Source organism: Rhinolophus sinicus, chromosome 17 (genome assembly GCF_057876585.1).
Source record: "Rhinolophus sinicus isolate RSI-liver-muscle chromosome 17, RSI-T2T, whole genome shotgun sequence".
Classification (NCBI taxonomy): domain Eukaryota; kingdom Metazoa; phylum Chordata; class Mammalia; order Chiroptera; family Rhinolophidae; genus Rhinolophus; species Rhinolophus sinicus.
The window spans coordinates 48,301,598-48,438,312 of NC_142517.1; the positions used below are offsets into that span (position 1 = coordinate 48,301,598).

General features: G+C 49.0%; 7 protein-coding genes and 2 non-coding genes across 35 annotated transcripts; 7 read left to right on the top strand and 2 right to left on the bottom strand.

Annotated features, from left to right (window-relative positions):
* The first annotated feature begins 3,936 nt into the window (after positions 1–3,936).
* On the top strand, positions 3,937–12,755 carry PSMD2 (proteasome 26S subunit ubiquitin receptor, non-ATPase 2). The gene is made up of 21 exons (XM_019735769.3): positions 3,937–4,121; positions 4,571–4,627; positions 5,010–5,174; positions 5,965–6,086; positions 6,282–6,506; positions 6,798–6,956; positions 7,122–7,266; positions 7,445–7,505; positions 7,763–7,909; positions 8,078–8,184; positions 8,391–8,518; positions 8,747–8,834; positions 9,810–9,972; positions 10,096–10,197; positions 10,370–10,515; positions 10,772–10,855; positions 11,075–11,243; positions 11,333–11,427; positions 11,625–11,751; positions 12,146–12,264; positions 12,414–12,755. Exons 1-21 carry the CDS (start codon positions 3,987–3,989, stop codon positions 12,594–12,596), a joined length of 2,727 nt encoding a protein of 908 aa, XP_019591328.1. The 5' UTR covers positions 3,937–3,986; the 3' UTR covers positions 12,597–12,755.
* A 3,409-nt stretch (positions 12,756–16,164) lies between these two features.
* Positions 16,165–34,748, top strand: EIF4G1 (eukaryotic translation initiation factor 4 gamma 1). 10 transcript variants are annotated; one of them, XM_074328849.2, is made up of 34 exons: positions 16,165–16,313; positions 17,134–17,190; positions 17,414–17,507; positions 17,807–17,893; positions 18,371–18,391; positions 18,972–19,148; positions 19,380–19,479; positions 20,554–20,666; positions 21,477–21,569; positions 21,772–21,838; positions 22,144–22,965; positions 23,226–23,314; positions 23,401–23,587; positions 23,671–23,804; positions 23,929–24,087; positions 24,234–24,422; positions 24,570–24,767; positions 24,990–25,136; positions 25,334–25,570; positions 25,742–25,846; positions 25,960–26,119; positions 26,329–26,429; positions 26,990–27,092; positions 27,310–27,412; positions 27,645–27,877; positions 28,021–28,139; positions 28,232–28,404; positions 28,705–28,830; positions 28,986–29,067; positions 30,701–30,799; positions 30,914–31,048; positions 31,162–31,243; positions 31,384–31,524; positions 34,131–34,748. In XM_074328849.2, exons 3-34 carry the CDS (start codon positions 17,448–17,450, stop codon positions 34,310–34,312), a joined length of 4,824 nt encoding a protein of 1,607 aa, XP_074184950.2. In that variant the 5' UTR covers positions 16,165–16,313; positions 17,134–17,190; positions 17,414–17,447; the 3' UTR covers positions 34,313–34,748. The 10 variants fall into 10 exon arrangements, with proteins under 10 accessions (XP_074184950.2, XP_074184957.2, XP_088649983.1 ...); XM_074328856.2 differs by having other exon boundaries at positions 24,237–24,422; XM_088793857.1 differs by lacking the exon at positions 18,371–18,391 and having other exon boundaries at positions 17,747–17,893.
* On the top strand, positions 25,620–25,690 carry LOC141568103 (small nucleolar RNA SNORD66). Its single transcript, XR_012491117.1, has one exon. It is a non-coding gene; the product is annotated as a small nucleolar RNA SNORD66 (small nucleolar RNA).
* On the top strand, positions 26,167–26,241 carry LOC141568102 (small nucleolar RNA SNORD66). The gene has a single exon (XR_012491115.1). It is a non-coding gene; the product is annotated as a small nucleolar RNA SNORD66 (small nucleolar RNA).
* Positions 34,749–35,386: 638 nt separating the features above from the next.
* FAM131A (family with sequence similarity 131 member A) lies at positions 35,387–44,032 on the top strand. 3 transcript variants are annotated; one of them, XM_074328919.2, is made up of 7 exons: positions 35,387–35,579; positions 36,746–36,806; positions 37,835–37,977; positions 40,201–40,294; positions 40,543–40,725; positions 40,908–41,024; positions 42,307–44,032. In XM_074328919.2, exons 4-7 carry the CDS (start codon positions 40,225–40,227, stop codon positions 42,780–42,782), a joined length of 846 nt encoding a protein of 281 aa, XP_074185020.1. In that variant the 5' UTR covers positions 35,387–35,579; positions 36,746–36,806; positions 37,835–37,977; positions 40,201–40,224; the 3' UTR covers positions 42,783–44,032. The 3 variants fall into 3 exon arrangements, with proteins under 3 accessions (XP_074185020.1, XP_019591332.1, XP_019591331.2); XM_019735773.3 differs by lacking the exon at positions 36,746–36,806 and having other exon boundaries at positions 35,414–35,579; XM_019735772.3 differs by lacking the exons at positions 35,387–35,579; positions 36,746–36,806 and adding an exon at positions 36,995–37,154.
* CLCN2 (chloride voltage-gated channel 2) lies at positions 43,942–58,030 on the bottom strand. Of its 3 annotated transcripts, XM_019735770.3 has the most exons (24): positions 57,810–58,030; positions 55,342–55,498; positions 55,069–55,200; positions 54,596–54,724; positions 54,375–54,508; positions 54,192–54,269; positions 54,031–54,109; positions 53,785–53,910; positions 53,603–53,687; positions 53,411–53,512; positions 52,399–52,483; positions 52,107–52,262; positions 51,650–51,719; positions 51,308–51,418; positions 50,869–51,082; positions 50,407–50,540; positions 50,015–50,187; positions 49,784–49,898; positions 49,485–49,558; positions 49,195–49,254; positions 49,020–49,058; positions 48,740–48,844; positions 44,688–44,774; positions 43,942–44,545 (listed from the first exon to the last, which is right to left on the bottom strand). In XM_019735770.3, exons 1-24 carry the CDS (start codon positions 57,879–57,881, stop codon positions 44,351–44,353), a joined length of 2,712 nt encoding a protein of 903 aa, XP_019591329.1. In that variant the 5' UTR covers positions 57,882–58,030; the 3' UTR covers positions 43,942–44,350. The 3 variants fall into 3 exon arrangements, 2 of the variants coding, with proteins under 2 accessions (XP_019591329.1, XP_074185003.1); XM_074328902.2 differs by lacking the exon at positions 55,069–55,200; XR_002137711.3 differs by lacking the exons at positions 43,942–44,545; positions 44,688–44,774 and having other exon boundaries at positions 48,746–48,844; positions 49,485–49,595.
* Positions 58,031–58,055: 25 nt separating this feature from the next.
* On the top strand, positions 58,056–63,090 carry POLR2H (RNA polymerase II, I and III subunit H). 3 transcript variants are annotated; one of them, XM_019735774.3, is made up of 6 exons: positions 58,056–58,416; positions 59,823–59,998; positions 60,930–61,013; positions 61,097–61,190; positions 61,724–61,807; positions 62,737–63,090. In XM_019735774.3, the coding sequence occupies exons 2-6, from the start codon at positions 59,926–59,928 to the stop codon at positions 62,852–62,854; spliced, it is 453 nt and encodes a 150-aa protein (XP_019591333.1). In that variant the 5' UTR covers positions 58,056–58,416; positions 59,823–59,925; the 3' UTR covers positions 62,855–63,090. The 3 variants fall into 3 exon arrangements, with proteins under 3 accessions (XP_019591333.1, XP_019591334.1, XP_074185025.1); XM_019735775.3 differs by lacking the exon at positions 58,056–58,416 and having other exon boundaries at positions 58,820–60,007; XM_074328924.2 differs by lacking the exon at positions 58,056–58,416 and having other exon boundaries at positions 58,820–59,998.
* Positions 63,091–63,468: 378 nt separating this feature from the next.
* Positions 63,469–72,912, bottom strand: THPO (thrombopoietin). Of its 6 annotated transcripts, XM_088793860.1 has the most exons (7): positions 71,239–72,912; positions 70,011–70,127; positions 69,746–69,914; positions 69,381–69,508; positions 69,014–69,100; positions 67,398–67,565; positions 63,469–67,160 (listed from the first exon to the last, which is right to left on the bottom strand). In XM_088793860.1, exons 3-7 carry the CDS (start codon positions 69,756–69,758, stop codon positions 66,498–66,500), a joined length of 1,059 nt encoding a protein of 352 aa, XP_088649986.1. In that variant the 5' UTR covers positions 69,759–69,914; positions 70,011–70,127; positions 71,239–72,912; the 3' UTR covers positions 63,469–66,497. The 6 variants fall into 6 exon arrangements, with proteins under 6 accessions (XP_088649986.1, XP_019591330.3, XP_088649987.1 ...); XM_019735771.3 differs by lacking the exon at positions 70,011–70,127; XM_088793861.1 differs by lacking the exon at positions 70,011–70,127 and having other exon boundaries at positions 71,232–72,912.
* Positions 72,913–73,060: 148 nt separating this feature from the next.
* On the top strand, positions 73,061–82,286 carry CHRD (chordin). Of its 7 annotated transcripts, none has more exons than XM_088793858.1 (23): positions 73,061–73,593; positions 73,827–73,930; positions 74,405–74,534; positions 74,672–74,800; positions 74,876–74,975; positions 75,097–75,184; positions 75,544–75,685; positions 75,799–75,939; positions 75,997–76,106; positions 76,182–76,329; positions 76,483–76,589; positions 76,711–76,830; positions 77,468–77,624; positions 77,976–78,196; positions 78,645–78,758; positions 79,101–79,373; positions 79,455–79,548; positions 79,668–79,724; positions 79,955–80,058; positions 80,509–80,611; positions 81,057–81,211; positions 81,386–81,481; positions 81,801–82,286. In XM_088793858.1, exons 1-23 carry the CDS (start codon positions 73,446–73,448, stop codon positions 82,170–82,172), a joined length of 3,213 nt encoding a protein of 1,070 aa, XP_088649984.1. In that variant the 5' UTR covers positions 73,061–73,445; the 3' UTR covers positions 82,173–82,286. The 7 variants fall into 7 exon arrangements, with proteins under 7 accessions (XP_088649984.1, XP_074184996.2, XP_074184975.2 ...); XM_074328874.2 differs by having other exon boundaries at positions 73,111–73,593; positions 81,382–81,481; positions 81,801–82,022; XM_074328879.2 differs by having other exon boundaries at positions 73,111–73,593; positions 81,382–81,481; positions 81,822–82,022.
* Positions 82,287–136,715: the final 54,429 nt, after the last annotated feature.

Below are 136,715 nucleotides of genomic sequence, written 5' to 3' on the forward strand. Positions count from 1 at the left end.
ATTGACTCTAGAAGGGACAGCAAAATGTATTGGAAAGAGGGGGACCATCACATCTGGAAACCTGCTTCTGGCTCCAACTCTACCACCCCTTAACTATGTGACATTATGCATATCTCACCCCCTCTTCAGGGCTCGGTATCCTTAGCAGTCTTTAAAATACGTGGGTTGGATGAGGTGATGTCTGAGGACCAGTTCAGCTTTAATATTTTAAGAAGGAATTCATGGACATATCAAATTCCAGAATCCAAAGAAATATTGAGAAATGACTTGCGAAGTTTGGGTGTTGCACAGAAGATGAGATTTATGTCAGACAACATAATGAGGTAGGAGAATAGCTTGGCAGCATAAAGTCTTGCTTTTCCCTTGACATCGGATTTCAGGGACCAACTTAGGATGCTGACCAGCTGGCCATTGGGACATAGAAACTCCATATTTGCAGAAAGGTTAAAATGTCTAATAATGATAATAAAATCATAATAAAAAGCAACTTTCATTTATTGAGTCCCTATTTGGCTTAAGCCTGTCCTAAGCTCTTTAAAAACATCATCTCATTAAATTCCCACAGTAACTTATAAGGAGGTTCTATCATTGTCTCTATTTTACAAGTAGAGAAACTAAGGGCAAAGATTACATAACTTCCAATGTCAGATTGCATTAAACTAACATCTGGAACTCAGATGCTCTTAATCACCACCATTTAGTTTTCTAAGTCATGACAGCGTTCAGACTCCAGCATAGACATCTGTCTTCTGGGCGATTTCCTCATACATCCAAGTGAGACCATCACCAGCAGGTACATTTCCATGCTACTCAGCTCCCCTGGGCCAGGCACATGTGACACCCAGGCAGCTGCAGGAAACATAGGCACATGTTGAGCTGAAATTAAGCCAGGTAACACCTGTTTGTTGAGCACTCTGCAGGTGCTTGGTTCCAGAGGCAAGGCAAGGCGAACATCAGGTGACAGACCTGTACCCTCAGTAGCCTTGCCAAGCTGATGAATGTGCACCTGTGAAATGCTCTGGTGTGTGAAGGCAGGAGGAGGATTAAAGATGGTGCTCCTGGATGGGCACGTGGGAGCCGTTATTGGTCAGGTGCTGGGCCATGCCCTACACTATCCCATTGGGAAGTTTGACTAAATCCCATGGACAATTAGGTAACAAATGCCAAACAATATGATTTCACACTTGGAAACACGCTGGGCATGTCAGGCTGGAAGAGAGTCCCCTAATAAAATAAGCAATTTCAGTGGGCCCATAATGACTCACAAATGCAAAATCTGAACAGTTTCCCAATGCCCAGCTCTGGGCTCCAAAGACAGCCCCTGATGGGCCATTACTATAAAGATGACCTGACGATGAATGCAAAGCCATTCATTCATTCATTCATTCATTCATTCATTCATTCATTCAAGAAATATTTGTCAAGGCCTACCACAAGCCAGGCATGAGGCTGAGTGCTAGGGGCACACAGTTCCTGTCCTCTAAGAGCTCAGAGTCTAGGGAGGGAGACATATGTATCAAGCACGGTGAGAGCACACGGAAGAAATTAATAGCTTGAAGGGTAGAATAGGAAAAGCTTCCTAAACAGGTGACATTGAGCTAGAGTGCAGAGGATGGGAGAATTTGTTAGCTGAAAACAGGGAAGGGCATTCCGTACAGAAGGAATAAGTAACGTGAAAAGGCTGATCAGCCTGAAGGGCAGGGTGTGTTCAGACATGGTGAAATGTTTAGGATGACCAGAGGGGCATAATGAGAGGTGAGAATCCAGAAAAGGGAAGTTGTGACAGTAGGTACGAAAAGAGGGGATTCCCTGCTGTCCTGGGAATTAATAGAAAGAAGGGCCACAGTGCAACCTGACTAAAATGTCACACAAAGAAAGTAGCAACCTAGTGGAAACAGTGCAAAGTTGTGTCCTGCCAGGAGCACTTCTGGTGTTACATAAGTGATGCGTTGTCTTGAATGGTTCTCAGATGAGTAGAGCCATCCATCAGATGTGTACCTCTACATCTCAGGCCACGAGTTTGGGGGCAGGATGGCAGGCTTGTGGATGCAATTTGAAGGAAGGTGGTAGGAAGGAACTGGTGATGAGCTCGTCCCTTATTGGAGAGCAATTTGGCCACAGAGTTTGGCCAAATGGTAGGAAGGAGTGCTTCTGGGAAGGCAATTTGACTGAACCGAAGCTTGAGGTAGGACATCAGTGTTATCATGGGGTCTTGAAAATTACTGCCAGACATTTGCATTTGGCTAGAGAGGCTTGGGGGCTTGAATGCTTGGAGGTGGGGGGCAGGAAACAAGAATGTTTACCTCAGTCAGCCCTGCAGATCTGAGGTAGTTGGAAAATGACAACTCCCTGCTTTCCAGTTGCCAGGTACCTAGCTAGGGGCTTTATATACAATGAAATGTTTTATTTCATTCTCATAACAACTTATGAGGGAGATATTTTATTATGCACATTTCACAGAGGCAGAAACCAGGCTGAGAGAGGTTAGAAAACTTGACCAATTATTACAACTAATGAAGGGCAGAATTTGATTTTAAATACCAGGTCTGTCTCTCTCTAAAGCTTATGCTCTCCTACTCACTCCAACTTTTTATTTTCGACATTTCAAACCTACAAAAAAGTTGAAACATAGTGCAACAAACATTCATATACTCTTCATCTGGAGTCACCAGCTGTTAACAACCTGTGTTTTATGCCATATCACCCCATCTCTTCTAAGGTGCTGGTTGGGACATGACTGGTATAGAAGACAAAAGCTGAGAATTGAGAGAAAGAAGTCATGGAAAAATAAGAGATTTAGGAGAAATAGCTTTACAGATGACTGAAGAAAGCATGACAATGTAGGACATCTTGAATCCAGCGATAGACGAGGTAGAACAGCTATCGGCTGCCCAGTTTCTGTCAGCAGAGCAGGACTGGGGAGTCATTGGCAAAGGCAAAGTCACCCCCAGATTCCTAGCAGTGAGTGGAAATGAGCAACAGGTTTTAAAATGGGCTTCAGACCTTCACAGGTATATGTATACAAATATTTAGCCAACATTCTTTCAGTGCTAATCATGTTGTACTAGTTTTTTTTAAAACAAATTTTCTGCATTCTTTAATGTCTGAGAACCCATAAAATAAGACGCCAGGCCAAATGATGCGTGTTCTCATCAGATGAAGGGGAGAAAAATTACTCCCTGCTTTCTCAGCTTCTGGATTCATACCTAGCCCAACTGAAAACCCCGCCAAACTCAAAAGGTTGTGAGAACAAAATGTAATATTCAAAATCAGTCCTGACACAGAGTGTGGGTCACACCCCTTCTAAGTCATAACAGAGAGAGGAATACCAAAAGAGACAGGGCAAAGACCTTGTTTTGTTCTGTTTTCAGCTCCGGAACTTAGCATTGGAGCGTAAGACTTTATTAATTATTACTCCACCTGGCTCCGCAGGTGGATTTAAGGTAGTAGCCATATCTTCTCGGTAATACTGGAGTACTTTCCTTCAACTGGGGGTAGGAGGGAATGTAATGAGGTCAATATTCCACAGTGGTGTGGAGCTACACCTACATTACACAAACTTCACATAGACGGCAATCAAGCGTCCGGCTTTCAAGAATCTCGTCCGTTTGTCCCACCACGCAACCAACTGGAGTACTAACTACTGGGAGCACTTATCACACAGTTATGAAGAAACCTATGGGCGGTCTCTCGGCTCGCAGCCAGCTCTAGCCGTACAGCAGCCAACACATCCGGATCCCAGACTGCACACTCCCGTGGAGTTCAGGAAACTCCAAGTCCAGGGGCGGTGCTTATGGCGCGCGGGAAGCTGGGAATTGTAGTTTTCATTTGGCTTCCGAGGGCTGGGGCGCTTAGGTCTCGGTGACGTTTCCCGTCGCAGGCCGGCTCTGGAGGTGGAGGGAGCCTTGAACGACGCGCGCGAGGCTACCTGGGAAACGGGGCGGTGCGAGTGGTGCGCACGCAGCTGGCCGGCAGTGGCCGTGGAGATGGAAGAGGGTGGCAGAGACAAGGCACCGCTGCAGCCCCAGCAGCCCCCAGTGACGGCCCCAGGCGGCGCAGACGAGAAGCCGGGCGGCAAGGACCGGCGGGATGCTGGGGACAAAGACAAAGAGCAGGAGCTGGTGAGGTGTGGCCCCGGGGGCCGGCGGAGGAGGCCGCAGGCTGAGTCACGGAGGCGCCGCAGGCCTCGGGCCCGACTCCCAACGGCCCCGCGGCGCTCGGGGGAGGGCGGATGGGGAGACCCTCGGGGCTCCCGGCACCCCGCCTCTCTGCCCCTCATCCTCCATTCCGCGCGGTAACCTCCGCCACCCCCGCCAGCCCTCTCCACCGTCTCGTGAGATGGACCCGGGCGGGTCATTGTCACCCCAGTTTTTAGAATGGCATTCAAGCAGAGCCTGGTCCAGAAGCCAAGCTGCCTTCCCGCCAGGGCTTCCCATTCCCGCTGTCTCTCCTTGTCCACCTGGTCCCTCTCTAAGGAGGCAGACTCACTCTCCACCTGCCCCAGGGTGAATGGGAGGAGGATGTGTTTGGGATTCCTTCTCTTGATGAGCCTCTTACCCCAACTCTCCAGTCTGAGGAGGACAAACAACTTCAGGATGAACTGGAGATGCTCGTGGAACGACTGGGGGTGAGTCATGATACGTTAACATGAGCTGGTGCGTGTTTGGAGCTTTCCCACTTGTTTGTTTTAGTCCATTTTGGGGCAAGAACTTCTATATGAGGTATAGGGAAAGGTGGACTGTATTTTAGGGTCAGTGTTATGGCGAAGTTGTGAGAGGAAAGTAACAAAGGATTTTTAAAAGATTTTGTAGTTGTCTCTCCTGGGAAAAGCAGTTCTTGAACTCTTCACTGGGGTCATTTGTTTTTGTGCCAGGCAGTGTGCAGGTAGTTGGAGAATCACAGATGAATAAGACAGTGACTTTTCCCAGGGGGAATCGTTAAACAGTTGTGTCTTATGACGTGAGGGATGTATTATAACTTTTTGTCTGACCCTTACATCTCCTTTTCAGGAGAAGGACACATCCCTGTACCGACCAGCCCTGGAGGAACTGCGAAGGCAGATTCGTTCTTCTACAACGTCCATGACGTCAGTGCCCAAGCCTCTCAAATTTCTGCGTCCTCACTATGGCAAGCTGAAGGAAATCTATGAGAACATGGCTCCTGGAGAGAATAAGGTAAAATTATTTCCCAATTCGATGGAGGCCTAGTTTAGGAATTCCTTTTCGTCAAGACCATGGGGCTCATGGGAAGTCACAGGAAGCCTGGTAGACCTGAGATCTGAGCTGGCTGAACAGAGCGTCTCACAGTCAAAATACTCACATAAGAGCAGACAAGAGGATTGCTTTCTTTTGTGAACAGAAGATACTGTTTCTGTCATTTATGTTGGACCTTGGGAGTTCATTGTTATGATCTATTTATTTCAGTGTAACCTTAACTTTTTTCTTTCCTCACATCCCATGTACATTCATTCGTTTTATCTCTAAAATATATCCCCAGTTCAATCACTTCCTTGCCTGTTGGAATAATGCTAATCCAGGAAATCTTCAGTTTGCACCTGAATTAGTGAAGCAGCCTTCTAACTGGCCTTCTTCCTTTTGTTCTTGACCTCCTACACAGTTTGTTTTTCATACAGCAGCCATAGTACTCTTTCTAGATTGTGAGTCTTTTCTGCTGAAAACTTTTAAATTAATAGTTTATTGTTGTGATTAGAATAACATCAACAGTCAATCTTTCTCCACTCTCCCCTTATTGTTGCCCTTTAGCCATGTTGGGTTAAAAAGGGAGATAGCAACACTAACCTTAGCGTTATCACGAGGCTTAGCTTAGATAACGTGTGTAAATTTCTAGTAAAGAGGTTGGTGTGTAGTTAGTGCTTAATTGGGGGGCTAGTGATAGTGGTCTTGATTACATAATTAACACCCTCCCTTACCTTGGATATGACTTCAAAGACTTATTTCTTTATAGCGTTTTGCTGCTGATATCATCTCTGTTTTGGCCATGACCATGAGTGGGGAGCGTGAATGCCTCAAGTATCGGCTAGTGGGCTCCCAAGAGGAACTGGCATCATGGGGTCATGAGTATGTCAGGTAAGACCTTTCCTTGGGAATCTGAAAGGGGTGCTAAGGCATAATTCTGAATTTAGTCTTGGGAGGACCTGGAGGTACTATCTGTTTTGGAGTACCAATGGATTGAGTTTCGCAGACGTTAAATTCCTTGACCCACAAGAAAGTGCTTCCTGGGAAGCTGTGTTCCCCTGATGGTTTGGGCCTATCTCTCCATAGGCATCTAGCAGGAGAAGTGGCTAAGGAGTGGCAGGAGCTGGATGATGCAGAGAAGACACAGCGGGAGCCACTGCTGACCCTTGTGAAGGAGATTGTCCCCTACAACATGGCCCACAATGCGGAGCATGAGGCCTGCGACCTGCTCATGGAAATTGAGCAGGTGGATATGCTGGAGAAGGACATTGACGAGAATGCATATGCAAAGGTCTGCCTCTATCTCACCAGGTGAGTGAGCACGGTAGGGCATGGTGAGGCCTCCCTCCCCAGCACTTCTCTCTTAATTGTGCCTCCTCTATTTTCCCAGAACATCCGCATCAAGGGTAGTGTCAGATTATAGTTAATTTATTGTCTGTAAGCTTCTTCAGGACAGAGACATCGTGTCTCCTTAGTAGTCCCACCATCTAGTATAGTGCCTGGTATGTATATAGCAGGCATTTAGTATTTCGGGTAAGTGAATTAAATGGGGTAAATGAATGTCTGGAACTTCTGATTCCTTTATTATTTTTACCTTCATAGTTGTGTGAATTACGTGCCCGAGCCTGAGAACTCTGCCCTACTACGTTGTGCCTTGGGTGTGTTCCGAAAGTTCAGTCGCTTCCCTGAAGCTCTGAGGTTGGCATTGATGCTCAATGACATGGAGCTGGTAGAAGACATCTTCACCTCCTGCAAGGATGTGTATGTAGGGAAGAAGTCACCAAAGGAAGAGATAAGCTTGCGTGGGAGGTGGCGGGGACATTTGCATGAAGATCTGGGACTTGCAGGTTCTGGTTAGGACTTGAGGTGCTTTTCTGTGCCCTTAGTGAACGGGGGCCGAGTTGATGTGATGGCTCTCTCCCCCAGGGTAGTGCAGAAGCAGATGGCTTTCATGCTAGGCCGGCATGGGGTGTTTCTGGAGCTGAGTGAAGATGTGGAGGAATATGAGGACCTGACAGAGATCATGTCCAATGTGCAGCTCAACAGCAACTTCTTGGCGTTAGCTCGGGAGGTGAGGCTGCCCTTTTCACCATCAAGGCTTTCTTCTTGGCTGTGATTCTATCTGACATTTCACTTCTTTGACTAAAACTGACTAGACTCTTGGTTAGAATTGCCATTTAGTGGGATAGCAGAAGGGACAGCTAGGGGAGGCCTGGGGTAGCAGTTGTGACCCTCTGACTTCTCTTCAGCTGGATATCATGGAGCCCAAGGTGCCTGACGACATCTATAAAACCCACCTAGAGAACAACAGTGAGTAGCCATCTGCATGTGTGTGGAGATTGGAGTATTGTTAATTACCCCTTGTATTGGGAGTGATAGCTTGGCCCAATACACTTATTCCATAGAGCTCAGAATTCCCACTTAGCTTTTTTCCAGGTCACTGTTGGGGGCAAAGATAGAGGATCCCAAGGGGCTAGCTCAGAACCAGAGACCAGCCGCCGTGCGGTGTTCCTTTCTTGCCCTACTCTAAACCAGCCTTCCTTTCCTTTTCTCTCCCTCTTCTGCAGGGTTTGGGGGCAGTGGCTCTCAAGTGGACTCTGCCCGCATGAACCTGGCCTCTTCTTTCGTGAATGGCTTTGTGAATGCAGCCTTTGGCCAGGACAAGCTGCTGACTGATGATGGCAACAAATGGCTTTACAAGAACAAGGATCATGGTATAATTCTGTTCCACTTTATCTTTGTGTTGCTTTGGTCACTCTTGTTGTTTTCTAGGTCCGTATATTACCTGACAAGCAATCCCTAATGCAAGTCCTTGGAGAGCTCTTTATAATAGTTTTCTCAGTGTGGGACCATTTTAAAACTAAGCTTTCTCCTTGACATAGGAATGTTGAGTGCAGCTGCATCCCTTGGCATGATTCTACTGTGGGACGTGGATGGTGGCCTCACACAGATTGACAAGTACCTGTACTCCTCTGAGGATTACATCAAGGTTGGTCTGGGCATAGCCCACTCATGGGGACATTCCCCTTCTGTGTTCTAGGGCCCGCAGGGCCTCCCTTTCACTGGTAAGATCTACCTGGCTTTCAACTCCAGTTAAAAGTTGATGCTATGGGTGCTGCACTGAGGCTCTCGTTGCGTCCTCCGTGGTGAGGCAGGTAGAATAGCCTAAGTGGAGACTCTGTTTGCATTTTGTAGTCAGGAGCCCTCCTGGCCTGTGGCATCGTGAACTCGGGGGTCCGGAATGAGTGTGACCCGGCTCTGGCTCTGCTCTCAGACTATGTTCTCCACAACAGCAACACTATGAGACTTGGTTCCATCTTTGGGTAAGGCTGCTTCTCCTTCTCATAGCACTCAGCCTGAAAACTCTGTGAAAACAGAAACTGGCCCTTTTCACCTTAGTGTTGTATTGCCAAGAACTACCATTGTGCCTGTTGTGTATTTGGTTCTTGGTGACTGTTGAAATCATTCATGAATGACCAATCCTCGTTTTGTTTCTTCCTTGTCTTATCCTTGGATGTGTGTTGGGGACTGCCTATCCCTGGCTTTTGCAGGCTAGGCTTGGCCTATGCTGGCTCCAATCGCGAAGATGTCCTAACGCTGTTGCTGCCTGTGATGGGAGATTCCAAGTCCAGTATGGAGGTGAGTAGAGGCTGTTGGTCATTTAAGGGAGGTGGGGAAGGTTCTCTGAGTCCTACCACTCTGTGATAGATAATGGGGAAAAAAAGAAGTTGGGGAGATAGATGGAGGAAGGGAGGGAGGGAGGGATGGATGGATGGATAGATACAGGTAGATAGGAAGGAAGGGAGGGAAGGAGAAAGAATGGTGGATAGATAGAAGTGGGGGTGGGGGTGGGGCGGGGGAAGTGTATCACTTTTAGTGAAATCCCTTGAAACTGGGATTCTAAGCTCCGGTGGTGTTAACGGCTAAAGAGTTAACATTTCAGTATTGAGTTCCAGCCCTTGGGATCTACGAGGAAGTGCCAGACTAGAGTGGGGAGTAACTTAACCCAGCTTGGTGGTGGGTGATTGTCACTGTTTTAGTTATTGGCCAATCCTAAATTTTCTCACTTTTGCACAGTAGTTTTAGTGATGGGTAAATATAGTATGGTGGCTGAAAGCAGGGGATTTAGACAGAAAGACCTCAGTTCAAATTCTGCCACTTCTGCTTATAAGCAATGTGATCTTGGACACATAACTCAGTCTCTTTCTTAGGCTTCATTTTTCTCATCAATAAAAGACCTGTTCTGGAGAACTGACTCTGGGTGGTAAACACACAATGGGATTTATAGATGATGTAATACAGAATTGTACACCTGAAATCTATGTAATTTTACTAACAATTGTCACCCCAATAAATTAAAAAAAAAAAAAGACCTGTTCCATGGGATTGTTGTGAGGATTAAATGTTAATAGTATGCAAAGTAATTGGCATAGTGGATGACATATAGAAAGTATTCAGTGAGTGGTTGCTACTGTTGTTACTTGACTACCATCAGAAATGGATTATTACCTAGTATGGTTATAGCACACTGTAGGATTGGCTGTATTGAATTGACATAGGTAAACAACTGTTTTAATAACTTACACTGTGTAATACTGATTTTCCTATTTCTAGGTGGCAGGTGTGACAGCTCTAGCCTGTGGAATGATAGCAGTGGGATCCTGCAATGGAGATGTCACTTCCACTATCCTTCAGACCATCATGGAGAAGTCAGAGACTGAGCTCAAGGACACTTACGCCCGTTGGCTTCCTCTTGGCCTGGGCCTCAATCACCTGGGTGAGGGGATGTCTCTGTTTGGGCAAAAGGCTGACAGTAACTAGATACAACAGGGAGGGTTTATGTGTCAGGCTGTGCTGTATGGAAACAGGTGTCCTCTGACCCCTTGAATCTGTCCTGTAGGGAAGGGAGAGGCCATTGAGGCAATCCTGGCTGCGCTGGAGGTTGTGTCAGAGCCGTTCCGCAGTTTTGCCAACACATTGGTGGATGTGTGTGCTTATGCAGGTGTGTGTCTTTGTGCTTCTCAGTAACTCCTCACTTCTCTCCTGGACCTCCTTTCAGACTTGTCCTTTCTCAGTCATTCTGATCTGCATTAGCTTCTCTTCTTCCCGGAGGAAGCTTTTCCTTGGTGCCTTCTCATTTCTCCCCTCCCTTTCCCTTAACCATCCTGCTGCAGGCTCTGGGAATGTACTGAAGGTGCAGCAGCTGCTCCACATTTGTAGCGAACACTTTGACTCCAAGGAAAAGGAGGAAGACAAAGACAAGAAGGAAAAGAAAGAGAAGGATAAGAAGGAAGCCCCCGCCGACATGGGAGCACATCAGGTTCCGTGGGCAGCTGGGCACTCAGGGGGCTCTTGAGAAAAGATAAGCATGTCGGAGAGCAAGCGGGCTGGGTTTGGGTTTGTTTTAGGGCCTCTCTGGGTGTTGCTGGGTATTGAAATAGCATGAGACCGGATTCTGTACATGAGGGGTAAGGCTGTGCCCCACAGGACAGCTTTTCTTCTTCGACGGGACTCAAGTCAAGGGTGAGTATTTTGTTTCCTGAGCTTACTGGGTTTTGCCGCCTCTTCAATTGCAGGGAGTGGCTGTGCTCGGGATTGCCCTCATTGCTATGGGAGAGGAGATTGGTGCAGAGATGGCACTACGAACCTTTGGCCACCTGGTGAGTATCGCATGGAAAATATGGGAATATATTGGTTTTGATGCTGGGGTTCCCCAGAGGAGACTTTCCTGATGGTTTTTCATGGTTGAGAAGTGTTTTTTACTGTGCCCTTTCTACAAAATTTTGATTAAAGCCCCTTTTACTCATCAGTCTGTTCCTGTAACTGAGCTTGTTTTTATTGCTTTCTGTGACACCGTTGTTGTTTTGTTTTATCACCAGCTGAGATATGGGGAGCCCACACTCCGACGGGCTGTGCCGTTAGCTTTGGCCTTAATCTCTGTTTCAAATCCACGACTCAACATCCTGGATACCCTAAGCAAATTCTCTCATGATGCTGACCCAGAAGTTTCCTATAACTCCATCTTTGCCATGGGCATGGTAGGCAGTGGTGAGTATCAGTCAGAAAAAGATCTTAAACAGCTTGGAGGAAGGTTTGAGGCCCCTTTTTCAAGCTGCTGTAATGCTTAATGTTTCCAGGTACCAATAATGCCCGTCTGGCTGCAATGCTGCGCCAGTTAGCCCAGTATCACGCCAAGGATCCCAACAACCTCTTCATGGTGCGCTTGGCACAGGTAAAGAATAGAACTCGTTTCCTTAGAGTGTGCCAAGGGAACTATCTGTGGGGATGGAAGGGAGACATGTAGTTACATGCAGGGGAACTTGAGTTGGTCAGAGGGAGGATGTGTGTGGTGGGATTTCTGTGTGGCCAGGTTAGCTGATGTCTTTTCAGATGTGACTCCCCACTTCCACTTCTCTCTGTATTTTTCAGGGCCTGACACATTTAGGGAAGGGTACACTCACCCTCTGCCCCTACCACAGTGACCGGCAGCTTATGAGTCAAGTGGCCGTGGCTGGGCTGCTCACTGTGCTTGTCTCTTTCCTGGATGTCCGCAACAGTGAGTTCCTGTCAGGAATCTTATATGGTGGCACATGGTGCCCTGTCTCCACCGCTACCAGGGCCACCTTGATAATCTAGGAGCAGGACTTTGAGTTAGCTCTATAACACTGGGTTCCTGAGGTTCTAGGATCTGTGAGGGCCTCATGAGACTTTCATCTCCCACACTTTTGATCTGGCCCAAAGAGATTTGAGGATGGAGAAATAAACCCAGTTTCTGCTCTTGAGTGACTGGGAGAAACTGATTATATAAAGTCTGAGGGCTGGGGGCAGAGTAAAGTGGGGGCATCTCTGGTTCGTAGTACCTGTGGGGTTAAAGAGTCAGGACTGGAGTGAGGTCCCAAGGTTTAGGCCAGGTCTGCCCTTATGCTTCTAACTATGTCCTGTGCTCTCAGTCATCCTAGGCAAATCACACTATGTATTATATGGGCTGGTGGCTGCCATGCAGCCCCGAATGCTGGTTACATTTGACGAGGAGCTGCAGCCATTGCAAGTGTCTGTCCGAGTGGGCCAGGTAAGGCGTTAAGCAGAGGGGAGGGCTCAGGTTATATTCTGTAACTTGGAGAATGCCCATAGACCTGCTTCTCTGACACTGGTATGGGATCTGGATTGCTGCTACATTGCCATCTGGAGTCTCTTCATCTCAGTTTTCTCACCCTACAGGCAGTGGATGTGGTGGGCCAGGCTGGCAAGCCTAAGACCATTACAGGATTCCAGACACACACAACTCCAGTGTTGCTGGCCCATGGAGAGCGGGCAGAATTGGCCACGGAGGAGTATCTTCCCGTCACCCCCATTCTGGAAGGTTTTGTTATCCTTCGGAAGAACCCCAACTATGACCTCTAAGTGGCCACCATGGGCTCTGAGCTGCAACTGATACGTAAGCGGGTTTTGGTTCCTTCTGCTAGCGGTGAACACTACTGCAGACCTTTGGGGGAATTGTTAAGCTCCTGTTCTTTTGTTACTGGTGAGATAACTTTGTTGAATAAAGACCTTTATCCCTGAGGTCCCTTTCTGTCTGTTTTCTGGGGTATCGTGACTAGAGGCCAGACTGAGGTGGGGGGTGGATGTGAGAGGGCGCTGTTTGTAGCAACTCTGAGCCCAGGCTAGTGGGGAAGCTGCCCTTAACAGAAAGAACTAAACCCCTTTTCCTTCTCTTTCCTAGTCATCTTAAAACATCGGTTCATCTTTAGGGGCATGAACTTTTGGGATGCTGATAAATATAATGGACCTTCTTTCTAGGAGCTGCATATATACAAAGTTTTACACAAACTCTTACAAATAACTTTCCAAGGGGCTTGTGGATCCCATATACCCCCTACTCCCACCCCATCAATGCACACCCACCTGAAGCCCACCATTCCCTGACTTTGGACTAAAGATCCCTGGTCTAAGAGGCAGAGTTAGCCCTACTCTTTCTAATTTGACTTCTGTGCTGCTGAATGAAAATGGCATCTTTACCTCCTGTGACCCTCTGTCCCTCTTGGGAGCCTGCTCTTCGAGAGATTTGATCATGTTAGCATCTACTTCTGTGCAGAAACGGCATAAGAAAGCTTGACCCTGACCTTCCTCCTAGTGTAGCAATGGGAAAAACGTGGCCTCCTTCCTGGAATGTAATCACTTGATCTGCAGCCCTTCTTCCTAGTAGAGCTGGTGCCGGTATGAGTGTAGCCTGTTGAGGCCTGGACCCCATGGATACAGTGGAGGAAAACATGCCCTGGCAGTAATCACTTGCATTTATCCAACACTTACTGTGGTTTTAGCCTCTGTACAGTGACTGGCACTTAATAGGTCTATAAATGTTGAAAGAAGAATTCTACATACTTCTGAGACCTAACAACAACTCTGAGGGGTAGGTATTACCCGTGTGTTATTGGTGAGGAATGTAAAGTGTGGAAAGGTTCAGTAACTTACTGAAGGTTGCATAGTAAGTGGTGGAGCCAGGATTGGAATCTAAGTCCATCTGACTCCAAAGCCCATGCCATTATTCACTATATTTATCTGCCTCTGCAGCCTTGGAGACTTGTGGACCTCAATGTAGTCCAAACTCTTGGCTAGCTGGAGAAGTGGCAGTTTTGGATTTTGTATCTATTGTAGTCCCTGCTGTCACTCTGGAGCCTGTATAAAACACCTGTGTAAAAGGTTGAAGCACTGAACTTGGGAGACAGCAGACTTGTCAAGCCCCTTTAATGGGAACTGTTGTAGTCTTGAGCAAATGAGCGTGTCTAATGAGCCTCTGTTTCCTATATAATGGGGATACAGTAATTGCCTTACCTGATTTCCAATAGTGATGTTAAAATTAGAAAGTGATTTATAAATAAAAATAAAAGGATAAGTCCTTCCCACAACAGTGACTGTGCTTTAGAGTGAGAAATTTTCACAGTGGCTCTTTAACATTCAGTGGTTCATTCAGCAACAAATATCAGTGGAACCTTATTCTGCATTGGACATTATTATAGTTTGTGGGGATACAAAGATTGAAAAAAATCCTCAAAAAGATGATGTAATGAAAAAGAAAACAATTGTGAGATATTGTGATCAAAACTGTACAGGGGTGTGAACAATGTACCCTGGGATCATTGAGATAGGGCCTAAGCACCTGGGTAAATGACGGGAAATTTTTGAGGAAACGCTTGGAGGAAGATGAGTTTGTCCAGAGGAAAAGAGAGTAGGATACAGCTAAGGGAATAGCAAAAGCTGGAAGGAGAAAAAGGTATTTGTTTTCAGAAACCATGGATAATTTGGTTTGGCTAAGTATATAGAATGAGGGAACAGTGTAACAGGAGATCAAGTTCTAAGCCTTCTCTGATTAGGTTTAGAGGAGCGTTGTTGTTTAAGAAATTGACAAGTATCTCTCAATCACTGAATGAGAGCAGGAAAGTGACATCAGCCATCTGGGTGGGAAAGTTCACCACGGAGGCCCAGGCAAGGGAAATGAATGCTTGAACTAGGGCAGTAGAAATGGGAAGATGAGGAAGGGCAGAAGATTTTTTTAAAGATAAAATCAAGAGAACTGGATTTTGATCCAAACGCCAATAGATCTGCTGTCTGATTAGATGCAGGATGTGGACAGGAAGGACAGGATAAATCCCAGGTTTTCTGCTTGGGCAGTATTCTTTGAGAAAGAACACATGAGCGACATGTTTGGGGGCAAGGTGGAGGACTCCTGAGTAAAAAATGACAAATTCCTATCTGGAATGCACAATTTGAGATGCCTGTGGCAATTAGGTGAAATACCTTTTAGGTAGTACCTTGTTCTGACTGGAGTTCAAGAGTGTTTTCTGAGGAACAAATTGGCATGTAGGCAGTAATTGGTTTTTATTTATTAGTTTGCTTAGGGAGAAAGAAATGAGAAGAGTAGAGAGAGGAGCCATACATGATAAAGTCACAGCACTCGAAGAGTGTCACAGAGAATACTCTAGATCTGCATTTTCATTCTCACTATAGTCTCTCCTCAATGGACCTATTTCGCTCTTTCTTTGGAGCTTCAGTTCCTCATACACAATGGGGATGATAATACAATCTATTCTGTAGGCAGTTGTGAGAATTGAGATCACATTGGTCATATGTATTAAGTGACCAGTTAACCATTGCTGCTGAGAAAATTTTTCTTCTGAGTTTATGTATATACACAGACAGGAGAGACAAAAAAGAGAGAGCCAGAATCTTTGCTAGGTACCTAAGCACTGTTTTTAGCACTTTCATGTTAATTAACTCCTTTAATCCCCAATCCAGTAGAGTGGACATTATAATTGTGAGAGAAAGCATCAGTGGCTTCTTCCCATTTTACAATGGGAAGTAGTAGGTAGGTAGTAGGTACATTGTCAGGGAGTAAATAGTTTGGATTGAAACCAAGCTATCTGATTTTGACTACGTGGATTTGACTCTAGTACAGACCCTTCTGGTGTCCCAAACCTTTTAGCAACCGGGCAGGGGTCTTGGGATTACTTTTCCCATCATTCTGAATTTTCCATGATTGAGTTTTTTACCCTCCCTGGGAGTGGCTGAACTTTGTGAAAAACAAATCTATTCACATGAATTCCCTAGTTAGAATATTTCAATTCTTTTAGCATAACATTCGATTAAGCTCTTTCAATAATCCACATTATTTTCGAAGGCTGCATAATTGGTATTTCTTTCCGTATTCGTACCACGATTTACTTAGGCAGGACTGAGTCTTTAATTTCATGATTCTAGGCCCCCAGCCAGCAGTTTATCTAGCACTGAAGACTCACTCAATAAACGCTTGCTTGCTCAAGGTATGAATGAACTAAGAACCGCGGAACAGAAACTCAGAAAGGGGTCTGTCTGGTAGTTCTAAAGTTCGGGAGGGGACATGGGGGGCGGGCAGTGGCTGTCACATGACGAGGCGGGGCAAATCCCATGTGCTCCGCGGAGCCGGGCGCGACTCCGCCCTTTGCGCCGGTCACGTGGGGGCGCCGGCTGCGCCTGCGGAGAAGCGGTGGCCGCCGAGCGGGATCTGTGCGGGGAGCCGGAAATGGTTGTGGACTACGTCTGTGCGGCTGCGTGGGGCTCGGCCGCGCGGACTGAAGGAGACTGAAGGTAAAGCCGCCATGTCCGGGCCCGACCCGGCCCCCCCACCCCCTCCCCCCGCATCCGCCGCCATCCGGGCCGGGACCGGCCACTCTGTGCCGCCGCCCCAGCGCCCAGGCTCCGCGGCTCAAGTCCGGGCCCCGGCCCGCCAGGGCCCGATCTCCGGCCCACGTGTGCTCGGCCTGGCCCGGCCTGGCCGCTGGGTGGGGGTGGGGGAGCGCAGGGCCGGAATATGCGGTCCCAGTGGCCTGGGAGGGCGCCGGGTTCGCCGGCCGCGAAGTGCCACTGCGGCCCAACCCGAGGAGGCCCGGCGGACGCAGGCACCCCGGCTCCGGGCCCGCCGCCCCCTCCCCCCTTTGCGGCCCGGCCGCCGGGAAGTGACACGTTGTTCTTTGGCACTGGCCGGCTCTGCGCAGGGAGGGCGCAGGAGAGGGAGGCGGCGGCGGCGGGCAGGGAGGAGCCCCCGGCCCCGCCCGCCCTCCAGGCCGACCCTCACTTGCTTGAAACCGGCTCTTCTTCGGCCGCCGCCCGCCTGGCCTTTTACGGCCCTACTCCCGCCCTTCCTGGCCTCCGCTTCTGGGCGGCGGCAGGCTTTGCCTTTGGTCCCGCGCGGGTGCCCCCGCGGCCACCCGCGGCAGGCGTGCCTTGTGTGCCCCTGGGCCAGACCCCGAACCCGGTGTCCCCAGGTGGGGGGTGGGGACACCACGGCCGAAGCTGCTAGCTCCGTTTGTGATCCGGGAGCCTGGTGCCAGCGAGACCTGGAATTTCCGGTCTGGTTGGTCTTGGGCCCCGCGGAGCCAGGTTGATACCCCTCACCTCCCAACCCCAGGCCCTCGGATGCCCAGAACCTGTAGGCCGCACCGTGGACTTTTTCTTAACCGAGGGGGTGAGTGAGGGGGTTGTTTCAGCAGGTGAGGGGGGTGGTAGGAGGTGATGCGGGTTTGACAACGTGTTGGTGGGGACATAAGCTGTATATTTTCTGCTCCTTTACCCCCTTGGCACCTCCGGGGCTCGGTGTGGGACCTAGCCTTTGCTTCACCCCCTCCCCCACTCCATTTGCCTTAAGCTTGGGTCCCTTCCCCTTTCCGAGCTCCACTCTTTCCTAACAGGTGCTGGGGGGACCCTGATGTGGCACCAAATGAAATGAACAAAGCTCCACAGCCCACAGGCCCCCCACCTGCCCCATCCCCTGGACTCCCACAGGTAATTAGGGAGGAATTAGCAGACACTGGGGTGGGGGTGGGGGAGACCAAGCAGCTGGTCAGAAACAGGTTCCAACCCTCTGGATTTTCCCACCCCCATCTGTGTCAGGGCAAAGTGCAGCTTCCTGCTGCCAAATTGAGACAGGGCCCCTAGTTGTTCCCAGGGGCTGGCTGTCATGGGGAGGGGGTGTGTGGACTGTTGAGGCTCTTGCCACAGATCTGCTCCCCTTACTTTACCAGCTTGGGTTTCTGCCCCACCCGGGTTTCCCCTCTTGCTGAACTCTGGTCTCCCCCCTTCAGCCAGCGTTTCCCCCGGGGCAGACAGCACCGGTGGTGTTCAGTACGCCACAAGCGACACAAATGAACACGCCTTCTCAGCCCCGTCAGGTGAGGGGCTGTGGGGAGGGGAGTAGGGGATCTGGGTGGGAGCCATGGAAAGCTTAGACCAGCTTGGGCCTAGGATGGAAACTCTGGAGGCCCTGTACCTGCCCCAATTTCCTGACAGTTGCTCTGTTCTTTCATGCGGCTCTGCACTTTGCACTGTTGATTACTTATGGCCCCTTGGGGAGTGTGTATTCGGTGGGGGTGGCACTCCTAGGGGTCCTGGTGCCATGAGAATTGGGGGCAGTGCTTTGGGTTCTGCTGCCAGCTCCTGTTTTCCTATTTCCTCCTTTTACGGGGAGGCTGCCATTGCTCCATTCCCCTTCCCTTCTTTCTCTTTGGACTGTGGTAAGATAAACATTCTAGTTGGTTCTTGCCTTTGTTTCCTAAATTCTTCCTCACTAAATGGGAGGATTCCTGTCTTACTTCCCCCTTATCACCTTGGGGATAATTCTCTTCTTTCCTGTCCCCGTGTGCTCTCAGGGAGGATTCAGGTCTCTGCAGGTAATACCCTTTTGCTAATCCTGGACCCTCTCCTGGTCTCACGCTTACCCTCCACCCTAGTCAGGGGCTAGACGTAGGGACTGGGAGGCTTTAGAGTGGGGACTTGTTTGCTGTCCATACCCTCAGTCTGAGGCCGACCGGTGCATGTTAGGGACTAAATCTTGCAGAGTGCATACCTGGGAACCGGGCATCTTGCATGTTAGCTGTTAGCTCCTCAGTGACTTCGGGTGGAGCAGTGCATGCTGGGGAGTAGGTTGCCCTAAAGGGCTTTACTGAGGCATGATGCACCTAGGTGTTAGGAAGCCACTGTGGAGGGGTAGCCTGGTGGGGGTGATATGAGTGTGCATGGCAGTGAGGGAGTAAAAACAGAGAGTGCAAAGTGTATACCTGAGTGTGGAGGGCACGTGTGAGTACAAGAGGCCACCTAACCATCATTTGGTCAAGTGGGACTTGGAAGGACTGGTCCCCATGCTCCGAAGCCCTCAGTACTTCTCTCCAGACTAGAGACATTACGGAGTGGCCATTTTGCTGTCCACTTCCTCCCCTTCCCAATATCAACTATCTTCCTCCCTCCTGACAGCACTTCTACCCTAGCCGGGCCCAGCCCCCGAGCAGTGCAGCCTCCCGAGTGCAGAGTGCAGCCCCCGCCCGCCCTGGCCCAGCTGCCCATGTCTACCCTGCTGGATCCCAAGTAATGATGATCCCTTCCCAGATCTCCTACCCAGCCTCCCAGGGGGCCTACTACATCCCTGGACAGGTGAGGCTGGAGGTTTAGGCACCGGAAGTCAGAGGACCTTGTACCCCAACCCTTACCTCCCCTATCCTGACCCTCTGGTCCCATCTCTTCTCCAGAGGTGGGACTTCCTTCTGGTCACTGCCCAGAATTGGCTTGTCCCATCTTGCCCTACATTCTCTTTGTAGTCTGATAAGGTGCTCAGCTCCCTCAACTCTTTCTCTCCCCTCCTCCTCTCCCTTCCCCCTCCATCAGGGGCGTTCCACATATGTTGTCCCAACACAGCAGTATCCTGTGCAGCCCGGAGCCCCAAGCTTCTATCCGGGTGCAAGCCCTACAGAATTTGGGACCTACGGTAAGCAGGGGAGGGAGTGGTGTGAGTCCCAGGGAGCGTCTAAATCCACCAGTTCCTCAGATCCTTTCCAGGCTGGTCTCTGGGTCTGAAAATGATAGCGTTGATAGGCAGTAGGGATTGGTGCTTCATATGGGGGTGGGGGGTGGAGCTTTTATCCTATTGCTGAGAGTTGGAGTCCTCCCCACCTCAAGAAATACTGGATCAGGCACCAGTTTGAGGACCTGTCAGTAAACATTCCCTCTGACACTCATTCCATGGTTGGGGGGAGTCCTTGTAACATGGATTTGGGAGGTTTTTGTAGCTGTTTTTCATTTACATTCTAGGAAAGGATTAGTCTGTTCTTTATGGCAGTGGTTTCCAAAATTTTTTGATCATCAGGAAAGATTTTGAGTATGTATCTCTAATACGTGTATGTTTTTGTTTGTTTATACGTATGCATAATTTAAACAACACTTAGTGTTGCTTGTGAAAAACAAACAAGTGGAGATTATGGATGAGATTAAAGAGTGCATCCCATTTTGGAGACCATTGCTTTAAGGAATTCGTTTTACCTCATCCTGGGCCTGGTTCATAATGTTACTTTTTTGTTTCCTTGCCCCTGAGTAAAGGGCTGGAGACAGGAACTGGACTCAGGTTGAGTGGCTCAGGGTTGGCAAATCTGTTTTTCACATTCTCAGCCAGAGACGTGATTCTGTTTCAGGTTAAATAGTTGCTGCTCCCTCAGAGTATATGTGTATGTGGTGCCCAGTAGTGGGGTACATACACAGCACCTTATAGGGTAGAAGAAGAAGAGCCAGAGTCTTGGTGGCTGGTGTGTGGTGGGAAAGGAGCGCCTGCCTACGAGGGGTGTGTGTCAGTGTCAGGAATTCTTGTAAACGCAGTTCAGACTGGTTCCCCAGCTTTGATAGACACCTAGTTCCCTTGGGGAGGTGGGTGGGGCAGGGCAAGGGGCCGGCTGTGGGTGATGAGAGGTTCTGGGGTTGGGAGGTGGCTCAAGGAGGCATTTGTATATATGGTTGGGCCCTGACGCTGCCACCATTCTTCCTTTCCGTGTATGTCTCCCCTCCATCCAAGCTGGCGCCTACTACCCAGCCCAGGGTGTGCAGCAGTATACCCCTGGTGTGGCCCCCGCCCCAGTTTTGATGAACCAGCCACCCCAGATTGCTCCCAAGAGGGAGCGGAAAACGGTGAGTAGCAACAAGGGGCCCTAGGACATCAGGGAAAGGGAGAATCAAGGTCGGGCGTGTTGTGGGTCAGGGAGCAGGAAGTTGAAGGAGCTCATCAGCTGAAGTGGGCAGAGAATGGGGATCTGTGAAATGCTCAGGTTCTCTGTAAGGCACGGAGGTTACAGTGTAGGAGAAGCTCACGGGAAGCCTGAAGTGGCTAGTGGAGAAATTCCTGAGAGACCTGGGTTCTGGGGTCCATACGATCTGTGTTTGGTTTGGGGTTTCTGGTGGCTTGCTTTAGAAATGGTTTGTTTTCTGTGGCCCCACCTCCCCCACTCCCCAGTCCTGGAAGCTCTTGAGGCCTACGCCTCTGCTCAATCCTCAAGCCCTGGGCGTGGTGCCCAGAATAGGGTGCCAGGGCTGGGGAAGCCGCTGAGTCACCCTGGCTCCACCCACTGGATCTGGGCCCTGCCCCCAGAGATCAGGCCGACTAGCCACAAGTGAGCTGGATGGGTGCTAGACAGGGGTCCTGGGCCCCAGGGTGTGCGGCCACTGCCTGGGGGACTGCTGGTAGGGCAGGGATGAGGGTGGGAGGGGCATTATGATGTACGGGTGGCTCTGTGAGGTCAAGGGCCTCTGAGGGGTGGGAGCCAGGGCAGGGATGACAAGAGCAGCCAGATGGGTTGACAGTAGAACTCATGGGGTTTCTGGCCCCCACCCACCTGCTTCCCAGTAGGGGGTGGAGGGTTGGTCTAGAGTCTTAGGAGTGGGGCAGGGCAGAGACGTGGGCTCCTCCTGCTTCCCACTTACCCCATAGCTTTCTTTCCCCAGATCCGAATTCGAGATCCAAACCAAGGAGGGAAGGATATCACGGAGGAAATTATGTCTGGGGCGCGAACCGCCTCCACACCCACCCCTCCCCAGGTACTGTCTGCTCTCTGAGTAATGCCCTGGCTGGGATGGCGATTCTGCCCTGGATCCCAGGTCCCTTGGTCTTTTCCTTCACTGAGGGATTTATTTCCCTGCTTTCCTGGATTTCTAGGCAGAGCTAAAGTAGAAATGGCCCTAGTAAAGAAGGGTTGTGGGACTCTGCAGGGCAAACTTGGTAACCCTTTGTGTCCTGCAGACGGGAGGCAGTCTGGAGCCTCAAGCTAATGGGGAGACACCCCAGGTTGCTGTCGTTGTCCGGCCAGGTACGTGGGCACGTGGGGCAGAACTTTTATGGGGGAGGAATGTAACAATGTAAAATGCCAGGGAGGTGGGGGTGACTTGAACCGGGTGCCAGAAAAGAATGATGTAGGTTTCAGGTAGTGGAATTTTGAGGGTAGATTGGTTTTTGGCTGAAAAGGGAAAAGGTGGGAGAAGATTGTGGCATGGTGGTGGTGGCGGGGGGGTAGTGGTGGATGGATAGGTTAGGAATGTCTTGGCAGGGAGGAAGAGAAACCACAGCAGTGAAGGACTTGCCTTTAATTACTCATTCTTCTCTCCTGTGGTGCAGATGACCGGTCACAGGGAGCAATCATTGGGGGCCGGTCGGGGCTGCCTGGCACAGAGCACAGCCCTTCAGAATCCCAGCCTTCATCACCTTCTCCGACCCCGTCACCACCCCCAATCTTGGAACCAGGGTCTGAGCCTAATCTCGCAGTCCTTTCTATTCCTGGGGACACTCTGACAACGGGGATGATACAGATGTCTGTAGAAGAATCAACTTCTGTGCCCCGTGAGACTGGGGAGCCGTATTGCCTCTCTCCAGAGCCCACTCCCCTCGCTGAACCCATACTGGAAGTAGAAGTGACACTTAGCAAACCAATTCCAGAGTCTGAGTTCTCTTCCAGTCCTCTCCAGGTTGCCATCCCCCTGGCATCTCCCAAGGCGGAAGTGCTTCTTGAGCCTAACGGCACGATTCCATCCGAGGATCTGGAACCAGAGCTGGAGTCGAACCCAGAGCTTGCCCCTCTTCCTCTCCTGGCTTGTCCCTCTGAGTCCCCCACGCCCATTGCTCCAACTGCCCAACCTGAGGAACTGCTCAACGGAGCCCCCTCGCCACCAGCTGAGGACTTAAGCCCCGTCAGTGAGCCACAGGAGCCGGCCAAGGAAGTGGCAGCACCAGTGGCTTCCCCCGCCGTCCTCTCTGCCACTCCAGCTATGGCTCCTCCAGCTACTTCCCCTGCTCCAGAGGAGGAAATGGAAGAAGAGGAGGAAGAGGAAGAAGAAGGAGAAGCTGAGAGTGAGAAGGGAGGAGAGGAACTGCTCCCCCCAGAGAGCACCCCTGTTCTAGCCCACCTGTCCCAGAGTTTGGAGGCAGCAGCAGCCACCCCAGGTGAGGTGTGGCTGGATGGTAGAGGTGGGGCAGGCGGAGGGTGTGGTTCTTTCTGTTCATTGGTAATCTTTCATTTGTGCCATTGTGACTGGGTAAGAAGCCCTGTGATGGAAACTAAACTAGATTAAGGAATTTTAACTCTAGAGAGGGTGTAATGGAAAGGGGAAATTTTACACAGTGGCTGCTTTTTCTTCTTCCCAAGAGTTAGGGGTACTCCTTAAGTTATTCCCACTCCTTTGTCCTTTTCCCCCCCTAAATAGTGGCAGTATCTGTGCCAAAGAGGAGACGGAAAATTAAGGAGCTCAATAAGAAGGAAGCTGTAGGAGACCTTCTAGATGCCTTCAAGGAGGTAAGGGAGCGGTGGGAGGGGAGAGGGCAGAGTTTGGGTGTGGAACTGGTCGTACTACAACCGACAGAATGTTCCTGTGGTTGCAGGTGAACCCGGGAGTACCAGAGGTGGAAAATCAGCCTCCCGTAGGCAATAATCCCGGCCCAGAGCCTGAGGGCAGCAGTGAGCCCCCACGGCCCGAAGACTCAGAGGAGACCTGGGACTCAAAGGAGGACAAAATTCACAACGCTGAGAACATCCAGCCTGCGGAGCAGAAGTACGAGTACAAGTCAGGTATGCTGAAGGGGGGTTAGGATGCGGGCTGCTCTTGTTAGGGCCCCGGGAGACAATAATAGTTCATCCCGTCCTTCTTGCAGATCAGTGGAAACCTCTAAACCTTGAGGAAAAAAAGCGTTATGACCGTGAGTTCCTGCTTGGCTTTCAGTTCATCTTTGCCAGTCTGCAGAAGCCAGAGGGGCTGCCCCATATCAGCGACGTGGTGTTGGAGAAGGTGGGTGGGCTTGAGGGGGAGGCTAACTCGGTGCTGACTGGTGGGCTTGGGAGGAGCCTGAGGTCCTGAAAGAACAGTCAGTAGCCCTGGCCTGTTTCTGATACCTTCTCCGTCCTCTTCACAGGCCAATAAAACACCACTGCGGCCACTGGATCCCACTAGACTTCAAGGCATAAACTGTGGGCCAGACTTCACTCCATCCTTTGCCAACCTTGGCCGACCAGCCCTCAGCAACCGTGGGCCCCCAAGGGGTGGGCCAGGTGGGGAGCTGCCCCGAGGGCCGGTGAGTGGGACTGACTAGAGGGGCAGATGGGCAAGGGGAGTGGGGGTGTGGCCCTCTGGTTAGGGGGTGGGAAGAAGTCAGCCTTGGAGATGTGTGGTGGTGGTGTCTCGAGTGTGCTGACTACTTCTGTACCTTCCCTTATTTAGCAGGCTGGTCTGGGACCCCGGCGCTCTCAGCAGGGCCCCCGAAAGGAGCCACGCAAGATTATTGCCACAGTGTTAATGACTGAAGATATAAAACTGAACAAAGCAGAAAAGGCCTGGAAACCTAGCAGCAAGCGGACGGCCGCTGATAAGGACCGAGGGGAAGAGGATGCTGATGGCAGCAAAACCCAGGTACCAACTTTTGGCCAACTTGGCTTTTTTGCTTCTGTTTCATCCTCATCTGCATTAAGTCCCCACCACCCTTTCTAATCCCTCCCAGTGGCCTCTGTTCTGAGGCTCACTGGATCCTGTGTCTGCTCTGTGCCTTCTCCCCACCAGGACCTGTTCCGCAGGGTGCGCTCCATTCTGAATAAGCTGACACCCCAGATGTTTCAGCAGCTGATGAAGCAGGTGACGCAGCTGGCTATCGACACGGAGGAACGCCTCAAAGGGGTCATTGACCTCATCTTCGAGAAGGCCATTTCAGAACCCAACTTCTCTGTGGCCTATGCCAACATGTGCCGCTGCCTCATGGCGGTTAGTTTCCACTGTTTTCTAAACCTTGTGGTCTGGCTTCTGCTTCTGTTCCCAAGACTCCTTGAGTCCAGTTCTTGCTTCTCCTCCAGCCTGTGCTGTTGATGGCAGCCAGGAGGAGGCAGGGCTGGGGCTAGAGGTATTCCTGGGTTAGGTAGTTAAAGATTCTGGGAGGGCCTTCCTGTCCTGGACTAGTCTGAATGTGACATCCTCTTCAACATACAGCTCAAAGTGCCCACTACAGAAAAGCCAACAGTGACTGTGAACTTTCGAAAACTGTTGTTGAATCGATGTCAGAAGGAGTTTGAAAAAGACAAAGATGATGATGAAGTTTTTGAGAAGAAGCAGAAAGAGATGGACGAAGCTGCTACAGTAAGAGAAAACCCAACTCCACTGCCCAGCCAGATGCCCCTCAGCTGTAGAGTTGGGGGTGGGGAGAGTAGTTTGGGGGTGTCTCTGCCTTAGGATATGAGTGGTTGTTGCTGAGTTTAGATATTCGATATGTAGGAGAGGGTTTTAGCTGTGTGGCTGGGTATCTTTTGATGTGATCCCTGTCCCATGACTGGTAGGCAGAGGAACGGGGACGCCTGAAGGAAGAGCTGGAAGAGGCTCGCGACATAGCCCGACGGCGCTCTTTAGGGAATATCAAGTTCATCGGGGAGTTGTTCAAGCTGAAGATGCTGACAGAGGCCATAATGCACGACTGTGTGGTTAAACTACTTAAGAACCATGACGAAGAGTCCCTCGAATGCCTTTGCCGTCTGCTCACCACCATCGGCAAAGACCTGGACTTTGAAAAAGCCAAGGTAGGAGTCCTTGGAGGTGGAGGGGGACAGGCTGAAGCGCGCGGGGCCTGCTGTGCGCTGACACACTCCCTGTTGTGTCGGGGCCACTGAGCCACAGTGATGGAGCTGAGGGCCTGCAGCTGGAGGTAAGGGATTAGAAGTTCCTGGCCTGATCCCTTTGCTTCTCCCTAGCCCCGAATGGATCAATATTTCAACCAGATGGAAAAAATCATTAAGGAGAAGAAGACTTCATCCCGAATCCGCTTTATGCTGCAGGATGTGCTGGATCTGCGACGGGTGTGTGTCCCCTCCTTGCCGTCGCTCGCTAGTCCTCTGCCTCTGCCCTCACAGCCCCCATTTGCCGACACTGCTTTGGCCCTCTGGTGTCTTAAATGCCTCTGTCCCCACAGAGCAACTGGGTGCCACGCCGGGGGGACCAGGGTCCCAAGACCATTGACCAGATCCACAAGGAGGCGGAGCTGGAGGAGCACCGGGAGCACATCAAAGTACAGCAGCTGATGGCCAAGGGCGGCGACAAGCGGCGGGGCGGCCCCCCAGGTCCACCGCTCAGTGAGTTGGGGGCCAGGCTTGGGGGCGGGCAGTGTGAGGGCCTGTGCTTCCCCTGATGACTTCTTCTTAGTGCCACGTGTCTGGGCCACTGAACCCCATGATGGAGCTGAGGATCTGAGGAAGCGGGGCTGGGGCTGGGGCTGGGGCGGCCCGAGGGCCAGGGCTGCCGGCCTCACTCACAGCTCCCATGTGCTCTCCTTCCGTCCCAGGCCGCGGCCTTCCCCTTGTGGATGATGGCGGCTGGAACACGGTCCCCATCAGTAAGGGCAGCCGCCCTATCGACACCTCACGACTCACCAAGATCACGAAGGTAGGACTGTGTGTCGGAAGGGGTGATGTGGATGGAGGGTGAAGACACAACTGGGTCTTAGTCCCCTGACTCCCTGAGGTGGGGAAGGTTACAGCTGCATTTTCCCTCTTGGACTAACTGGTTAGATTACTAGAGGGGTGTATTCACATTGCTTCTGGCCCCTCAGTGGTCAGCAAACTGATGCACACACCAGATTCAGCCCATTCCCTGCTTCTGTACTTCCCACAGGCTGAGAATGGTTTTTACATTTTTAACGGTTGGGAAAAGTGAATACTGTTATGTGAAAGTATGTGAAATTTAAATTTCAATGTCCGTAGTTTTATTGGAACACAGCCACACTCATTCCCTTCAAGTATCGTCTGTGATTGCTGTCACGTGACAGTGGCAGTGTTGAGGAGTTGGAATAGAAACTGTGTGGCTGCAAAGCCTAAAATATTTACTGCCTAGCCCTTTACGGGAAAAGTTTTCTTGGCCCCTGGTCTAGGCCTTTCGTGGCTGTGTGTGGCTGAGGCCAGTTAGCCAGTTAGACCCATGACTTTCCACTTCCTTTCCTTCCTCAGCCTGGCTCCATTGATTCTAACAACCAGCTCTTCGCACCTGGAGGGCGATTGAGCTGGGGCAAGGGCAGCAGTGGAGGCTCAGGAGCCAAGCCCTCCGACGCAGGTATGGGAGGTCACTGTAAAGAGCTGTGTGCTTATTTATTAGCTCCTGAGGGTAGAGCTTTGTCTCTGGGAGGCTTTCGGTACAGAGTGGTTGGGTAATCCAGAGGCTGTCTACTTGGTAAGCTTTAGTGTTGGGATTAGTTCCAAGTGTCCTAAACTGGCAAGTAGGTGATAGGATGTAAGAAAATGGAGGTTTTAATCTTGCTTTTCTGCCTCAGCATCAGAAGCTGCTCGTCCAGCTACTAGTACCTTGAATCGCTTCTCAGCCCTTCAACAAGCAGCGCCTACAGAAAGCACAGAAAACAGGCGTGTGGCCCAGAGGTGAGGTTTTCTAGGTGTCTTTGTTCTTCACACGGAGAGGACCATGATTGGGTTTGGGTTGTTGCCATAGGAATCCTTAACACCTCCAACGTTCAGGGGCCCTTGCTTGAGATTGGGGCAGTTTTCCTGGTGCCAAGAACAAGGCCCAACCATTGCTCAGCAGGTTGGGTAGTTAAAGGAAAGAGCGCCTGGGTAGTACAGGTGAGAGACCATGTGCTTGTCTTTCTTCCAGGAGTAGCTTGAGTCGGGAACGCGGTGAGAAAGCTGGGGACAGGGGAGACCGCCTAGAACGGAGTGAACGGGGAGGTGACCGTGGGGACCGCCTTGATCGCTCTCGGACACCTGCCACCAAGCGGAGTTTCAGCAAGGAGGTGGAGGAGCGGAGTAGAGAGCGGCCCTCCCAGCCTGAGGGGCTGCGCAAGGCATCCAGCCTCTCAGAGGATCGGGACCGTGGGCGGGATGCCGGTAAGCAGCTAGGAGAGGACACGAGGGGAGTGGTGTGCGCTGTTTTGGGATTTGCCAGTCCCCACACCGTCTTCAGAGCTCATACCCCGTTTGCTGGGAGGACGGGAACTGAAGAGTCTCTGATCTGTTTTGTATCCCCTCAGTGAAGCGAGAAGCCACCCTCCCCCCGGTAAGCCCCCCAAAGGCTGTGCTGTCTGAGGAGGAGATGGAGAAGAAATCCAAGGCCATCATTGAGGAATACCTCCACCTCAATGACATGAAGGTTGGCAGTGGGAGGGAGCTGAGTGGTGGCAGAGGGGTGGGGGGTGGGTCACACGCCAACTGTTCTCCCTCCTCCACCCTGTGCCCCCGCAGGAGGCAGTGCAGTGTGTGCAGGAGTTGGCCTCACCCTCCCTGCTCTTTATCTTTGTCCGGCATGGCATCGAGTCCACACTGGAGCGCAGCACCATTGCTCGTGAACATATGGGGCGGCTGCTGCACCAGCTGCTCAGTGCCGGGCACCTCTCCACTGCTCAGTACTACCAAGGGTAAGACTGACTTCTGTGGGCCTCCACTTTTACATACCCACAGATTTCCCTCCTTTGTAAGGCCTGTGGATCCTTGGGTAAGAGTGTAGGCTCCTCAACCATCCTGGTCAACATTACTTTTGGCAGGGATGGGTGTGAGCCATCTAAGGACAAGAAGGAGATAATTGCCCCATGTTGATTGAGGAAATGTTCTTGAGGGGCTCCACAGTTGATCCTTTAGCCATGCCTTGTTGACCCAGAAGAAGGGTCAGGGCCTGGCTCCTCTTTTCTAGAATGTCCTGATTTGAATTCCCTTTGTAGGCTGTATGAAGTCCTAGAATTGGCTGAAGACATGGAAATCGACATCCCCCATGTGTGGCTCTACCTAGCAGAACTGGTGACGCCGATTCTGCAGGATGGTGGCGTGTCCATGGGGGAGCTGTTCAGGTGAGCTCCGTTTGGTGGAATTGAGGGAGGATAAAGACGGAAAGAAAGGGGAGAGGGAAGGGAGGAGTGGAAGGTTCCACACCTGGTTTAGGGAAAGATGAGGTAGTGTGTTGAGAGCTTTTTGTAGAGGCTATGAACACTGAGTTTTCTTACAGGGAGATTACGAAGCCTCTGAGGCCCCTGGGCAAAGCTGCCTCCCTGTTGCTGGAGATCCTGGGGCTCCTGTGCAAAAGCGTGGTGAGTGAGAGCCTTTCGGGGGTGATGCGTTCAGGACTTCTCTTGGCACCGTGCGGTTTGGGCTACTTGCGGTGACCCTGACGCCTCATGGTCCTTTGGTAGAATGGGGTTAATGGAGATGGTACTGTTGTGTTGGTACCTTAGAGGCTGGCACACTCCCTCCGACCAGTCCTCTTGTGATTTCTGGACGAGGCAGGAGAATGGGAATCTAAGACCCTAGGCTCTTGATTGGTTGATTGATTCATTCATTCATTCAACTAGTGTTTTGTTTTTGTTTTTCTAAAACATTTACCACATACTGGGCCCTGGGAATACAACAGTGAATAAAACACAGGAAACAAGTTGGAAGAGAAAAAAGTAAGAAATGACAGCTTCGTAAAAACAACAGTGTGTAATAAAGCGTGAAATAAAGTACTTGAAATGGAATGTTTTAAAGTACTGTGAGGTTGCAGAGGAGTGTGTTTGGTAATGTTCACGACAGTAAGCTTTCCTGGAAGGGCACTGAAGCTGCCTTGTGAAAGTTAATTGGTGACTAGCATGTGGAAAGATGGGAAAGGCAAGCTGGGTGTGGTACCTTCCAGCTTCTCAGTGAGATGTTGGTAGTGAGAACTTGGAAAGTGCAGTTTCAAAAGAGTTCAGCTATCTGGAACCCGGAAGAGTGAGACTTTGAATTGAAAGGAATTGTTCCTTCGGTAGCGTATTAATTGTTTTAGGTAGAAATATGTACCAGGATGATTTGTGGGTTTTTTTTGTTTTGTTTTTTTTAAAAAAAAAAAAAGCATATTGAACTACTTAGGTGTTTTTATTGAACGTATGGTGCCATAGATTATAGGATGTGTTTATGCTCTGCTAAGAAAAGACTTATGGTCATATTTTTTAAATGTAACATATCAGCAGTGAGACAGCTCCATTTTAGTGGTGTTAAAATGGGCATCTTTAAAGTCCACGAGCTACTATCTTATTAACAACGTTGCGTATGGCGGGGTTTAAATCCCTCGTGAAGATTCTCGTGATCCGTACGCAACGTGTTAAGGGTTGATGTCGTCATTTTGAATATCTGTTATAAAAGAATAATGCCTTCAGAATCTCTTGCCTTGTACAGAAAATGGGCTGACTGCTGTTTGTGTGAAGATTTCTCGTTTGCATTGGGGGTGGGGGGTATATCTGCTTCTAAAATGTTCTGGACTTGGGAAACAAACATACTTGTTAGTCTTCCTCTCCCATAAGCATTGTTACTTGGAATAATGAAAAACTAAACTATTTTAGAAAAAGGCAGATGAGTGTGGAAAGCTGGAATAAGATATTTGGATTTAGTTGTATATCTTTTGTGGTCCAATAATTCTTTGAGAATCTTGTGGAAGCTAATGAACATTTTTCCTGGAGACTCTTAGGTCATCCCCCACCAGCCTCATAGCACTGCGGTGGGTGAGTTCTCGTGTCTAGGACTGAAGTCTGTGTCCAGTGCTAGACTAGTTGTGGAGGGACTGTGCCTATTTGGTACCTCGGTAGCATCCTGAGATCCTAGCCCCTAGTAGGCACCTAGTGAACTTGGAGTAAGTATCTGATGGAGACCATTTGTGGGGCTGTTAGATTATTGAAGAGAGAGAGTTGCTGAGTTGGTCTTGTTTTTCAGGGTCCCAAAAAGGTGGGGGCATTGTGGCGAGAGGCTGGACTCAGCTGGAAAGAATTTCTACCTGAAGGCCAGGACATTGGTGCCTTCGTCACTGAACAGGTTTGTGGCTGCCGTTAGGTTAACTCCATGTGGGGCTGGCCGGTCTTCTCCCTCTTTCCTCATCTCACTCACTTGGTACACTTCCCTCCTGACTATGGGCCGTTTGACTTGCAGAAAGTGGACTATACCCTGGGAGAGGAGTCAGAAGTCCCTGGCCAGAGGTTGCTCTCCTCCGAGGAGCTGAGCAGGCAACTGGAGAAGCTGCTCAAGGAGAGCAGCAGTAACCAGCGCGTGTTTGACTGGATAGAAGTATGTTTCTCCTGGGTATTGGGAGAGAGGGATAAAGGAGAGGTGGTTCTTGGTGTGGTGATGGAGATACAGTGAGAACTTGTGGACCATGTATTTTTCTTTCTCCTGCACAGGCCAACCTGAGTGAGCAGCAGGTAGCATCCAACACGTTTGTTCGAGCCCTCATGACAACTGTCTGCTATTCCGCAATTATCTGTAAGAGGAGCCAGGGAGATGGCGGGGCAAGGGTGGGCCCAACAGACAAATGAAGGGAGGGAGTTTTTGGTCTGTGCCTCCTGGTTGTGAACCAGGCTGAGGGTGTGTTACTCCACTTATCCGTGTCTTCCTTCCTGTAGTTGAAACTCCGCTCCGAGTGAATGTTGAGGTGCTGAAAGCACGAGCGAAATTGCTACAGAAATACCTATGTGATGAGCAGAAGGAGCTGCAGGCACTCTACGCCCTTCAGGCCCTTGTAGTGACCTTAGAGCAGCCCGCCAGTAAGAGCCAGGCTGGAGGGATGGGACGGGACGGGGCGGGGGAAGGGGGGTCAGTCATGGAAAGCGCCTCAACCCCGGAAAGGTTGGGTGGTCATTGGACAGCAAAATGCTCTGATGGTTGGTTCTTGACCTCTGTGATGTTTGTTTCCTTGCCTACCAATGGAAGGAGTTAGACTCAGCCTTGAAGGCTGGCTACCTGTTTTGTGCTTAGCCAGCTAGCTGTTAGGTGTCAGGAGTGCAGAGATGATAAATGGTAACGTTTTCCTCTGCCTGGCACAGGGCTGAGGTGCTTTTCTTCCCTTATTTAATCCTCACAAGTATTGTTTTAGGGTAGATGGTGTTACCCTCTTTTTCATATTTGAAAGACCGAGGCTTAGGTTAACATGCCTGAGGTTGTGTGCTTTCAGCAAATGGGTACGTGCCAAAGCCCTGGATATTACAGTGAGTAAGTCACGCACAGTTTCTGTGCTGGCCTGGAGTCTATAACAGTGATAAGTATTGGAAGATGGGTCTGGAGGGTACACCTAGTCTGAGGGAGAATGATTGGGAATTGACAAATGGGATGGGGAGAGACTTAGAACAAAGGAACTGTATGTAAAGGAAGGCCCTGAAGTGGAAAGAACTGGACACAAGGTAAAAGAACTTTTGAAGGAAGGCCATTGGAGAGCAAGTAACCAGTCATATATGAGGCAAGATGGACATGGGCCAGGTCACACAGGGCTGTGTAAGCCATGGGACGAATTTTCGGTTTTAGCCTCAGGACAGGAAGAGGCCTTTGGGATTTTTAAGCAAGGAATAAAAAAATTCTATGTTAGTTTTTAGATCATCCTGGCCAATAGTGGGAAGAGTGGTTTGGAATGGGGGTGACTGAATGTGGCAGGATCAGCAGATCAGGAGTGTTGTTGGTAGTGGCTCAGCCTTGCCGGTGACAGTGGAGATGGGAGAGGAGTGGGCAGTTTTAAGACGCACTGGCCTGGGAGAGGGTGATGAGAGATCAGAAGTCATATGACTCCCAGTATGGTTTTAGCAGGTGAGGTGATAGTGTGGCACCATCCACTGGGTGGTAGGAAGCACTGGACTGAGTTGTTTGGTCATCATGAATTTGTGGTCTGGGGGTAGCGGTGATCAGGGATGCTGGCAGACAGCTGGCTGTGTGGATTCATTTGGAGACGAAGAGGTCAGGGGTGGAGGTTCATCAATGAGTTGCTGGCACATGCAAGTCACAAGAAGACACAGGATTGCCCGAGGGAGAGTGTTGAGAGCCTAAGATGGCACCTTGAAGTGCAGGACCCACAGCTAGGGAATCATCGAACAGGGTCCTATGAACAAAGGACAGTAATTTTAGGAGAGTGAAGTGGTCAGTAATGCAAGACGCTACTTGAGAGTCCCATGGGCGGAGACCTGAAAGTTAAGGGCTACTGGAATATAAAAACATGGAGGCCACCCTGGCAGAAATATTTGGTGGAGCAAGGGACAGAATGTGGATTGGAAAGAACTGAGTAAAATTCGACTGAGACAGGAAAAAGGAAACAACAAATATAGACAAAATCTGAATTCAATCTGTTGTCAAAAGACAAAAATCTTTTGTTTGGTTGTAGGAGATAGTGGTTGTAAAGGAGGCCTTTTATGTTGAGATTGGAGAAACTTGGGCTTAAAAATACAGGGCAGAGTGGATAATCGATCATATAGGGTCCCTAGGATGGGTATGCATGAGACTTAGAGCACACGTTTGGGATAAGTGACCGGCTGCTGTTGCGGTGGTATAGGAGTTGGGGGGTTGTCCACAGGTGGCGGCTGTACATAGATTTGAGGGTGTCCTGGCTTACATAAATGGCTCAGTGTTTCACAAATGGACTCTAGATCTTACGCTGTGTTCATTTCTTTATTCAGAAGAAATGTATTCACTACTCAGCCTCTTGCTTTTAGAAGCATTAAGTTTGCTTTGGAAATACTGGCAGTGCAGTGTGGGGAAGGGAATCAGTTGTGGTCAGGGTTATAGGACAAATGCTTGGAAAGGGTAGTAGCCAGTGGGTGAGGGAGAAAGAGGGTCAGAGCAAGAGATGCTTGAATTGATCCTAAAGGAGTTCACCAGGAAGGTGACAAGAGAAAGGATGTTCTTGCCAAAAAATGTAGCACATGTAAAAGTGTCAGAGAGGGTGTGTATGTTCAGATGTGTGGAAAGTTAAAAGGAAATTGGGATTGAGAGTTTGTCAGAATCTAATGGGGGCCAGTGGATGTTCTAGGTTATACCCTAGACTTGTCAGTGATAACAGCTGGGACTTTTGTAATTTCCCTAATTCAGGAGTACCAATTCTGCATGTAGTTTTTTCCATTAAACATATCGTGAATGGAGAAATTTGAAGCTGCTGAGGTGAGGCTGGGCAGATTTGTAAGGTTTGGCCAAGTGACTGATTCCTGTCTCTTAGACCAAGAGATTATTAGCTTCCTATTAGAGACCTAGTCACTTTGAAATGGTCAGACACAGTTGTCAGGATGGTGGGTCAAGAGTTTTGTTTTAACATTGGAGCCTGGGGAGGGATCCTTTGCAGATGGGATGGGGTCGCTGTGGGCAGTACGCCCCTTAACTCTGTCCTGCCTGCTTGCAGACCTGCTTCGGACGTTCTTTGATAAGCTGTACGATGAGGACGTGGTGAAGGAGGACGCCTTCTACAGCTGGGAGAGTAGCAAGGACCCTGCTGAGCAGCAGGGCAAGGGCGTGGCCCTTAAATCTGTCACAGCCTTCTTCAAGTGGCTTCGTGAGGCAGAGGACGAGTCTGACCACAACTGAGGGCGGGGTGGGGCCGGGGACTTGGAGCCCCATGGACACTCGGATGGCCCAGCCAGCCGCCTGGACTGCAGGGGAGTCAGCAGCAGTGGCGGCGGCAGTGGGTGCCTGTAGTGCGGTGGTGTCTAAGCTAATAAAATGGCTGAAGACGCAGGATGGCTTGGGGCTGCCTGGGGCCCCCTCCAGGATGCTGCCAAGTGTCCCTCTCCTCCCCTTGGGGCACAGAGATATATATAAAGTCTTGAAATTTGGTGTGTCTTGGGGGGGGGCACCACTGCCTGCCCCTGAGGTCCTTTTTTTATTTTCTGAAAATCACTCTTGGGACTGCCGTCCTCGCTGCTGGGGGCATATGCCCCAGCCCCTGCACCACCCCTGCTGCTGCCTGGGCAGGGGGAAGGGGGGCACGGTGCCTGTAATTATTAAACATGAATTCAATTAAGCTCACTGCCTGTACTTTGTGGCCTACTCCCTCTGGAGAAGGTATGGATCAATGGGCAGCCTCCTTTCAAGAGCTGGCACTCACCTATAGCACTGTTCCTGTAACCTGGCACCCCTCTTTCCTTTTCCCCTGTCCATAATTGTGTAGGGTGGGGACGTCACTTTCCTGGAGGGTGGGGCCCTCAAAATGGATGTGGTGGGGTGCCCTGATTAGGACAGGAAGAGACAGTAGCTGTGTAGTACTTCATAGAACACACTTAGCTGGTTTTGCTCTTAACAATGTGCTCCAGACCCCTTTGCGTGTAGAAGGTCTTGGGTTTCAGGCTGTTTATAGCCGGCAAAGCCCTTTATGGTTTCAAGGTCTCATCTGTAAAACGAAGGGGCTGGATGCAGAGGTCTACTGTCCCTGTCCGTGCAGTGTGACTGGCAGCCTGGGTCCGGTGCGTGCCCGCCCATCGTTACCTCGGTCGTCTCCCTTTCACCCCCGCCCCACCCATTTTAAGGGGTCGCTCCGCAGTTGGGCCTGAGAGCCCAGAACGAGCTTTTTCCATACGCTGGTCGTGCGTGGCCATGACGTCGCCTTGGTCCCGCCCGCTTCGGGTGGTTACGCTAATGGCCACGCCCCCGTGCTGACGTCACCAGCCCGGTTCTCTCTCCGGGGAGCGGCGGCGGACGCGCGGCTCCCACCCCCTCCCTCTTCACGGGTTCTCCCCTCCCTGGTGGCGGCCGCGGTCCGACACTGCAAGCTGATGGCCCGGGTCCCGAGTGCCGGCTAGCGTGCCTGGGTGCCCGGCCATGGGCTGTATCAGCTCTGGAAGCCCGGCGGGTCAGGGTAAGAGGCGGAGGCCGGGCACCGGTTGGGGAGTCGGGCTACGACTGCCGGGTGCGCGGGCCGCGGGTGGGTGGGGGCCTTGAGGAGGGGTCGGATGTCGGGAGAGGGAGGAGCCTGCACCGAGGAGGCGGGCCAGGCGAGAGGAGGAAGCAGGCACGAGCGGGGAGGGGGCTAAACCGACTTGGGTTCGCTCCCTTGGCCTCCCTGCTTCTGGGCTCTGCAGGGCAGACTCGTGTCTTTCCGCCTGGATTCCCACCGCTGAGGGCAGGAGGCGCACGGCCTGGGGAGGGGCTAGTCAAGCCTCCTCAGCCCATGGCGACTGGCCTTGTGCTATTACATACACTTGTCTCACTGCCCTGGGAGTGGCCCTATGCTGGGAATCTGCCTCTCCCATCTGTGTCCCAAGCCCCTTAAGCCTGCAAACGCTGGTCAAGAACCCTACCAGGGAGTTTTTGATTAAACCTTACTCCGCACTTCAGAGTCAGCTGGTGGATAAAGGGGACTGAGGCCCCACTTGGGGCACCTGTGAGCACCTGATCACCTCTTACCTCTTAAAACTCTTAGTTCTCTTCCTCCACATCCAACAACAAAAAGTCATCCTACCCTGTGGAGGGAAACGAGCCGAGAGGGAGGCCATCAGGGCTTCCTTCCCACAACTGCTGACCCTGCTTGGGCCTTGGTTGCCATGGATGGTAAATGCTGGGCCTGGCCTTAGTCCTCTGCGTCTGAGGTTGGCCAACTTACTTTACTCCAGTGTCATGGATTTCTCCACTCCTAAGGCCAGGCAGGGACTTGTGACGTTGAGGGCAGGGTTTGGAATGGGTCCTGGGTTTTCAGGGCAAATGGTCAGTCACACAGGCCTTAGTGTGGTTGGTACTTGAGGTTCTTTGGAGCTAAGACTCTAGCTGAGATTTGTACTTTCCTTGGGTTCCCATGAGGAATTCTGGGATTTGTAGTCCTAAATGAACCTCATGGCTTTTGAAGCTGAGAAGTAGCAAGCTGCTCTGATTCCTCTGGCCCTGCTAAGGCGTGGAGTTCTGGAAGTCATTCCCTCCTGTAGTTGGGAGAGTTTGGCTGATCTCAGGACTGGCCTCAAGAGCCCTGATTAGGTACCAGCTGGGGGCCAGGGATGGCCTGTAACCTTGTGTCTTCCTTCTGGTTGGTAGCATTTCTGGGGACCACCAGCTGGCTGAGGCTCAGGGACAGAGACGGCTGCTCCAGCTAAAGGTCAGTTGTGATATATGTTGCCTGTTGGCACTGTCTAGGGGACAGGCCTCAGCTCACTGAGCTCCAGAGAGCTTGGCTGGGCCTCTGGCACTCCCACCTCCTCAAAGCCATGAGGCAGGCATGTTCTCCTTATGTGTCTAGGCACAGGTTCCAAGTGGGGAGGGGACTGGCTCAGCATCCGGAACCAAAATAGGAATAGAACTGGGAGCGGAGCCTGGAGCAGTTCTGGGCTTTTGGTTGTCTGCATCAACACAGCTAGCATGCCTATGATTTCTGTGCTGGGTAAAATGTTTCTGTGGCAGCGTGAAGGGCCTGGAGGACGATGGACTTGTCAGACAAGTCGCAGAGGTGAGACCAGGGGCTGTAGATGTGATCTGGGAGGTGATGGGAAGCTTAGGAGTAGGGTGCTCAGGTGGCAAGAAGAAAATTACTCTGGCTTCGATATTGGGAACCTGGCTGAAACAGGAACAACCAGGCTGGGGCCAGACAGGGTATCAGGGAAAAGGCTTGGGGGATTGGGATGAAAGTCAGAAAAAAAACATGGGTTTGTCAGGAGAAGAGTGAAGAGCTGCATACCAGCTGAGGCTGGCAAGAGCAAAGACCCAAGGAAGGAAGGCAGCAAGCCTGCAAAGGGTCTAAGGTGGTGGTGGGGAGGGGGACGGTAAGGGGAAGGGAAATGATGATGATGGTGGAAAGAATGAGTTGTGCTTTCCAAGAGGAGTGGGTAGACTGAGAAACCGGAGAAGATTCAGAATTTATCAAAGCTTAGGTTTCATCCTAGGGTTTTGATGGCAAAATATCTCCAGAGGAGGAAGGTGGCCAGTGGCTGCCACAAAATGGCCCCAAGGGGCCTAAAGGTCAGGACTGTGGGACAGGGGCTTTCAGAGTTGTGGAGTGCACCAGGTGGTCGCTGATAATTTGGGAGATGGGGGAGGGGGTGAGGAAGAATGATATGGCAACACCGGATGAAAAGGGGGATCTTGGCAGAAATGCGAGCCCAGCTAAACAGCCTTTCCACCACCCCGCAGTGGCCTCGGACCCCGCGTGGGCTGTGGAGTGGATCGAACTTCCTCGGGGCCTCTCTCTATCTTCCTTGGGATCTGCTCGGACCCTTCGAGGCTGGAGCCGGTCCTCCCGCCCTTCCTCCGTGGACAGCCAGGACTTGCCAGAGGTGCTGGACCCCTTGGTGTTGGTGGGGGGAAGGGGGGACCACGACCATGTGAAAGTGATCTGTATCCCCCACCCCCGCCTCGCCAGCCTGTTTCTGGCTCTCTTTGCCTGTGAGCGGAGGCGCTATCCGGCCGGGAGCGAGGCCGCCCCCGCGCCGGTCTGCTCTTCTCGGCGCGGTGCCAGCAGCGGGCGGGCTGCTTCGCGCCTTAGTCGCTGACGTCAGCGCATCCCGGGCTGTATCCCGGGAGACCCTGTTGCATGGTGATGGGTTGCCAGGGAGACATACACCTTTTCTCGGGGCCTGGGCCGCAGCTGCGCGGAGCGCCAGCACGGATGGCGGCGACTGTGGGGAGTGAGGGGAGGGAGGGTGAGCGAGCCAGGAAACACCCAGCAGGTGCTCCTCCCTCCAGGCCTGGCCAAAGGCTACCAGCGCCACACTGGGGGCCCTGTCAGCCAGGTACTGAATGGAAGGGACAGAGGGTGGGCCTGAGGTCAAGGGGCCCGTAGAGCCCCTCCTGTGAGGGGTAGAAAATGATGGAGGAGAGCTAAGCAATGCCTGGGAGGGGGCGTGTGCTTCCGACTTCATGTATTCGCTGAGGGAAATATTTGCCAGGGGCTTGCCAGGGAGCACTGAGCCAGGTGCAGGGTGGAGGTAGGAACCCTGGTGAATCAGACTCAGGCGCTGTCATCTGGAGATCCCTCAGGAGAGAGGCAAGAGCAATGCTGGGGGTGGGGGCGGGGTTGAAGAAGACAGAAAAAACTGAACTGAAAACATAATAGGAGGTGGCACTTGAGTCAGGCCTTAAATGGTCGGAAGCGTTTTGTCAGGCAAGAATGGCATTCTTAGCCCAGGGGAAAGCTGGGTTCCCCGGGCAGGAGGGCTGCTTGCTGAAAGGGAAGGTGGAGAAGTGGGTGTTTTCTGGGCAGAGATCAGTGGTGGATTCCAGCCTGGCCTGGAAGGAGGCAGGGGCCTCAGAGAGTGGGTTACTTCAGTGCCTGGCTGTGAGCTTGCACTTCGTTGGATAGTGGAGGAGCCCAGAAGAGATTGTAAATAGAGACATATTTATGACCAGTTGCACTCCAGAAAAATTGTTGACATTTATACCTTGCCTCGTTCATTCAGCCTATGTATTTTGAGAGAGCACTCTGTACCAGGCACTGTGCTGAATGCTGGGGTACAGCAGTGACCACAATAGACAGAATTTCTCAAAGAGCTAAAGAACAGTGAGGGAGACCAACAAGAAATAAGGAAACACAAACAATAGGCCATAATTACACACATGGGGTACATTGATAGAGGATGCTGACTTGTTACAGACGACAGAGAGAAAGTAGACAACAAAGTAGGGTGGTCAGGAAGGCTCTTCTGAGGGAGTAATGTTTTAACCAAGACCCAAAAGATGAGAAAGAGCCAGCCAGACATAGGCAGGGGGGAGGGGAACACACATGAGGCTGAGAAAATAGCATGGAGTTGGAGGAGCTCGGGGGACCACCACTTGGGTTAATCTGGGGGGTGGGCATTGAAGACTTGAGGAAGGGCAGTGGCAGTGGGAGTTGTATTAGAGGATGAGGGTTGTATTAGACGCAGTTTGGAGATGGAACCATTAGGTCTTAACATAAGTAAAATGGGAGAGTTGATGGTAATGCTGAGGTAAGTAAGCATTAGGGGACAGTTGATGGGAATGCTGAGGTTTGGAGCCAGGTTGAGTGGGAGAATGGTGGGGTGATGCAAAGTAAGGAAGTCTGGAAGCAGGGCCAGATATGGGGAGAAGGTGTTTGGTTTCGTTTTGGTCATGCTGAGTTTGTGGCCTCGGTAGGCTCTAGAAACAGCTAGGATGTGGTCTGAAGACATAAAACGAGGAGAGGAGCAAAAGGGAGGGGACCTAGATGCCGTACCCTTCTCCCTTCTTCTCTTCTCAAAGACCTTACTGCATGGTTCTTTACTTCCCAACCTGCCTCCTTCCCTTCTGGGAGCTGGGAAGGTGGAGGGTTAGCTGAAGGTCTGCTCCTTTGGGCCTGACCAAGTCGCCATTGGTCCCTGGAAGGATACAGTTTTCTGGTCCAGTCTTCTTACCCTTTTACATATCGCAGCAGCCATTGGGACACGTGCTACCCTGGCATCTCTCACCAGCTCCTATTTCCCCTGAAGCCTTGGGTGGGGTATGGGCATGTGGGAGGACACTGTTGTCAGAGGAGCACTCACCCTCTGATGCTGTCTCTCAAGGTGAATGTTGGAGACACAGTCGCGATGCTGCCCAAGTCCCGGAGAGCCCTAACTATCCAGGAGATAGCTGCGCTGGCCAGATCCTCTCTGCACGGTATGCAGCCCCTCCCATGCTCTGGCCGTTTGGTCCTTTCTTCTCCCATTCGCACATGCCCTTGGGGACTGTATCCTGTGAGCTCTTGCAGGGATCTCCCTTTTCCTCCCTTTTTCAGGTAAATCCCAGCCTCCTCCTCCCACCCAAAGGCACATGTGGAACTTAAGTACCACTACCTTTCCACTTCCTTCCCAGATGCTCCCTGGCCCAAGCTCTTACCAGGCTTCCTGACTCTGCCCCACCTCCAGGTATTTCCCAGGCGGTGAAGGACCACGTGACCAAGCCCACCGCCATGGCCCAGGGCCGAGTGGCTCACCTCATTGAGTGGAAGGGCTGGAGCAAGCCGAGTGACTCGCCTGCTGCCCTGGAATCTGCCTTTTCCTCCTATTCGGATCTCAGTGAGGGTGAACAAGAGGCTCGCTTTGCAGCAGGTGGGTGACAGAAAGGGGGTCAGCCCTACCTTTGTCATAGGGATGCTTTCTCTCATCTCCTCAGGCCTGTTGTGGGGGTTGGAGTCTTTCCAGATCCCTTTGTCTTCCCTCTCCTGTCTCCAAGCCGAGCCCTCATCTTAGCTCACCTTCTCTGCTAATGAATTCCATGTCATCCCCAACAGGAGTGGCCGAGCAATTTGCCATTGCGGAAGCCAAGCTCCGGGCATGGTCTTCAGTGGATGGCGAGGACTCCACTGATGAATCGTATGATGAGGACTTCGCTGGGGGAACTGACTCAGGTGAGGGGATATCCCATGCCAGTGCTGCCAGCTGGGGTGGGCCTGCCTGGCAGGCCCTGTGGCTCAGAGCTCAGCCTTTGGAAGGGGAGACGAGTGCTGCAGACTCTGTCCTGGCAGTCCTTGACATTCCAGGGCAGGAGGGCTGTCCGTGCTCGTGGGTGGGCAACCAGCAGGAAATGGAGCAGTTCCTTTCCCACAGGTGCTGAGCCTTCTCAGCCTGTCTGTGCAGTTGGGCCTTGCAATCCTCAAAAAAAAAAAAAAAAAAAGCCCAGAGACCTCACCAGCACCTATATGCTACTGTGTCCCTGGGAGGATGTGTTGTACCTTGCCTCTGAAATGAGCCACAGTGCAGCAGCACAGCACCTTATGAGGCTGTGGCCCCAAGTAAATAGGTAGGCTTGCTGGGCCTGGACAGCTCGCAAAGCCGCTGGCTCCAGCTTAGCATCTTCACATTCCAGCTGAGACCTGACTGGGGGCCTTTCTCTGGGCCATTGCTTGCAGAGGGGACCCTGCGGGGCTGTGCAGCTGTGCACGGCCCTCCTTTCATCGTCCATTCTCTGGACTACACGGGTGACTTTCTCTAGCTTCTGGACTGAAGCCTCCAATGCCTCCATCCCCACCCCCGCACCACCTTTGCCTTTGAAATATTGCCTGCACCCACCCTCACCCCTCCAACTGACAAGTTCTCGGAGGTGGGCAATACATTAGAGCAGGTCGGAGACTGTTTCTGTGGTCCAAAGGGGACTGGTTTGGATGACTGAGACCAAGACAGACCTGAACCACAGCATTTTTGTTTGATTGAGTTCCAGGCCTGCTTTGACCCCTGGTATAATGACTAAAATTTATCCAAGGCCACTACTAACCCATGTAGAATATTTGTGCAAATGAGAAAGGTACCCCTTTCTCTGGTGGGCACAGCCCCATGCCAGGGCATGCTGTTGGGTGAGCAGAGTGTGGGCTGAAATTCAGCCCTCACTCACTGCCTTGGACAGGCGTCCCTTGTGCAGCAAATAACCTGCAGGACCTTGTATGGTGTCCCTGCATTTATTGCTTTCTTACTGTGTGCCACTCTCTCAACAACCCCATAAGGGAGGCAATTAGAATCTCCAATTCACCATTAAGGAAATTGAGACACTGAGAGGTTAAGTGACCTGCCCAAAGTTTCCCAGCTCCTATGCACCATCCCCAGAGCTGTGTTGAGGATAGAGTGGGAGACTGTGGCTTCCAGGTTGTCCAGTTAAGATGGGGCTAGAGGGCTGTCTTCTTTTCTCTCCCCCGACAGACATGGCTGGGCAGCTGCCCCTGGGACCCCACCTCCAGGACCTCTTCACTGGCCACCGATTTTCCCGGCCTGTGCGCCAGGGCTCCGTGGAACCTGAGAGCGACTGCTCGCAGACCGTGTCCCCAGAGACCCTGTGCTCTAGTCTGTGCAGCCTGGAGGACGGGTTGCTGGGCTCCCCAGCTCACCTGGCCTCCCCGCTGCTGGGTGAAGAGCTGCTCCTTGCCAACCTGCCCCCCAGCCGGGAAAGTGCCTTCCGCAGCCTGGGCCCATTGGAGGCCCAGGACTCACTCTACAACTCTCCCCTCACGGAGTCCTGCCTTTCCCCCGCTGATGAGGAGCCAGCTCCCTGCGAGGACAGCCAGCCGCTCTGCCCGCCACCAGTGGGCAGCTGGGAACGGCAGCGGCAAGCCTCCGACGTGGCTTCTTCTGGGGTGGTGTCCTTAGACGAGGATGAGGTGCAGACGGAGGAACAGTGACCTGGATCATGCCTGGTGGTGGCATGTGTCCCCTGGCTACTGCTGGGGGCAGAGCCTCTCTGCCCAAGTGTGGGCACGAGGCTTCCAGCAGAGCTCCAAAGCCTAGAGGGCTCCTGGGAGCACTCCGTCTTGTTGTGTGTTTTGCATGAAAGTGTCTGGAGAGGAGGCAGGGGCCAGGCTGGGGGCGCATGTCCTGCCCCCACTCCTGGGGTTTGCCGGGGATTGCCCGGGGCCCCTGGGGCATGGCTACAGCTGTGGCAGACAGTGATGTTCATGTTCTTAAATCCAAAATGCCATATACATATTTCCTCCTTGGATGATGTGAACCTGAGGGGTGGTTGTGACGGCTGTGTGGGATAGAGCTGGAGGGAGCCCGGCCTCCCCCTCCCCCTGCCTCTCTCTGCTTCTCTCCTCACCTCTAAGTCCACAGTGCAGTGCTTGATAGAATCACCCCCACCCGGGGAGCCGGGAGCCTACGGATTGAGCCGTCATCCCCCAGGGCCTCCCTCCCTGCTGGGCTCGTGCTGTGCTTCACCTCTCCATCGTCTCTAAATCTTCTTCTTTTTCCTAAAGAAAGAGGGGTCTTGGTCTGTTCTTTCAGTCGGATCTTCTCTAGGAGGCATTGGAATGATGCAAGCATGTGCCGTCCACCGCTTTCCTGACCGCCCTGACACGGTCTGGGCCCTTGCCCAGCCCCTTGTAGGAAGTATGGGCAGGGGACTGGCAGCTCCCAGCCTACCATGCTGTCACATTCAACGAGTTCGTTCGTTAGGGTGGAGTTGGAAGAAGGGATGGTTGCTAGTTTTGACTTTCCTGTTATTCCAGAGAGGGCCACCAGGGGGCCACACCAATCGCCAGGCAGTTGTCTGCAGACGCCTGAGCAGGGCAGGAATTGTGCCAACTGGTGACAGTCATGAGGGAGCGTCTCTCCTTGGGGAAAAGAGGGTAGTGCCTTTCTTGGCTGAAGGAAAGGCCAAAACTACAGTACTGGGGGCCTCTGTTCCAACCAGTGGAGGCCTCTGCAAATCCTGCATTCCATGGACAGCAGGCTCTGGAGTTTTATGGCTGTGGGTGTGTGGGTGGCTGCAGATTTCGGGCCTTGTAGGCTTCGGCAGGTGAGAGGGCCCAAGGTAAGAACAAGAGCTGATGGGCACAGGTATTCTATATATAAGTGGCTCATTAGGTGTTTATTTTGTTCTATTTAAGAATTTGTTTTATTAAATTAATATAAAAATCTTTGTAAATCTCTATATACATCTGGTCATTGGAGGTTCCAGTATAAACCCATCTTAGTTCTACTCCTTTTCACCTTCAAAGGGGCAGCAGGGGTCAGGCGGCCCCAGCTCCATCCCGCCAGGGCAGTGCTGAGCTCCCTGCCTTGGCTGCAAGTGGGCGCTGGGTCAGGTTCCAGGAAGAGGGAGGAAGAAGCTGGTGCCCCATCTGGAGGGGAATGGGGCTCTAGCCTTTCGCTGCACCTGCTTCCTTCCCCCGGGCAGAAGAACAGGAGAGCTGCAGGATCTGGGCCAACAGACACAGCCATCGCCATCCCACGCCGCCCGTTGAGGGGCTCACTGGCATTTGTCGTCACTGTCAGAAGGGCTGCCCTCGCGGGGGAGGCCGTGGCGGGAGCGGGGCCCCCAGAGGGCATGCACCTCAGTGGTCTCTGTGTCACTGCTGCTGGTGGCACTGTCACGGAAGCTGGCGAGGGGTGGCCGGACTTTCACGCCCTGTGCTGTGACAGAGCCCTCAATAGCCTTCCGGAGCTGGAAAGGGAGGAGGGTCAGATGTGTGGACTCGGAGCTTCCTGCTCAGACTCCTGCCCAGCACTTCCCCTGGATAAGCTGGGCATAAGCCTCCGCGCCATTTTGGAAGTGGACGTGGCTTAGATGGCCACTATCATCTCACCTCCTTTAGGGTGACGATTCCAATGAGTCTGCCAATACTGGTGACATAAGCATGGTCCACTCCCAGCAGTGAGAAGATGGTGTGAGTCTGAAGGGTGGGGAGAAAATACATTGGACTTTATTCACGAACGGAGAGGGGAGAGGGGCCCGGGTCAGGGTATTGGGGGGCAATAGAAGCGGTGTCAGAGATGGTGGGGAGGAGGGGGCAGGACCCCTGGAGGGAAAGAATAGTGAGAATGGACAGCCAATCCTCAGAAACTTGATAATGGGACAGTATGTTGCTTATGTTGATGAAGAAGTGGACAGAGGAAGGAGTCTTCATCCCATGCTAGAAAGGAGGATGGTGGAGGAGAGAACAACTGTTCAACTATGACATCTAATGATCGGCTAGGTCTTTCTTACATTAGCGTTTAGTTTCAGCTCTGTCCTGAGAAGTATGATACCCATTCTACAGGACAGGCAGCATGAGGCTCAGCGGTGAAGTGACTTGGTCATCGGTAAGAAGGGGCCTTGGGCCACTGTTCATCACTCTAGAAGGAGGACGCACAGCCCTAGTGGTCCTGTGCAGATGTCGGATTAGTCATGGGTATATCCAGGCAGGGGGGAGGGAAGGAGGGAGGTGCCACACCCCCTAGGGGTACTGACCCTGAATCCTGTGCCTCTCACCCCACCTTAGTGGCTGACACTTGCTTTTCCTTTGCCCTCAGCGGGCAGGCCAGTTAAGGAAGGTATCCCTTCACCCTGGCTCCAACCCTCCAATCCTGATCTCTCATAGTTTGCCTTTTTGGGGGCCCAAAGCACCCCAGGTCCTGTTGAGATGTAGCTTGCAGTCCAGGGGACAACAGTCTCCCTGACCCTCTCATGTTTTTCTTGTTTTGGGCCCTCCTCCAAGCTTTCAAATGTAATCACCAAGGGTTCAGAAATTGTCAGCCAGTTCCCCTTGTGCTCTAAGTGGATTTTCTTGGGCCAGATGTCTTGAAAAACACTCTACTGACTCAGCAGTTCCTGGAATTTTTGGCTTATCATCTATCACACTGTTTTGAGTTTACTTGTAAGCCTCTTGGCTTAATGTTTGAATCAAAATGGGCATTAATATCCCAGCTTCTTGAATACCAGTTACTTAGAAGTCATTGTCTTAACACTTACAATGTTTTTCTTACACAGTTGCTGAATTCTTTAGGACAGAACTTCCAGAACTTTCCTAACTTTCTCCTTCTAAGGCACGACAGTACATACGCAAGGAACTAGAAGTTCGGTTTTAGCATAAGCTTTTCTGTGCTCCTTCAATACCTATGTCATAACTGTCATGTGTCCTCATATCTAACTTGAATCCTACATGCTACAAGCTATCTTTAATTTCCTCATCTGACTTCGGAGGGAAACCTAACTTTGTAAGAGTTCCTATTTTAATAGTCCTTTGGCTTTGTCTTCTTATGGTTTAATAATCCCTCATCTTTCCCCAAGGATCCTATTAAATCATTTCCCTGGATTTTTGATTCTCTACAATCCTAATCAGAGTGAGCTTCTGGCAGGCTATATCCCTTTTAGGTTTGCAAACCACTTGTCCTGGGCAGTCACCAAGCCTTACTGATCCACTTCCTGAACATCCTGGCCTTTCTGCCCGACTCCCTCACCATCCTCACCAGGACAGGGCTGTAACACCCAAAGGGATTCTGCTTTCTGTCTTCCTTCCTTCCAACTTGGCGCTGCCATCCTATCAGCTTTCTCAAACTTGAGTTAGAGCCCGGACTCTCCAGAATGGCCCATAAGATCCTTTCCAAGCCAGGCACCCCTGCTTCCGGACTCACGTAATCATCCTTTTCTGAAAACATCAATTTCTTCCACACTTCAGCCCCTCCCTCATTACACCACCTTTTAAAGCCTCCTACTGTTCTCCTCTCAGTATAAGTAGTAGCAGTAATAGTACTAGTTCTGAATATATATTGAATACTTACTATGTTCCATATATTCTAAGTGCTTCGTGTGTAGCAACTCCTTTAATGCTCAGAAAACCCTATGGTGTAAGTAGTATGATCCCCATTTTACAGATAAGGAAAGTGAAGCACAGAAAGGCTAAGAAATTTGACAAGGTTACACAGCTAGCCAGCAAGTGGCATAGTGAGGCTCGGCTCAGCCAGTCTGGCCTGGCGTTGGCACTTGAGCTTGCCCCACCTCCACCCACTGCTTCTCTGTGGGTGGCCTCTGAATGAATGAGGTACTTAGCTGGTATGGTGATCTCCAGTTGCACAGGTTCCTAAATAACCTCCAGTGTATTCTCTCTCCCCTCTAAATGTTCCTCTCCTGAACTTAATTGGGCTACTACTTACTCCTTAGGCCTGCAAGGATGTTTTGAATTCTAATCTTTTATGTTCTTATCGCTTCCAGTTCTTTGTACTTTTGTTAGTCGGTTCCTCAAAGGCTTCTTCTCTTCCTCTGATTTTTAAGTTTGTAACAAACACCTACTTTGTTCTTTTTCATTTTAATTTAGTTAGACACCAGGGAGCGCATTGGAGAGCCTGTATTTCTTGGGCTTGGGAACAGTGAATTGACAGGGAGAGGAAGAACATGGGCCTGTGAAAGAATCCTGGGACTGGGGCCAGGGAATCTGGCCTCTGGGCCGGACTCTGCTGCACTGACTCAGGCAAGTGACCTCTTCACTGCCTCACTTTCTCTGTGTATTAAAATGGTTAAATCCACAGGCTTCTGGGTCAGACCATTTTGGATTTCAGGTCTGGTTCTGCTTCTTACTAGCTATGTGACCTTGGTCACCTTGTCTAATTTATCTGAATCTCAACGTCCTCATCTATAAAAACTGGAATATCACAATATCTGTTTTATAGTGAGGCTTAAATTAAACGTGTGAAGAGCATAGCCCAGTGCCTGGCACATAGCAGGAACTGAAAAAAGGTCAGCATTATCATCATCATCATCATCTTTATGTGATGTTTGAGGACTAAGTAAGACGGTGGAAAAGCTTTAGAGGTTTTAGGAACAAAGGCTTTAAATAAAAGCCAAGTGTATCATTCTCAGGCGTGTCTCCTTTTTTTCCTGCAACTGCAGTTCCCCACTCACTTTGATCTGAAGTCTTTACCCAAAGGCTTGTAAGTTCTTTTATTAACGTTTTGCTTTTTTTGTTTCTCCTCTGTCCCCTGTCCTTCCTGCCCAGGCCCTGCTTGTCCTCAGAGGCTGGCTCTCAGGCACAACTTGTGTTTAGGCTAGCAGCCCAAGACCTGGGCAATGCTCCCCCACTGCCCCTGCCCCCATGCCTCGGATTTGCACATAAATCTAATCATTCAGCTAATTTACCCCTTGGTTTCTGCCTGCTGCTGGGTGTGCCTGAACTCCCTGCCTTCACTTAGAAGCCCGAAGGTGCCCAGTGATGCCACAGCCCCTTCGTGGGGAGCCCCTGCCCTCTAGTGTCAGCCTCACCCACCAGCAATCTGTCTGCACTCAAGTTTTCTGTCCATTTCTGCAGGCCATTTTGCCTTTCTGCTGAGCTGTTTTCCTACGTCTCTACCACTTTTCCTTTGGCCTACAGACTTTCTGGGGTCTGACATTCCAAACCCCCCACTGGGCGTTTCTCATCTTTGTTTATCTCTTCTCTGCAGTGTCCCCACCCCTACTTGGATGTTTGTTAGATTGTTTATTAGATTTTCTTATCCTGCCTGTTTCTCACCCATTTTTTTCAGCGTGGGTGTATCAGCGTCGTTGGGTGCTGGCAGCCTCCCTCCTAGCTCTGACCCTAGCCTGGCCTTCTGGCTTCTACCCAGCTCGAGCCCTGTCTTTATTGCTGCCTTGGGCCAGAATTCCCTGGGGGGCAGGCTGAGAAGAGGAAAAACGATGCCTGACTCCACTGCAGGCAGGAGGAGGCTAAGGGGATCTGGCTCCTGGCTTCCCATCGTTTGGAGCAATATGTTTGCACAACATCTCAGCACACAGCCCACCCTCTGCTGTCCCTTCTTTCCCCGGTGGCTTGAGTCCAAACTTGTGGAAGGACCTGGCCCCACCCTGTGCTCCCGAGAGCCCAGGCCAGCCCTGGGTTGCTGGCCTTACCTTGTGCAAAGAGGTTCGCTCCACCAGCTGGAAGGGGGCAGGGTCAATTTTGCAGTCACTGAAGTTGACAGGTTCGTCTAGTTGCTGCTCCTCCCACTCCAGAATCTGAGGGTATGAGACTAGGAGGGTTAGGGAGAAGGTGCCAGTAGCGCCTCACACCTCCCTGAAAGCTGGTCTGCCCTTTTTCCTACCCCGTGGTCCCTCCCATGGGGACAGCAGCCAAGATGATGACTGAACACAGCCCAGAAGAAACAGGGTCCAGAGTCCAGTCACACCTTACCTCCTCAGGGGTCATCTCGCTTTCCAGGTCCGAGTCACTCTAGGAGAGAGGAAGGGAGGGAGGCTGGAAGCTGTGACTGGGGAAAGGGGGTGTGGCCCCCCAGTAGGGGACGTTTACTGCCTAGACCCTGGCCTGCCCTGCCTAGTGCTCCTGAGCTGCAGAAGGGGGCCCTTACCGCCAGGGAGATTCGGACCCGCTTCAGCTTGCGCTTGTCACAGGATTCTGACTTCTCCAACTGTGTTTGAGCCAAACAGGAGAGAAGAGGAATCGATGTTATAGGGAGGAGGGAGGTGAGAGGAATGGTGAAGCCCAGGAGGAAGGGCGCACGCCAGGGACAGAGCTGGCGGCTCGGAGGGCAGAAGGGCAGGGAGAACGGAGGCAGGTGCTACAGGGCTCATGGAGAGGTGATCTGAGCATCAGAGAGCTGGAAAGAAAGAGCTAGACAGAGAGGCTCCAGCCACTCACCTCTGAAGCAGCCTCGGGGGGTGGACTGCCACAGAAGAGGCTCCTGAGGGCAATGCCAGCCTGCTCCACATTCCCTGTGTTCCCAAATACAAGGCCCCGGGGCAACGTCATCTTTAGGGGAGAGGTGAAGAGGGCAAGGGGAGAGGTTTCCTGCTTTTACACCCCTGGCCCATACAGGCAGCTTCTTAGCTGGGATGTGCCCCAGCCAAGAGGTGCGTAGAGACCCTTGTGTGGTTTCAGGGGCTGGGCTCTAGCTCTGTCGGAGGATGGAGGCAGGTGCTAGCGGGAGCTGGGCTCACCTGGGGGACTCTCCCCAAGGCTCATGGAGTTGCTGGGTCCCCTCTTGAGAGCAGGCTTCAGGGGCTTGAGAGTCTCCCCCCGGGCTGCAGGGAAGCCTGAGTCTTCTGTGTTCACCTGCACAGGTAGGAAGGGGCTGGTAAGGCTGTGGCTACCTGTAGGTTGTCCTCCCGGTTAGTCTATACAACCACATTGAGAAGGAAATCTGTGTGGCTATGGGGCTTTCCTCTCACCTGGAAGCGGACAGAGGTCTCAGGGCTGGGGGCACTCTCCGGGTCGGGTGGTGGAGAGGCCTGGGCAGCTCGACGCTCCTGCATGTGCTGCCGCCGGCGGGCTGGGCTCAGCTGGGCCCCTAGCAATGCCACTACCTGTGAGCGCTCGATGGAGCCCAGGAGGATCATGGACTCTGGATAGAGCAGATGGGAGGACTCAGGGCCCGAGGGTAAGGCCCTTCTCTCACACTCAGAGTGGGGCCTTGGACACAGGCCACACACCAGACGGAAAGCCCTGACTGGCAAATGCTGGCCATTCCCTTGGGACCAAGGTGACTGGTCCTGTTCCCTCCCCCTTCCTGAGCAGTGACACCGGGAGATGTATAGCATCTGGGCCGCCCTCCTGGTCTCACCAGGGGACTCCACTAAGGCCAACATGCGGCCCTTGGTCCTGTGTAGTGCCAACCGCAGGTCCCGGAAGGTGCAGCTGAGGGCCACATGGGGAACGTCTCGAACCATGATGTCCTCCACTCGCACCCGGTACTGCCTGCGGGCACAGAAAGGCACTTGGCTTGTGACCAGCATGGGGAGAGCAGCTTGGAGCGTTACCATCCCAGGGCCATAAGGAATGCCCCAGAGCCCATGGGGACAGGGGTTAAGGGCCAACGAGTACTCCCTGCCTTTGTTTGGATCAGGCGGGGCCTTCCACAGCTCCCCCAGGGTGTGGAGAAGGGCAGCTCTGGCCAGGAGGGAGCAAGGTGGCTGGTGTCCCAGCCTCACTGGCTGAGGACCTTGCTAGAAGAGGGTGTGAGGGGGGTCGGAGGACACCTGCCCCTCACCCACACTCCCCTTGTCACACGCCCGGCCCTCCGTACTGGTGGCGGCCCCAGCCCAGCTCAGGCAGATAAGGCAGTTTCTTGATTCGGATGATGCTGTCGTAGAGTGAGGGCTGGAGGCTCTGGGCCACGGCATTGGCCAGGATGACGGCGATCATGACCGGCAGGATGTGAGCAATCTGTCCCGTGAGCTCGAACACGATCACAGCCGTGGACACTGTGTGTGTCACTGCTCCTGCCAGTGCAGCCGCCCCTGGGGACAGCCACCTTCAGTCTCCTCAGGGTGCCCAGGCCCCAGACAACCCTCCCCACCCAGAGACAGTCCTGTGAGGGCCCTCAAGGCTGCCCAGTACAGTCTTGGGGATTGGGCTTCTGCGGCGAGGGAAAGCCAGGTTTCTGCCAGCAGGGGGCACCAGAGTCTCAGACCCTGTGGCCTCTTCAGGGGTTTTCAGGACAGATGGCGACCTGGAGTACTCACCCACCACTGCGTAGCCTCCAGGCACAATCCGATAGGTGCTGCTGTCCGTGTGAATCCCATCTGGGAACCAGGCGGCCATGCTTTCGCCCACCAGACGCCCAAATGCCGCTCCTTCAGGGAGGGGGTTGGGAAGAGAAACAGGTAGTGGAGGGGGAGGGTGGGGGCACTAGAAAGAGAGAGGGTCAGAGGGTAGGGGAGGGGCCAGTGGGTCATTCAGTGCAGGGGACAGCCCTGTGGGGGTGGGGGGTGGGGCGGGGGCTGTACCAAAACCCACACCCTGGCAAGGGGTGGCCAGAGGGTGGGAAGGGTGCAGGCTGGGAGAACAGGCAGCTGAGGACTCACCAATGACAAAGACAGGCATGAAGGCCCCACAGGGCACTGGGATGGTGGTGGCCAGTGCAGACATCCAGAACTGCAGGCAGGAGGTGGTTCAAACAGGTTGGAGGTGCCACCTGGCTCCAGGAAGCCCCCAGCTCCACCCGAGCAGACTACTTTGCTTATCAGGTAATAAACATCCAGCTGTCGCTCAGAGTCCCCCAGAGGTGAAGGGATGGGGAACGGCTTGGGAACCAGATGGCTTGGGTTCGAATCGTAACTGTGCCACTAGCTGTGTGACTTCAAGCCAATTATTTACCTCTTTGTGTCTCGACTTCCAATCTCTAAACCAGGGGAACTGATACTACTTTCCCATATCACTTATTAGGCTTAGAGGGGTTAATATATGGAAAGTGCTGGGGACAGCGCATGGCCCTCAGTAAGCCTAGGTAAGTGTTAGATGCACATCTGTAAGGAGCCCCACCTTCATGAGAATGAAGATGACCAGGGTGAGGAAGACGTTGGCACGTGGTGGGCTCCAGGCCTGGGAGGTTCCGGGAGCTTCTAGCTCTTCCACCAGGCCCTGGCGGACCCATGTCCGGTTGTCAAACAGTGTGACCAGCGTCTCTTTCTGTGACAGCTGTAAGTGAACAGGGTGCCTCAGGCTGGGGAACAGACAGATGAAGGGGAGAGGCCCCTCAGAGAGCGTGGGCTGTTGGCTTTAGAGGGGATGCATTCCAATGGGAAGCACAAGTGCCTATTCTGCCTGGGATTACCTGTCCAGCCATGAACTGTCCCAAGCCAGGGGGGAAGGTCAGAGTGGAGATGAGCAGGGTCACCAGAGCTGGGAAGAGCAGGCGTCTAGAGAGATAGGTTTCACAGCATCAAACATGGGTGGTGCACGCACTACAGGTGAGAGACTGGGTGCCCTCATACACCTCAAGGCTGAGGTCACAGCAGAGCCTTGGCTCTTACATGAAAGAGCCAAGGTCCCCTTTGCTGTTCATGGCATGACGGCCGCGAGGGTGATGGCCATCCGGGGTTATTATGAGCCCAACCAACTTTCTGTTGGCTCCCGACTGTCTAAGTGGGTAGCAGTGACGGAAAGTCCATCCCCCAGCTGTCTCCTGGACACCTCTGAGCTGTGTCTCCTCCCCCTGCCCTCAGAAGCCCTGGCTCAAGGGCACATTGTGTGAAAGTGTGGACAAGTTTCTGCCTCTGTCTGTTTCTCTGTGGTGACTTAGAGTGAAGGTCAGTGTTAGGGGAAGCTGGGGTCATTTATGAAGTTGACTGAAGGTGCTATAGGGAGTAGGTTCAGTTGGCTGCCCTTTCCCTGAAGGACGTTAGTCCCAACAGAAGGCACGTCTCAGGCCTCCCCATTCCCAATCCTCAGGGTCACAACTGAGAGCTGTACTCCAGAGATTAAAAAAAAAAAAAAAAATCTCACCCATTTCCACGTTTCACTGGAGGAAACGAAGGCTCACATACTCTCCAGGGAGCACTGCTATCTGTGTCAGGCCAAGTGCCTAAGGAAGCCTTAGTCTTTCATCCAAAATGCCCCCTGTCACTGACTAAAAATTCAAAAGTGCCAATTTTCCGGTAATTCATATAAGAGCCAAAATGTTCAATCCGCCTGGAAAACACCATTGGCTGATTTTCTCAGTGGAGTGCAGGTTTTTGGGCCACTACACTATATACCATCTTACTGTCACTGCCTCCCACCCCCACCCCACTGTGACCCTCACAGCAGCCCAAAGTGGCCTAGAGAGGAGCCCAGACCCAACTCACTTCTTCATGAGGAAGCGGTTGATGGTTTTCTGCTTCCGCATCACCTGGACAATCTTCCGGTTCAGGTAGACAAAGAGTGCTCCCCCGAAGCCACTGGCAATACTGGAGAGGAAAGAAGCATCCGGGTCAATGGGCATCTTCCCTCTTTTCCCTCCTCCTCTCCAACATGCCCCAGCTCCCTCAGCTCCTCACCCTATGACAGCAAAGGCTGGGAGCTCCTGGAGATCAAAGGGAAAGTCAAGCCGGAACCGGGTTTTGAAGAGAGCAGTGATGGTCTCTGAAGGGAAGGCAGAACAGCAGAGGGAGGTAGGTGTAATGTCGAGGCCCCCCCCTAAGCCATCTCAGGGCTCCCCTCATCCCCCATGACACCCCACCTTCATCACGGTTCCAAACTGCCAAGACCCGGAAGATGAAGGCACTGAAGGTAGCAGCAAAGAAGCCCCGCCAGTAGTTGCGCACAGCGAAGAAGGTGGAGGTGACCTCAATACTGAACAGGACCCCTGTGAGGGGCAAGGAGAACACCAGTGAGGGCTTGGGCCTGGCCTCAGGACTCAGACCGAGGTGGGAGGACAAAGGAGGTGCGGCCAAGGGCAGGGCTGGGGCCTGGCCTGGCTGTGTACCTCCGATAGGTGCGGCGAAACAGCAGCCCACTCCCACGGCACAGGCAGCGGCCAGCATCTCTGTGTTCCGGGATTCGTTCTGGCCAAAGTGGTGGAAAGGCGTGTCAACATGGGCTCAGCAGCCCATCCCCTCCTCTGCCTTTCCCCAGGGTCCCCCTTACCTCATAGATGCCCCCAAAGAGGGAGAGGAACTTGCTGAGCAGGGCAGCACACATGCTTGCTATATGCACAAAAGGGCCCTAGGAGGTGGGGGCAGGTAGTGAGTGGGGAAGGGTACACCCCGACCCTGCCCTGGCTTCTTCCTCCACCAGGAGGGCCTCTTTGATTCCCCAACCTGCAGTTACCTCTTTGCCAAGGGGCATCCCGCTGCCCAGAGCACAGGTCAGTCCAATGACCTTTGCTACAAAGGTCTTGAGGGTGAGGTATTCCTTTAGCACCACACCCCGCAAGATGGTCTTCATCTCGGGGATGCCGGACCCTGGAGTGGGTACAGTCCCAGGAGAGTTATTTGATGTGCCCATTTCAGGGGGTTCCACCTCTGCCCTCCCCTCCTCTCCTACTGTACCAACAGCCTGAGGAGCCAGGATCTGTGTGAATCCCGCTGAGAACGTGATGAGGACGACAGGATAGGTGACCCAGGCTAGGTACTGGAGGAAGAGGCTGGTGTTCAAGCCCCGGGACATCCACTGCTGAGCTGTGGGGAGAGGACATGTTGCCGGACCCCTGGTGTGCATACCCAGTGCCCGCCTGGCCACTGGGACATACTGATATGATGTGCTGTCCAGGGAATATCATACAGAACCTCGGTACAAGGAGCAGGGAGGCGGCCCTGGAGAGCCTTCTCTGGGACAGAGATCATTGAGGTAAGAGGGTCAGTTGGAGAGCGGAGGCAAGAAGCTGCGGCTTATGGGAGTGGCCGTGATTATGTCTGAAGATGGGCATTCAGCTGGCCAAGTAGCCAAGATACTTGGACAAGTGTGGCCCAGAGGAAGCAGAATGGTGCTTCCCAGCCCTCCTGCTGCCAGCCCTTGTCCTCACCCTGCAGACAGGCAGCGATGGCATAATCCATGGCCCAGCTGACCAGCGCCATGAGGAGCCCCAGCAGGACCAGGAAGATCCAGTCTTCACCAACTCTGGACACTAGGAACTTATGACAGCGTACAGAACAGACTGGGAGCAGGAAGGGAAGAATGGCGGGCTGTCACCAGAGTGCTCCTACCCCTGCCCCCCCAGCCCCAACGGGCAGCTAGAATGGCCTCCGTCCCCCTCAGCACAGTACAGCCAGGTCCCCTGCCCCAACCCAGGTCTCACTGCGGCACCGGGCACAACGGCTCTGTCCATATTCCAGGAGCTCTGGGGGAACCCGTGGGGACAGTGGACCCCTCCAGGGCTCAGGCCCTCCCAGGCGGATCCGAGCAGCTTCCTCTTTGGCAAAGGCCCCGAGGTCCTGGGTATATCTGCCATACATCTGAGCAATGGGAAAGATGGGGGTTAGCAGACATGTGTGGGCTGAGTGGGGATGCAGGGAGGGCCCCTGGGGCCTCAGCTCCCTTTCTCCCAGCCCCCACATTATATACCATCTCTTGAACCCACACTCCCCACTTTGGCTTGGGGTGTGGGAACAATGCACATTGCAGACTGTGGGGGCTGTCCTGGCCTGAGTGATGGGGACAGCCAAGGTACAGGAACACAGCTCTGGGGGGTGGCAAAATAATCAGTCCTCTTCTCACTGAGGAGGAGTGGGAGGGAAGGCCCCAGAGGAGGAAAGATGGAAAAACCTAACAGTCTGAAAGTGGGAGGAGGGAAGGTCAGAGAATAAGGGATGGTCAAGGGCATATGGGTAACAATAAGGGCCTCAAGGAGCTGGGGGCAGCTGAGTTGGGCCTAGGAGCAGGCGGGGCCCCAATCCTTATCACGTTCCTGCTAGGCCTCTGGCCTGTGACCCACTCAGCTGCACCCCTCCCACCTACCCTAATCCCCTTGTTCCCATTCTCCACCCCCAACCCCCACCAGTTTGCCAGCCCAGCTGGGAGTAGAAAGTCTCTCTGGGTAGGTGGACAGTACTTGGTGGCCTCAGTCCACTCTGGAGCTGCCCTGAGTCCAGTGGTGGGTGAGGGGGACAGAAGAAGCTGTGGCCGGGCTGTGACTGCGGATGCTGGGGTGATGGGGTGGGAGAGTCTCTGAGCCAAGGCTAGACCAGCCAAGCTGGGTGTGTGTTGGGGGGTGGGGAGTAGATTCCGGCTGCCACCCGCAGAGCTTCAGGACACAAAGGGCTCCTGTTGGGGCAGGGGGTGGGGAGGGAGGGAAAGATAGGGACAGAGAGAGAGAGAGAGAGAGAGAGAGAGAGAGAGAGAGAGAGAGAGAGAGAGAGAGACAGGAGAGAGAGGGAGAGGGAGAGCAAGGAAAGGGAAGAGAGGGAATCAGGGAGGAGAAAAGGAGGAAAGAGAGGCCAGGAGAAGGTGCAGGGAAGACAGGAAGAAGGGAGGAGGAAGGGAGAGAAAGAAAGTAGAGTATAAAGAGGCAGATAAACAGTGTCGGTTGGAGCTGGGAGGTGAGCCTGTGAGAGAAAGACAAAGGGATTGGGAGGAGAAGGGGGAGAGACCGGAGCAGAGAGTGCCCGGGAGAGAGCTTGACCCTGGGAACTCATTCCAGAGATAGAGACCCAGGCGAAGGAGATGGAGATGTGCTGGTGCAACAGATAGACACCATTTCAGAGCCAGGTGCCTGGCTTCCGTGACCAATGCCCACTCTCAGCCTGTGCAGACGGACAGACACCTCCCCCCCATGTGAAGGCTTGCCCCTCTACCCTTGCTCCACCCCCACCCCTGCCACCTCTCCCTGTCATCCTGTTCCATCCAGTCACTCCCTCTCTTAACTGGGCAACTCCCAGCCTCAATTACAGCCCAGGCCCCCTCCTCCTGGAGAGGTTCCCTCCCAGACTCCTTCCTGGGCAAATTCCAGGACCAGCTGTTACAAAGGAGCCACAGGGCCCACTCCCTTCCCTACAGTTTGGGTCCCGCACTCCAGTGACTACAAGAAGGGGCAAAAGGCTTCTCAAACACTAAGTTACAGTGGCCATGAGTCAGCTCTGAGCCCCAGGACCCCTGCTTCTAATGAGGTCAAGGCACATCCCTGGGGTGGGTGGGGGCTGGCTATTCAAGAGTGAGCGTGGACAAAGGTCCCAATTCCCACATCCATTCCTGCTTGACCCATCCTCCCTAAAGCTCCTGTCCCCTAGGGTGGCAGGCCACCCTTGTTCCAGGGAATAGACTGAGGGGTTCCTGCCAATGCTGGGTTGCCAGCCTGCAGGGGTAGGGGCTGGGTCTAGATTTGGGTCTGATCATCTTTCTGCATATACACTCCTGTTTCTATGCCTAGCACAGTAAAATGCACTTACTGGGGACAGAGGGAATGTCTTGGATGGTGGAGATAAGAATGTAAAGAGAGAAAGTTCAACAGTGTGAGCAGTGCTGGGGAGGAGTAGTGGGGTGCTGAGACGGCTCAGGTGGCGAGGGGGAGGAGCAAAGAAAACGTGGGGGGGGGAGGTAAAGGGAAGGACACCTGGGACAAGTACCTGATGTCCTTGTCCTATGCAGGTCCCCAGCCTCAGCCAAAAACCTGCATGCAGTTTTCCACCCCTTAGCCCTTCAGCCTCAGTTTCCCCAGCTCAGAAGGCTGGGGCGAGGTTTGGATAGGCCCCCGGTCCTCGTGCTTCCAAGGGTAACCCGAAGCAGCAGTTCTGGAGCGTACACTTCAGAGCTCGGCTCGGCTTCACTTACCAGGGTCTGCTCGTACTGCAGCGCCCGCGGCTCCATCCCTTCCTCTGCCGCGGCGGCCGGGGCGGCCGCCATCTCCGCGCACAGCCCTCGGGCCTCCCACTGCGGCTCGGGCTCCCGCCTGGACTCGGCTCCCAGCCCGCAGAGCCCGCACCCGCACCCGTCCGCTCCCCGCAGCCCCGGCGGCCAAGTGCAGAGAGCCTCACGCTCTCGTCCCCTCCTCCGCGGGCGGGCAGAGGGCGGTGCCCTTCGTGGTGCTCCGCCCGCCAGCCCATACACAGGGACCGGCCCAGCCTGGTGGGGGTCTGAGTTGGGGCGGCCTCCCAGGCTCGGGAAAGGCAGTAGGGGGCGCTGGGAATGCTGGAGCGGGCGCCCCCACTTCGCGGAGGCCTGAGGCGAAGACCGGGAGGTTCCGCTGGCACGTGCAGGGGCCCGGCGGTATCTGCGGCCCTGGCGGGAGGAGCTGGAGACGCTGGGGCTCGGCTTGGGGCGGAGGAGGGCAGAGCCGTCTAAATCAGACTCTTCGGGCCCAATTTTCTCTCTAGAGTGGCTCCCTCTTTTGCTTCTCCCGAGGGGCCAGCGGCTCTGATGCGCCGCTGCTCCGCCCGGGGTGAGAAGCAAAGCTGCGGGGACTCGGAGGGGAACGCTAGGCCCGTGGAGGGGGTGCCCTGGGGGTGTGTGGAATGCTCGGAGCTGAGACCCTCGGTCTCTCTCATCCTCTCCCTCCTTGTTCCCCCCCCCCCCCCGCGGCTGCCCCAGGGAGGTACACCTGGAGCAACCTGGCCTGCAGAGGGATGCGGGGGGCCAGGGGGCCGGTGATTGGAGGTAGGGAGGGAAAAAGTGAGCCTGAGGAAAGGGAGGTCTAGGTGCCGGAGAGGCCGCTCCTGGGAGGCGGGCGTGAGGGGACAGAGGTCGCTTCTCCCTGGCAGGGCCCAAGGAGAAACCCGAGTAGCTGCTGACGTCTCGCTGCCTGAGGGGAACGGCCTGTTGGGGTTCTGCGTTCTCTATCAGGGTCCAGAGAAGGATAGAGCAGAGGGTGGGGTGAGCACAGGCTGGATGGACTGTGTGTGTGAGATAGTATCTGAGAGAGGACAGTGCCCAGGAAACAGGCAGTGTGCGCAGGAGGCAACACCAGGATGAAGGGGCATATGGGAAGCAGAGGTGGTGCCCAGGAGGAGGAGGCACTGCCCAGGAAGGGGTCAGTGAGAGGAGCCAGCTCTCAAGAGGAAGGGGCTATCTAAGGGAAGAGTATCTGTGGGAGGGGACAGTGCCAGGATGAAAAGGCACATAGATCAGTGTCCAGAGGGAGAGGGCAGTGGTGGGTGAACGGGCAGTACCAAGCTGGAGGTGCAGTGTTCAGGAGCGTAGTGTGTTGGGGTCAATACCAGGCTGAAAGGGCGGCGTGGGGGAAGAGAGCAGTGGGGGAGGGTGCGGTTCCAGGGGAAGGGACAGTGCAGGCTTTCCTCTTCCCCTTAGTGACATCATGGCAAATTCCCAAACTTGAAAGGACTCAGCTCAGGTAACATCCAGCTGGGCAGAGCCGGCCCGGGCCGGCCTGGGGGGCCTTAGTACCAGCCGGAGGGGTTGGGTACTGCGCCCTGCTGGGCCAGTGCTCTGGGGGCGGGGTTCTGCTCCGCCCTCCCTTGGCGCGGACTGTGCCCTCGGCGGGCACGCGGACCGGCAGGGTAGGGCTAGGGCCGGGCTTCTCTGGGCCAAGGATCAAGGTCCCTGGCTGGCGTAGGCCCCCAGGCATTCCAGTCTTCCCTACTGGGAGTCTAAAGAGGGCGCAGTAGAGTTTCAGCAGAGAGTGAGAAAACGCGCCACCTCGGCCAGAGGTGGGACCTACCGTGACCCCGCCCTAGGGCGGAGTTATCTGGACCTGAGACCCGCCCTCAACACTGAAGCAATTGTTCGGGGCGGAAGTTAGGAAGCCCCGAGAGCGAGGCGACGGAAGTGGCCTCCTTAGTGCTTGTCGGTGCGCATGCGTTGTTGTATTCGCTGGCTGCTGCTTTTCAGGTGCTGCGTTTTCCCCTCTTCTTTCCTCCACGCGAGTGGGTGCGCGTACTCTTAGTCGTGGTCGCGCGCTAAGCCCTTGTGCTACTCTCGTGGCCCTTTCACCATGGCGGGCATCCTATTTGAGGATATTTTTGATGTAAAAGACATTGACCCGGAGGGCAAGAAGTTTGACCGAGGTAAGTAAGGTATGTAGGGCGGTTTGGGGTTATGGGCTAACCTCGTCCTTGGGGACACGTCCCTGTGCCTTTGGTCCACCCAACTCACGTGGTCTGCCCGTACCGACAGGTCCTGATGTACGACCTCTCTTAGAAAACGTTTTAACGATGAGAAAACTGAAACTCCGAACTCTCCCTGGGTTCATACATGTTGTGCCCTCTTCCTGCGTGGCCTTTTCGCGTGGTGCTAGTAAACTCCTGGGCATCTTTCTAATCGCTACCCAGTCTGTGCTAGGCGCTGTATGGTGCACCTTATACACACTTTGTCTTACTCGTTTCAATAGCCTCCATGAGGTAGGTGGCGTCTCACCCCTTTTGCTCTAAGAGCTAGCTGCACAGCGAGTTGTCCGACTCCAGAACCTATTTTCTTGTATTGCCCTTAGAGTCTTTAGCTCTTTGTGAATTCCTCGCTGATTTAGAGTTGACTGCTTGGAAAAAATAAAGAGTAGCTCTTTATTCTGTCATTGATCGATAATTATTTCTGGTGTCCCTTCCTTTGCCTAGAGACTGAGATGTTCTTCAAGACAACACCAGTTCTTACACTTCCTGATAATCCCCTCTGCACAGCACCTGGCACAGAAAGACAAAACCTTTGGATGAATGAATAACTTTCCCAAAGTCAGGCTGTTTCTTAATCACCAAGGCAGGCTTAGAATCTGGGTATTATTTATCTCCAGGGGACCTTTGATTCTTTTCTGGGGATTCTGCCCACTGGTCATAGTTTTCTCTCCTTATTGCCTGTTTGGTTCTGATTGAGCCTGAACTTCTGTGAGAGCAGATGAGAGGCCAGTGGAAGCACACTGTGTTAGATTGAGTGTTCTGTTGCATATGGTCCCCAAAAGGGGGGTCTGCAGGCAATTACCTCTGCCTCTCTTCCTCTGCTTCCCTCTAGTGTCTCGACTGCATTGTGAGAGTGAATCTTTCAAGATGGACCTTATCTTAGATGTAAACATTCAGATTTACCCTGTTGACTTGGGTAAGTATTGAACACAGACAATAGAAGGAGACTTTTTGTCATTTCAGCTGTTCTTCACCCTCAGATATTACCATTATTTTCAGGTGACAAGTTCCGATTGGTCATAGCCAGTACCTTGTATGAAGATGGTACGCTGGATGACGGTGAATACAACCCCACAGATGATAGACCTTCCAGGTGAGGGAGTGGAGAAGGGAGTATTTGAAATATGCCTGAGGATTAAGTAGATAAGTGGTATAGAAAGACCCTTATTTAATTCATGGAATAAATGATTATTAGCATAATCTGAGGAACCTTGAGGAAATTGCTGCCTTTAAGAATTCAGACACCCAGGTATTTATCCATAGGTTGCATGTTTGTGAGTTGTAGCTTTTTGATGGTGGGGGAAATGAGCACTGAGTGACCTAGACTGTGTGGGCCTTGCATCTTGGGAGGGAGTTTGGTGTGATGGGAATTTGGAGCCCCACTGAGTTCAAATCTGAGCCCTACCATTTATCTGTTGAATACCCTTAATCTCTTTCAGCCTCAGTTTCCTCATCAGTAAAAGACAGATGGTCATACCTAGGTCACAGGGTTGCTGTGAAGACTAAATGATATTGTGTTTGGAAAGTGCCTGTTACAATGCTGGCACTTAGTTACCAGTTACCACTTTTAAAAGGACGTTTTCTTATTAACTACCTTTGAGAATAACTACCACTGTTGTTCTGCAGGGCTGACCAATTTGAGTATGTAATGTATGGGAAGGTGTACAGGATTGAGGGAGACGAGACTTCTACTGAAGCAGCAACACGTCTGTAAGTTCCTTGATCTTGTGAGAACCCTTTCCCCCACCTTATTCTGAGAATTTGGGCCATGCATATGCTTTCTGTGTTGGGTCCCTAGTCCCAAGTACCTCAGACCTAGGTGGGACCCAGAAAGAAACTTTTGGGAACAAGTTTTCTATTTGAAATGTAGGCTGGTCTCTATGGCCTTTGTTGAGGCCTTAGGACCAGGGGGTCCAAATGAGAAACTGGTAATATTGCTGTGTGCAATGCAAAGGAAAGTTGCTTCCTCAGGAAATAAATGCAGCATTAAGTAATTAAACTGCTAGGGTGTGTGTGTGTGTGTGTGTGTGTGTTTGTTTGTGTTTGTGTGTTGCTACTCTGCAACCCAACCCCTAGTTATTTGGTTTCCCTGCCCAGCTATTTTTTCATTTTTAAAAAAATCTTATTAAAACAATATGTACCCTTTGTAACCAATTTGAAAAGCAGAGAAGTAATGCGAAGAAAGAAAAAAGTCACCTATAATTCCATACCCAGAGGAACCTTTTACATAAAATTTTTGACTATTTTAGGTTTTGACTATTTTAGGTATGCTTTTTTTTCTTTGAGATCATGTTGTTTATTACATGTTTTCTTCTCTTTTTGCTTAATGTTATGTAAAACATGTTTCCCATGTCACTTTAAAGCTTTTCCTAAACATCTTAATAGCTGTATAACATTCCAGGAAATGGCTATGTCTTAATTGATTTAACCATTTCCCTTACTCTGGGTATGTAGTGTTTTCCACCATTGCTAATATAAAGAACACTGCCTTGCACATATCTGTGCATTTATCTTTGTCTGAATTTTGGTTCCTAATGACAAAACATTAGAAAGGTGCTTCTTTTCTTAGGCTGGTCTGCAGAGCCAGGGTAGCAGCTGCTCCAGAGCTCAGACTTATGAGACTGGACCTTCTGTTTCAGCTCTGCCTATGTGTCCTATGGGGGCCTGCTCATGAGGCTGCAGGGTGATGCCAACAACCTGCATGGATTTGAAGTGGACTCCAGAGTTTATCTGCTGATGAAGAAGCTGGCCTTCTGAACCACCTGGGGAGCCAACCTTGCTGCCTGGACACTCCAGTCAGGAATACTCATTCAAGCCTGAGCAGCAGTTGCTGTTGTTCACCTGTTCAGGAGGGGCACTGTGGGTGCATCGCTAGGTGGTCTGGGCTCAACGGGAAACTGACTTGCCTTGAAAGACACAGTGGGAGAGCTTAACATGAGTCAGAAGTTGTTTTGTATATATGATTTTTTACAATTAAACTTTACTTTTTCAGACTTTTCGCCCCTTTAACATTTTTTTTGGTCCATTAACTTTAAAATCATTTTTTCCAATTTGCCTATGATATATTTCTGGCCCAGAGCTATATGATCACATGTCAATGCAGGATCTGTCCCTGCCTTTTGGTATCTGGGTTCAGGGTTTCTCAGTCTCCTGGCTGACTCTCTCCAATGGTTATCCTCCAATGTGATTTTCTATCTGGGAGAGAGAGCGTCGTGCTTTTGGCGCCTGAGCACACCCCAGGTCCGGAAGATACCACCCATTTGGCATAGAAGTTTGAATTGGCAAGGAGCCCTGTTCGTGTCCTAACACTTGCAGTCTCTTAGGAAGTCAGGTCACGTTGACTTGAATGAGTCACTTGCATAGCCTGGAAATGTTCATCATTTTTATGGAAGCTTTGGGTAGAGGCTTTTAGACACATGCATGGGACACGACTATGAAGAGAACAGGAAGAGCGGGGTTTGGTGGTTGTGGGAGCAGGTGGAGGAGCTAGTTGTCTGCTTTACATTCTAGTGGTTTCCTCGAGGGAGGGTAAGTGGTTTCTTACCAGTGACACTGAACAGGGAGCTGCTGCACAGACCAGTGAAGTGGACAGGGCAGCAATACCAATGAGGTTGGCAGTCCAGTGCCAGTGCCTCGGACAATGCAGCAGCCTGAGTGCAGCCACTAACGTAAAAGTGGGGGAAGAACACAGTTGAAGAAATGGTGATGCCTGCAAGGACTCCAGCATAGGAGCTGGCACTTCAGCCTGGCATTCGAGGTCTCTGAGAAAGTATTCCGGGTCTCTGATGTCCCCTGGGAAATTCAGGTTAAAGATCCTGACACAGTGTGAGTGGGTATGAAGCAGTTGTCTCTTGATTTCCTATTTTGCCATGGGAGCTGGTCCCTCCCCTGCTGGGATGCCTGGGGTATCTCCTTCCCCATCATTTTCAAGTCTTTACATGAGGTGTTAGAAATAGTATTTAGGGAAATGGGTTGAAATATGGTCCCTGCAGAGAGGAGGAAAAGGTGTTTCTCTTGCTTCAGTTCTGGGTAGGGAGGGTGGATAGAGAAATTGGAGAAGCAGTGGGAGTTGGGATGAATTTTTATGGAATCCTAGAACCTTTCCATGGAGTCAAATTTGAGGGGAGAAAGGGTTGGAATAGGATGAATTTAGGTTAGAGTGGGTATGTAGGAGAATCTAATTACCGGTAATAATTTGTGGGGTAGCATAGCAAACTGTCCTAACTGCTCTGGGGTGGCAGAAGAAAGAGAACTGGTGTACAATTGAATAGAGGTAGGAATGTTCTGTTGTTATAATTTTTGTTGTTGTTTGTTTGTTTTTGGTGTGTGTAAAGGGAAGAAGAAACAGAACGATTTGGGAATGGGTTAGATCCTCAATAGGGGCAGATTAGTTCACGCTGGAGAAGACCATGAGTTATTTGCATTTGCCCTGGAATAAGTCAATACTGGATGCCTGAAAGTTTCTGGCTACATACTTCTTGCAGTTTTGCCATCTTTGTCTCTCATCTGACTGTACTGAGAACCCCTAATTCTTTGTCTCTGTTCCCTTTGGCATATCTTGTGCTGGGTGCTGCCTCTTTCATGTACCATAAAGTGTTTCATTTGATTATTAGATTTAATCTATTTTGGTACTTCAGTAAACTAAAATTTCCACTTACTATTCCCTTTACGGCATGCTGGAATTTGTAGTGTGGATGAATTGCAGAAACTGACACCATCCGAGATTAGACAACACTGAGCTTTGTGCATTCGTTGATTCCTTCTCCGTTGCAACTGTTCTGTCCATGATGGGAGAGAAGGACACCTGGAGATGTCTAAATTGGTCCCCCCGCCCCCAAGAGCTTTGGTTTTCTACTCAGAACTCTTTAACTTGATGTAAGGACTTGGAAATCTTTCCCAATAAATAGAATCACTGAATGATATGTTGGACAGTGTCACAGTGGGGAGAGTATGGACTCCAGGCTAAGGCAGCCGAGGGTGTATCTTCTTTTCCTACTCACAGGCTGTGAAACCATTGGGAACATGCCTGGCTTCTCTGAGCCTCAGTTTCCTCATCTGTAAAAATAGAGGTGATAATACCAACCTTTAAGAGTCATGAAAGCCTTACAGAAAGGTAGAGTGCACAAGGTTCCAGGCATACTCTGACTTTCATCCTGTTTTAGAATGTCTTTAGTGATCCTGGAGTATTTGTGGCCATGTTTGGAACTCTGGGTTCCTGGTTCCTCTACCTACATGGTAGCCGTTCCTATCCTTTGGGGAGTTGGTGAGGAAGGAGGAGGAAAAAGCTTCCATTAGTTTTCCCTACAAGAGCTTCTGGAGGTAGTGCTGACGTCTGCAGTGGAGTTTTTCTGTGGGCAATATAAACCTCTTCCTAAGCATCGAGTCTGCATTTATTGGCAAAGTCCCATCAGCCTGGCTTCTTTTCTAAAGGTACCCTAACAGTTTATGGTGGTAACACAAAGCCACTTTTGGGATACAACTCACTTCTGGGAATTAGGAAATGAGTCTTCAACTTGTACTTGACTTGTACTTGTCTCTCCTGCTGTGTGAGCCCCAGGAGACTGACTCATGCTACTTCCTGCACTTCCCCCTGACCTCCACAGGAGGGAGGCAGGAACCCAGGCCTGGTGAAGCTTCCTGCGGAGCTGCTGAAGCTGTGGCTGTTTGCTCAGCTGTCACATCCAGGTCTTGTCTTGACTGAACTGTCTGCACCACCTTACTTGAGGTGTGAGGCTCTCATAGGCTTCCTGTTAGCTTTTCTTTTTTTTCGTTTTTTAGGAAGGGACAGATCTATTGCCCCCTGAGAAGAGCATCTTTCTGGTCCTTTTCAGTTAGCTTTTGGGTCCTCGCATTTATTTAGTCTTTATTTATACAGGCTCAGTTTTGTCTGTTATGTAGAAATAGGCTTTATGGGGACAACTTCTCATTCATTTCTGAAGAGTAAGGATTTCCAAAGAAAAGGAGATCAGCGTCCCTCTGAGAATGATGGTAAAAGGGTTAAAGAGACTAACCTTATTTCTAAGTAGAAAACCAAAGCTCGTTTTTCTCTTGTTTTCTGACATAAGATTAGTCTCTACCTCTGTTCAGAGGCCAGGCCAGCCCAGGCCTTTGAGGAATTATCATATGAAAAGAACACAGAATTCGTAAGTTGTAAATTTGTGCAGAAAAATAGACCAAAGATAACTAGCAGCTCTGGTGAATATTATTGATAGCTTAAAAAAATAGCCTCTGATGTTTTATACAGTGAAAAATGATCCCTTTTTCTGTCCTACGTATCCGCCTTTACTAGGGCTTTGGGTGTCAGGTGAAAGCAGGAAATCCGGTGTAGCTGCAGTTGTCTCCCAGGGCCTTTCCTTCGGGTAAGGGAATTACACATGGGAGACCGTGCCTGAGTACCTTACTATTCCTGAGACAGATTATGGAAGTGAGGGTGGGCTGCAGTTAGAAGAGGACTGGTAGGATTGGGCATGATAGCAGAAGGGCCCGGAAGTGGGAGTTGGAGCTGGACCATGGGGGTGGGCAAGGTGGGTGAAGGGGAGAAGAATGTATATTGTCCAGTGGGAGGATGAGTTAGGGAAGGGGAATATCCAGACTGGAGACTGGGCGGCAGTGGGCCCGTGTCCGAAGTTCCTGGCGGAATATTCAGGGCTCCCAGGGCCTTGGGTGAGGGTCCAGGGAAGAGTCCATGAGTTCCATTCAAGGGTCTGTGTGTCCTGTTCAGATGTCCAGGAATTTGGTCCAGGGACCTGGAAGTTTGGTTCAGCAGACCAGGAATCTTGGCTCTGAGTCCCTGTAGCCTCTTTAGAAGTCCAGAGCCAGTAGTTCTGGCTGAGACACTGGAGTTTGTCTCCAACAATCCAGAAGTCCTGTTTGGGAGCTTGTTCATTGTGAAGAATAGAGAGGTACTGCTTGGAAGAGCTGTGGTAGGGAGGGCCTGCTTGGCACAGAGGGTGGGCCCTACTACATGAAGCAGGAAACGCACCTTTCCTCGGAGCAGTTGTTGGAAGGTCAGGAAAATGGCGTCGGGATCTTTGTGAGCTGTGGTCCTGCCCTGTGGAGGAAGCTGAGGGCAGAGGATGGGCCTGAGGCCAGAGACTGGGCCAGAAATGCCTCCCTTGTCTATGTGGGAAGGTAGGGTACCAGCACCTGGACTTTATGGATGGGAGGAAGCATTCATTCCTTGATATGTCATCCCCTGTACCTCAAGATTCCTAGAATTCCTTTCTTCCCTCAGGTCTCCTAAGGAGACTGAGTCAGAAAGGAAGGACAATTTCTATAGTTCCCTTGACTGGGGCCTTACCTGGGTTCCAAGGAGGCCCTGCAGGGCCCCAAGGAGGAGGCGGACCTGTCCAGAAAGCTGTCCCAGGAGGGATGAGAGGCAAGTGGGTCCCAATTGTCCCCGTGCTGCCATCACTCCCTCCAGCAGAAGGGTCGTCGCTCCCAGAACGTCCTGTGCCTTGGTCTGCTCCTGGGAAAGAGATGGAAGAGAGAAGCGGATTGCTTCAAAGGGCATGCAAATAGCGGGTGGGGAGCCTGTAGGAGTAGCCAGCAGAATGAATCATAAGAGCTGAGAATTGGACAGGACCATGGTCCCACCCAGCACAGGAATTCCTTCACAGTCTCCCGACAATTGGTCATCAGCCTCTGCTTGAATAACTCTAGTGTCCGGTAACCCAGCCTGGTCTTACATTTAATTTCAGTCAGAAAAGTGGTTTTCTTTCCTTACATTACGCTGAAATCTGCCCTTTGATAGCTTTACCTCTTGGTTCTAGTGCTGCAAATCTCTTTCTGCTGCAAACATCTTAGGATCATATGATTTATTTTTAAAATGTAGAGATGAAACCATTATAAGAGTATAAAACAGAAAGGAAGGGGCTTATTGATAAATGGCAGAGCTGGAACTACAAGGGCCCCTTAAGGAACTGGCCCAGCCCCCCTCGACAATCTGAGGGAAGAAGGGGATTCCAGGGATCCTGAAAGCAGACCTACTAAGGAGTACTCCCTCCCAGGAGGTTTCAGGGTCCCAGACTGAAGCACTTCATGCTATAGCACAAGACTGCCACTTCCTCCAAGCCAATCAGACAGGCTTCTTTTTTTTTTCCCACTGTTCCTCACATAACATGTTTTCTAACCTCTCACTGTGCAGGCTGCTTCATCCTGGACACATGCTAGTTTAATAGATCCCTCTGAATAAATTAGCACGTGTCTAGAGGAGAATGTCTAGTACTCAGTCCAGTATTTTTAAGTGCATTCTACTCAGAATACAGTTTTATAGGACTATTTCCATAATGTGGTTGCTAAACATCTAAAGTTGCCTAGAATCACTAGCTCTTAAATAGCTGCTTCAGAAATGTTACATGCTAAGTTTGGGGTCAACTCAACCCTCCCAGATTGTTTTCATAGTGAGTTCTAGGGTTAGAAGTTTATATGAGGGAAGCAGGGGCATTGTGGCCTGAAAACTGGAGTAGGGCTTTACTCAATTACACGTGTAGAGTAAAATTGTGAAATTTCACTATGTTTTGAACCTAGCCTTTCAGTGATTTGAATCTTGATTCTGTCTTTTGTTTGTTATTTTTTTGCTGTTTCCCAGCTTTGTGTCATCTGTTGCTGACAGCTCAATCTTACTTCTTCATGCCAACTTAAGAAGGTTGAACAGAAATAAGTCAAAGCCATGGCCCACGAGAGACCTCTATCTAGCTTTTCATGGTGTTCAGCTTTGAATCTACTTAATGTACTGGGACTGCAAGCCATCAGCCAGAGGATATCGTCATAGTAGGATGTAGACTGGGTTAGGGTGGCCAAGCTGAGGTGAGGTCTTTTCAGGGAGCTCAGGAATTTTGAAGACTCCATAAGAAGCAGCACAAAATTGATGAAGACAGGATGTAGAGAAACCGAGGGTAGGGATGGCTTTCTTACCGTCTGGGTTTTCCATTCTCTCAAGCTAAAGTCCACAGCGGGCAGCAGGACAGGTGTGGACAGAGGGTTAATGTCTGGGCACTGGCTCTGTTGAAAAAGATTATTGGGGGAGGGGAGAGAAGGGAGCTGAAATGGGGGTATGGTGGCCCAATGATCAGGATATGAATAATATATCCAGATGAGAGCTTTTAAAGGGCTTGATTGTAAATCGTAATCCTTGGCAAAGAGTGGTGATAAGGAAATGGTGGCCTCACCAAAGACAATATTGGAAAAATAGTGATCGGATCAGGGAGCAAGAGGAAGTGATGGAAGGGAAGGTATCTTCTCAGTTAAATGGATGGAGGGGAGAGTGTTTGGGGATTCTCACCAGTCTGCCGTGAAGGACGTGGGAATCCCGAAGCAGTTTATTTAGGAGTCGGGGGTCACAGGCGGGAGGAGCCAGGCTGGACTGAGTCAGTCTTGCAGTTAGGAGAAGCATGAGCACGAGGAGCAGTTCTTAGATCAGGAGATGTGACGTTGAAAGGAGTGGATAAGGAAGGAAACATTGTCGGGTGGGGGTCCGGGAAGTCCCACTCAGGACCCAGCGCTGAAATGCAGGGACTCTGCCACTCAGATGCCTTATTCCTGGGAAATGGAATTCCCCCAGCCCTTCCCCACTGCAGCACATCTCCTTTCTCTTTACCCCTTTTCCACAGTCTGATTCTGCCCTTGGCCCTTCCAGTGTGTTCTTACCAGTCAGCTCCATTTTGGCCAGGCTGTCTGGTTGGAGTGGCACCCTGTACGGGGCCTCTCCGCTGAATCCTTCCTGGGGCCATGGAGGCGGCTTGGGCTCTTGAACTTCTGGGCAGAGAGGGGTGGGGCACGGCACAGGTGGGCCAAGGAAGAGGGTCTGGAATCTATCCTGCAAGTGACAGGAATAATGAACACTTAATCAAGTTTCAAGGAAGAGACTCTGCCTAGGGGGGTAACAGATGCTGGGAAGGCTTGTGATGCTCACCAGCCTAGAACTGCTAAAGCTCTGACCGCTCCGGTGTTTTCTTGTGATTGTAGCATACGGTGTCTCTGTCAGAGTTCCTCAGTGAATCTGATATGGGTTCGGTACCCCTGCCGCCTGCTGAGAGCAGCAGGACAGGATATGTACATACACACATTTTAATTGGCCTCAAATTCTGAGCAACCTTGGTTGTTTGGTTGGAGAAAATCTGGGATGGGGATAGAGAATGGAGGTATTGTGGCACAAGCCTGGAGAAGAGGGGGAAATGGGTAGAGGGCCAGGATGAGGAACTAGGAAACATATGTAATGTATTGAGAAGTAGCTTGGGAAGTGCGGTTGAGGAGTGAAATTAGGCAAACATTTTAAAAACCTAGATTACTAGAGGGCGGTGATTAAAAGGTTAAGAGAAGGTGGTGTGGGAGCAGTTAACCTCACTCTTTCCCGTTACCCATACACATAAAGCCTCCTTTTCTTTGCACTCCAAATTCTGAAATACTGGGTTTTCCAAGGTGAAGAGATACACTAACAGTCTTGGGAACTTCCTTCCTGAGGCAAGTTATCCAGGAATGGGCACCTGCTGAGTGAGGTGATGCCCGCCTTACATGGCATACTTTGCCTTAGACACCGGCCATGTCTGTCTGGTAGCCCACAACTTCCTCCCTGCCCCCTCTTCAGATCCCTTCCTGTTCCTTCACAGGACCCCCCACATGGCTTCCTCCTTCTTTCACAAGTTGTGCAAAGAGGCCTGCACCTGATTCAATATTGGGATTTCCTGTAGGTCTGTCAACATGCACGAGCCCTCCTCCCATCACCCTCTCCTTGTGCCCTGGCTTGCCTGACCCAGCTTCCCCAGACCCTGGATTAAGAACCTTAAACTAACTGGGAATGACTGGGTAAGCATGGCGATTGAGGCTGAGTCCATCTTGGCGCTGTGTTCCCTAAGCCCTAATGTACCTTTCTCATTTTCTCCCTGAGCCCATGTCCCCTTTCCTTAGGGCCAGTCGGGACTGTGCTGTATTCCACTAAATCTGTGACCAGTCCCTTAGGATCCAGCACCCACCCCCTCCCCCTGCGCTGTCCTGCTCCTCCCATTCTGGGAAGGCCATACTCTTCTTGACAAAGGTCAGTGCCTGTAGGTTCCAGTTTGCCTGCCCCTCCCCCAGCTGGGAGCCCAATCCTCTGTCCTGTCCTCGCTACCCTCACTTAACTCCAAACTCTGCTTACCACTCACCGGGTGCAGGAGGGCTCCAGGACCCAGGTGCAGAGCTGGCAGTACTCTGGGGAGTAGATGGGTAGGAAGGCATGTGGCGTTGGAGCATAGCCCCTTCACGGCAGTGGGGTCACACGCCTGCCCAGGCCACTTCTGGCCAATCAGAGAGCAGGGAGCCACCAGACACTGGCGAGGGCCCCCGGAAGTGACGCCTTCCTCCCACCCTCCTTGGACCTGGAGCCCCTTGCCCGGACCATGGTCCACTAGTGGAGCCCGACTCCTCCACCCACACACACCACAGACAGGATTTGAATAGGGCAATCTATCTTTTCCTAGGAGATAGGAAACCTGGGACCTGACTGGAGAGGAGATGGGAGGGGAACAGGTTTTTTCTAGGAGGAATCTAGCAGGACATTTTTGTTTTCAGTTCTTGGCTGGCCAAATTTATTTTCCCTGGACACTACAACTGCTGCCAAAATCCAGTAGGGCTCTTGCTTTTCCTGCTTTTCTCTCCTATAACTCCTAGGGGATCATGTCTTATACCCCCTTTGTGAGTGGGAATGTGGGTTGCCAGTATTAGAGAATGACCCTGTCAGGGGTCAGTGTTATGGGGGAAGGGGCTTTGGACAGCTTGAGAGGACTGGGAGGTGTAGGGTGTGTGTGCTGGGCTCAGGTGCTCCTCTGTGGGGGCCCATTGGCTCCGACAGCTACGCCCACTTATCTCTGCCCTGTGCCCTCCTTTGCTTGCCCCTTCTTTCTCTCTCTTCCATTTCCTACCATTCCATATGTGACAAGAGGAATAACCAGGCCCATGTGTCCCTGTCTTAGGAAAGACAGCTGCTGAACCTCCCCCGCAAATGCCTCCTACTGGCCCCCCTCTTCCTTTGGTCCTGGCTTTTGTCCCTTTACTTTCCCCTCAATCCCAGTCTCCCCACAGCCTCTGTCCTCAGAGGCGTCCAGGCCTGACCTTGTTCCCATCCTCCCGCCCCCCTCCAATTCTTCCTCAGGCTCTCTCCTGCTCCTCCTCCAGGATGGGGCTGTCTGCTAAGGAGTATGGCCTAGATCCCAGAATTCTCCAGTTCAGCCAGATGAGATGCTTCCCAAGATTAGGAAGGAGGGTGCTGGGATGGTTGGGAGGATGGTGGGTGTGTGGGGGTGGGAGGGGACAGGGAGGCAGTCATGACCAGGAAACCAAGACTGAGGAGGGTGGGGTGGGGTGGAGAGAATGAGGGTCCTCTGGGTGAAGGAAGAAGGTGAGAAAGCATGTCAGGTTGGGGACGATGATGGTTGGATGGGCCTGAGGACAGGTTACAGTAGGGAGGGAAACACTGTCACCAGACAGAAAGGAGACACTGTTTCCAGCCAAGTTCCTGTCCTGGGAACAGTAGTGTGAGGAGAGACCTCAGAGAAGAGACAGGGACACCGGCTAGGCAGTGAGAGTGGGTAGCGTGGGGTTTGAGAGATGCTGTGGGCCCAGAGTCAGGGAGGTCAGTTGAGGGGCCTTTCCTGCATGCTGTCATCCTTGAAGACAAGGCTTCATCCTTCTGGCAGGAACCGAATCCTAGCCCAGTGGCCGGCCCAGGCCTCAGGCCCAGCCTTTGCCCTTCCCTGGCCACGGGATCTGGTCCTGGGCCGGACACGCACCTCCTGGTTCAGTCACCCTGTGGCGGCCGGCAGGGGGGGTGGGGGTGGGGGCTTCAGACCTGCCTCTCCTCCCCTCTTCGCGCCCCCTGGTCCCTCCCCTCCCCCTACCCCCTTCGCTCCCCCTTCCCCTCCAGCCCCTCCCTTCTCCCCTGCCCGGTCCCAGCCCCTCCCTCCCCTCCCCCACTCGCGATCCGGGCCGCGGCTGCTGGGCCGGACCCCCCGGGCTCAGCCCGGCCCCTCGCCGAGCCGCTGCCGCCGCCCCGTTTGCTGAGGAGGAGGCCCCCGACCGGGGTGCGGGGCGCTGGGCATAAAACGGGCCAGAGCCGGCGCCCGGGGCACTAGAGCTGCGTACGGCCCGGGTCAGCGCCCGCCCGCTCGCCCGCGCTCCTCCCGGCCGCTCCTCCCGCTCTGCCCGGCCGGCGCCGCGCCGACTCCACCGCGGCCCGACGAGCCCCTCACACTGCCGGGGCCCTGGCCCCTGCCCCCTCCGGTTGTACCGCCCCGGGCCCGGCCCTCCTCCCTCCTCCCTCCTCCCTCTCCTGCTCCCTCCTCCCTCCCTCCTCCCCAGCTGTCCCGTTCGCGTCATGCCGAGCCTCTCGGCCCCGCCAGCCCCGCTGCTGCTCCTCGGGCTGCTGCTGCTCGGCCCCCGGCCGACCCGCGGCGCCGGCCCCGAGCTCCCTGCGCTGCCCATCCGGCCCGAGAAGGAGCCACTGCCCATTCGGGGAGCGGCAGGTAGGTGGGCGCCCCAAGGAGGTGCGGGCGGGGAGTCCTGCTTGGGGCAAGTCCGCGCCGGTCGGGAGGGGGCGCGGGGCGCAGGTGGCTCCGCGCTGCGGGCAGCCTGTAGGGGTGGGCGGGGGGCCGCGCGAGGCGCGTAGTGCCCGGGGACCCGGGCCCGGCCCGCAGCTCCTGGGGCGGGCACACGGCAGGAATGGGACAGCGGCTGCCAGCCAAGCCCGTCCCGGCAGGCTGCTCCTTCGGCGGAAAGGTCTATGCCTTGGACGAGACGTGGCACCCAGACCTGGGGGAGCCCTTCGGGGTGATGCGCTGCGTGCTGTGCGCCTGTGAGACGGTGAGTGGACTCAGCGGCAGTGGCCGGGGCCCTCACGGGTGGGGTAGCGCTGGGGTTCTGGGACGTCGGAGTGGACTGGGAGCTGCTAAGGAGAAAGAAGCGAGCCTGCAGATATTTGGGATATTTTTCTGGCGGAGGACGGGGTTGGGGGGGAGCGCCCCCTTCAAGTCTCAGGTGTTGACTGTTATTGATCGCCCACTGTCAGGCTCTTTGACAGCTGCATTCATCCCTCTCACTTAACTCCTAGAACAACTTTGCTACATAGCTACTATTATTATCCCCATTTTTTCAGATAGGGACCCCAAAGTCCAGAGAGTTTAAGTAACTTGTCTAGGGTCCCGCAGCTTGTAAGTAGCAGAGCGGTCTGCCTCTGTGGGACCACTTGCCTTGCTCCTGTGACTCCCCACCTCGCCCTTGGGTCTCACGGATTGGTGTCTTTCACTCACTTGGTTTTCCCGTCTTTTCCGCGAGCAGCCTCAGTGGGGTCGCCGCGCGAGGGGCCTGGGCAGGGTCAGCTGCAAGAACATTAAACCCGAGTGCCCAACCCTGTCCTGCGGACAGCCGCTCCAGCTGCCAGGACACTGCTGCCAGACCTGCCCCCAGGGTAAGGCCCGTTCCATGGTGAGGGAAGGGCAGCGGGACCACGGTGCTTGGTCCTGAGCCCCGTGGATGCGGCAGATGGAACGGATGGAGGGGTGCCCAGTGCCCAGCTGAAGCCCGTGTCCCTCATTCCCGGTGCAGAGCGCAGCGGTCCCGAGAGGCAGCCGATGGGCTTGGCCTTCGAGTATCCGCGCGACCCAGAGCACCACAGCTACAGCGACCGCGGGGAGCCGGGCGCTGAGGATCGGGCTCGTGGAGACGGCCACACAGGTAGGCCGGGACCCGGCAGGGACTAGGGCTGCCCCAGCAGGTGACAGTACGAGGGACATATTTCTCCTCTTGCAGACTTTGTGGCGCTGCTGACTGGGCCAAGGTCACAGGCTGTGGCACGGGCGCGAGTGTCGCTGCTGCGTTCTAGCCTGCGTTTCTCCATCTCCTACCGGCGGTGAGAAAGGGGAAAGAGGGAGGTGTTGGCTGGGCACCGGAGGCGGGAGAATTGGGAGAAGCTGGAGGGGCTGCTAGTAGCTGGGGCTCAAAGTCAGTGCTCACTGGACCCTCGTTCCCAGGCTGGACCTTCTCACCCGGATCCGCTTCTCAGACTCCACTGGCAACATCCTGTTTGAACACCCTGCAGCCCCCACCCAAGATGGCCTGGTGAGATGATGCCATTTATGAGTGTTTAACGGTGTGGGCACTGTGCTGAGAGTGTTCTGTATTGCCTCCTTTGGTCCTCACAACAGCCCAGTGAGAGGAAGTCACTGACATTATGATGCCCATTTTACAGATGAGGGAACTGAGGCTCAGTAACAGAATGTGATTTGCTCAAGATCACACAGCTAGTAAGTTGAGGAGCCAGGCTTTGGACCCAAGCACCTGGATCCAGGGTCTCTTCTGAAGTTTCCTAGGAGGGCCTGGGGGCGTCTTCCCATATTCCTTCCTCGCTAGAGCTGGGCCTCTTAGCTGGCCTATCCTGCATACTGTCTGAGTGGGGCCTTCTTGTCTCTCTGCTCCAGGTCTGTGGGGTGTGGCGAGCAGTGCCTCGGTTGTCTCTGCGGCTCCTTAGGGCAGAACAGCTGCATGTGGCACTTGTGACACCCACTCATCCTTCAGGGGAGGTCTGGGGGCCTCTTATCCGGCACCGGGCCCTGGCTGCAGGTGAGGGGAGCAAACAGCCCCTGGGCATGAAGTTCTGTCTTCTCTGTCTCCAGGAGTGGAGTGGGCTGAGGACGGGACTTTCTGATGGGCTCTCATGGTCCTCCTTCCCCCAGAGACCTTCAGTGCCATCCTGACCCTGGAAGGCCCCCCACAGCAGGGCATAGGGGGCATCACCCTGCTCACTCTCAGTGACACAGAGGACTCCTTGCATTTTTTGCTGCTCTTCCGTGGGCTGCTGGAATCCAGGAGTGGGGGTGAGTGGGATACGGGGAGGGCCTGTAAGAAGGGTAGGGAGAACACCTAGCTCTCAGAGGTGTCCACATGTGCCACTGTTGCAGGACCAGCCCAGGTCCCCTTGCGGCTCCAGATTCTACACCAGGGGCAGCTATTGCGAGAGCTGCAGGCCAATGCCTCCGCCCAGGTGAGTGAAAGTCTGGCTTTGCTGTCACCTGCTCTGGCCTCGAGCTGCGCCCACCATACCCTGCTTTGTCTCCAGGAGCCGGGCTTCGCTGAGGTGCTGCCCAACCTGACAGCCCAGGAGATGGACTGGCTGGTGCTGGGGGAGCTGCAGATAGCCCTGGAGAGGGCAAGTGGGCCAGGGTTGCGTATCAGTGGACACATTGCTGCCAGGCAGAGCTGTGATGGTGAGGCAGGGTGGGGCCTGGCACCGGGGTACACATAACTTAGGGGCACAGACAGTACAAGGGGCCGGGCCAGGGGATGCGAGGGATCCTGGGGACTGGTGGTATGAATGGCCATGGGGCCAGCCTGCTTCCACTTGTCTTCCTTCTCTGCAGTCCTGCAAAGTGTCCTTTGCGGGGCCGATACCCTGATGCCCGTTCAGACGGGTGCTGCTGGCTCAGCCATTCTTACACTGCTAGGAAATGGCTCCCTGATCTACCAAGTAAGAGTCAGGGGCTGCAGGAGGTGGGAGGGCAGCAGGGTGGGGTGGGGCTTTGGGCTGCAATGGTTCAGGCCCCAGGCCTCTGCCATTCCAATTTGCCCTCCCCACCTCTGTCCACCAGGTGCAAGTGGTCGGTACAGGCAGTGAGGTGGTGGCCATGACCCTGGAGACCAAGCCTCAGAGGAAGGACCAGCGCACTGTGCTGTGCCACATGGCCGGGCTCCAGCCGGGAGGACAGCTGGTGAGTGCTACCTGCAGAGCTGGGCCACGGGGCCCGTGTACCGTAGCGGACAGTGCGGTGCTGTGGGAAACCAGGTGGGATGAGCAGGGATGTTCAGTATCATTCACTCATTCGCAGGCTCTCTCACTGATACATTGACGCACTGGACACATTTGTAGTGAGCCTCAGGTGAGGGCCTGGATACAAAGGAAATCAGATGTGGCCCCTGTCTTCAGCAAGCTCATATCCAGTGGGAGGTGTTAGACAGGGAGGCCAGTGCAGGAGATCACGCAGTAATAATCGCGAGAGCAATGGCTGCCACTTGTTGAGCCTTTCTATGTGCTGCATACTGTACTGGTTGCTTTACTAATATTGTTTTTGGTCCTCACAGTACGCATGTTAGAGAAGGTGAAGTGAAGGATCAGAGAAGTAACTGCTCAGGATTGTTACGTAGGTAGGAAGTGGCAGAGAAGGGACTTGAACCTGAGCCTCCAAGGTTCTTATCCAGTGTTATTGGTTTCCGGAAGTATGCATGGGTGTAGTGGGGGCACAAAACATGGACAGACTTCAGAATCTTGGGCTTGTGTGTGAGCTGAGGAGGGGTTCATCTGGGATCTGGCAGGCTGCAGGTGGGGCTCACCCTTCCCTGCCCCCCCAGGCTGTGGGTGTCTGCCCTGGGTTGGGGGCCCGAGGGGCTCATATGCTGCTGCAGAATGAGCTGTTCCTGACTGTGGCCACCAAGGACTTCCCAGATGGAGAGCTGCGGGGGCACGTGGCTGCCCTGTCCTACAGTGGGCACAGCGCCCGCCATGACAGTGAGTGCCCCAGGGGTCTGCCTGCCTACCCTTTGCTATCCTCTAACCAGGGACTCCAGCATGTGAGGGGAGGTGCCAGAGGGCCAGAGCCTGGTGTGCCTTTCTCTGTGCCTGAGCTCTAGGTTCGCACATGGAGATGTATAGGTGGGGGTGTATGAGGTGGCCCTGCTGGGAGACCCTCCTTGTTGCCATGGTGCAGGTGTCTAAAGCTTTCTGCTCCTCCAGCCCTGGGCCTGTGCACAGTGTCTGCCAGCTTGTGGAATCTGTGCTGGGGAACATGGGGAATGCTGGGATTGAGTGGCTGCTCTAGGCCATCTTCTTATCTGTCATCTCTCCTCTGTCTGGATCCAGCGCTGCCCGTGCCCCTGGCAGGAGCCCTGGTGTTGCCCCCTGTGCAGAGTCAGGCAGCAGGGCACGCCTGGCTTTCCCTGGATACCCACTGTCACCTGCACTATGACGTGCTGCTGGCCGGGCTCGGTGGCTCAGAACAGGGTACCGTCACTGCCCACCTCCTCGGGCCCCCTGGGGTGCCAGGGCCCCAGCGGCTGCTGAAGGGATTCTATGGCCTGGAGGTGAGGATGTGATGGTGGGAGGCAGCTTGGAAAATACCTGCTTTTTAGCAGGAAGGTCTGTGGCTGGGGAAGCAGAGAGCAGACTGCCTAATGTGGCCCAGCTGGCGTGGGCTCAGGAGTCAGACAGACTGGCTGAGAATCTGACTCAACCTTTTATTATCCATTCTCCTTCCTGCATCCTTTTCTGGGGGGATCCCTTAATAGTATGTAATGTCCTGTACCTCCAGAGTAGGTGAGATGACCAAGCCGCCTGAAGTGGGCTCGGTTGTCATAAACTTAGCATCGGAGCAACTGGGCTTCTGAGCTCCGCAGCATCACTTGTGGGCTTTGCTCCCCTGGAGACCTTATGTAACCTCCCCCGAGTCTCTGTTTCATCATCTGCAGATTGGGAATGGCAGGCTCAGCCTTAGAGTGCCTTGTTCCCGTCCCCTATCCTATCTACTCACAGGCCCAGGGTGTGGTGAAGGACCTGGAGCCAGAACTACTGCGGCACCTGGCACAGGGCACTGCCGCCTTACTGATCACCACCAAGGGGAGCCCCCAAGGGGAGCTGCGAGGGCAGGTAGGCAGGCAGTATTGGCCGGTGGGGACGCGTCAGAGGAGAGCTGGCACTGCGTGCCCCTGCGTTAGGCACTTGCTCTCTCCAAGCCCTGGGGGTGGTAGTGTCACTCTCCCTGGCTGCTCCGGAGGATGAAGTCATACGAAGTCCATAAATGACGAGGCTGGCAGCCGACCACCCTGTCCCTGGCAGCCGGCATGATTGCGGTGGCTAGCAGCATCCTCCTGGGGCTCAGGGGCGCTCAGGGGACGAGGTGTTTCCGGCTGGCGGGCAGGCAGTCTGGCCGCTGCTGGTGGAGACGCATGGGGGACCCGGGGAGCTGCCTCAACCTGCCTCTCCTCCCAGGTGCACATCGCCAATCAGTGCGAAGTGGCGGGCCTGCGCCTGGCGGAGGCAGGGGCCGAGGGGGCGCGGAAGTCTGGTGCTTCCCATGCAGTGGCGGCCGTACTGCCGGCGTTGCCCGCTGTGCTTGGCCCTGACGCCCCAGCACCTGCCAAACCCGGCAGCCCCTGGCGAGCCCGAGACCCCAACACCTGCTTCTTCGAGGGGCAGCAGCGCCCCCATGGGGCTCGCTGGGCGCCTAATTATGACCCACTCTGCTCGCTCTGCACCTGCCAGGTAGGAAGCCTGGGTAGGGCGCACTGGGGCCTGGATTCAGGATCAAGGGTCCCCAGTCACCCCCCTCACCTCCCCCTGCAGAGACGCACAGTGATTTGTGACCCCGTGGTGTGCCCACCGCCCAGCTGCCTGAGTCCGGTGCAGGCGCCAGACCAGTGCTGCCCTGTATGTCTGGGTGAGTGCCCTGCAGGGGTGGAAAGGGTCCTGGAGGTTCCATGTGTGTGTGGGGGGGTGAGACCTCTCCGGAGGGAAGGGGGGTCACCCTCTGCCTTCACTATTTCTTTGGCTCCACAGAGAAACAAGATGTCAGAGACCTTCTGGGGCTGCCACGGAGCAGGGACCCTGGAGAGGGTGAGCTGGCAGTATATGAACTGGGGTGGGGAACCCAGAGGAGCTGTGTGTGGGACCAGGAAGGGGACAGAAGGGCGAGAGTGTATGTGGGAGGGGGCTGCGGGCGCCGGTTTCAGTGACACCTGCTAGGTATCCTTAGAGTTAAGGCCCACAATGGGCCCTGGGGTCAGACAGTGTGGGGTGGGCCTGGGACTCAATACTAATGGAAGCTGGGCACTGTCCCCCACTAGGCTGCTATTTTGATGGTGACCGGAGCTGGCGGGCAGCGGGTACCCGGTGGCACCCCGTCGTGCCCCCATTTGGCTTAATTAAGTGTGCTGTCTGCACCTGCAAGGTATGGCTGTTCAATCTTCTCCAGTGCCATAGCCCAGCTGGGTCTGTAGAGATGGGAAGAGGGCTGCCAGGAGAGAAAAGCCCAGCCTTGGTGAGGAGAGCTCAAGGATCAATATAATGTGGGCTTTGAGAGGTGGCTTCCTATAGGAAAACGGCAGGTTGGCTCCCTGACCTGGTGTGAATGCTGGCTCTGCCAGCTGCCTAGCTCTGCATAATCCCAGGCGCTTTCTGTACGTCCCGAGCTGCATTTTCCTCTCCAGTAAGCAGATGTGGTAGCACCTACCTGGCAGGGCTACACTGATGAGTTCAGGTATATAAAGCACCAACCCAGGGCTTCTGAGTGAAGGACCGTGGATATGTTACTCAAGGTATGGGGAAGGAGAAGGAAGAAGCAGGAGGCTTATGTGCCCCCCCTCCTTCCTGACACCCCTCACATAATGGATCCCTACAGGGGGACACTGGAGAGGTGCACTGTGAGAAGGTGCAGTGTCCCCGGCTGGCCTGTGCCCAGCCTGTCCGCGCCAACCCCACTGACTGCTGCAAACAGTGTCCAGGTGAGGGGGGTGGGCACTGAGGCCTCTTGGGGGCAGATAAGGCCCTTCACTGCCTTGTCTGGGTGAGGGGATGAATAGTGAGGGTGGATGGAAGGGACTTCTCAGCCAATTCCACATTTACTGAGCACTGCTCTATTCCTAGCCTGGAGCCAGGGCTCTAAACACAGTGGAAGGAATGTGCATGCATTAGTGGGCTATGATGGATTCCAGCTCCTGCCCCATCCACATCCATCCATCCTCCATCCATCCTCCATCCATCACCTATTCATCATCCGTCATCCATCCATCTATCCATCCACCCATCTGTTTAAATTTATCACCTACTAAGTGCCAGAAACCTCTAGGTGCTTGAGATTCAAAGACAAATGAAACCTGGGTGGCCCTCACAGAGCTCATATCTGTTGACCTGTTGTTTCTCCTTCCTTTCTTCTCTCTCTTCCAACAGTGGGGTCAGGGGCCCACCCCCAACTAGGGGACCCCATGCAGGCCGATGGCCCCAGGGGCTGCCGTTTTGCAGGGCAGTGGTTTCCGGAGAGCCAGAGCTGGCACCCCTCAGTGCCCCCCTTTGGGGAGATGAGCTGCATCACCTGCAGATGTGGGGTAAGTGGGGCGTGAGGGCTTGTGTGAGGTGGGCGCTGGGGCACTGCCTGCTGTGGGGAGACCTTCCCAGGAAGGGCGAGCTTCTGGGAGCAGGCCTCCCCAGAGAAGCTGAAGGCCGCTGAGCCTCAGTGCTCCTGGGGACCCTCCGGATCTGCTTTGTCTTGCCCCAGGCAGGGGTGCCCCACTGTGAGCGGGACGACTGTTCGTTGCCACTGTCCTGCAGCCCAGGGAAGCAGAGTCGCTGCTGCTCCCACTGCACGTCCCGGCAGGGTAAGTGAGGGGGTCTCGGGGCAGCAGAATGGGGCTGCCTGGGAGGGTGGGGAGCACCTGCCGTGTGCAGGAGCAGCGCTTTCTGCTGCACAAGTGTCAGCCCATTCTGCCCTCACCGCTACCTTGGAGACTTCTCTGGATTACCTTTTCTTTACAAAGGAGATTTCTGAAGCTCAGAGGAACTAGGCAATTAGACTAAGGTCACACAGCTGGTGTGTGCTGACTTGCTTAGAAAATTCTGACCTTTCTGGGGCCCTAACAGCTGCTCTGCTGGGCATTCTATGCCACCCCATTCATTCCCTCTCTTCTCCTCCTCCAGTTTACTCCCTTCTGTCTCCAGCAGCCCCCGAGACCAGGACAGTTCCAGAGCTGGGAAAAGAAGCTGAAGGCTCCTAGAGAGCAGCCAGAAGGCCGCACGACCAAGAGGACGGGGCCTGGGCTGGGGGGAGGAGTGGTGCCGAGGACCCTGCAGTTTCCTGTGGGGAACCCAGTGCCTTTGGCTCCTCTTTTCCGCCTCTTCTCCCTCCCCTACTACCTCTGGGAACCACGACTCCACAAGGGCCAGGGGCAACCAGGGCTGACTAAGGCCATGTCTACCCCAACTCCTGCCCTGTCACCCTCTGGCCTCTGCCTTGGAAGCCCAACCCCTTTCCTTCTGTACATAATGTCACTGGCTTGTTGGGATTTTTAATTTATCCTCACTCAGCACCAAGGGTTCCCCCACTTCACTCCTGCTGCCCCTGAGCTGAGCAGAGTCATTATTGAAGATTTTTGTATTTATTAAAAGTTTTTTTGTGTTTTTTTTTCAGTCTTTGAGCTAAAGATTGTTTCTTTGTGGCCAGGGGAGAAGGTCTGAGAGTAAAAGGGGAGAGAGGGGCGGACCCTTAGGGAGCAGGACGGCGCAGCAGTTGGCTGGCATGCCTGGCTTCTGCAGAGGGACTTAGGACTGTCTTTGAGATGGACTAGAGCCTCAAGAACAAAGGCAACCTGAAGCAGAATTTAGATGTAAGTTTAGTTTCCACTGGCCTACCCGTGGCAGGCGTTTTTGCTGATTCCATGTTTGAAGTTGCTCCAAAGAGAAAAATGTACCCAGCCGCTACTGTCTTTGACTCAAATGAGATAAACACTTCCTGTTATTCTTCCTTCCTGGAAACTGGTTGTGTTCTGGACCAGTTCTAGGCAGATTTGAATCAGAGTGGATTGCAGTCAGCCCTGGTCCAGTTGTTGACTGAGCTTATCTTGGGACCAAGTGATGTACAGAATAAGATCCCTATCCCTTTCTCCTCATTCCTGCCACCAGCAACTGGGCATTCCCACAGACTTCACCAGCTCATGATCGACCTTTTGTATAAATAATGTGGGATAAAATGAGTCTGGAGTTTTATGACCTAGTAGGATAGTAGGAAAGGGAAATCATAGCCTTCTTATTTAGGGTTAGGCATGCTGTGTGTGCTTCAGAAGTTACTATCTTAACCTATTGAAGCATCAAGTGCCAGCCCTGCTGTGAACTAGCTGAATCATTTAACTTCCACAAGTCCCTGTTTCCTTTCTGTAAAACGTCTCTCTCTCGCAGGATTCGATGAGAACTTGTGAATCACGCAGCTCAGTGCTTGACACATATTCGTTGGAAAGGCATTCTAGCTGAGGTAGGATTCCTGGCAGAGTTTGAAATGAAAGGCAGGGAGAAATCTGGGAAGGAGAGTGGCAATGGGTTTCAATTATGTTTTCATGATATTCTGCTGACTGCCCTGGGGGCATGGGGAGGCCAGGCTGGGGATGAGGGGGTGATGAGGAAGGGGATATTAGACTTAGAGCCCTGGCTGTCAGCAGCGGGATTGTGAGGGTCAGACAGGGAAGAAAAAGCAGCAGGATCGTATTGGGGCTACATGCAGGGATCCAAGTACAGCGCCAGGTGTGGTGTGATGGAGGACTTGGCCCAGAAATGAATGTGCTGACAGTGTTGTCCTCCCTGGTGAGAGAATTTGGTGGGAAGAAGGGTTGTGAAGGGAAATTGTGATCCTTAGATTTAACATGAGTTTGCTACTGATGCTCTCAAGACAAGAGGAAGGGTAGAAGTAGTGAACTTCCGCAGGAGGGCTTGATGGGCTCCGAGAGGCGGGGCTTTACTGCCCCTCAGGCGCCCAGCCGGGCTTCAGAACAGCATCAGTGGATGTCAGCTGAGCGAAGGAATGAACAGCTAGTGGGTCCAGGCAGACCACTGTTCTCCTTAGACAACAGTCCTTGACACACCTTCCCCCTCACAGCCTGCATTCTAACCAAGGCTGGCCAGTCCCCAGGCCCTGCTGAGTCCTGGGGAGGTGGTATAGTGACCGCAGAGGTCCATCCCTGCACGGTGTGAGTGACACATGTCAGACAACTTGGAAGCCCCAATCTGCAGAGACCTCAAGAGGACACCCGATGCATTCCCCTTCAGGCAACTGTACCACCTCAGAGAGCCCTTCCCCGTCCTAAAAAGCAAAACCAAAAAACCCTAAAACAACAACACCCAAGGAGAGGCCCATTTTCCTGGGTAGAGTATTTTAGTGTCTCCAAACAGTTGCTGGTAGGATTTAAAATTTGGTCTCTAACCCTGGGTCCGTCAGGCCTTCTGCTTTGTAGAAGGTTTCACTGGGCCTCTGAGCTTGAGGGGGAGCAGGAAAGTAATACACAGGGGCTCTGTATGGCTGGGGGAGAAATGGGTGCTTCTGTTACACCTGTTTTTTTAAAACTCCTTCGCATTATCTTCCACTTTGCCACTTTCTACTTGTGAACACCTCTTATGCATTCAGCAGTGACACCCTTTTGCCACCTTTAATTTGCCACATCCAAATTTTAATCTGTCAGGTGAGGAACAGCCACTGTTAGCGATCACATGGTGGCGCTGCTGGCAGCCTCTGTTCACGTCAGGCCAAGTCAACCCGAGCCGTGTCTGTGCAGATATTTGAATAATTTACAGCAGTGACTTAAGAACGGTAGTTTTCAAACCCTGTCTCAGATGTGTGAAGGTGCTTCCAGGCAGAGGGAAAAATGGGGCCTGGGGAGAGCGGAGCAGCCCAGGTGCTTACTGGGAGTGGGGAGTCCTGCCCCCTATTCCCACTCTACTTCCAAGTTGGCTGCGCCACTTCTTGGAAAGCTTGTTTTCCAAAGAGTCGGTTGCTTTCAAAAAAGTTTCAGAACAACTGTTTTATTGCATTTCACTCTAGTCTTTTATGGGAAATGGAAAAACAAAAGTGTGACACCTCTGACACAACAAAAGTGACAGAAGGGGGAGGTCTCATAAAGTAATACAGTGGCACAAGGAGGGAGTTCTCCAGGCATGCTGGAAGGGACACATTTTGGCTCATCAGATTTTAAGTTAGAGATGATGTACGAAGGAACAAAACACAGCGAATATGTGTGGAATACTGGAAATACACTGTTCAGGATGACAAAAGGGGAGGGATTCGTAAGGACTGTTGATGATTAGATTTCTGAGAAAGGCTACTCTCTTAACATTGTTTGGTTTTAATATATGTTTTTAGGATTTGATATGTATTTCCAGAATTATTTTTGCTCATCATAATCAAAGTAAATCATCATGAACAATAATAGTAATGCACAAATGTATGAGGAATAAAGAAAAATTCACCTGTTAGAAAGAATTTCAATTCCTGGATAACTGCGATTAATAACTCACTGAGTGGTTTTTGAAGTTTGAGTTGGTCTGGCCCCAGCCGCAGCTCCGACCCCAGTCCTGCCCCCACTCTGGGCCCTGCCCCTGAAGCACCCCTGTCCCCACTTGTGCAGTGGCTGTGATGTCTGTCCTTGATCCAGTGGAGAGTATTTGTATGATAACCTCTGGAGCTGGAGCACCTGTAAGTCTGCACAAACAGGGAAAGCAGGAAATTGCATTTAAAGGAAATCTGACCGTTTGTATTTAACATGGCAGGGGAAGGAAAATCCCAGAAGTTTTGAAAAAATTCTCACCAACTCAGAGAAGTTGGCAAATTGGCATTCAGTGATTTGATTTTTAGCAAATTGACTAGAGTCCACCAGTGGGGATCCAGCTCCTCAGGTGATGGGTATTGGGCAGGCCTGGTGGTTGCCCTGTCCTCAGGTGGGCAGCAGAGGTTGGCCTGTAGAGCTGTCGTTGGAAAGTCTCACTGCACACCACCTAAAGCACCATGCAGAAAACACAGGTAGGCTCGTGGAAAGGCTCAGGAAAGGGGTTCACGTGAAAGAAGGGGAGCAAAGAAAGATGATGGGGGGAGGTACCTGGTGGACTCATCCGGGGAGGGCAGACTCTAGATGTTGGAGGACAAAAGATGCCTTATTCTCCCCAGCAGCTTCTGCAGCTGGAACCACATCAGCCCAGGTTGTCTTCCCAGGGGAGGAGGGATCCCACCTAGGGAACAGCCCAGAACCTCTCCTTCTGACTCCACCCCCACCCCACCCCCCAGGTCCCAGGAGATCTAAATCAGATTTACTTTTAGGACTCATTCCCCCTCTCCTCTTGACACAAACATTACTGCACCTGCTGGCTAATGCCTGAAATTCCTTTATAAAGAGATTTTTCCTTCCACAACTGCATGACGGGAGTTTTAAAATGCGAACGACTGGTTAAGATATTAGGTCTTCTGCTAAAGTATTATATAATCTGTCAACAAATGCAAATGATTATTGTCAGATACTGTTCCTTTTTAACAAGGGGAGAGTTAGATGGAAGAAAGATGGGCCACTGAAGGGTGAGGAGGTAGGGAAATGGGAACTCACAGTCTTTTTCCAGGCGGGGCCATTGACAAGGGCGGGGCCCATTACCTTCCAGAGCTCCCCGAGGTATAGTTTTTGTGTGAGATTGAATTTCTGTCCTGCACATCTGTGCACTCTCCCAGCTTAGCGGGAACTTGGCCACTTAGACATATGATTCACATCAACTGTGTTTTTCCTGACTTTTAGAGGCTTTTTTTTTTTTTTAAGAAAGGCTGATGTCATTATGCAAGAAATTTTTTTTCATAGGTTTCAACTGAGGTGTCACTTAGGTTCCCACTGGGGTACCACTGGAAATGGTACCAGGGAAGACTTTGAGAAGCAGCTTTTTTATTCTCCGCCAGGGATAGATGAATGAGAGAACATCCTGAGAGAGATAAAAGAAGTAGTGTTTTATTTTTGTCTGATCATAAATGTAATAATTTTTCATTGGAAAAATTTTGGCAAGCCGAACAGGATAAAGTGAAGAAAATTGAATGTTAATTACTTAATAAAATTAGAACAACTCAGAAAAATCCCCATTTATCTTTGATTTTCCCCCGTAATCTTTTTCTGAACATACCATGATTTATTTCAACATTTCAGATGGTTATTTCTAGTGAACCACCTTTTTAAATTATAAAAACAATGTTTGTGTGAAGTAGAAAGTTTGGTTAAAGAAAAAAAAAACAAATTTTTTTCGTAGAGAATACAAAGTTTTTTTTGTAAGTATTTTCTTCCTTCTGTGTGTTTTGTTGCATTTACAATGCATTGATAGTTTTATATCCCTCTTCTTCACTTGGCCCTGTTATCACACATCTCATGAACTTCTGCCATGGACTGTTGGAGTTTTAAGAGACTTTTTCCCCATATCTGGGTGAAGCCAGACGCAGAGGCTGAGGGTGATCCGAAACCCCTGTAGCCTGAGTGCAGGGGTGGGATAAACTCGGCCCTCGGGCCAGCGGGACAGCCAACGGCAGGGCAGATACTTGGCGACTGACTGTGCCTGGGAGGAAGAAGGAATGAGTTTGGACACCTAAGATGAGCCACAGTCTGGAGCAGTGGGGAGCCATGAAGGAGCTGGAAAGTGGCAGAGAGTCAGAGATGTGCCGCCAGGGGAGGAGGGGCTGCTCCCCTGGAGATCAGGCAAAAGCTGCTCCAAAGCTGGACCAGCTCCCTCCACATAGCTGTGGTTACCTTCATAGTTTGCAACGTGTGTATTCGTTTTGGTTGCCAAGAAAACTCAGCTGAGTGGATTTGGGCTCACTAGATGACATTTTGTGAGGAGACAGGAGGCAGTTGTTGAGGGTCATGGTGGTGACGGAGCTGAGGAGCAAGAAAAGCCTGCTTTACTAGAGACCGTTTTGGTCATTTTACCTCCATCACCCCAGTTAACTTACTTGTAAAAAGTTCCCAGGAACATGGCATATCTTCAACTAGCAGCAGCCTAGTATAGTGGTGGTTCGATTCCAAGGCCTGACACTTTAAAAGAAAATTTGAGGTGACATAAATTAATAATATTATATGTTTCAGGTGTACAACATTATAATTGATACCTGTATACACTATACACTATAGCATGCTCACCACTAATAGCCTAATTCCATCCATAACCAAACATTTGACACCCTTCACCCATTTTACCCCCCCCCACCCCTTTCCCCTCTGGTAACCACCACTCTGTTGTCTGTATCTATGAGTTTGTTTTTGTTTTATTTGTTTGTTTGCTTCTTTTTTGTTTATATTCCACATATGAGTGAAATCATACAGTTTTGTCTTTCTCTGTCTGACTTATTTCACTTAGCATACTACCCTCAAGGTCCATCCATGTTGTTGCAAATGGCAATAGTTCATCTTTTTTATGACTGAGTGATATTCCATTGTGTGTGTGTGTGTGTGTGTGTATCTCACTTATTCTTTATCCAATCATCTATTGACGGACACTTAGGATGGTTTCATATCTTGTATATTATAAATAATGCTGCCATGAACATAGGGGTGCATATATCTTCTCGAATTAGCATTTTCTTTTTTTTCTTTCATCTTTTAAAAAATTTTATTGGGGAATATTGGGGCACAGTGTGTTTCTCCAGGGCCCATCAGCTCCAAGTCATTGTCCTTCAATCTAGTTGTGGAAGGTGCAGCTCAGCTCCAAGTCTAGTCGCCATTTCAATCTTAGTTGCAGGGGGCGCAGCCCACCATCCCATGTGGGAATTGAACCGGCAACCTTGTTGTTGAGAGCTCGTGCTCTAACCAACTGAGCCACCCGGCAGCCCCCCAATTAGCATTTTCATATTCTTTGGATAAATACCCAGAAGAGGAATTGCTGGATCAAATAGTCATTTTATTCTTACCTTTTTGAGGAATCTTCATACTGTTTTTCATAGTGCCTGCACCAATTTACATTCCCACCAGCAGTGCACAAGGGTTTCCTTTCCTCCACATCCTCTCCAACACTTGTTTTTCTTGTCTTCTTGATAATAACCATTCTGACAGATGGGAGTGATACCTCATTGTTTTTTTGACTAGCATTTCCCTAATAATGAGTGATGTTGAACATCTTTTCATGTTCCCATTGGCCATCTGTATGTCTTTCTTGGAAAATTGTCTATTCAGATCCTCCACCCATTTATTAGTTGAGGTTTTTGTTGTTGTTGAATTATATAAGTTTCCTATATATTTTGGATATTAATCCCTTATCGGAAATTTCATTTGCAAATGTTTTCTCCCATTCCAAGGTCTGACACTTTTTGGCTGTGTGATCTTGGACAGGTCATGTTTCCTGAGCCTGTTTTCTGCAAACTGGTGATAAATAATGGTTATCTGCATGATTGTTATAAGGACGGTAGGAAAAGTATGTAACATGTTCAGCATATAGTTGGCACTCAATGACATCACTGTAATTAGATCTGATTGTGTGAGAATCAGCAGGGAGGTGGAAAGTGTTATGCCATGAAAGGGGGAGGTTCTTTTGGAGTACGGGAAACTGAGTGCTCAGGCCTCCATTATGTGATGGGACAAAAATGATTACTGTGGGCCTGACCGCAGCCTTTCTACTGTCAAAGAGAGTCTGTCATAGCCAGCGTAATTTTTAGGTGTACAATTGAGTGGCATTAAGTACAATCACAATGTTGTGAAACCATCACCAGTGTCCATTTTCAAAATGTTTTCATCATCCCAAACAGAAACTTTGTACCAATAACCAGCGATAACTAGCTCCCCATTCCCCTCCAGCCCCAGGTAACTTTTATCATACGTTCTGTCTCTCTGAATTTGCCTATTCTAGGCATCTTGTAGAAGTAGAATCATACAATATATGCCTTCTGTGTTGGGCTTGTTTCTTAGCACAATGTTTTCAAGGTTCATCCATATAGTAGCATGCAACAGAATTTCATATCTTTATAGGACTGAATATTATTCTACTGTATGTATAGTTCACATTTTGTTTATCCAGTTACCTGTTGATGGATTATTGGGTCGTTTCCACTTTTTCGCTATTATGAATAATGCTGCTACTATGAACATTGGTATACAAGTATCTATTTGAGTCCCTGCCGTCAATTTTTTGGGTACACTCGTATACCCAGAAGTGAAGTTGCTGGCTTATCTGGTCATACTATGTTTGGCTTTAGAATTCCTCTCAAAGTGCTTTTGGCTGTGCATCTTTTGTTCTTATTGTATTTCTCAAATCTTTTCGTTCTGTTATAGTCCCTTCCCCTCTTTATTTCATGCCAATGATTTTTTGGAGACACTGGGTTATTTGTCTCTACAGATTCACAGTCTAGATTTATTTATTGCCTCCTCATAGTGCCATTTAATTTGTTCCTGCATCCCCTACATTTCCTGTAAACTGGAGGTTAAATATAGAGTCTTGATTAGATTCTGGTTCAAGTTTTCCACGGGAATATTTCATAGGGGTGCTCTGTATTTCCCACTGGGTCATATCAAGAGGTACAAATCGTACTTCAGAAACATAAATCTGCTCTGAGAATGAACCACCCCGGTCTCTGGGCTTTATTAGGATTAGAGTTCTTGGAGCTGCATTTGATGGGAAAAGAGGAGCGTCAGGAAGTAACAGTCAGTGGCAGCAGGGCTCCTTCTTCAGGTGCCCTACAGAGAGTGTCTGTCCCCTCTCCACACAAGCACCACTGAGCCCGGGCCTGGCCCAGGGCTCTGAGATGAAGCTTCTGGCCCCTCAGAGCTTCTGTAGCTCGCCAGGTGGGGCCAGGTGCGGCCAGAGGGGAAAGCAAAGAGTGAGAAGTCCCCATGCCTGTCTCTTGGCTTTGTACACAGCTGATACTTGGCGAATGTTTGCCTGTAGTGATGATGGTCTATGGATGAAGTGAGGAAAGAACAAAAAAGATGTTTTAGACGAGTGCTGGTGAGAATGTGGAGCAATTGAAGCTCTCATACATTGCTGGTAAGAATGAAAAATGGTACAGCCACTTTGGAAAACAGTTTGGTAGTTTCTTATAAAGAATTATTTACCCTGTAGTCAAGCAATTCCACCCCTAGGTATTTACCTAGTGAAATGAAAACTATGTTCACAGAAAACCCTGCACATGAATATTTATGGAAACTTTGTTAAAAACTGTCAATAACTGGGAACAACCCAAGTGTTTTCAACAGGTGAACAGAGGAACAAACTGTGCTATGTCATTCCATGGAACAATACTACTAGGCAATAAAAGGTAATGACCTACTAATACGCTCATCAATGTGAATGAATCTCAAATTCATTATACTTAGCGAAAGAAGCCAGACCCAAAAGTATGATTCTATTCATATAACATTCTAGAAAAGACAAAACTATATAGATAGAAAAGAGATCAGTGGTTCTCAGGGACTGGGGCTGTGGAGAATCCTGTGGGGACACAGGAGCACAGGAGAATCACTTTGGGGTGCTGGTACAATTCTGTATCTCGATGGTGCTGGTGTTTACACAACTGTGTGCATTTATCAAAAACTCACAGACCTGAGCTCCCAGATGGCTCAGTTGGTTGGAGCGAGTCCTCTCAACCACAAGGTTGCCTGTTCGACTCCCGCAAGGGATGGTGGGCTGCGCCCCCTGCAACTAGCAACGGCAACTGGACCTGGAGCTGAGCTGCGCCCTCCACAACTACGATTGAAAGGACAACAACTTGACTTGGAAAAGAAGCCCTGGAAGTACACACTGTTCCCCAATAAAGTCCTGTTCCCGTTCCCCAATAAAATCTTAAAAAAAAACAACCCCACAGAACTGAATACTTAGAAAGGGTAAATTATATTGTATGTCAGTTACCTTAATATAAACTGGGGGAATGGGGTGTGCTGATCACTTGTCGTTTTGAGGCTGCCGATCAAACCTCCCGCTCCCATTAGCAGCAGAACACCTGGGTGACCATCCAGCGCACAGATCACCCACTGTCTCTTGAGTTTCCCGCTCAGAGAGGTTTTGTGTAAATCAGAGGGAACACTTGTCCCGCTCCCGGACTGCTGCGAGTGGGCAACCAACTGGATACCCTCTCCTGGGATTTTGAGTCTTGAGAATGTGTGACCAAAGGTTTGAGGATGGTGGCCAATGAATTTCATTGTGTCAACAGCAGCGGCTGGTGGACAGATGGCCCTTTGCTGAGGCCTTGGCATTCTCATTACTGCTCGCGAGAACTTCCCTGCTTCCTTCTCCTGCTCCTACCAATTTGGTTGAGTAAGTCTCTGTTGTTTGTAAGTCATGAAACTTGATGATGCAAATAGGGTAAGAGCAGGTAGAAATAAGGAGAGGGAGGAAAATAGAAGTAACTACAGGGAAATGAAGATGGGAGAAGAGGAAGGTAAGTAGAGGCAGAGCTAAGTAATGAATCTGGAGCAAGCCCACATTAGGGAGGCCTGTCGCTGGTACGGGGGTGGGTTTCTAATTTGGTCCTGATACTGCTACATTGCAGGCAGTGGTATCCGGCTCCCCCACGGTTGTGCTTTGTGGTGGTGGTAGTATGTGCGGGAGGTTGTTTAGCGGATGTACTAATGTGCTTATCCTGTTCTTCCTGGTTTGGAGTGACGGTACAATGAATAACAGCAGCTGTTATTTATTAGCTGCCTACTGTGTGCCATGCATTCTTCTTTTCATCTACACTGCCCTGGGTTAGGGTACATACTATTATTCCCACTTTACAGAAGAGGAAACTGAGGCTTAAAGAGATTAGGCAAGGCATACAAAGACACACTATTAGTGAGTGGCTGAATGAGGGCTCAAATGCAGGTCTGATTCATGGAACACGGATTCAAGGGATCACTTCAGTTTTAAGGGAGGGGATAGGATGTCCAAGGGTCCCCAGACTCAGTGCCCAGGATCCAGGTCCCCTTGAAGATTTATGGGGTCTCATCCCATTCGCGGTATTCTCTAATAAGTTTTATGTTTCACGGCAGGTCTTCAGAGATCAGCAATGTATAAATTGTGTAGAGGAATAGTTTCGATCTGGGAGCTTTTACAAGACACCTATGCCTGACCCCTAAACCAGAATCTCTGGGAGTGGGCACCTGGCCACAACAGTTTAGAAAGCTCCCCAGGGGACTGTGATGCCGGTGAGGGAGGAGGACAGAAGCAGGCCTTGGAAGCGTGCCCAGGAGACGTGACTGGCCTTTCTTCAGTGCAGAGCTTCCCTCAGAGCCGCCAGCCAGGGAAGGGAGCAGCCTCTTTGGCGCACTACGGTCAAGGGCAATGGTGACAATCTGTTACCTGCACCCATGAGAAGACAGTTCTAGGGTGGTACCGCAGGGCTCCGGATCGCTCATAGAAGCCTCGTAAACCACACATATTGTGGGCTCTGGGCAAGGCTCGTCCCTCCAGTGTGCCGTCACCTGCCAAAAGGTAGGGCCAAAGCCTTTCCCCCATTGCATTTCTCCAGGTGTGCTGGGTTCAGACATAAGAAGGAGACAGGGATGAGGCAGGTGTGTGTGTGGGTGTCTCATTTAAATTACAATAGCCCCCTGAAGCTCTTCTTAGTTGCTGTTTTCACCAAATCTCTGCTCTGTTGTCCAGTATGTCCCACCTCCCTGACGTGGGCCTCTGTCCCTGCTGTTTGCCAATCATCTCTGACCACCAGTTGCTGGCTCCTCCCGCACCTCTCCCGCCATGCTGGCCGCCCACCCTCACCCCGTCCTTGGGTCATGGGACAGCGCTCACTCTTTTGCCTTGTACCTAAGAGTGCTTTGTCACCTCGCCCCAGATTTCTGGGGCTCACAATCCTATTTCAGTTTAGCTTTTTAAAGGGGGAAGTGTATGTATGTGTCCCATGCTTGTGTTCCTAGCGGTAGTTCCTCTCATCGTCCCAGGCCTGGTTTTACTCTGAGCCCTCTGGGATGAGGCGTGCCTCCTCCTCCTTCGTCATCACCCTCATGATCACCGACTGAATATTATCATGACTGAGGGGCACTATGATAAGGGTTAACATGCATGTGGTCCTCGAAACAACCACATGCGGTCGTTAGGATTATCACCCCATACCCATTTTGCAGGTGGGGAAAACAAGGCACGTAGAAGTGATTTTCCACAGCAACATAGCTGAGTAGGTTCCCCATGACGTATGTCTCCCTCCCCACGCCGCTTTAACTTCAGATGTTTGCATTCCAGGAGGAGCTGAGTTTGGAGGGCCAGGTGCAGCTGGGCCTGTAGCAAAGCAGTCTTTTGCTCAGCAGTTGGTGAGCCAGAGCTGCCCCTTTTTGTTCCATCTGGTTTGATCTGGGTTTCTGTCACTTGTTTCTGAATGAGACCCGACCAATACCCCTGATCTGGGCTCATCTGTTCTGTTCCCTCTTTTGGACATAGGTCTTCGCTGCCTTTCCAAGGACAGAGTGAGGGGCCCACAGCCCGGGGCCTATAGAGACACAGTCCCAGCTATACTCAGAGAGTCCCTGGCTGTGTTTGAGCTCCAAATCCCTGCAGAGGGAATCTAGCCAGAGAATGCAGTCACACAGGAAAGTTGTGGCCTCCCAGGAACCACTTCTGTGGGGGTCTGGGGAGGTAGGCGGGAGAGGAATTCACAGACAGCAAGGACCATCGGGAGCCAGGCAGGCACCCAAGAGGTGTTTCCTAGGGGCCAAAGAGTTCTTATGCGATGCGCACGTTTTTGTGTGGGCATCAGTGGTGTTGGTGCCACCGATAACTTGCTTTCTCGTGTCCTGCAGATGGCAGGACCTGTCTTCCACTAAGCGCCCCCTCCTCCTGTCTTCTCTGGGCCCCTCTACTCCTTTCCTGGGCTCCTCACCAACCCTCCACTCTAAGCGTGGCCCTGCCCCTTTGACACGTTGTCTTCTGGGTTCTTATTGTCTAGTAAGCGAGACCTGAGTTGTGTATAAAGTCCCCATGACACTGAGGAGAGGGTGATGAGGACAACAGGTGAGGCCAGTAGAGATCTGGGGACAGACCCACTGCCAGCTGGGGCAGCAGAGCAGACCACACAGAGGAGGTGGCATTTAAGTTGAGCCTTGAGTGTCCCTAAGCTTTAGATGCTGCATGTGGAGGGAAGGCCTCAGGGCCCTGGGATGGGAAATCGCCAGGGGAGAGTATGTGTTCAGTGGGGTTGAAGAAGGAATATGAAGATGAGGTTGGACAGACAGGTTGGGGAAGCCTGGAGAGGGCTTTGAATGCCGTATATATCTGCACCAGAAGAACACAGGGTCCCCAAAAGTCAGGGCTGACAGATGGCTTGGAGGTAAACTATCTCCTTGGGCCACTACTGTGGGCAAGCAGGTACCTGCCCCAGGGCCCTTTTGAGTGCCTTCCTCAGTGTTCTAACACCCCCTCCACCCACCCTGGGATGTCTGGGCTGGGTGCCCTGAGCCTGCACTGTGCCTGTGTGGGTCATGGCTTCCAGAAGCCTGTTCCTTGAAATTTTCTAAGTTCCACTCTGATGTCCTAGACCAGCCAGAACTGCCCTCCCTGAGCCAGGCCCAGGACCCATGTGGGCCTTGGGCCCTGTTCTCCTCTGTGGTGTCTCTGATCCTCTGCTCCCAGGGTGGGTCAACCAGATGTCCTGAGGAGCTCCAGAAGTCATGCCAGTGGTGTCCTGGGGCCCATGCACGGGTCCCACCTCCAGGAGAGCAGCCTGGTGAGTGCATTGCTCCTGCTGGCCAGTGCAGTATGTTTTCTTGTGGGATCACATGACTTTGAGTCACTTAGGACAGAGGACAAATTCAAGGCTCTGAGCTACTGATGATCAACCGCCAAGTCTTGGGCTGGACCGTGTGCGTGTTCATGCTTTGGCATTCCCCTAGCAGTGCCCCAACTGTGCCCATGGGTCTGCAGCACCTGAAGGTGGTGGGATTGGCAGCAAGGGCTCCCTGTGCACCCTCTCCAACCTGCCAATAGCACTAGGACAGTCACCCCAAGCAGTCTCCTGGGTATCTCCCATCTCCTCCAAGGGCTTTCAACGCCAGATCACCCATAAGGGGCCTTGCCCATGGATATCTTTACTTGCCGTGATGGTTATGGTGAGCATGAATGAGACGGTTCTTTCCACACTGGCCAATGGTCCCCTCACCTTTTCTTTCTGTGGTCTATGGAAGGCAGGTGTGTGGTCAACAGGGAAAGAGTGATTATGGCCTGAAGAGTTCCTAGAGGAGTCATGGTTGGAATATGTGCTGTCTGTGTTTATGCCATAAAATCCCCAAGGGTAAATTTAACACGATCTGAAATAATTGCTCATATTTTTTTGCATGCTCTGGGAAGACTTGCGTTTGTGATCTTTATCAAGGGAGCACCATTACAAACTTTGAGAGAGTCATGGGAAGCCAGCCAGCACTCACGGCTGTGCTGTGGACGATGCAGTGTCATAAGTAGCAATGGAACCAACATTAAGTACACGGTGCTAGGGAACTGCAGAGGCAGGAAGGTCTATAGTTTTTCAATGTAAACAGGTTCTGAAGAGCCACGGCATTGTGAGTAATAACCGCTTTGCTACCTTTTCCTCACAGTGAGATTTATGAAGTTAGCCAGGAAAGACAACTTTGACCATAAACAACATGAAGAGATGGTTCCTGGACTGGACAGGATGAGATGGTGCCTGCACATCATGGAGAGTCTTCATGTGCTCTGATTGGACAATAAACAAACATGTAAGTACCTCTTCAATTACCAGGATAGCTCATGTGGGCCCATGGATTTTGATAATAGATTATAAAATCAAATTATTTATATTGACGGGCTCCACCAGAGCCTGCATACCGTGAGGATGGTCCTGCCTTGGGCAGTACTTCTGGGGATGAATGTGGACAGCCCCATCCATCCTGGCCTGGAGATAATGGGCGCCCTGCTCGGGGACCCAAGGCCTGCATCCTGTGCCTGTGTGCCTGCCTGGTCTTATGTACCAGATGGGCACAGGGCACAAGAGATGTGCAATGGCATAAGAGTGGGGAGGGAAAGCGCACGAGTCAGGAGGAAGAGACTGGTGAGAAGGCATGGGGGCAGTCTCTCTTGAGAGCAGGCAAACAAAAGCCAGGGCACTGTATGGGCTTCTCCAGTCCCTTACCACTTGTGAGGGGCCAGCAAGCGGCAAGCATTGATGTAGGACAGGCTGGGCTGCGCAGGGCTGCTTCCCAGGGAGCATGGCTGTCAGGCTCTTCAGGGAGTTCTTCTTGCGCTGGTCAGATTGCTGGCGATGGCTCTTTCAGTGTCTTGGCTGGGGGTTAGAAATCTGGCTGCCCGTGCTGGGGAGCAGATGGGGGAGGAGGCGGTGGAGGGGGCGTGCCTCAACATTCACTATGTAACCCTGCGCTGGAGCCTACTTTCAGTGTGGTGCCCTGTCTTCACTGCCTGGCGTGTCAGTTCAGAGACCTTCAGTTTTAGCCTTTTAGAAGAAAACGACCTCCGCTGTCTGCTGGAATGAGGGAAAGAATTAGGGCGGGGTGGGGGAAGCAATCAATCCTCAATCCTGTGTTTGGCTCCACCTTCGCCAGCATCTCTCCCCTCTCTCCACTTTCAGATGTACCTGGTGCCACCAATTCCTGAACCTGGCAGTTCTGGGGTGTAAATAGGATTTTCTCTTTACTTGCCCCACAGCTCAGGCTTGAGCCTTCTTGGTTCTGCTACATTGGTTACCCTTTGTCTAGTTGCTTTCCACCTTCCAAAATGTTGCTATTGACACCGCTCCTGCATTCTTTTTCCTTACGGATTTTTAATTAAAAAAAGAGAGAAGGATTTCAGGAAGCAGTGAGGATGAATGTGTGGGACCAATCCAACACCATTAAGCTATCAGAGCAATCTTTCAACATTTAAATCCGATTATGTCTCCCTTCTGTGCAAAATACTTCCACGGCTCCCCACTGGCAGAAGGATAAAAATTCGAAATCTTGTGCATAGCATTTGTTAGGCTCTGTCCTAAATCAGAGTTCACCCATCTCGTGGCGGATTCTATTAATTTCAATAAAGCAGAAATCTCAGGACACCTGTAGACAGAAAAAGTCAAAAGTTTACTTTTGTTCTCAATTAAATGCCAATGCTGACACGGTACTTGGAGATCAGCTGTATCACTTTCAGTCCTTTTTCTCTGGAAAACTTTAATTGCTGAGTGGCTCTGAGCTGGCTAAGGTTGGGGTGCAATGATGGTGTACTGGTGTGTGTGTGCGTGTGTGTTCACACCTGCAGCCACAGCCCTGAGCTGCTGCAGGGAATTTCCAGTTCATGTTGCCAGCGGAGAGAAGGCAGACTCTCCTTTCTTTTTGTATTCTTTCCGGAACATAAATTGCAGCTGGTGATAAAATCTGTTCAGTCTCCATCACTACAAAATCACACTGGACCACACAGATGCTTGGCCTGGGTAATCCTGTTAGACCTACACTAAAGGGACAGGCTTTTCCCAGCTGGATTAGGGAGACATACATCCACAGGGAGAGCTGGCAGGGTCACCCACAAAGTGTGTGTGGGGGCGTTGGCGTCTGTTTTCTCTTTTCCCCTCGTGATAACATGAAGGAATTGTCATGAACAAGTGGAGTTGCATTTGATGAAGTTTGTCCTTGGCAAATTCTTACCCCACATTTGAGTGCCCAGCCAGAGGCCCATCTTCTGGGAAGCTGTCCCTGACTATCCCAGGCTGACTCTGATCTGAGCTTGTATTGTGTGGTTCAGCTCTCTTTAAAGCAGTTATGGAAAGTCATGCCCTGAGGGTCTGCCTGTGAGTCTCCCCACCCTGCTGTGAGTACCTTGAGGGCAGGGATCACCTCCTTCCCCTTAGAACCCTAGTGCCAAACAAAGAGCAGGTGCCTGATAATTTACTGACCGACCAGCTGAACACCCAGTGGGGCTGTGCTTGAATCGCGCCTCCGGTTCAGGTTCAGAATTCTGCATGTATTCTCTAAGAGTATGGTCTGCAGGCCACTGGGTGGGAAATAGATAAACAGGAGCCTGGACAGGAACCATGCAGGCACCTGCAGATAGAGGGTGTATTTGTGATTCTCAGGGACAGCTTCATGCCAGAGGACGTTGGCCTTCATGTGGGGCCTCTGCAGTGTGGACTCCAATTGGGCCTGGCCCCTCCTAAAAAATCCCCCCTTTCATCTTCAAGAAGTCCCTCTAACATTCCTTGTAATACTGGTTTGGTGGCGACGAACTCCTTTAGGTTTTTCTTGTCTGGGAAGCTCTTTATCTGTGTGTTTGGCATATCAATGGGTGGGATTGACTTCTAGGCTGACAGACTGTGAGGATTGGCTATGCCCATAGTGTATGAGCTACTGTTTGGGGTCTGACCTTTCAAAGGGGGATTTGCCCACATGGACTCTTGTGCTTCTTGAGACCACCCTTTGGGTATGCTGCTTGTGGGGCTAACCAAGTAGTGGTCTGAAGCTGGCCTATGTGTATGTTATTTCTGGTGTATCGTGGGAGGAGGTCCAGTGCAGGCCAATTTCAATCTTGGCTGTGACTGGCCCAGGGCTACCTGGTAGGAGCTACAAAGCTATATGTGGTTAGGTGCTGCCTCTGCTGGACCTGGAGGCATGTGGGGGTGGCCTTGCTGTGAACTGAGGCCACTGCCAGCAGTGTTGGGCCTGAAGCATCTTAGCAAAAGGTTCGGGGCTCCCTAGGCCGGTTGCTACCTGCTGGCGGCCCATGAGGCTCAGCTGTTGAAAGAGCCTCCTCAGGTGCATGGGCCAGGCTGGTTGACCCAGTGTTCAGAGTGCCTTCAGTGTTGCAGCACTACCGTGTTTCCCCAAAAATAAGACCCAGCTGGACAATCAGTTCTAATGCGTCTTTTGGAGCAAAAATTAATATAAGACCGGTCTTATTTTATCTCTGCCCCTTCTAGCAGTCTCAAAGTGGCTTTTCTGTATGTCCTTAGAGATAGGACTTCAGTTCAACTAGGCTGTACGATTCTCAATGTTCTGCAGTTTAGTTGTAACTTTGATGTGGTCGTGAGAAGAGGCAAGCACAGTGTTTACCTACTCTGCCATCTTGACTGGAAATCTGTCTGCCATTCCTTTGTGGTTCTATGCTTTTTAAAAAAATCATTTTAGGCAGTTCTGAAAATAGAGATTTGGGAAGGAGTTGGAGTAACTGGTAACCAGAAGTTTGCAACTTTTTTTTTTTTCCAAATAATAGGTAAAACTAAAACCCAACACCTTCACTGTTCAATAATATGGTAGCTATTAGGTATTTATGGCCATTGAGCAATTGAAATGTGGCTAGTCTAAAATGAGATGTATTACAGTTACAGTGCAGTATATATTGGATTTCTGAGACTTAGTATGAAGTCTAAGTATGAAAGAATGTAAAAATATCCCATTATTATTTTAAAAAAGTAGTTACATACTAAAATGACATTATTTTAGACATGTTGGGTTAAATAAAATATACTATTAACATAAACTTCACCTTTTTTACTATTTAAAGTGTGTCCACTAAAAATATAAAATTAAGTACATGGATTATTTTTTTAATTTCTATAGGACAGCACTATTCTAGGTGACAAAAGACTGAGGATTTGTTTAATGATCAAGTGTGATAAAGTCCCTGCTGTATAGGAAGAAGAAGAAAATGGAACAACTTTAGATTTGTTAGAATAAATTATGATTAGAAATAAAAGTAAAGAATTTAGGATAAGCTGAAGAATTAAAAAGCCAATGGAGGGAAAATGAGTGAATACCAAAAACTTTATCAATCCAGTAGAAAACAGCAAAGATTTTCTCAAAGAGACAAAGAGAAGAGGTTATTAAACAGAAGCAAAATAAAATGGTATCAATAAGTTAAAATAGTTCAGTAACTACTATTTATATAAATAGATTAAGTTAACTAGTTAAATGTAGATGATCAGAATGGATAAAAGCACATGAACTACATATATGCTGCTTATAAGACACACATCTAAAACAAAACCAACCATGAACATTGAAAATAATATGATGAAAAAACTTATCCTATACAAATATTATTCAAAAGAAAGATGGTATAGCTATGCTAATATCAGACAAAATCAGGATGAAGAGCATTTATAAGGACATATAGGGAATAAAAGGACATCAGATAGTAATAAAAAAAATTCCACCAAGCAGATATGACAATCATGAACTTTTATGCTCTTAGCAGTATAACAAAAATGGAAAGAATCACAAAGAGAAATGAGCAAATATGATAGGAGATTTTACATACATTTCTATCAGACACTGATAAATTTAGTAGGCAAAAATATAGTAAGTATATATGATTTTCACCACAAATTATTAGGCTTAGTCTAATATGCTCAAAAAATTCTGAAGTTATATATATTTTAAAGTATGCATGGAGCAATTATGAAATATTAACTACATACCAGGTGAAAGAGATGTAAGTCAACTTTATGCAAATTGCGTACGCTGACCACAAAGCAAATACATTAAAAATTAACAATAAAAATGACATTATATTTTCCACATGTTTAGAACTGTAAGGAGTCACTCCAAAATAAATGAGTTAAAAAAAGTCACAATGGAAATTACCCAATAGTTAGAACTAAACGATAAAAATACTATATGTTAAAACTTGTAATATGAAGCAAAAATAATAATAATTTTAAAGTATAAGACAGATTTAAAATTAAGTAAGGACTCAAAGAGCTAGAACAAATGTAACAGGGAGTTAGAAAAAGTATAACAGAATAAACCCAAGGAAAGTAGGGGGAAGAGAATAGTAAAAATAATGGGAGTTAATGAAATAGAAAACAAAAACCAAAAAGGGGCTAATTGAAAAAGAAAACTAACAAAATAGACAAACTTCTAGCAAGACTCCTCAAAGAATAAAAGTTAAAAATAAAAAATAAACAATATTAGAAACAAAAAATAGACAAAACTAGAAATGGAGTAGAAAAATTTAAAAAATAGTAAGGGAATGATAGAACAACTTCATGTTGATGAAATTGAAAACAAGAAATGGATACTTTTCTTAAAAATATGAATTACCAACCTTGACCCAAGAAAAAATAGAAAGTTTGAATTAACCAATAAAAATTGTATAAATAATCAAACATCTCCCCCTTCAAAAGACATGAGTTTTGCAGGAAGGTTTTACTGAAGCTTCAAAGAACTGCTTCAGATCATTGAAACAGGGAGATTAATTTTTGAGGCTAGCATATTCTTGATACTAACCAAACAAGGTCAACTCAAGAAAAGAAAATTATAAACCAATCTCATTGGTAGCCAACCTCCAAAATGGTCCTCAATGACCCTCATCTCCTGCTATTCACATCCTTGTGTAGTGTTCTCCCACAGTGAGTCATGGCTTGTCTGTGTGTCCAGTAGGATACTGCAGAAGTGACAATGTATGACTTTAGGGGCTTGTTCATGAATGATACCAAAGCTTCTCTGCCTTATTCTTTTGGGTAGCTCACTTGAGCAAGACAGTGTCCATGTCACGAGCACATTCAAGCATCCCTATAGGGAAGTCCGCATGGTGCAGAACTGAGCCTTCTACCAACAGCCAGCACCAGTCATATGAATGAATCATCTTAGAAGCAGACTAATCATCAGTTATAGTCAAGCCTTCGGATGACTGCAGCAGTGGCCGATGTCTTGACTGCAACCTCCTGTTAAGTTGCTCCCATATTCATGGAGAACGGATACACTCACTTAAGAACCTAGATGCAAAGTTATAAATAAAATTCTAGCAAAATGAATTAAGCAGTGTATAATCAGAGTTTATCACAGAATACAAGAATGTTTAATTTAGGAAAATTTGTTAATGTGATTCACTATATTTAAAAAATTAAAGGAGAGAATATATGACTATCTTAACAGATGCAGAGAAAGCATTTGATAAAATTTTATATCCATGCATAATAAAACTTACCAAATGGGAACAGAAGGAAACTCTTTTTTTTTTTTTTTTTTTAAAGATTTTATTGGGGAAGGGGAACAGGACTTTAGTGGGGACCAGTATGTACTTCCAGGCCTTTACCAAGTCAAGTTGTTGTCCTTTCAATCTTAGTTGTGGAGGGCGCAGCTCAGCTCCAGGTCCAGAAGCCATTGTTAGTTGCAGGGGGCACAGCCCACCACCCCTTGCGGAAGTCGAAGAATCGAACTAGCAACCTTGTGGTTGAGAGCCCACTGGCCCATGTGGGAATCGAACCAGCCGCCTTCAGTGTTAGAAGCATGGAGCTCCAACCGCCTGAGCCACCGGGCTGGCCCCAGAAGGAAACTTTTTGAACATGATAAATGTTACCTAGTGATAATCAATAGCAAGCATACTCACATGGCACAATTTCAGAAGCATTTCTTTTAAATTCAGGAGTGAGACAAGATGCCTGCTATCCTCACTTCTTTTCCACGTTGGAGAATCTAGCCTGTGCAAACACTCAAGGAAAAAGAAGAGGTATAAAAATTGGAAAGGAAGAAATACAAGTGTTTTCTTTTGCAGACTATAATTGTCTACATAGACAGTTCAAAAGAATTTACAGATAAGCGATTAGAAGTATTAAATTAATTCAGCAATATTGCTGGACACAAGGTGAACACAGGAATATTATTAGTCTTCCTACTCATCAGTCATGATCAGTTAGAAAATGTAAGAGGACAAAGATCTCATTCATAATGGCACAATAAAGTGTGAGGGGCCCAGTGATTAATCTAACAGACGACAGGAGAATTTTTATGGAGAAAATGATAAAACATCGTAGGAAGAATACAAAAGAAGATCTGAAAATAAATGAAGAGACATATGTGCATGGATCAGAAGACTCAATAGCCTAAATATGCCAATTTCTCCTAAATAATCTAAAAATTCAATTCAATTTAAATTTAAAAATCTCAATGAAGTCTTTTTTTTTTATGGAACTTGACAAACTGATCTTAAAATTCATAAGGAAGAGCAAGATCTAGATAATTTTGGAAAAGAACACAAGGGGTGGGATGGAAGGAAAACTTAACCTAAAGATAACAAGACTTAGTGGTATTATCAAAGAATGGTAATTAGCGAGTGGGGTGATGGTACGGAACAGAGAGCCCAGGAAGAGACCCACGCACATATGGAAAAGATATACAGCAGTTGGTGTTTCAAATCAGCGGGGGAAAGGAATTACTTTTAAAAATAAGTGATGCTTGGAAATTTTGTTATCTACGTGGAAAAACTTCAAAATCGGTTCCTAGTTCCATACTCCAAAATAAATAACTAAAAAGCTAATTTTAAAAACTTTTGGAAGAAATATGGAGAGCTCTTTATGACCTTTGGTCAGGTAACAGTTTCTTAAACAGGACACAAAAATAAACCATAAAAGGAATGAATGACATTTATAGAACAACTTCAGTTCAAAAAAGACATCTTAAATAAACTTGAAGACAAAACTCAGCCAGAGTAGGGCAAGGTGTTTGCTACTCGAAAGAAAATCCGAATGGCAACTTCACTAATAATCAAGGAAATAAAAATTTTAACTATATGAGATACCATTTCACACCCATCAGATTGACAATAATTAAAAAGGGGTACTAGCAAATATTTACAAGAATGTAGAGCGGATAAACAGAAACTCTCATAGGCTACTGGTGGGAGAATAAATTGGTACAATCGCTTTGAAGAGCAACTTGGCATGAATAAATAATAAAAATTAGATGGGCATGTCCTTCAACTCTGCAATTGACTTCTAGAGAAATCCTCACATGTGCACAAGGAGACACATATAGGACCTGTATAAAAATTCATTACAACATTGTTCATATTGGAAAAACTGAAAATCATCTACATATCCATGAACACGAGAATGAATAAATAAATGGAATACTACAGAGCAGTAAAAATACTCCTTATATACACATGGATAAATCTCAAAAACATAATGTAGAGGGAAAAAAAAGTCACATTGTAAAATGACTTAAAGAAAGTGATATGTTTACATGAAGTTTGAAAACATAAATATTATATATAGCTTCATATATATTTTATAGTATATAAGGGAAAGATAAATATTAGAATTCCATAGAGCTGGACGTTGAGTGCTTAGATGTAAGATGTGTTAGTGTCTTTACTTATTTGGTGGAAACATTATAGTAAAAATCATAATAATCCAGATCTGTGTAACTGTCACTTCAGACAGAAGGACTCCTGGGTGTGCATATTTCATGGCGCTGGGCTTCTTGGTGGCCCTTTCCCACTAAATCCTCAGCTCCCTCAGGGGCATTATCTTTTTCCTTTCTGTGTTCCCAGGGCCTAGCATATTGTAGATGTTCAACCCATGTTTGTTGGTTGATTGACTGATTGAATGGAGCAAGAGGGGAATGCAAAAGGAGGAAGGTAGGGCCGGCCCGGTGGCTCAGGCCCTTGGAGCTCTGTGCTCCTAACTCTGAAGGCTGCTGGTTCGATTCCCACATGGACCAGTGGGCTCTCAACCACAAGGCTGCCAGTTCAATTCTTCGACTTCTGCAAGGGATGGTGGGCTGCGCCCCCTAAAACTAGCAACGGCAACTGGACCTGGAGCTGAGTTGCGCCCTCCACAACTAAGATTGAAAGGACAACAACTTTGGAAAAAAGTCCTGGAAGTACACACTGTTCCCCACTAAAGTCTTGTTCCCCTTCCCCAATAAAATCTTAAAAAAAAAAAAAAAAAATGAAAAGGAGGAAGGAAAAGAAGAGGATGGATAAAGAGATTGAGACAATGCTTTCATTGCCTGCATCTGACATGGCCTCCTATGGACCGAAGTGGATGGGCGGGAGAAAAGCTAGGGAAATGAGCTCCGCTGGACTTGAGGCGTGACTAGAAGGAGAAGTCTAGCACGTCTCCTGTGCCTCTCATTTGCGAGACGGTGATGGTGGAGTCACCACCTGACATTTTGCCTGTTTAGGTAGGGAACCCTGAAGGACACAGAGGGTTCAGAAGAAAGTGCTGTGAGATCTCCAGATGTAAGTATCCAGCTTGTACTAGAATATATGGGTCTATAGCTTAGGAGAGAGGCCAGGGCTAGGTGTGTAGATTTGGTTGTTATAGGGAAAAAAGGATAAGGTGCCTGGCAGTGCATAAGCTTCCTGGGGGAGAGAGGCAGGCGGCTGCACACAGACCCTGGGAGCATCACGTTTAAGGGCTGAGTAGAGAGAAAGCTCCTAGGCAAGGAGGCAGAGAAGAGAGTTCAGAGAAGGAGAACAGGAGAGTCGAGGAAAAATATTTCAGGTTGGAGAGTGGGGTCAGAAAAGGAAGAAAAGTCCAGAAAGATAAGAACTGAATAGTGTCTTTTGAATTTGGCAAAAGAAGGCCATTTGTGGTCTTTGCTGCAGGCGTTTCATTGGAGAGGTGAGAGGTGCAGCAGAATACATTGTGTCATGAGCGATGAAGAGCTGAATAGAAGTAAATGTGGAAGAGTGAATCTTGAAACCTACCTTTTTCAGATGCCAGGATTTGAAGGTGGGGGGGAGAGATAGGTCAGTAAAATCAAAGGTGGATTTTAGGAGTTGGAAGAGCGTTGACTCTGAATAAACTGAAGGAATCTGAAGAGAGAGGTTTAAAATATAGGAGATAATTGATGAATCAAGGTTTTGTCGGAAATGGAGGAATGCACTAATACTAATACTAGCAACACTAATTAGTACTAGTAATATTAATACTAGCAAACACAGAGCACCTACTATGTAGTAGGTGCTCTTCTAAGTGCTTCATGCAAAATTTACTCATTTAATCCTTACAACAATCCTATGAGGCAGGTACTACAATTACCCCATTTTACAGATGAGGAAACGGAGGTACCAAGAGGCAAAACATTATTATCATTACCATTTATTGAGCTCTTATTCATCAGGAGTATGACTGCTGACAATAACTCTGTAATGTATTACATATAAGGTATAGTAAGAACACAGTGTGAGGCAATAGGACGTGGGAGGAGAGTTTGCTTCAGTCTCTGATTTTGGAGAGGGAAGGAAGGATGTGGTCACAGTGATGAGTGTGGACTTGGTGGGGTGGGTGGGTGGAGAGAAGGCAACAGGAATTTGAGGCAGGTTAAGTCAATGGCTTCGATTTCTTTGGTGAAGTACAGAAGGAACACATTTATTGTGGAAAACATAGGTAACAATAAAAGAAAATAAGAATATTTTAATTCCAAGCCATTGCCATAACTACTTTTGACATTTTGTTGTGTTTACTTCCAGAATTTGCTCTAAGCCTGCATATATAGGCATAAATACAACTGGGAAGTCAATCCTTCCTTCTGATGGCAAGAATAAGAGTCAAAATAAATAGACCCAGTGGGATCCAAGTTCTGTCATTTTGGAGCTACAAGCAGAACAGTTCTCAGTGTATAGGAGGTAGCTGTTTGACCTTGCTCCCTTTCTCTGAGAAATCTCCCTACAGGTCTTTAGTTACATGAGTCCTGCAAGAGCCTCTTCTGGACTGGAGAGGTCTGAGGTGCTGAGACCCGCAGAAGCCAGGCCGTCTTGCACAATGTACTGAAAGATTACCTTTGCAGCGGAGCGGCAGGGCTGCACCTCTGCAGATTGTTTCCTTGGAGAAATGTTTCAGACCTAAGTATGCATTTAGCTCAATCCTAGTGACAAGGTAACATACCTATTATGAGCTGACTGCATGTGAAAACTAAAACAAAACAATATTTACATGTGTATTTGCTTTAAAGTAGATTATCCTAGATTAAACATTTGTGTGTGTGTGTGTGTGTGTGTGTGTGTGTGTGTGTATTTCTCTTCTTCACTGAGGAAGTGCAAAAACCACATTCTGGTCTCAGGGATGTAGCCCCATCAGTAATTGGGAGTAAGATGGGACAAGACTTCCTGGAATCACCCAAGGGAGCATTCAACAGATGGGTGCCCAGTGAGTGGCCCCGTCATCTGGGAAAAGGCTGTGGGGTATAAGAACTCCCTCTAATTTGAAGTGTGTTGAAGTCTGGTCAACAAATCCCTGAGAGAGGATGTAGGAGAGACGGAGGTGAGGTGCTCTAACGCTAGAAGGCGGAAGGCGCTGGGCCCTGTCCTGACTCTACACCTTTGGGTCAGCCTGGGGATAAACATGAGCTTAATTGAAGGGTGTGATCCCGGGACCTGATAGCAATTGATTGCTAGAGTCAAGCATCCAGACAGCTCCTTTTAGACCTGTTCTCTAGAAGCACTCGTGATAGCAAGAACACTGCTTTTATAAAGATAGGATCCTGCTCTACACATTCTTCACTTGATAATATATTGTAAATATCTTCCCATATAATTACATGTTCTGCATCAGACTGTTCAGTGGCCACTCCACTGTGGATGGACCATGGCTTATTCACTAACCCCCTGTGTTGGAAAAGCCCACCGAACTGGACCTCCCTGGAGACCAAACTAAGCCCATCTTGGGAGCTAGCTAGTACCACATCCTCCCACTCCTTTAAGGACCAGCTAAGTCAGTTCCTCCATCTCCCCCTTCTTAACACCTTCCTGTGGTGGTTCTGGACCACCTGTTGAAGCCCCAGCATGCCTTGTTCCCAAGCACACAGAATTCATGGAGAAAAAGAGGCCCAAACACACTGGGAAAACACTGAGGCCAACGTGCAGCTGGGATCCCGGCCCAGACTCCCCGTCCTCCTGCAGTGACAGTCTTGGCTGAGCGCAGCCCTTTCCTTCCAGTGTTTGGCTTGGATGTGAGACTAGGTGAGTCAGCCGTCCTGGCATGCTCCTTCGAGTCGAAAGTCTCATGGAGATGGGCTTGTTGCCAGATCAGTAGAATTCTTGGTCTCGCCCACAGCTCCGGTCCTCCCAGTCCTCTCTCTGAAACTAGGTCCTACCGTGTGTCCTGTGACGGTGTGGGCAGAACCGAGCCTCGGGCGCTGACCCATGTCACCATTTCTACAGTAGCCCACAGCCTCTTGTGGTGATGTGGGACTTGCGCCCTAAATGAAGGGGCACTTCCCACTGTGTCGCCAAATTATTCCCTTGGGTTGGGGGCCAGGGAGCAGGCACCTTGCAGGTGATGCTGACAGACCTGGTTAGAATCCTAGCTCCATCACTCACTGGCTGGGTGGCCTTGGCCTTACTTCTTTGAGCCCTCAAAGATAAGTTTTCTTCATCTTTAAAATGGAAAATGAACATAAAAAAAGTCAATTCATATTATTAATGCAATGGGTTTTAAACTAAAATTTCCACCAGGCACCAATATGCATCATAGACATGAAAATGTAAGTTGAGATGCCGAGTCACTGATGGAGATGTTTTAAGGAAATGCCAAAATCTGTCTGAAGACTTGAAACCTCTTGCCCACTTGGATACTCTGAAAAAAATAAAAGCAGAGGGGATCAGAGGATGTTGTGAGGACGATTTCCTGGAAAAAAGCTATGCTGTGAGTTCCATCTTGGGGACAGTGTGAGTTCCTGCTCCCTTACCTCAAACCTCATGAGGGTGATTGTCTGCGTGTGTGTGGAGGCTCCTCCAAGAGCATAATGTGTGACCCCTGCAGCGGGGGTGTGGCAGCCTGGGCTCTGGTCCCACTGGGGAAACTCAGAAGATGAGAGGAGGGCTCACGAGCTGCTTTCGTTGGGCTACTGCCACTATGCTGGGACCAGCTTGTACTTCCTGAGGTTTTTTGTGTGATTTTTTTCGTTTGTTTGTTTGTTTTTGTTTTTTTGTTTTTTTTAGGTTCAGGTATACAAAACAATGCAATAGATATTTACACCCCTCACAAAGTGATAACTCCCCTCCCCTGATCTACTACCCCGCTGACATCGTATATAGCAGGATATGGGTAGCATGCGTTTTTCTGCTGGACAAATGTGGGCCTCCCAGGAGAGAGAGCCCGCAAGGGCTCCAGGTCTGGGGCTTTGTGTTAGGGGACTCCACTAGCTAAAGGCTGGAGCTGAATGCCCAGGGGCTGAGGAAGGGGTCTCAGGTGACCACCTGAAATAAGATGAAACTTGAAATACACCCACAGGTTACAGAGAACTTGGGGAGAAAGAGTCTGAGTAGGGAACCTGTGGAGAGGGCATTAAAGCATTTCATGAGAAAGAGGCAGAATTTAACATCTGCCTGGCAAGAAAGCCTCAAGTTAACTTACAGCTGTTGCTGCCCCTTCCCCTGACTGCTCCCACAGAGCAGCAGTAGTCGTAGCCATGGCAACTGGCTGGGGAGGCTGAGTGGAAAAAGCGAGAAGAAGCCAGCCCCTCTACACTGTCCCCACCGTGGGCTTCCATCTGCGCAAGTCCAGGTTGGGGGAAGAGGGAAACAGGGATGGTAAAAATAAGTTCAGGCTTTTGATGAACACCTTGCATTAGCATTCTGATTTCTAAATTGAGATTGCTTGCAACCTAAGTGACCACAGACACTATTCTAAGAATGAACAGGAAGATCTCAGGCCTGTTGGTGTTGTCTTCCAGGCTGGGGAGGGTTCCTCTCTGCAATACTGTTGATGCAAGGAGACGATACACCAGTTGCTTAGGGCTCTGAGCCCAGTAGTTAGCAGCTGGGACACACACAGAATCACTCTTTTCTACCCCACTCACCTGATCTTCTCTGGTTTACAGTCCACTCTTGCCTTGACATACTTTTCTCCAGCTCATGTGTTATGCCTGAAGCATGTTGTTTGAATGTCCAGGCCAAGTTCTCTTGGCAAATGCCATTCTTGCCACTGATTATCTTGAGCCTAATCACCCTAGAAAACAGATAACCTCCGTGACAGGCACAATCTTCCTGGGGGAGAGAAGAGCATGAAGTGTTTATCCCATGTTTCAGATGGGGGTTGCATGGCCCCAAGAGTCAGGCCAGGAGATGGAGCAGGCACCCCGATCTCTGCCCTAAGGCCCCCATCAGCAGACTTCCGTTCCCTGCCACACTGGTTGCTCATCTGTAAAGAAAAAGTTGATAACGTGTATCTCACAGAGTTAAGAGAATGAAATGAAATCATGTATTAGGTTGAACCCTAGTAAATAGCCAACATTCAATCATTTTTTTACTCTACAGAAATGGCAATTTCAGATGGCTTATCATAATGTTTTGTGAGCTCTAAATTGTTAGTTATTGTGTTAAACAAAAGCAAATAACAGTACAACAAACTTCTTCCAACCATGCTCCATAATGAGTCTCCAGAATTCTGTTTGCAGGAATGCCACAGGTCCCTGGTGATTTGTGAGGCAGTCAAAACAGACAGCTTGAGACCTGTGAGTGCTCAAGACCTTCTTGGTCCCTCGCAAGTTTCTCGCAGTACCCAAAGAGCTCCCTCTTTCTCTTGTGGTCTCATTGCAAAAGCTAGCACAAATAACAAGCCCCCTGTCTCCCAACCCAACACCTAGAACCCTCAAAGGATCACATTTGTCTATATCTATGAGTCTGTTTCTATTTTCTTTTGTTTGTTCTTTTTCTTTTTTGTAGCAAGTTTTACTACACAGTCTCTAAATGAGCGTTTATTATATTCATCCTGCTGGACACTTGGTGTTTGTATCCTCTCAATTCTGAGGACTCGAGTTTTTCAGGTTTGAGAAAGACTCATTCATTCTTTGAAAATATATCTCCCATCAATCAGACTGACAAATTTGACTATATAAAACATTGAGAAATTTTGTATAAAAAAGAGTATAAATGCAATTGAAAAAGGATTCAGGGATGGGGGAGGGTGGGTGAAAGGGATGAAGGGGCTCAAAGTACAAACTTCAACTTATAAAATAATTGAGTCATGGGGATGTAATGTACAGCATGGTGACTACAGATAATAATACAGTATTGTCTGTTGGAATGTTGCTAAGAGAGTAGATCTTAAAAGTTCTCATCACAAGAAAAACAATTTTTAACTATGTGTGGTGATGGATACTAATTAGACACATTGTAGTGATCATTTTGCAATATGCTGAATAGTTATGTTATACACCTGAAGCTAATATAATGCTATATGTCAGTTATATCTCAATAAAAGAAAAAGGTTCAAAGAGACAATTCCCAGAAAGGATTTCCAAATGGCCAATAGCCTATGAAAGGATGGTCCAACTTACTAGAAATTAGGGTCATGCAAAGAAAAATTGTAATGAGGTATAATTTCTCACCCATCAGATGGGCAAAATTAAAATGCCTGAAAATATTAAGTCTTGGTGTGGTTGAAGGAAAATGGGGACAGACATACAGTGATTGTGGGAGTATAAATTGAAGAGCAATTAGACAGAATCTAGTGAAATTGGAAATGTGCATATCCTATCACCCTGCAGTTCTACTTCTGGATACACATTTGGAAAAACCTTCACCCATATGCATAAGGCACATATTATTACATTGTTTCATGATGGTAAGATTTGGAACTACTGCATAAGTTCATCTATAAAGTATTGTATAAAAATGTGGTATAAGGGTGGCCGGTTGGCTCAGTTGGTTAGAATGTGGTGCTGATAACACCAAGATTGCTGGTTCGATTCCCACATGGAGCACTGTGAGAAAAAAAAAAGGTATAGTCAGTAAGATAATGAAATATTCAATAGCGAGTTGCAGAACCCTATGTACAGTATGTTATTACTTAAGTAAAATTTAAAGTCACATGCAAAAGCATCATACATGTTATATAATCCACATCAAATATATATATATATATACACACATACATATATATGTATGTGTGTATATATACATATATATGTATGTATGTATGTGTATATATATATATATATATATATATATATATATATATGTAAATGAAAAAATATATGGAAAGATATACACAAATGATGGTGGTTGCTGCCCAAAGGAAAGAGGAGAGGAAGGGAGGTTGGGTTCTTAAAAACCATTAGCTTTATTTCTGGTTTTGTTTCTTTAAAAATATTACTTAAAGCACATCTGGTAAAACATTATAAATTTTCAGTACAGATTGGTGGGAACAGAGTATCATATTATTTTCTATTCTATTTTGTAGTTTTAACATTTCTTTAGAAATTCCCTCTGTTTTATTTTCTTCTTCTGAAACACCTATTAGAAGGAAATTGAAACTTCAGAATTTATTTTCCACATCTTTCTCTCTCTCTTTTAACTTTTGTAAATATTTAATAATTTTTAAAAATAAAGTATAGTTGACATGCAATATTATATTAGTTTCAGGTGTACAACATAGTGATTCTACATTTATATACCTTACAATATGAACACCACGATAAGTCTGGTAACTGTCTGTCACCGTACAAAGTTATTACCATATTATTGACTATATTCTCTGTGCTGCGAATTACATCCTTGTGACTTATTTATTTTATAACTGGAAGTTTGTACTTTTTATTCCCCTTCACCTTTTTCACCCATCCCCCCAACCTCCGTCCCTCTGGCAATCATCAATTTTTTGTCTATATCTATGAGTCTGTTTCTGTTTTCTTTTGTTTGTTCTTTTTCTTTTCCTTTTTTTTTAGATTCCACATATAAGTGAAACCATACAGTATTTGTCTTTCTCTGTCTGACTTATTTCACTTAGCATAATGCTCAGCTGTTCTTAGAGAAAGAGTCTCTGCCATTGAGAGAGATGGGTAGGGCAGGGTCACAGTGAGTCAGCGCAGGGAGCTGCAGAGTTCACCGGACCAATCAGATTCAGATTTGGATGTAAGCGTAGGGGGAGCCCGCAGCACAGCAAAGATGGCGCCAGCCTGCTGGCTGTACTTGAGGAGGACTTCTCACAGGGATAGTGCCGACTGTCCTCCAGTTCTCCTCCCAAAGCCACACAACTCAGTCAAGTCCCCCGTATGTCTCCGATATCCCCAAGTTATTGCCTCTCCGCTGGAACCCAAGGTGAGTGCCTGGGAGTGAGAGACTCTGTGTGGGCCCTTTAATGGAGGCCTGGGTTTCTTGCCGCCTCCCATCCCACCTGGATGGTCAGAATCCCCATTGTTTTTCACAGCCAGATGTGGGGTCTCCTCTTCCCTGTACCATTACTCTGGGCTGGGGAGGCTGGTGTAGGGCTGGGGTCCCTCACTCCTCTGGGGGGATCTTCTGAGGCTGAGATATCCCTCCCAGTTCTCAACTGCCACACGGAAGTTTGGAATTAGCCAGTTCCGCGTCTCCGCCCTTCCTGCCAGTCTCGATGTGGCTTTTTCTTTATATCCTTAGTTACAAAACTTCTGTTCAGCCAGACTTCAGATGGTTCTCCAGGTTGATTGTTATATAATTTAGTTGTAATTTTAATTTGTTTACAGAAGGAAGCAGGCACAGTGTTTACTCCACCATCTTGGATTTCCCTCTCTCCATTTTTAAATCAGATTTTTTTTTTTATGTTGAGTTGTATGAGTTTTATATATATAAAGTATACATACGAATTATATATATATATATATATATATATATATATAGTGTATATATATATATATATATATATGCACTAACCTCTTACCAAATGCAATATTTGTGAATATCTTCTCCCATTCAGTAACTTATCTTTTCATTTTGTTGATGGTTTCCTTCACTGTGCAAAAGCTTTTTAGTTTGATGTAGTCCTATTTGTTTGTTTTTGCTTTTGTTGCCCTTGGCTGGGGAGACATATCCAAAAAAAGTATTGCTAAGACTGATGTCAAAGTTTACTGCCTATATTTTCTTCTAGGAGTTTTATGGTTTCAGGTCTTACATTTAAGTCTTTAATCCATTTTGATTTTATTTTTGTACATGGTGCAAGAAAGTAGTTCAGATTCATTTTTTTTGCATGTACCTATCCAGTTTTCTCAACACCACTTATTGAGGAGACTGTCATTTCCCCATTGTATATGCTTGCCTGTCTTGTAGCAGATTAATTGACCATATAAGTGTGGGTTTACTTCTGGGCTCTGAATTCTGTTGCATTGATCTATGTGTCTGTTTTTGTTCCACTACCATATTGTTTTGATTATTACAGCTTTGTAGTATAGTTTGAAATCAGGGATCATGATACCTCCAACTTTATTCTTCTTTCTCAAGATTGCTTTGGCAATTTTGGGTCTTTCGTAGTTCCAAATAAATTTTAGGATTATTTATTCTAGCTTTCTGAAAACACCATTGGTATTTTGATAGGGATTGCATTAGATCTGTAGATTATTTTGAGTAGTATGGTAGTATTTTAACAATATTAGTTCTTTCAATCCATATCCTTCCATTTATTTGTGTAGTCTTTAATTTCTTTCATTAATGCCTTGTAGTTTTTCTAGTACAGGCCTTTTATCTCCTTTGTTAAATTTATTCCTAGGTATTTTATTCTTTTTGATGTAATTGTAAATGTTTGTTTTCTTAATTTCTCTTTCTGATAACTCATAATTAGTATATAGAAACAGGTATGTGAATATTAATTTTGTATTTTGCAACTTTAGTGAATTCATTTATTAGTTCTGATAGGTTTTTGATGGAGTCTTTAGGATTTTCTATGTATAGTATGTTGTCTGCAAATAGTGGAAGTTTTCTGTCTTCCTTTCTAATTTGGATACCTTTTATTTCTTTCTCTTGTGTGATTGCTGTGACTAGGACTTCCAGTACTATGCTGAATAACAGTAATGAGAGTTGGCAGCCTTATCTTAGAGGGAAAGTGTTCAGCTTTTCACTGTTGATATGATATTAACTATGGGTTTATCATATATAGCCTTTATTATATTTAGGTGTGTTCCCTCTATACCCACTTTGTTGAGAATTTTATCATAAATGAATGTTGAATTCATTTGTCAAATGCTTTTTCTGCATTTATTGAGGTGATCATATAATTTTACCCTTGGTTTTGTTAATGTGGGGTATCACATTGATTGATTTGCAGATATTGGACCATTCTTGCATCCATGGAATAAATTCTACTTGATCATGGTGTATGATCATTTTAACGTATTGTTGAATGTGGCTTGCTAATATTTTGTTGAGAATTTTTGCATCTATGTTAATCAGGAATATTGGTCTGTAATTCTCTTTCTTTCTTTCTTTTTTTCTTTCTTTCTTTCGTGGTGTCTGTCTAGTTTTGGAATCAGGGTAATGCTGGCTTCATAGAATGAGTTTAGAAGCACTCCTTCCTCTTGAATTTTTTGGAATAGTTTGAGAAGGATAGGTATTAATTCTTCTTTAAATGTTTTGTAGAATTTACCGTGAAGCCATTTAGTCTTGGACTTTTGTTGAGATTTTTTTGATTACTGATTCAATTTCATTACCAGTAATCAGTCTGTTCAAATTTTCTGTTTCTTCCTCATTCAGTTTTTGAAGGTTGTATGTTTCTAGAAATTTATCCATGTTTTCTAAGTTTCCCAATTTGTTAGCATATAATTGTTCATAGTATTCTTTGATGATCCTTTGTATTTCTGAAGTGTCAGTTATAATTGCTCCTCTTTCATTTCTGATTGTGTTTATTTGGGCTGTCTTTTTTCTTGAGTCTGGCTAAAGGTTTATCAATTTTGTTTATCATTTCAAAGAACTAGTTCTTAGTTTCATTGATCATTTTTATTGCTTTTTTAGTCGCTATTTCATTTTATTTGTTATAGCTCATCTACATAATTTCTTATTTCTATTGTTGTATTTTTCTTTTCTTTTTTTTAAAATTCTATTGTGTTTTATTTTTCCCAAAGATTTTATTGGGGAAGGGGAACAGGACTTTATCGGGGGAACAGTGTGTATTTCCAGGACTTTTTCCAAGTCAAGTTGTTGTCCTTTCAATCTTAGTTGTGGAGGGCGCAGCTCAGCTCCAGGTCCAGTTGCCATTGCTAGTTGCAGGGGGCGCAGCCCACCATCCCTTGCGGGAGTCGAACCGGCAACCTTGTGATTGAGAGGATGCGCTCCAATCAACTGAGCCATCTGTGTTAAATTTTAGTTGCAGGGGGCGCTGCCCACCATCCCTTGCAGGAGTCGAGGCATTGAACTGGCAACCTTGTGGTTGAGAGGATGTGCTCCAACCAACTGAGCCATCCGGGAGGCAGCTCAGCTCAAGGTGCCGTGTTCAATCTTAGTTGCAGGGAGCGGAGCCCACCATCCCCCTTTCGGGCGTCAAGGAGTTGAACCAGCAACCTTGTGGTTGAGAGCCCACTGGCCCATGTGGGAATCGAACCGGCAGCCTTTGGCATTAGGAGTACGGAGCTCCAACCGCCTGAGCCACCGGGCCAGCCCCGTATTTTTTATTTTCGAGAGTTCTCCTTGGTTCTCTTCATCACAGTCTGCCTATTCTTGTTTCTTGGGTGCCAGACCCTCACTTATTCCTCTGAGGATTTGGATTATGTTTATGTCTTGCTATGATTGTAAGTTTTTTTTTTAGTTGTCTGCTGTACTTCATTCATGGTGTTGGCATTACTCAAAAGTTTTCTGATTGTTGACAATGCTTATTGTTGTAGTTGAGAGGTCTGCCACTTAGATTCTCTAGTATCCGTTTGTGCAACTTGCTTGGGGCAGGAGTGGGATGGGAGTGCAAGTGGGGAAGGGGAAGGGTGGGCAGTTGGGAATAGGGTATGGCAGAGGCTGTTCTTGTGGGTGTGGGTGCTCCAGTTTCTGGTATGCATGGGACACTGCCTTGTTTCTCTGAGCCAAACCCACATCCAGCGTGTTGCCTGGAAGGAGATGTCTCGGTGCCTCTAACTGGCTGGGTGTTTGTGTTTATGTGAGCCGGGCTGGTTTATAAAGATCAAACACTGCTCTTCTTGGTGGATCTCCTTTGAGTTTCCCTGGTCCTGTTCAGCTCTCAGGCACTTCTTTCTCTGGGGATGGTGCCCTCCCATCCACATTTTGAACTGTGTTTCTTCCTCCAGTCCAATCTCATCATCATTTCACCTTTAGGAATTCTCTACAGTTTCGGATCCACCAAGGGACCCCTTCATAATTTTGAGTTCAAAATTAAAAACATCTTTTATTTGTTAGGAATGTGTATTATTTATAGTCCACCGTCTGAATCTCAAGCTTGGAGAGAGAGCTTAGGGCAAGCCATGTAGATTTGGGAGTCATTTGAATAAAATAAAACTTGAAGCATGGGAGAGTAAAAGATGTTCAGAGAGAACTTGTGCACAGAGTGAGGAAAAGCTAGCCAAGGATAGAATTTAGGAAATTACCTACACTTAAGGGGTTAGGATAGAATGAGGAACTAAGGGAGTGCGTGATCGGAGAGGTAGTGGGAGGCTTGGAGAAGGCCCGAGGAGAGAGGAAGGTAGAGAGTGTGAGAGGTGATAGGACCAGCCTGAGACAAGGTCACGAGGCAACACTGAGGCTGCTGGTGACTTTTGAGGGCGTCCTCACTTGAGGGGTGGGGCCAGAGCCAAATGGAAATGAGTTAAGCCTGGGTGATGAGAAGAAAGCTGAGGCAGGCAGCAGGAGTCTTTCTATCACATCAGTGGGAGAGATGAGGCTTGAAGAAGGCAAAAAACAAACAAACAAAAAACAAAACTAGGAGGGTGTTCTGGTAGACCCTGGGGAGACAGTCCTCTGCATTGACTTGAGGCTTCCTGACACCCACATATAAGAAAATTTCCCCCTTTATAGGAAGCAGATAGGATTAACAGACTTGATTATTGTTTCTACCTATAATGTATATACAGCAAGAGGTATATTTGAAATACTTGCAATTCCCTGTTGTAAATCCACCTTTGTTTGCTTCTTAGTTTTCTTTTTATAGATAGGGGAAATTTTTCCATTTTGTCATTGAATGATCAAAAAACGTACAATTAGGTGTCATGATTTTTGCCCTGGGGAAAGTAATAGAAGGTGTAGTAATAATTTCTGCCTTTGGAACAGGTGTATGGCTGCTGCTCAGAGGCCATGCTCTCCAGAAAAATACTCCTCTCTATTTAGTCTGTCATCAGGAGAGCCACCCAGCTCTGAGATCCATCACTGCCTACACTAGCAAAGAAATCGAACCTTTGGCATAGGGCCCTATCAGTGAGGTTAATATCTGGGTTCTGCTTGGCACCACAAGAGGAAATACAAGGTGTATTACCCGTGTACCTAGATTCTGATTAGTTGAGTCCTGACACTTTCATTTCATTTCTTTGAAAGAATGACATTACTGCCCAGCCCAGAGAGAAGAGTCCTGCCTAATTTAGGCAGGTTATGAAATGGAAGGAGATATAGACAAGACATAAAAAGTGGAAATAAAACAAGGCCCTAATCACGTGGTCCCAAGAGGAGAAAGGGGAGAGGAGTAGTGGACCTTTGGGGTTCTTTTTTCTAAACAGCTTTAGTGAGGTGTTTATACTTTTATACCTTTATTGAGTTTTCAATAAGTTTATTCAATAAACTTTGTATTTAAAGTGTACAATTTGATGAGTTTTGGCATCTGCAATGCTATCACCGTTCTCAAGATGATGAATGTATCCATTAGTCCCAAATGTTTCCTGTGTCCCTTGGTATGTCTTCCGCCACTGCCCTCTGTGCCTAGACAATCACGGATGTGCTTTGTGGCTCTATAAAGAAGCTTGAATTTTCTAAAATTTTATAAACATGAAATCATACAGTATATACTCTTTTTCTATTGAGATTCATTCATGCTGTTGTGTGTTTATCAATAATTCATTCCTTTTCATTGCTAAGTAGTATTCTATCATGTGGATACACCACAATTTGTTTATCATTTCATCTGATAGACATTTGGGTTATTTCCAGTTTTTAGCTGTCACAAATAAAGCTGCTATGAATATTTGTGTACAAGTCTTTGTATGGGCACGTGCTTTCATTAGATACCTGAGAATGGAATGGCTGGATCATATAGTAGGTGTATGTTTAACTTATTAAGAAACTGTCAAGCTATTTTCCAAAGTGGTTTTTCTGATTTTATGTTTCCACCAGCAATGTAGAGAGTTCCACATCCTCACCAACCCTTAGTTCCACATCTCTCTAATTTCAGTTATTCAAAAATAGGTGTATAGGGGTATCTCATTTTGATTTTAATTTGTACTTCAGGTGGAGTTCTATTAATTAGAGTTTCATCAACATATAAGAAAGATGAGTTGAGAATTATTCTGCCCATAAAATTGTCCTAAGAATAAATAGTTAAAACTAATCCCCCCCCCCACACACACACACACAATGTAGCACGAATAATAAATGAGTCCCCTGTGTGGGATTTGTGCTGGAGGGCACGCTGTGCCCAGGCGGACCATTTTGGAGAATTGCGCTGTCTCGGTAGGTGTGACCGGGCCCATGCTCTGTCAGCGGTAGTGGAGCTGGAGAGAGAGCCCCCTCCATAGAAGGCGAGGCCTGTGAGGGGCAAGGATGTGGCTGGCATATCTAGAGAGAGCACCTGGTTAAGTGGTGGGGAGCCCAGAAAACGTGAGCTGGAGAACAGAGTGGGAAAGGTTGCCAGAGCCTCATCTTCTGTCCCACCCTCAGGCCCCACCATGCAAACCAACCAACATACTTGCCAGCCCTGCAGACAAGTCACCCTTCCCTAACAAGCCATGTCTTATCAAGCCTTTGCTAATGGCATTCTTTCTGCCTGAAATGGCCCCATTGTCCACCCTTCTCCACCTGGTAAATAATAATCATGGATCATAACATAAAATAATTAGAACACCTTTTTGATCCCTCCCCATGAGCCTTGGTGTGACGCTGACGTCGCTGCATCTATCTCATGTTCAAAGCAAACCTATCAGATAGGCATTATCATTCTAGTTGTAAGAAGAAGAAACTGAAACCTAGAGGTGATTAGGTGGCTGATAGTCACCTTGACTAGAAGTGGTAAAGCTGGGACTCAAACTCATTTTCACTGAGGCCTAACTTCATGCCCTTCAAACCTGTGCTACAAGTGCTACAAGGCCCACTGCCTGTGACACCCACATGGAACCACCCCTGTTGCCTGAACTTAGCCTCCTACCCCCCAAGTAGGATTTTCTTCCTGCTTCCTGGGGGCTCCCACAGCTCTTTGTTGGTGACCCTGAATTCTGACCTTAGGCAACTTTGGGATTAGATAATGTTAGGACCAATTCCTGCTAATCCCTGGAAACTGGGGCTCAGAAAGGGCAACTAACTTGTTTACTGACACACAGCTAGAAAGTAGCAGGACTTTGTAGGAACATGAGCAAAGATTGCTTGAAGTACTGAACCATTTGGACCATGGTGAAATAGGCAGGACGTGAGCGCAGATCCTGAGACGGTCTCTGACCCCTTTGACCAGCCACATCCACCCTTCACAGATGACCAAACCCTTCTTAGGGTTTGGTAGACATGTTTGAAGATTTTTGAAGAGCAACACTTTACTTGTAAAACTCTCTAATGACCTGGTTGGCTAGGGTTGGGGGTGGGTGTGAGTGGTCATAGGTCCAGAATGATGCTCTACTAAGACAAAGAAGCAAGAAGGAGGGAGCCAGACCTAGCAGGGCAGAGGTGCCGCAGGAGAGGGACAGAATAGCAGCAGCTTATAACTTCAGCAGTTCTTCCTGTGAGAGGATGGTCAGTGTCTTTGGGGCTTTCTGAGACAATGGAATCTCTTGTAGGAGGAACTTTAGGAGGAAGTCTGGGGCTGCCCCAATCTCTGGGATACAGGGACTGTCAACTCTGGCTCTGGGGACAGACATTCCTGTTGCTGATGTCACCTTTCTGTGGTTCCTACCTGATGTCCCTGAGGGTTTGTGCCCGCCCTCCCTCCCCTCTAATACCAGTACTCCCTTGGCCCTGCTGGCAATTTTAGCTGTCTTTGGGTCTGACACAGGGGACTCACCTGCCTGAGACTTGACTTGTGGGCAGCTGGGTTATTACTTGGGTCCTGCTCTCTCAATAACACGTTGGCTGGAGGGCCCAGGGTCATTCTAGACAGGGCAGCACCCAGACAGGCAGCCAGGGGAGCAGCGTACCTGGGTTTCTCTGAAGGCCTTTAACCACATATAAGTGAAACATGGCTCCTGGTACTTTCTCTCTCAAAACTCTGACCATCATGGGGTAACATTTATGAGAATTAAGAGAAGAAAAACAGGATTTAGTAATGTAAATACTGTGTGAGTTTAACAATTGACACAGAAGGAGGGAAATGTACCAGTACACCTAGAAGGATTCTCCTGCAGTGGTACGATTACGGGAGATTTGTCTTCTTTCTACCTTTCCATATGTCCCAGGTGTTCTACAGTAGTACTGTTTTTTTAAGTGAAAGTAGTCGACTGAATAACGATCTACTCCATAGGCAGAGCAGAGTTGGCCTCTGAGCGAGAGACAGCCTCGGTCCTCCCTGTCGCTGTGGTTTTTATTCGTTAAGCTTTTTAGTGTGAGAATACGGGGGAGGGATATTCCTATTAGTTCCTGGAAGGGGTGGGTTTTTCTGGGCATTGGGAATACACCCCTATTTTGTCCCTGTATGGTCCTCTCCAGAGGTGTCATGGCGCTGGTGGGAGTGTTGTTTAGCACAGAGATGTAATGACTGTATAACACGGCTGGAGGTTACTTGGCCAAGGCTTTTGTCATCATCTTGGTTTTGGCTGGTTCTGGCTGATCTCCTTGTCTCACCTTGAATTACTACTGGTCCTTTGTCTCTGACTGGCAGTTAATGGTTTTCTTGGTAGCCCTGCCCCGCCCTATTTCATTCCCCCCTCAGAGATTTTACTCCCATATTCTTTATGGGGAATTGAGGGGCAATGATCCCTCTTCTGGAACCGCTTCCCAGCTGGCTGGGGCATTGACTGCTGTGGGAGTTAAAATCTCTGGATACCAGGGGCAGGTCTCTTGGGCAGTGTCCTCCGTCGGGATGGGTGGAAGCCTGGCATGAGCATCATCTTTACATGGAATTGTTATAGTCTGGAAGATACAAACGTTACTAAAAGGTGAAATATGCAGGGACCGAAATTAACAGAAAAATTATGATTGTCACTTCAGGGAGCACCGGGTCAGGAGATGTCCGAACCAACCAGTAAGGGTATTAAAGATCTCTGCTAAGAATGATGTTTTGAGTCCACCTGCCTGGGTCTTTTCTAAAATTTCGGTATTCTTTTCTTGAATAGTAGTTTTAGGTCTTCTATTGGCTTGCAGGTGTATGATGGAGAATCTTCTTTTTTTTTCCTGTGGAGACTTGTCACGAGCAACTGCTAGGTTCACAGTCCATGCTGAGTCTCTTTCTGCAAGTCAGGGGGACTAACCCCAGAGAGACTCTCAGACCCCCAGGACCTACCTGGCACTACCTGAGGCCTCCGCAGTAGCCGTGGCACCAGTGAAGAACAGAGCATGCAAAATCTTAAAGGCCTTTCAATATGCTCTTTACTCAAACATCAACCATCAACACACCACACAGTAAAGCACACAGAGTAATGCAATAATTGGGTCAAATAGAGTAATGAACTAGTCCCAACGTCAATCAGAGTCCAGGTGGAGTGAGGAAGGGTGGCTGGTCAGGGAGGTCGGCCTGGCAGAGCAGAGTGGAGGATTGTTGGAGCAAAATGACAGCGTGGTCACCTCTCAGTCGAGACCAGCTCTCTGAGCTGCAAAAGTCCTCGGTTCGTTTGCAGTTCTGAGTGCCTTTCTGACGTTACTTATCAGGGCAGCCAGCCCGTTGGTGACCCTCATTGTCCTCTTATCTTCAGTAGCAGACCTCGGAGTGTAGCTGGTTACACCCAATTACCAGGGCAATTGGGAAGCTCTCTGGGCGTTGTCTGCTAAGTTCTCAGCGCATGTCCAAAATGGAGTTACTCTTGCTCATTCAGTAGGGAGTTACTCTTGCTCACACAAAACTAATTCTAACAGCTTCCAGGGGCGCTCTACACAGGACTGGTAAGAGACAGGTTTCTAATTCTCAACAAGTAAACCCAGCTGGTAATCTCCTGAAGCTTGACCGCAGTTGGGATGCTTCACAGTACCTGGTAGAGACCTTTCCACTGAGGCCGTAGTTTGTCCTCAGATGACCCTTCCTTCCTGGTTTTTAATAGAACTAGGTCTCCTGGCTGGACAGGGGAATCAGCCTTCTCCTTAGTGGGAGAAGGTATAATAGTAGCTGATTTCCATATTCCTCAAGGGCCTTTTGAATGGGGCTTAAACTGATTATATGAGAGATTATTTTATAGGTTTCTTCATTAAACATAAGATCTAAGGTTAGAAAGAGCCTTCTGTGGGTCATTTCAAATGAGCTGAATGTTAACATTTCTTTGGGGGCTATTCCTATTTGTAAGATGGCTATGGGTAAGAGGGGAACCCAGGTTTCTGTGGTTTCCTGACAGAATTTAGTAAGTGTTTTTTTATGGACGTAATTAACCTTTTCTACCTTCCTGGGGGACTGAGGTCTCCAAGAGGAGTGGAGACGATTGAAAAGTGATGCCTAGGGCAGTAGAAATTTGCTGAGTTGCTTTGGCTGTGAAGGAGGGTCCATTATCACTCTGTAAGCTTTTGGGTAATCCAAACCTTGGGATAATTTCTTTAAGTAAAAACCTGAACACCTCTAAAGTTGTTTAGGTCTGTGTGGGAAAGCTTCTACCCAGCCAATGAAGGTGTCTATTCTATACACACTGGGAGATATTTGAGGCCCTTGTAGGATGGCATTTGTGTGAAGTCTATTTTCCAGTCTTCTCCTGGAAGGTTCCTCCATGTTGGACAGGTCTGAGTTAGGGGCGGGAGAATGGGGTGGCTCTCTGAATTATTGCAGGCACAAAACTTGCAGGCTCGGTGACTCTCTTTACAACCTGGGTCAGTTTCTTTTCTAGGAAAATTTGGGAGACTAGCCTGAGGAGAGAGTCTTGTCCCAAGTGAGAGGAGTTGTTTAATTGCCTTCCATTGGTCAGCCTCTGGGAGCAGGAGTTTGTCACCTCCCATTAGCCATCCCATGGGGTGTTTTTGTAGATCCTTTTATTCTGCCTATTTGGTCTCCTCAAGGGAATAAAATGGGGTGGGAGGTAGGGTTATTGAGTTAGGTATCAGTGCAGCTATTTGTGACATCAGCTTTGTTTTGGCTGCTGCCTTTGCTGTTTCACCTGCTAAGGAGAGACAACTCTTTCATGGCCTCTGCAGTGGATAGCTGTGACCTTTTTGGGAACTGGGCTGCATCTAACAGGGCTAGAATTTCCTCCTGATGTTTTATGGAGGAATCTTTTGCTATTAGTAGTCCCCTTTTTTTCCATATGGTACAATATTACTTTTCAAAGAAAACAGGTTTATTTATTTAAGTATAGTTGGCATGCAATATTATATTAGTTTCGGGTATACAACATAGTGATTCAACGTTTATATACCTTACGATGTGATCACCACACTAAGTCTAGTAATCATCTGTCACCGTACATAGTCATCACAATATTGACTATATTCCTCTTCACCTTTTTCATCCATCCCCCCACCCCCTTTCCCTCTGGCAACCATCAGTTTGATCTGTTTCTATGAGTCTGGCTTTTTTTTTTTTTGATCCCACATATAATGAAATGATATGGTATTTGTCATGTTTATCGATAGATGATTGAATAACGAAGTGATATATATATATATATATATATATATATATATATATATATATATATATATAATAGAATATTACTCAGCCATAAAAAAGAATGAAATCTTGCCATTTGTGACAACATGGATGGACCTAGAGGGTATATTATGCTAAGTGAAATAAGTCAGAGAAAATATGTTTGTTTGTTTTTTAAGTTTCACCTGAAAATTTGCAACTGATAATAAAAATGTTAATGTACTATAGTTAAAAGATTGGAAGAAAAAATACCCAAAAGTTCATTATACTTCTTTCTGGGCAGAATGTCCCTTGCCTCTCCAAATGTGAAATTGCCACCCCTCCTTAGGTTCCCTGTTCACCTTGCCTGTTTATTCTTCTTCATGCTATTTATGACGACCTGACATATTTTAAGCTTATTGAATTGTCTCTTGTCTGCTTCCCCACTAGCATCTAAGCAGCATAACATCTCGGTTCCCAGAGCAGAACTGGAATTGAAAATGTCTGAGCTCAGTATGTGTTTGTTGATGAATGAATGCTCAGCTTGTGAGCAATTTTAATTTTTTTCATACATTTCTGAGTTTATAGCTGTTTTCCAATGTACTCTCATTACTTCTGTGATCAGAAAAAAATGAATAAATATTATTTTTTCCTCCACGGAAATAGCACAGTGGAATGACATCTCAATTATAATATTTGAGAGTGAAGTTCTTTTATAATGAAGTTGACATTCTTTTAAGTCTCAAAGACACAGGAGAAATCCACTGGTGTGAGTCATATGTCTGTGTGGCCAGATTCCTACTGAGCTGGGTGAGAGCACACATGTGTAGAGAAAACCACAAATTGTCCACAGGGCCACCAAAAGTAAAATAAACAGGCCTGACCTGTGTGAATGCGCCTCCCAGAAGGCCAGCTGGAAGCTTGTCCTCTGCGTGTCTCACCCTCTCTCCCCACCTGTTCACCTTCGTGTCTTTGGTCAAGTAAGTGCAGAGCTGTGCTCACCAACAGGATTCCTGAAAGTCTGCCTGAATGAGATGTCCAGGCTGGGCCTCTCCCCTGGGAAGAGAAGCTAGGGCTGCTCTGGTCCCAGTAGTTGAAGAATGAGGCAACTTTTGTTCTCCAACATCTGGTCGTTGGCTCCAGGATGGGTCTGCCAGGCCCTTCCCACTCCCTGTTCCTTCCCTTGCTTCCCTTCTCTAACTTTACCATTTGCCATCCAGGGTCTATTTTCTATGCTCAGGAACATTGCTTCTCTACGTGATAATTCAGTGATATCTTTGAACTACAGCTCAACTTGTCTGCCATATTGGAAAAAACTTCCAATGTTTCTTGAATCTTTCCAATCTCTGATAATAGCATTTCTGACCACATAATCCATTGAGGAATTGTAGCAGCTCCAGTAGTGGTGATTTCAACTTGGGATCCTTTCTTCATGTTTACGATGGACATCTCCTTCCTTCTCTCTGCCCCTCCAGACCTCCAAATGTTATGTTTATTCATCTCACAGAGCCGGTTCCTGGCGATAGAAGTGGTGCCCCCAATTGTACCAAAGGATACGTATTTCTATAGCACTTGCTTTAGCTCTATTTCATTTCATCTACATAATGTGTCAGCTGACATAGTTTATTTGCACCTCTTCTCCCCATTCTGGGAGAAGTCTGAGGGCTTTCTGAAAATTTCTGTGAACTCCAGGGGGCTGACATTCTCAGGTTCCCTCTCAGTTCTGAGTCCCAGCATCTTCAGTATCACTGAGATGATTTGCACCCCACATTTCATGATGACTCTTTCCCTTCAGCTCCTACCAACCCAGATGCAGGCCTTTTCTTTGTTTCCCCTAGAATCAATCACATAAAACATTTATGTGAGAAGCAGACTTCATTGAAAAGGCTGGGTGTTTCTGCAGTGCTATTATAACAGCCAAAATATGGAAGCAACCAAAATGCCCATCAGTAGACGATTGGATAAAGAAGTGGGGTGGCCGGTTAGCTTAGTTGGTTAGAACGTGGTGCTAATAACACCAAGGTTGCTGGTTCGATCCCCGCATGGGCCACTGAGTTGCGCCCTCCTTAAAAAAAAAAAAAGAAAAAGAAAACGTGGTACATATATACGATGGAATATTACTAAACCACAAAAGAAAACTAAATCTTATCATTTGCAACAACATGGATATACCTGGATATACCTAGAGGGTATTATGCTAAGTGAAATAAGTCAGACAGAGAGAGACAGGCTCATAGGTACAGAGAAAAAACTGATGGTTACCATATGGGAGGGGCTTGGGGGCTGGGTGAAAGAGGTGAGGGATTAAGAAGTACAAATTGGTAGTTACAAAATAGCCATGGGATTGTAAAGTACAGCTTAGGAAATATAGTCAATAATATAAAAACTATGTTTAATGCCAGGCTGGTAGTAGACTTACCTGGGGGATCACAAATTATATAAATGTCTAACCACTAGGCTGTACACCTGAAACTAATATAAAATAATGTCAACTATAATTGAAAGATAAAAAACATAATTAAAAAAAGAAAAGAATGGGTATTTTTACATCACAGCAAGACAAACTATTTTAGCACTAGTTGTTAGCTATCCCTGCCCACCACTAGTTTTAAGAGCTAAAACATTATCAGTAACTTGCATCTACCTCTGTGTTCCCACAGTATTCCATATTTCTTTAGCTACCCAACTGCTGGAAACTCTGCTCAGATGCCTTCTCTACCCAGGCTCAGGCCTCTGCTAGAAACCCTGCTCCCCTTCTCCTTGCCCAGAGCCTGTTGCCAGTTGTGCCACCCCTGCCCCCTTTCTCCACAGGTCAGAAGTGGATAGAGCCAGTTTTGTTTTTAAATGAGTTCTCCACCCTTCTAAAATTCACCTAAAAAACAAACACAATACCGAGAAGGACAAAGAAAAACGAAGGCATCTGCAATCCTCACAATCATCTAATTGTGGATGAGAGCTACTCTTACGGACTCTCTGTCACTTCAACACTCCAGCCTCAGGCACAAGTGCACACAGCCTTTTCCACCCAAGAGACCCACTCTCTGTGCCATTTCCATCTGCAGCTTTAAGTAAATCTCAGGTGCAGACTGGATTAATTATGAGTTTGGCTCATGAGACTCTCGTCATTGATCCAAGATTAGTTTTTTATTTTATTTACCTGTTGATATACCTATGAACCTGCCACTAGTTTTAAGAACTAAAACATTATCAATAACCTACATCTACCTCCGTGTTCCCACCACATTTTATTCCGCCATTTTCCTCACTTCCTTCTTTTTGAATTTTGTGTTTATTATTACCTTACTTATAAAAGTAGCTTTATCCTAAATTTTGGGAAAGGTCAAGAATGAGACAATTTATTTTTTAAAAACAATAAGAAAGGGAGGCTTTTCCTTTCTCATCAGTGTGTAATGGAGCTGGGAAAACTTGGACAACCATCCAATCCATGTTCATCTCCTCCCACTTCCCCATTCAAGGTCAGCTTCAGCTTTTGAGCTGAGGTCATGTTCTTTTGGAGTGGCCCCAGCCCATGACAGAGTATGACGATGGTATATAGCACCTGTCTGTTCTGCCCAGTGAGGGACTCTCCTAACTGGAAGCCTTAGACGTTTTTGTTCCAATGCCCCTGTGGGGCTGGCAGAAACTGTCATGCCTGCATCGCAAAGACCATCCATTCTCAATCCATTTCCTTCCCTTTCTTTCAGGGCATTACTTGCCTACGAACCTGGTGCACTCCCAACTGTGTGTCAGTTCTCAGTTTTTCAAGAACTCCACCCAGCCTGCATGACGTACTCCCTCTGATCTCGGAAGGCCCCTGTCTTTACAGCAGTTGATTGTAGTCTGACTGATGACTAGCTGAACACCCAGCTCAGCCGGCAGGACTGTGCTCCATGCCTCCGGCAGGGGCTCCTGGACTCTGCGTGTGCCCTCTGAGAGTATGGTCTGCGTGCCACTGGGTGGGAAATAGTTAAACAGGAGAAGCCCAAGCACCATAGCCAGAGGGTATGTTTGTGAGTGTTTCTCAGGGACAGCTTTACGCCTCGGACTTTGGCCACCAGGTGGGGCCTTTGCAGTGTGGACTCCATCTGGACCTGGATCCCTCCTCAGCAGACCCTCCCCTGCTTCCCTGAGGGTCAGGTGAAGAGAGACTTCTGCATTAGGTGCCAAGGACTAAGACAGGAGGAGGCCACAGAAAGAGCCCCAGCATCTCCAAAACAGGAGCTGTGTTCCAGAGGCAGCGGATGCCACAGAGAGACTGACAGCAGGGGACAGCGCTTCATGGAGTTTTAGGGGCAGAGGGACTCTTTGTGGTCTGGCCGATGAGAATGGGGGGTGGGGGTTACAGTTGCTGAAACTCTTGCTGCACACTCACTAGGCCATTAAAAATAACAGCATTGGGGCAGGGAGGGGTCATTTTATCAAAGGTCCTAATTGTTTTTTAAATTGAGGTATAATTGACATATAATATTATATTAGATTCAGGTGTACAACATAATGATTTGACATTTGTATATATTGCAAAATGATCACCACAGTAAGTCTAGTTAACATCTGTCACCATATATAGTTACAATGTTTTTTTTCTTGTGATGAGAACTTTTAAGGTTTACTATCTTAGTAACTTTCAAATATGCAACACAGTATTATTAAATATGCAATGCAGTATTATTAACTATAGTCACCATGCTGTACATTACATCCCCAGGACTTCTTTATTTTATTCCAGAGGTCTTTATGGTTACAGCGCAGGGCTCCAGGAGGGAAGAGAGGCAAAGAATCCTCAGCCTCTCCAGACAAAGCACAGCTACACCATGAGAGGGGCCGAGGGTCCCTACCAATCACCCATACTCCAGCCACTCTATGGAATTATTGTCATTCGTTCTATTAGGTGGGGATTATGTGAAAATGCTATTTTTGTAGGTCAAAAAACACTGAAATATTGGCAATTCTATTTGGTTCCACTTAATATATACAGTTGAATTTAAGCTAGGAATATATATGTATATATATTCCTTCCCAGGCTGGGGTTTCTATTTATGGACCTTCCCATAACCTTTATTCCTGGAGCACGTCCTACAGGCCAGGCATCACACAGAAATCTTACCATGAATTATCTGATTCTATTCCCACAGCAACCCAAAGAGTATGTATAATTATCATGCTTATTTTTCAGATGAAGAAAGAGAGGCACAGCCAAGTAGCACGCCTAGGGACAGAGGTGGGGTGTAGACTTACATCGTCTGAGCTACGAACCCATGTTCTTCACCCCTGCACAGACTGCCCTCCCCAAATCCTCTGTGTAGCCTCGTGGGGGTGTGGGGCGGGTTGAGGACTGGACATTTGAGTGTAAAGAACTATTCAGAGAGCCCTGGGCCGAGTGGTCCCTATGTGGCCATCGGGCTCAGATACAGGCTTTACGTGGTCTGAAGCTTATGGTTTGTGGGATCCTCTTCAGTAAAAATAAAATTTAAAAATATTATCTTTTGCAGATTTTGCATAGACATAGGTCCACAGGAACACTTTGCTAAGGCCTCTCCCCTGGCCTTAGAAGGGACTGACTCAAGGGAGGGGTGCCGAAGCCTAAGCTTCATTATCTGATCCTCAGACGGGCAGCGCAGGAAGCAGCTGCCTGCACAGAACAGGCTTGAGCGAAGGCTCTGGTCTGGCGCAGACAAGGCGAGTCCAGTACACCCGCAAGTTCCACCCAGGACCCAGAGAGACGTATAGATGGAGACTCTAGGTGGCGTGTGCTTTTACCACAAGACAGACTCTGAAAAGGTGCTCCAGGGTTTGCGGGGTGTGTCGGGGTGTGTGGGGTGCGTGAGGGAAAAGCCCTACACTGCTCCTTGGCATTTCCTTGGCTGCAGCTTCTACTTATGGCCACGAGGGGGCGATGCTCCTCTGGAAACTTTGTGAAGAGCCTCACTCACCCTCCCAGTCCCCCTTCCACGGCACCCAGGGTCCTCCGCCTGCTCCCCGCGGTTATCCTCAGGCTCAGGTCTGCTGATGAGACCTCCTCTGCATCCAGTGACCTTCCCTTTCGAAGAGCAACTCACAAGGGGAGGGAGTACACATGGATTCTACCTGGGTTATACTGTCCAAGTTTCAGACATAGCCAAAGTAAAACCAATGAAGCACTGAAGTAGTAATTAGTAAAAATTTATTGTGCACACACCAAAAAATTTGCAAACTGGGAGCACGCAAATGAAAACATAGAATGAGGCTCAAAGGAACACCGTTACAAAGCAGCTTCTGTAGTGAGAAGGCAGTGCTTCACAGTGACTGGTAATTAAGCTAAATTAATAACGAAGTTGGTTTTGTCTGCTCAGGAAACCTCCAAGGCTGTTCTCCATTTGCTTTTGATTTTAACAATACCTAGGAGGAAACTTTTGTTCCCTCAGGAGCCACTGGCCATTTAGAAAATTCCATAAGTAAAAACCAGCTAAATGTGTAAACTAGAAAAACAGAAAATTTAATTCATGTTTAACTCAAGCTTAAGAACAGGGAGCATTAAACTATTGTGTAGGTCCATCTGGATTCTATGCTGTAGTTTGGAGAGGAAGACGGCCAAGTTCCCAGGAGGGCCATGTGCCCGCTCATAGACTCTCTCCTCACAGATGTGGACTCCTGGAACCCAGGACTGGTCTTTGTTCACTCGATAAGCCCCGACCTAGCGCACTGAGGTCTCCATCAGTGCTTCCAGGGTGAACAAGTGACCAGAGAAAGAAGGGGACAGAACATGGGAAAGAAGGAAATAATGAGATAAAGAGACAGACTGACTAGAGCTTATTTAAAAGAACTTTGTCTATTCTTTGTAGGATTTTAGAAATAAAAAAGAAAGGGGGATAGCAAGATAAATAAGTTGGTGTTCTTGTTCTCAGGTAATTCGCTTTCTTATGAAAAAAGAAAGATGCCAGTAACTGCGGTAGCAGGCAAAGGACAAGGCCTCTGGCTGCCCAGGCCTCCCGCCACAAGGCACACTCCTTCAGGGGCTCCCAGCGTCAAGCTGTCTGGTAAAAATGTTCAGAACCTTACTTGACCCTTGGTCCTCTGTAGGTGACATATTAAGAATGTTTGTTTATATCTCTTGCTGACTTTAAAAACCAAAAGAGCCATTTATTTCACCAGCACAACGCGTTTATTTGAGAATAGCAGAGGAGTTGCAATTTAGGATAAGCAAACTCTGGCAAACCATAGGCAAGTCAAAAAAGCAGAGGCGAGAGGCTTGCTTTTATAGGCAAAAAAGAAGTTCGCAGAGGCTTTCTGGAGAGTTCAAGGCGGTGATGGTTTCTCATTGGCTGAGTGTGGCAATTCTCATTGGCTGGACTGTGGAGCCCAGCTTGAGGGCATGCCGCTAAAGAGGTTCAGGTGTTTTGCTTCCTTCTTCCTGATGTGGTATGTCCTCTTGTTTGGGGTCTGGGTGACAGTGTGTGAGCACTCTCCCTTTAGGGCTTCCCAGCTCCATTTTAAGTGAGGTTTCTTTTACTTTTAACACTTTTGACGGAATCTTTTAACAATCTCTGTATCCCCAGCATCTTGAACTTTCATGATGATGATGAGGTCTGCCTTGGTGGAGTTATTTTTAACTCATTGCTCTGGGATCTTGGATAGAAGTCAAATGTTCTTCAGCTCTAGGAAATTTTCTTCTTTTATTTTTTGAGCATATCCACCCTTCTTGCCCCAGTATGTTTCTGTCCCCAGTTTCTAGGACTGCTATTACTCAGATGTTGGAGTTTTGGGTTGATCCTCTATAGCTCTTATCTTTTCTCTCACATTTCTATTTTGTCTTTTAAATCTATTTTCTTATCTATTGAATTTTTTTCAGTGATTATATTTTTAATTTCTAAGAGTGCTATCTTGTTTACTGAATTTTATGATTTTAGAACATTCTGTTCTTTTGTATACTTGTAATATCTTCTCAAATTTCCCTAAAGATATTTTATGTATGTATTTTTAAGTTTTCTCTTATTCCCTGAGTTAGCTTTGTTTTCTCTAAGGTCATTTTTCATGTTGTATTTTTCTCTCAGCTTTTTTTTTATTTCTTCTTTCAGCGCTGGTAAATTTTGTGAGGAAGTTATTCAGTTTATCCAAATTGCAAACTATATTGGTTATAAAGCTGTTTATAATATTTTTTATTATCTCTTAATGTTCATAGGATCTGTAGTGATTTCCCCCCTTCTTATTCCTGACATTGGTATTTTGTGTGTTTGTGTTTTTTCTCTTTTTTTTCTTGATCAGTCTTACCAAGAGTTTATTAATCTTTTCATTGAACCAACACTTGGCTTTGTTGATTTTCTCTTTTTTACTATTTCATTGATTTCTGCCCTTATTTTCTATTTTACCTCTTATTTAGCTGTTCTTTTACTAGTTTTTTGAGGTAAAAACTTAGATTATTATTTTTTTAGCCTTTCTTCTTTCTTAATATATGCATTCCAGACTATACATTTACCGCTAAGCACTGCTTTAACTGCATTACACAAATTTTGATGTTATAGCTTCATTATTCCATTTGAAATATTTTATAATTTCTGATCTATATCTTCTTTGATCTATGGATTATTTAAAAGTATATTGTTTAATTTCCAAGCAATTGAAAATATTGTAATTACTTTTTTGTTATTGTTCTTTTTTTAAGAGTAATTCCACTATAGTTAGAGAACTATACTCTGAATACTCTGAATGATTTAAATCCTTTGAAATTTGATAAAGCACCTGTTATGGCATAGTATGTGGTCAATTTTAATAAATTTCATTAATTTTATGTATTCTGGGAAATAATATGTATTCTGTCATTGTTGGGTGTAGTATTCTATACACATTTATATACATCAATTAAATCAAGTTTTTAATTACTGTATTTTGCCATGTATAATGCATTCCTGTGTATAATGTGCACCCACGTTTTTGGCCAAAACTTTCAGGAAAAAAATCTTTTGTTTTAATTTTTTAATTCAAATTTTTATTTGTTTACATTTAGGTACTTATTTTTTGCATTATAAAAGAATTTTAACATTTATTTTTTAAGATATTATAGTGCAAGAAATTTTATGTAACAAATAATTATAAAACACAAGAACAGACACAAGGTACAAGAAATTTTCTGTACCGCTAACAAATTTACGATATTTACACATCATACTAGAAGGCCAAGAACTCTTCATTGTTGTAAGTTTGTCGTAAGTTCAACAAAACTGATTATCATATTCCAGGGTATTATTTTGCATACGGATATAGATATTAATTTCTAGAGTTACACTTTTAATTCATAAGCATAAATAAAAGAATTAAAAACATTTATATAGATACAGAATTAGTACTACCCATGTATAATGCGCATCCTTATTTTTCCCTCACAAATTTGAGCCAAAAAGTATGCATTATACATGGCAAAATATGGTATGTTGTTCAGATTTCTATATCCTTATTAGTTTGTGTGTGTGTGTGTGTTTGTGGGAGGGATGGGTGAGCACTTGTTCTATCAGATATTTAGAGAAATGTGTGGTTCCAGCTTCTTCCCATTCCTCACAGACCACCTGTTAAAGCCCAGCATGCTTTGCTCATAAACTTACAGAATTATTGAGAAAAAGAGGCCCAAATACACTGAGAAAACACAGAGGCAAAGGCATGGCTGGGATCTCAGCCCAGATTCCCCATCCTCTTGCAGTGACAGTCTTGGCTGAGCTGAGCCCTTTCTTCACAGTGTTTGGCTTTGGATGCTAGACCCGGAGAGTCAGCCCCCCTGGATCCCTCTTTTGAGTTGACACAACCTGCATCTTAGACCATTCTCTGAAACCAAAGTCACAGCTCTCTTGTGGCCCTGGTCTGTACGGATTGTGTGTCAGCTCCATGGGGTATGGAGCCTCCCAGAACACCCTGGAACCTGGACTCTTGATCGAGGAAAACATACTCTATGTGGTCCTGAAAATCCTTCCTTTGGGCTTCAGGCCAATATGCACCACTCTCGCAGATATTGCCCAGTGTGGTGGAGACAACCCATGTGATCTTGGGTAGGTCATCTTCTCTCTCTGAACCTAAATGGGGGTCACAGTGTCCTACCATTGGTTGTGAAGCTTAAATGTGGTAATAAATGTGAAGTTCTTAGTATATTGCCTGACATAACCATCCCTTTCCCCACTAACCTAGTCCTACCTTGCCCCTGACCCACCTCTGTCTCGCTTTTGGGACACATTTGAAGCATGTTCTCTAACTGAATGTCAAGGCCACATCTTTTTTCCATGAAGCTAGGATTCTTGCCTACTTCTTTTGTCATAGAGCATCTAGGTCTAATCCCCCGAGTGCCCATGTGGGTTCTTGGTCATGCACCACATTCCTGGGGCTTCTCTACCTTTGTTGACTTCAGCCTCCCCTCCTCCTAACCCAAATAGTGGAAAATTATGGGAGATTGGGAACATTGGGAGGGAGGCTGCAACTTTAAATAGGGTGGTCAGGGAAAACCTCACTGAGAAGGTGAGTTTAGAGCCCAGATTTGAAGGAGATGAGAGAATGAGCCATGATGATGTAAAAGAGGGTAGAATTACTGACTCTAAAGAAAGAGAATTCAGACTATGAGTTTGTTTAATCCATCGTTTGCATAACTATCCTAAGGTCCACACCATTCGATTTCCTAAGGAATCAATGAAATTAAATCTTATCTGGACTGCTTGTAAATTAAATGAGCTAAGGGATCTCCTCTGGGAGAGAAGGGAGGCTTTCCTCCAAGAGAGGGAGAGGCAGCTCTCCTTTCCCCCACTAGCCATTTTGGCTTGTTTGAAACTCCTAGGCTCCATTCTGGCCAGACGGGAATGGGACCTACAGAGATCCTGGAACTTTAATGATGTCAGGTCATGGGGAATCCACCCGTGTTGTATGCCCCATCATAGGGCATAAAAGTTACCAAGCTCCTCAGAATTTCAAAGTGCCCTTGCCCTCAGGTTTGCAGACTCCAAGACAGGGATCCCAGCTCCCGGGGCTGTAACCGGAATGAGACTATAAGCTCAGAGGCGCCAGAGCCAGTCAGGGTCACATGGCAACTGGCCATAGCTGTGATGAGGCTGGCAGGGATAGGCCAAGGATGCTTGCGACCACCACCACACTGGCTAGACTCTCCGGGAGAGTCATACCCCTGGAGGCTTGGGAAAACCCCTAATCCCTCCCTTCCCCCCTTTTCAGGCTATATCCCGAGGACTCAAAATGGGTAATACTTCTTCAGTTCCTAGAGACTCCCCTCTCGATTGTCTTCTACAGAATTGGGCCACCTTAAAACTGGACAGTATCAGAAAGAAAAAGCTTAATTTCTTTTGTAACACTGCCTGGCCCCAGTATAAACTAGAAGATGGGAAAGTGTGACCTATAAATGGAAGCCTAAATTATAACACCATCTTACAGTTAGGCCTCTTCTATAGAAGACAGAAAAGTGGTCCGAAATCCCATATGTCCAGGCATTTATGTACTTAAGAGACAACCCCAAGGACTGGGCCTGCAGTCTGGCTCACCGCCATGTAAACTTGGGTTCCCCACCTGACAGTGATCAAGAGAAAGAGTTCCTCTGACCTGACTCCCAGTTTCAGCCCTAAAGACCCCCGGGCTCTCTGGAGTCACCAGTCTTCCCGAGAGTCCAACAGAGACTGCACCCACTCTACCCCCAGACCAGCCCATCTACCCCCCCCCCCACCCAATCCTAAACCCGTGGGAGAATTTCTATGCCTACTCCAGAAGGTGGCAGGGGGACCTCATGGCACCACTCAGGTCCATGTCCCTTTTTCTGTGTCAGTCCTTAACCATTGCAGAGACCATTTAGGATGGTTCTTGGAGGATCCAGGCAAGTTCACTGATGAGTTTAAAAGGTTTGGCTGGTTTTTTTATCT

What these genes read in the sequence shown, in the direction of transcription:
- PSMD2 (XM_019735769.3), top strand. Translation starts at nt 3,987, where the DNA reads ATGGAAGAGGGTGGCAGAGACAAGGCACCGCTGCAGCCCCAGCAGCCC. An exon ending in TCATGGTGCGCTTGGCACAG is followed by an intron (nt 11,428 to 11,624) that starts GTAAAGAATAGA and finishes TGTATTTTTCAG; the next exon opens with GGCCTGACACATTTAGGGAA. An exon ending in TGTCTGTCCGAGTGGGCCAG is followed by an intron (nt 12,265 to 12,413) that starts GTAAGGCGTTAA and finishes CTCACCCTACAG; the next exon opens with GCAGTGGATGTGGTGGGCCA.
- CLCN2 (XM_019735770.3), bottom strand. Translation starts at nt 57,881, where the DNA reads ATGGCGGCCGCCCCGGCCGCCGCGGCAGAGGAAGGGATGGAGCCGCGG. An exon ending in CCGTTGTGCCCGGTGCCGCA is followed by an intron (nt 55,201 to 55,341) that starts GTGAGACCTGGG and finishes TCCTGCTCCCAG; the next exon opens with TCTGTTCTGTACGCTGTCAT. An exon ending in AGACCTCTGTCCGCTTCCAG is followed by an intron (nt 49,899 to 50,014) that starts GTGAGAGGAAAG and finishes CTACCTGTGCAG; the next exon opens with GTGAACACAGAAGACTCAGG.
- FAM131A (XM_019735772.3), top strand. Translation starts at nt 37,067, where the DNA reads ATGCCTATGATTTCTGTGCTGGGTAAAATGTTTCTGTGGCAGCGTGAA. An exon ending in TTGTCAGACAAGTCGCAGAG is followed by an intron (nt 37,155 to 37,834) that starts GTGAGACCAGGG and finishes ACCACCCCGCAG; the next exon opens with TGGCCTCGGACCCCGCGTGG. An exon ending in GGCCAGATCCTCTCTGCACG is followed by an intron (nt 40,295 to 40,542) that starts GTATGCAGCCCC and finishes CCCCACCTCCAG; the next exon opens with GTATTTCCCAGGCGGTGAAG.
- THPO (XM_019735771.3), bottom strand. An exon ending in GAGAATGGAAAACCCAGACG is followed by an intron (nt 67,566 to 69,013) that starts GTAAGAAAGCCA and finishes TCTCTTTCCCAG; the next exon opens with GAGCAGACCAAGGCACAGGA. An exon ending in AGGGCCTCCTTGGAACCCAG is followed by an intron (nt 67,161 to 67,397) that starts GTAAGGCCCCAG and finishes CTCTGCCCTCAG; the next exon opens with CTTCCTCCACAGGGCAGGAC.
- POLR2H (XM_019735774.3), top strand. Translation starts at nt 59,926, where the DNA reads ATGGCGGGCATCCTATTTGAGGATATTTTTGATGTAAAAGACATTGAC. An exon ending in ACAGATGATAGACCTTCCAG is followed by an intron (nt 61,191 to 61,723) that starts GTGAGGGAGTGG and finishes GTTGTTCTGCAG; the next exon opens with GGCTGACCAATTTGAGTATG. An exon ending in ACTGAAGCAGCAACACGTCT is followed by an intron (nt 61,808 to 62,736) that starts GTAAGTTCCTTG and finishes CTTCTGTTTCAG; the next exon opens with CTCTGCCTATGTGTCCTATG.
- EIF4G1 (XM_074328849.2), top strand. Translation starts at nt 17,448, where the DNA reads ATGAACAAAGCTCCACAGCCCACAGGCCCCCCACCTGCCCCATCCCCT. An exon ending in CCTACTACATCCCTGGACAG is followed by an intron (nt 19,149 to 19,379) that starts GTGAGGCTGGAG and finishes CCCCTCCATCAG; the next exon opens with GGGCGTTCCACATATGTTGT. An exon ending in CTGCTATTCCGCAATTATCT is followed by an intron (nt 31,244 to 31,383) that starts GTAAGAGGAGCC and finishes TCCTTCCTGTAG; the next exon opens with TTGAAACTCCGCTCCGAGTG.
- CHRD (XM_088793858.1), top strand. Translation starts at nt 73,446, where the DNA reads ATGCCGAGCCTCTCGGCCCCGCCAGCCCCGCTGCTGCTCCTCGGGCTG. An exon ending in TTCTCCATCTCCTACCGGCG is followed by an intron (nt 74,976 to 75,096) that starts GTGAGAAAGGGG and finishes CCTCGTTCCCAG; the next exon opens with GCTGGACCTTCTCACCCGGA. An exon ending in GTGCTGCCCTGTATGTCTGG is followed by an intron (nt 79,549 to 79,667) that starts GTGAGTGCCCTG and finishes TTGGCTCCACAG; the next exon opens with AGAAACAAGATGTCAGAGAC.